The sequence below is a fragment of the Engystomops pustulosus genome, chromosome 9 (assembly GCF_040894005.1).
Source record: "Engystomops pustulosus chromosome 9, aEngPut4.maternal, whole genome shotgun sequence".
Taxonomy (NCBI): domain Eukaryota; kingdom Metazoa; phylum Chordata; class Amphibia; order Anura; family Leptodactylidae; genus Engystomops; species Engystomops pustulosus.
In genome coordinates, this window is record NC_092419.1 from 104,083,170 (window position 1) to 104,196,034 (window position 112,865).

Genomic DNA, 112,865 nt, shown 5'->3' on the forward strand with positions numbered 1-112,865 from the left:
ATGAGGTCAAGAGGCAGGTTCTGACCAGATGATGGGGACCACTAGGTTGATGTAAAAGTTCTGATGAGGAACAGCTGATCGGAACCATTACTTTTACATCCACCTAGTGGTCCCCATCATCTGATCAGAACCTGTCCCCCAACCTAATAGTCCCCATGATCTGGTAAGAACCTGGCCCTAAATCTAATGGTCCCAATCATTTCATTCCAACCTGACCCCACCAGAGATACAATTAGGGAAGAAACTATATATATAATTAACCAATATTCCTTTTATTTCAATCACAATTTGTACACATTGATCCAAAAAAAAAAACCCAGACATCAAAATTAACACCGACCCCCAACTCCCCGCGTCATAAACCGCACCCCCTGAAATTCTTCAACAAATTCCATAAAATATAAATAAATATATAATACAAATGTTGTGGAAACAAGAGTCTATGTGCTCCAGACCTTTGGCAGTGGTCATAGTGTCAGGGATCCAGTAAAAGTCCAGTCATTGGGGCTAATGCCTGCTTGGGTTTTCCTGAGAAGACGGAGAGTCTGCTGCTGCCCGGATTAAAAGCCACCTGGAGCCCAGAGCTTTGGTGAAGTGGTCTTCTACCGAACTGTAGGAGGAATGAGATGGAGGAGAACGGACGCTCGATGTGGTGGTGCAGGATTTGAGACTTCTTTGGAAATGTTCTTCTACTTCAGGAGAACAGGTTCTGGGTGATCCTACAGAGAGAGAGATCAACATCAAGTTTAGGACTTGATCCGACCAAATTGTGCTAGTCAAGCAATGATCCACTAGAACTAGAAACTTACGTTGTGTCTGAGAGTCCCGGTGAGGACTTGTTGACTTGTGTTGTGTCGTTGGAGGTAGACTTGCCTTAGGTCGGGATATACAAGTGATTACAGAAGGTCTCATCTAAAAGTGGAGAAGCAAAATTATATTAGGCATGACAAAATTAGGTCAAGTCACCATATTCGTGGACTTTTAAGGAGACACCAAAGCTTCCGTAGACCATTCATGGTCCGCTATGAAAACCTAACTGACCTGTTGCAGCATGGCTGAGGACACCGTAGGTGGTTCACTTGGTTTCTCCAACCTTTTGACCAAAGCTAGAGGTTGTTCTTCAGCTTCTTGGGTCTCCTTCCTCTCCAAGAGCCTCTGTTCTGGCATCAACCTTTTCAGAACATTTTTTAGGTCCACGTGAGAAGGAAAAACTTTCCGACTGGTGGGTTCTGCTGGCAGAGGTTGTCTTGCCGCACACTTCATATTCACAGGTGAAGACTTGTTCCTGTTACAAAAAAAAAACTAAAGTCTTAATATGGAAACTCCCAGGTCCACACATTTTTAGAATTTTTGGAGGACAGAGATTTTCTGGACATTGATCCCAAGGAAACTATTATGAAAGCTAATGCAAAGTTTTTGGAAAAATGCGATGTTCTGCAGATCTCCTTACGGGAGAGCATTGAGGATCTGCACATTTTTCGTTACATTCCATGGATACAGTAGAACAATGCTTACCTGTTCTGTTGGCTGGAAGAACACAGTCTCTTCTGAGGTTGAGGACGATCTGGGCTGAGTTTGCGTTTGATGGGATAGATCGGTATTCCGTGGTTGGTCAGTGGCCGGTAGCGGTCCACGTTGCGTGCACTGTGCTGTCCTGCAATGATATATATTGACCATTAATGATAAACCCTCATCTCCAGAAGGTTCATGGGTGGTCATCTAGATTGGAGAGCTACCTCCAAATGGGTCACTACTAAGTGTTCATTCAAGTTTTTGGAACAAACCATGATTAATATGGGGAGACCAAAAAAAAATATGAGGCTAAATATTTGCATGATAGGGGTAGAGGTCACCTACCTTCTAGGATGTAGACCTTGAAGCCACTGGAGATCCCCATGGTGTACTGCAGGCTGGAGACGGCCATTGTCACTGTGCTGTAGGATTACAGACAACGCTACCTGCAGCTGCACCGCTCTGGTTTTATATTTACCTGGATAAAAGGGCAGCCAATCAGAGGAGGAGCTGCACCTTGCCCCTCCCACCTCCTCACCTGGATGATCACCTTTCAGAGCATGCGACCCCCCCTCCATCTCTTCACCTGTATTATAAGCACCTACTGTGCCCACACCTTTGTAAATGGAGTGGGGAGGGGGTCTTCTTAAGACATGCTAATGTGATCCACAGGTCCTCACACTGCTGTGCACAGCTACTGCAGCTCAGCCAAATCTGTGGGGGCTCTCTGCTATTTGAATTCCATATGGAGATAAATAATAGTGCCATACTGTGCAAATAACACTAACTGAACCACAACACCAGTGTCAGGACAATAGAAGCATGCAGGGGTTAAAGAATACCGCCATACACTGCTTGCAGTGTCATAATAACACCATACTTCTCCTATTTAATACATATATGCAGTGCCCAAAATAATACCACAATTCAGTACTTGCATGAGATCACAAAAGGGTGCCCTAATATTCCACATTATCGCCATACAGTGCCCAAACAAGATCAGTATAAAGGAAGTGAACAATATGAGTATACTGTGCCCAAATAATACCGCTCTGCAGTGCCCCAATAATACATCAGCTACACATTGTATTATACTATGCCCAAATAATACCACAATGTAGTGCCCCAATAATACATCACCTACACATTGTATTACACTGTGCCCAAATAATACCGCCCTGCAGTGCCCCAATAATACATGACCTACACATTGTATTATACTATGCCCAAATAATACCGCCCTGCAGTGCCCCAATAATACATGACCTACACATTGTATTTTACTATGCCCAAATAATACCGCCCTGCAGTGCCCCAATAATACATCACCTACACATTGTATTATACTATGCCCAAATAATACTGCTCTGCTGTGCCCCAATAATACATCACCTACACATTGTATTACACTGTGCCCAAATAATACCACCCTGCAGTGCCCCAATAATACATGACCTACACATTGTATTACACTGTGCCCAAATAATACCGCCCTGCAGTGCCCCAATAATACATCACCTACACATTATATTACTCTGTGCCCAAATAATACTGCTCCACAGTGCCCCAATAATACATCACCTACACATTGTATTACACTGTACCCAAATAATACCGCTGTGTAGTGCCCCAATAATACACCAGCTCAACATTGTACTACACTGTGCCCAAATAATACTGCTCTGCTGTGCCCCAATAATACATGACCTAAACATTATATTACTCTGTGCCCAAATAATACCGCAATGCAGTGTCCCAATAATACATCCCCTACACATTGTATTACACTGTGCCCAAATAATACCGCTGTGTAGTGCCCCAATAATACACCAGCTCAACATTGTACTACACTGTGCCCAAATAATAACACATTGCAGTGCCCCAATTATATTGCTATAAACTGCAGAAAGGTTATTGCTATACAGTGCCAAGACTATATACAGTCAATGCATTATAGCAGTATACTGTGTACAAATAATATCGCCGTACATTGCTTGGATGGGGTGTGACCAAACAGTAGCACCATATATAATACTTACATAATAGCGTTACACAGAGTCCACACAATACGGGCCATGCGCCAGTTCTCTGTTGGACTTTGCATTATTGTAAACTGCTTGTACATGTATTTATAAAGTGTCCAAGACACATTTGTGCGGCGTCCATGGAACACCATTTCCGCACTGAAATGGGCTTTCCGGTGCACAGTCGGACCCTGCGCCACATTTATCATGCAAAGACAGACAGTTATGTATTGCACGCACCATGTTAAAGGTGCACCAAAAAAAAAAGTGGTGTACTCTGTCGGAGCAGTGCAGGGAGCACATATACCTATCTAATACCGCCATACTTCTATGCTTCTATGATAATACTAGTCATTGCCTATCTAATACCGCCATACAGTGCTTCTATGATAATACTAGTCATTGCCTATCTAATACCGCCATACAGTGCTTCTATGATAATACTAGTCATTGCCTATCTAATACCGCCATACAGTGCTTCTATGATAATACTAGTCATTGCCTATCTAATACCGCCATACAGTGCTTCTATGATAACACTAGCCATTGCCTATCTAATACCGCCATACTTCTATGATAATACTAGTCATTGCCTATCTAATACCGCCATACAGTGCTTCTATGATAATACTAGTCATTGCCTATCTAATACCGCCATACAGTGCTTCTATGATAATACTAGTCATTGCCTATCTAATACCGCCATACAGGGGTTCTATGATAATACTAGTCATTGCCTATTTAATACCGCCATACAGTGCTTCTATGATAATACTAGTCATTACCTATCTAATACCGCCATACAGTGCTTCTATGATAATACTAGTCATTGCCTATCTAATAGCGCCATACAGTGCTTCTATGATAACACTAGTCATTGCCTATCTAATACCGCCATACAGTGCTTCTATGATAACACTAGTCATTGGGGCACATTTACTTACCCGGCCCATTCGCGATCCAGCGGCGCGTTCTCTGCACAGGATTCGGGTCCGGCTGGGATTTAAGATGGTAGTTCCTCCGCCGTCCACCAGGTGGCGCTGCAGCGCCGAAAATAATCTTAACGCCCCGGAATGCACCATCCCATAGAAGGTGAAGGTGAGCGCTCCCCAAGCGACACATTTTCGGTTTTTAAATGCGGCGGTTTTTCCGAATACGTCGGGTTTTCGTTCGGCCACGCCCCCCGATTTCTGTCGCGCGCATGCCGGCCCCGATGCGCCACAATCCGATCGCGTGCGCCAAAAACCCGGGGCAATTCATGTACAAGCGGCGCAAATCGGAAATATTCGGGTAACACGTCGGGAAAACGCGAATCGGGCCCTTAGTAAATGACCCCCATTGTCTATCTAATACCACCATACAGTGCTTCTATGATAACACTAGTCATTGCCTATCTAATACCGCCATACAGTGCTTCTATGATAATACTAGTCATTGCCTATCTAATACCGCCATACAGTGAATCTATGATAACCCTATTCATTGCCTATCCAATACCGCCATACAGTGCTTCTAAGATAACCAAATAATGGGGGTCATTTATTAAGGGCCCGATTCGCGTTTTCCCGACGTGTTACCCGAATATTTCCGTTTTGCGCCGCTTGTACTTAAATTGCCCCGGGATTTTGGCGCACGCGATCGGATTGTGGCGCATCGGCGCTGGCATGCGCGCGACGGAAATCGGGGGGCGTGGCCGAACGAAAACCCGACGTATTCGGAAAAACCGCCGCATTTAAAAACCGAAAATGTGTCGCATAAGGACCGCTTACCTTCACCTGGTCCAGCTCGGTGCATTCCGGCGCGATGAGTTTACTTTCAGCGCAGCAGCGCCACCTGGTGGACGGCGGAAGAACTACCTTATTAAATCCCGGCCGGACCCGAATCCAGAGCGGAGAAGCCGCCGCTGGAACGCGAATGGACCGGGTAAGTAAATTTGCCCCAATATGTTCATTATATGGAAAAGCACCAGACTGTGCCCAAATAATACCACCAAGTAGGTGTTCCAGGATGGAGTGGAGCAGACAGAGGGCAGGGGGTGAGTGTGGCGATATGAAGGGGCACAGAGGATGGCGGGCAGACAGGAGGCGGCACAGGCCCACACACGTATCAGGCAGGTAGCAGGCGCATTCCCTCATACAATCCAGTCGGTTTACATACTTGTCATTCCTCCATGCGATCACAAGGTATGTGCAGGGACATGTTACAGCGCAGCACGCATTGTATTGTATCACCCGTACAGCACATGACACAGTCACCGCAGGGGGGGAAAGATGTACGCAGCAGCTGCTGTCATCTATAGGGTCTACCACCCCATTGTGCTGTAGGATCAGTAACCTGGAACACGGACAAAGGGTTAAATCTGTCTAAAATTTCCCCAGGCTCCAGCATTTCTTAGTAAAGTCTAATTATGCCTAAAGGCTCTTCCCATTTTTCAATACAAGACTCTGAAAAAGTATTCAACCCCTTCAAGTGGAAGTTTAAGGAATTTAGGAAAACATCTCAGTTTTGTTTTTCTAGAGACGGCGCCACCCCTGTGCATGGGCTGTGCCTGGTATTACAGCTCAACTTTACTAAAATCGATGGAGGTGAACTGCAATACCAACACCCAGCCTATGGGCAGGGGTGGCGCTGTTTCTTCTGGACGGACAAATGGTGTTGCTCATGTAATGTCCATTCTGAGCTTCAACATTAGATCTTTGGAAGTATCCTTCATGGTTGGTGGGATCTCCTGCCCATCTAATGTCCATATTTGAGCTCTAACAATAGTCTTCCTTCAACCTTGGTGGAAGCTCCTGCTGGTGTACTGTCCATACCGAGCTCCAACACTAGATGTTTGGAAGACTCCTTTAACTTATTTTGGGATATGTTGCCCATCTATTGTCCATAACGAGCTTCAATACTAGAGTTTTAGAAGATCCATTTAACATTGTTGTGATCTTCTGCCCAGTCTAACGAACACATTGAGCTCTAATAATAGGTTTATGGAAGACACTTTCAACTGTTTGGAACATCCTACCCATCCAATGTCCATGCTGAGCTCCAACACTAGATTTACAGAAGACCCCTGTCAGCATTACCAAACTCCAACAATCGTTCAACCTCAGTCAGATTTCTGAAAGACTCTTTCAACATTGGTGAGATCCACCGAACTTCTAATGTCCATACTCCAACGCTAGATCTTTGGAAGATCCTATCAACCATAAGGAGATCTCCTGCCCATCTAATATCCATACTCAACTCCAGCACTAGATCTTTAGAAGGCCACTTCAGCCCTGGTGGTATCTCCTCCGCATCTAATGTCAATACCAACCTCAAAAACTCAATCTTTGAGAGACCCTTGCAACCTTGCCGAGTTCCCCTTCCCATCTAATGTCCTAGCTGAATTCCAACACTAGATCTTTGGAAGACCCCTTCAGCATTGGTGGCATCTCCTGTCCATCTAATGTCTATACCAAACTCCAACTCTAGATCTTTGGAAAATCCCCTCAACCATGGAGAGATCTCCTGCCCATCTAATAATCATATTCAACTCCAGCACTAGATCTTTAGAAGGCCACTTCACCCTTGGTGGCATCTTCTCCCCATCTAATGTCAATACCAACCTCAAAAACTAGATTTTTGAAAGACCCCTGCAACCCTTCCCACCGAGTGTCCATGCTGAATTCCAACACTAGATCTTTGGAAGAACCATTCAACCTTGGTGAGATCTCCTGCCCATCAAAGTCTATGCTGAACTCCAACACTAGATTTTTGTAAGACTCCATTAACACTGGTTGGAACCACCACCAAATATTTCATGTCTATGGTGACCTTCAGGCTATGGAATATCTTCATCTGATAACTTCTCACCCCCACAAATGTTCCTCAGAAGTTGCAGGAAGGTGGAATGTCGTTCTCCCAGCTTTGGTGCAGAGCATCATGGTCCTCTATTGTTGTACCTGGAAAAAAAAACACCCTTAGGGGCAACTTTTGGCTTTACAAAAAAAATGACCCTTCAGGTTCTGCTTTTGGATGAAGTCCATCTGCATTGCAAAGGCTGACCTTTGCAATATTCATTGGCAAATCCTAAAATTTTATCCAAAGCCTTCTTAACAATTTCGCAAATTTATATTTGAATCAATGTGAAATCTGCAGCAATTTATTCTCAAAGATCTCCTGGGTGTTTGACCGTAGAGGCAGCAGATTTTCTCCTGTACGTCCCTCATGGACATGAGGACCATGTTTTTGATGTTCTCGGCTCACAAAGAAGTGATCCTGGGGGCAGGGATTTTGTTTGCACATCCTGCCGCTAATCCCATTGAAGAGCACTCCAGCCCCTCCCCGGCTTAAACTAGCTGATAACAGGGAGCAATAGATTGCATCTAGTGTATGATCGACTATAGAGTGTGCTGGCCCTTTAAATGGATACATTCTGTGGATCGTTAGGAAGGTGTAATTTGTATTCCAGATTTTTCAGGAGACGCCCGGCACGCCGCTATGGAATGGGAGGCGCAGTAGTCATCCGGGTGGGAGCACGCCGGGCACGGCGCACAATGTGGTGTGTAGTCATGAGTGATCCGATGTGGGGCATCGCGCCCCGGGGCTATGGATTGAGATGTATTGTTATTAACTGATATTTCCTGATCTGCCCCCCTCCCGACAGACATAAGGCCAGGCATAACGCTGACACACCTTCCCCATCCTCACCCTGCCCCGAGGGCGCCACAGGGAAGACAAGCCAGACTCTGCACACTTCCATGGGAGCGGCACAAGCCTGATCCGTGCCTCACTCCCGATCCCTCACATACCTGTCAGCCAGGGACCAGCCTATGTTTACTTAGCCATCACTCACACTACATGGAGCGGAGCGCCAACACTTCACCCACTATCTTGTCCTCACACATCGGCCATTAATCATAGGAAAGTCTTTAAAGGGCTTCTCTACTTTGGACAGACGCCTGTAGATGGGCCCTTCATGTTGTGCCCATGTTGGCAGAGATGGGCACAACCCAGGAGAGTCCGTCGTGGTACTGGAGCTGGCAAAATTGAGACCCAATCCCTATATTAAAATGAGACCCCAGACCCCTATATTAATACCCTACCCCAAACGCGACCCTTATTTTAATATTAGACCCCAACTTGACCCCATCATGAATACCAGACACCCAGCCCCGATCTGTGTATTTATAGTAGATCCTAGAGGAGATTCCTATGTAAAATCTGACCCCTATGTTGATGTCGTACTCCAGACCAGATCCTTAACTTGCCATCATAACCAATAATGGTATCAGGCCCTAAACCAGGTCCCCCCCGACTAGACTACTTCAGTAATATTAGACCTGGGATCAGGCCCAAGACTAGATCCCTACATTCATTACATGGGATTTCTATATTTAGAACAAACCCACGTCCTTATATTAATATCATATCCCAGACCGGACTATAATAGTAGCAAGCCATATACCCCCTATATATATGTATGTATAGGACTACAATCTAATATCCCAATATTAATATTACACAATAGACCAGACCCTTAATTGAAAATAGGCCCCAGACCAAACTTCTAAATTAACATCTATCCCTAGATCACAACCTCTATATTCTAAAACCTATATTAATATTAGAACCTGGGCTACATTCCTATACTAACGTCAGACCCCAGCTTAGACCCCTATAGTGATACCAGTACACGGGTTTGGTCTGGGGTCTGATATTAATTAATTCTCTAGTCTAAGGTCTGATTTAATTATAGGGGTCTAGGATCTGATATTCATATTATAGGGGTCTGGTGTCTGATATTATTACGGGGATGAGGTCTGGGGTCTGATATTTATTACAGGGTCTGGGGTCTGATATCATAGGGGTCTGAATAAAATGTCCATGGGTTTAATACTGGACCCCAGACCAGACCCTTTTAATCATACAGAACAGCAGATGAGATCACCCATGTTGGGTGGGCATTGTCGTCCCCTGACTCCAGATATGAGGATTGTGTTGCAGGTTGTGGAGGGGGCAGCGGTGACTAGTGATATCAGGGGTATAGAGGTGTATGGTATGGACGGGGCAGGTGCACCAGGGCAGGAGCTGGCATCCCTCCTGTGGGTTCACTACCGGTCCCCACAGGTGCACAATACAGACCCTATAAGGAGGGGATGGGGAGGGGTCCTATACATGGATTGTATTGGCACCTATGAAGCGCACCTGCGGTGCCTCCACAGAGATGACCCATGCGGTGGCGGAGGGGGGGGTGAACTGTTTATTATAAGGTGGGGGATTTCCATATTCTAAAAAAGAATAATGTCCCGGAGAAGCGTGCGGCAGGACAAGTCTCCTCACATCCCGCAAAGAAGACACAGAATTAGGTCAACAGGTGAACAAGTTGTGACTGCACCTTCCTCCAGTCTGGGGGTGTTGGGACTTGTGCACATAATGATCCTTTCACGGGCTGCACACACTCCTCAATTGTCTGTGGTGGGGGGCAGATTAAAGCGGCAGCCCCCCCCTGCACTCATCCCCGCACTCGCTGAGTGAAGGCTTGTGCCAGCCATCTGCCTCTGTTTACTTTGCTGGGTGTTTGCTCAGGAATGTTGGCCCCCAGGCCCTTGTGTGGTGCGGGGAGGGGGCAGCAGGGGGGGGGCAGATCCCTCCTGGGGGGTGGACATTGGGGTCAGAGATGCTTCCTGTACGTAAGTAATGATGACATAAGGAGTAGCGAGGTGCGCAGCTCACAATGCATCAAAATTATTTTAATAAACCAGGAATTTTATGAGTAAAACAATTCACCTGTAAAATAGAAATGGAGATGGAGAGAAGCTGGTGATGTAGACGTGTAACGTATAAGGCCGCATTCACACGACCGTATGGCCACACGGAGCGATACGGTGCCACACCGCTCCGTACACGGGTAAAAGATTGGGCATGTCCTATCTTTTGCCATGTAAAGGTGCCGTGCGCAATGTATCGCTATGGAGAGGGGTCACCCCTCCTCCTCTCCATGGCGCTGGAGGTATGCCCACCCGGCTGTAGAGAGAGAGGAGGTCCCACTACAGAGAGAGCGAGAGGGGGTCCTACTCCAGAGAGAGAGCGAGAGGGGGGCTCCCACTCCAGAGAGAGAGCGAGAGGGGGGCTCCCACTCCAGAGAGAGCGAGAGGGGGGCTCCCACTCCAGAGAGAGAGAGAGGGGGGCTCCCACTCCAGAGAGAGAGAGAGGGGGGCTCCCACTCCAGAGAGAGAGAGAGGGGGGCTCCCACTCCAGAGAGAGAGAGAGAGAGGGGGGCTCCCACTCCAGAGAGAGAGAGAGAGGGGGGCTCCCACTCCAGAGAGAGAGAGAGGGGGGCTCCCACTCCAGAGAGAGAGAGAGGGGGGCTCCCACTCCAGAGAGAGAGAGAGGGGGGCTCCCACTCCAGAGAGAGAGAGAGGGGGGCTCCCACTCCAGAGAGAGAGAGGGGGGGGCTCCCACTCCAGAGAGAGAGAGAGGGGCTCCCACTCCAAAGAGAGAGAGGGGGGCTCCCACTCCAGAGAGAGAGAGGGGCTCCCACTCCAAAGAGAGAGAGAGAGTGGGGCTCCCACTCCAAAGAGAGAGAGGGGCTCCCACTCCAAAGAGAGAGAGAGAGGGGCTCCCACTCCAGAGAGAATGAGAGAGAGGGGCTCCCACTCCAGAGAGAATGAGAGAGAGGGGCTCCCACTCCAGAGAGAATGAGAGAGAGGGGCTCCCACTCCAGAGAGAATGATAGAGAGGGGCTCCATCTCCAGAGAAAGAGGGGCTCCCACTCCAGAGAGAGAGAGAGAGGGGCTGCCACTCCAGAGAAAGAGAGAGGGGCTGCCACTCCAGAGAGAGAGAGAGAGGGGCTCCCACTCTAGAAAGAGAGAGAGAGAGAGGGGCTCCCACTACAGAGAGAGAGAGAGAGGGGCTCCCACTCTAGAGAGAGAGAGAGGGGCTCCCACTACAGAGAGAGAGAGAGAGAGAGGGGCTCTCACTCCAAAGAGAGAGAGGGGGGCTCCCACTCCAAAGAGAGAGAGAGAGAGGGGGGCTCCCACTCCAAAGAGAGAGAGAGGGGGGCTCCCACTCCAAAGAGAGAGAGAGAGGGGGCGCTCCCACTCCAAAGAGAGAGAGAGAGGGGCTCCCACTACAGAGAGAGAGAGAGAGAGGGGCTCCCACTACAGAGAGAGAGAGAGAGAGGGGGGGGCTCCCACTCCAAAGAGAGAGAGAGAGGGGGGGGCTCCCACTCCAAAGAGAGAGAGAGAGGGGGGGGCTCCCACTCCAAAGAGAGAGAGAGGGGGGGGGCTCCCACTCCAAAGAGAGAGAGAGAGGGGGCGCCCCCACTCCAAAGAGAGAGAGAGAGGGGCTCCCACTCCAAAGAGAGAGAGAGAGGGGCTCCCACTACAGAGAGAGAGAGAGAGGGGCTCCCACTACAGAGAGAGAGAGAGAGGGGCTCCCACTACAGAGAGAGAGAGAGAGGGGCTCCCACTACAGAGAGAGAGAGAGGGGCTCCAATACAGAGAGAGAGAGAGAGGGGCTCCAATACAGAGAGAGAGAGAGAGGGGCTCCCACTACAGAGAGAGAGAGAGAGGGGCTCCCACTACAGAGAGAGAGAGAGAGGGGCTCCCACTACAGAGAGAGAGAGAGAGAGGGGCTCCCACTACAGAGAGAGAGAGGCTCCCACTCCAGAGAGAGAGAGGCTCCCACTACAGAGAGAGAGAGAGGGGCTCCTACTACAGAGAGAGAGAGAGAGAGAGAGAGAGGGGCTCCCACTACAGAGAGAGAGAGAGAGAGAGGGGCTCCCACTACAGAGAGAGAGAGAGGGGCTCCCACTACAGAGAGAGAGAGAGAGGGGCTCCCACTACAGAGAGAGAGAGAGAGAGGCTCCCACTCCAGAGAGAGAGAGGCTCCCACTCCAGAGAGAGAGAGAGAGAGGGGCTCCCACTACAGAGAGAGAGAGAGAGAGAGGGGCTCCCACTACAGAGAGAGAGAGAGGGGCTGCCACTACAGAGAGAGAGAGAGAGAGAGGGGCTCCCACTACAGAGAGAGAGAGAGAGGGGCTCCCACTACAGAGAGAGAGAGAGAGGGGCTCCCACTACAGAGAGAGAGAGAGGGGCCCCCACTACAGAGAGAGAGAGAGAGAGAGGCTCCCACTCCAGAGAGAGAGAGGCTCCCACTCCAGAGAGAGAGAGGCTCCCACTCCAGAGAGAGAGAGGCTCCCACTCCAGAGAGAGAGAGAGAGAGAGGCTCCCACTTAAGAGAGAGAGAGAGAGAGAGGCTCCCACTCCAGAGAGAGAGAGAGAGTGGCTCCCACTACAGAGAGAGAGAGTGGCTCCCACTACAGAGAGAGAGAGAGAGGGGCTCCCACTACAGAGAGAGAGAGAGAGAGGGGCTCCCACTACAGAGAGAGAGAGAGAGGGGGGCTCCCACTACAGAGAGAGAGAGAGAGAGAGAGGGGCTCCCACTACAGAGGGAGAGAGAGAGGGGCTCCCACTACAGAGAGAGAGAGAGAGAGAGAGGCTCCCACTACAGAGAGAGAGAGAGAGAGAGAGAGAGAGAGAGGCTCCCACTACAGAGAGAGAGAGAGGGGCTCCCACTACAGAAAGAGAGAGAGAGAGAGGGGCTCCCACTACAGAGAGAGAGAGAGAGAGGGGCTCCCACTACAGAGAGAGAGAGAGAGAGAGGGGCTCCCACTACAGAGAGAGAGAGAGGGGCTCCCACTACAGAGAGAGAGAGAGGGGCTCCCACTACAGAGAGAGAGAGGGGGGGGCTCCCACTACAGAGAGAGAGAGAGAGGGGCTCCCACTACAGAGAGAGAGAGAGAGGGGCTCCCACTACAGAGAGAGAGAGAGAGGGGCTCCCACTACAGAGAGAGAGAGAGAGAGGGGCTCCCACTACAGAGAGAGAGAGAGAGAGGGGCTCCCACTACAGAGAGAGAGAGAGAGGGGCTCCCACTACAGAGAGAGAGAGAGAGGGGCTCCCACTACAGAGAGAGAGAGAGAGGGGCTCCCACTACAGAGAGAGAGAGAGAGGGGCTCCCACTACAGAGAGAGAGAGAGAGGGGCTCCCACTACAGAGAGAGAGAGAGAGAGAGGGGCTCCCACTACAGAGAGAGAGAGAGAGAGGGGCTCCCACTACAGAGAGAGAGAGAGGGGCTCCCACTACAGAGAGAGAGAGAGAGGGGCTCCCACTACAGAGAGAGAGAGAGAGAGAGGGGCTCCCACTACAGAGAGAGAGAGAGAGGGGCTCCCACTACAGAGAGAGAGAGAGAGGGGCTCCCACTACAGAGAGAGAGAGAGAGGGGCTCCCACTACAGAGAGAGAGAGAGAGGGGCTCCCACTACAGAGAGAGAGAGAGAGGGGCTCCCACTACAGAGAGAGAGAGAGAGGGGCTCCCACTACAGAGAGAGAGAGAGAGGGGCTCCCACTACAGAGAGAGAGAGAGAGGGGCTCCCACTACAGAGAGAGAGAGAGGGGCTCCCACTACAGAGAGAGAGAGAGAGGGGCTCCCACTACAGAGAGAGAGAGAGAGGGGCTCCCACTACAGAGAGAGAGAGAGAGGGGCTCCCACTACAGAGAGAGAGAGAGAGGGGCTCCCACTACAGAGAGAGAGAGAGAGAGGGGCTCCCACTACAGAGAGAGAGAGAGAGAGGGGCTCCCACTACAGAGAGAGAGAGAGAGAGAGGGGCTCCCACTACAGAGAGAGAGAGGGGCTCCCACTACAGAGAGAGAGAGAGAGAGGGGCTCCCACTACAGAGAGAGAGAGAGAGGGGCTCCCACTACAGAGAGAGAGAGAGAGGGGCTCCCACTACAGAGAGAGAGAGAGAGAGGGGCTCCCACTACAGAGAGAGAGAGAGAGAGGGGCTCCCACTACAGAGAGAGAGAGAGAGGGGCTCCCACTACAGAGAGAGAGAGAGAGGGGCTCCCACTACAGAGAGAGAGAGAGAGGGGCTCCCACTACAGAGAGAGAGAGAGAGGGGCTCCCACTACAGAGAGAGAGAGAGAGGGGCTCCCACTACAGAGAGAGAGAGAGAGGGGCTCCCACTACAGAGAGAGAGAGAGAGGGGCTCCCACTACAGAGAGAGAGAGAGAGAATGGCTCCCACTACAGAGAGAGAGAGAGAGGGGCTCCCACTACAGAGAGAGAGAGAGAGGGGCTCCCACTACAGAGAGAGAGAGAGAGGGGCTCCCACTACAGAGAGAGAGAGAGAGGGGCTCCCACTACAGAGAGAGAGAGAGAGAGGGGCTCCCACTACAGAGAGAGAGAGAGGGGCTCCCACTACAGAGAGAGAGAGAGGGTCTCCCACTACAGAGAGAGAGAGGGGGCTCCCACTACAGAGAGAGAGAGAGAGGGGCTCCCACTACAGAGAGAGAGAGAGGGGCTCCCACTACAGAGAGAGAGAGGGGGGCTCCCACTACAGAGACAGAGAGAGAGGGGCTCCCACTACAGAGAGAGAGAGAGGGGGGCTCCCACTACAGAGAGAGAGAGAGAGAGGGGCTCCCACTACAGAGAGAGAGAGAGAGAGGGGCTCCCACTACAGAGAGAGAGAGAGAGAGAGGGGCTCCCACTACAGAGAGACAGAGAGAGAGAGGGGCTCCCACTACAGAGAGAGAGAGAGAGAGAGAGAGAGAGAGAGAGGGGCTCCCACTACAGAGAGAGAGAGAGAGAGGGGCTCCCACTACAGAGAGAGAGAGAGAGGGGCTCCCACTACAGAGAGAGAGAGAGAGAGGGGCTCCCACTACAGAGAGAGAGAGAGAGAGAGGCTCCCACTACAGAGAGAGAGAGAGAGAGAGAGAGAGAGGGGCTCCCACTACAGAGAGAGAGAGAGAGGGGCTCCCACTACAGAGAGAGAGAGAGAGAGGGGCTCCCACTACAGAGAGAGAGAGAGAGGGGCTCCCACTACAGAGAGAGAGAGAGAGAGGGGCTCCCACTACAGAGAGAGAAAGGCTCCCACTCCAGAGAGAGAGAGAGGCTCCCACTACAGAGAGAGAGAGAGTGGCTCCTACTACAGAGAGAGAGAGAGAGGGGCTCCCACTACAGAGAGAGAGAGAGAGAGAGAGAGAGAGAGAGAGGGACTCCCACTACAGAGAGAGAGAGAGAGAGAGATCAGTTTTGGGGGGGGGTTAAGAGATTAAAAGGGGCAGAGAGAGAGAGAGAGGGGCTCCCACTACAGAGAGAGAGAGAGAGGCTCCCACTACAGAGAGAGAGAGAGAGGGGCTCCCCTACAGAGAGAGAGAGAGAGGGGCTCCCACTACAGAGAGAGAGAGAGGGGGCTCCCACTACAGAGAGAGAGAGAGAGAGGGGCTCCCACTACAGAGAGAGAGAGAGGGCTCCCACTACAGAGAGAGAGAGAGGGGGCTCCCACTACAGAGAGAGAGAGAGAGAGGGCTCCCCACAGAGAGAGAGAGAGGGGCTCCCACTACAGAGAGAGAGAGAGAGGGCTCCCACTACAGAGAGAGAGAGAGAGGGGCTCCCACTACAGAGAGAGAGAGAGAGAGGCTCCCTACAGAGAGAGAGAGAGAGGGGCTCCCACTACAGAGAGAGAGAGAGAGGGCTCCCACTACAGAGAGAGAGAGAGAGATGGGCTCCACTACAGAGAGAGAGAGAGAGAGGGGCTCCCACTACAGAGAGAGAGAGAGGGGCTCCCACTACAGAAGAGAGAGAGAGGGCCCACTACAGAGAGAGAGAGAGAGGGCTCCCACTACAGAGAGAGAGAGGGGCTCCCACTACAGAGAGAGAGAGAGAGGGCTCCCACTACAGAGAGAGAGAGAGAGGGGCTCCCACTACAGAGAGAGAGAGAGAGGGCTCCCACTACAGAGAGAGAGAGAGAGGGCTCCCACTACAGAGAGAGAGAGAGAGGGGCTCCCACTACAGAGAGAGAGAGAGAGGGGCTCCCACTACAGAGAGAGAGAGGGCTCCCACTACAGAGAGAGAGAGAGAGAGGGCTCCCACTACAGAGAGAGAGAGAGAGGGGCTCCCACTACAGAGAGAGAGAGAGAGGGGCTCCCACTACAGAGAGAGAGAGAGGGCTCCCACTACAGAGAGAGAGAGAGGGGCTCCCACTACAGAGAGAGAGAAGAGAGGGGCTCCCACTACAGAGAGAGAGAGAGAGGGGCTCCCACTACAGAGAGAGAGAGAGAGAGGGGCTCCCACTACAGAGAGAGAGAGAGAGAGGGCTCCCACTACAGAGAGAGAGAGGCTCCCACTCCAGAGAGAGAGAGGCTCCCACTACAGAGAGAGAGAGAGTGCTCCTACTACAGAGAGAGAGAGAGAGGGGCTCCCATACAGAGAGAGAGAGAGAGGGGCTCCCACTACAGAGAGAGAGAGAGAGGGGCTCCCACTACAGAGAGAGAGAGAGAGGCTCCCACTCCAGAGAGAGAGAGGCTCCCACTCCAGAGAGAGAGAGAGAGAGAGGCTCCCACTACAGAGAGAGAGAGAGGGCTCCCACTACAGAGAGAGAGAGGGGCTCCCACTACAGAGAGAGAGAGAGAGGGGCCCCACTACAGAGAGAGAGAGAGAGAGGGGCTCCCACTACAGAGAGAGAGAGAGAGAGGGGCTCCCACTACAGAGAGAGAGAGAGAAGGGCTCCCACTACAGAGAGAGAGAGGGGCTCCCACTACAGAGAGAGAGAGAGGGCCCCCACTACAGAGAGAGAGAGAGAGAGAGAGAGGCTCCCACTCCAGAGAGAGAGAGGCTCCCACTCCAGAGAGAGAGAGAGAGAGAGAGAGGCTCCCACTCCAGAGAGAGAGAGAGAGGGCTCCCACTCCAGAGAGAGAGAGAGAGGCTCCCACTACAGAGAGAGAGAGAGAGGCTCCACTACAGAGAGAGAGAGAGAGGCTCCCACTACAGAGAGAGAGAGAGAGAGGGGCTCCCACTACAGAGAGAGAGAGAGAGAGGGGCTCCCACTACAGAGAGAGAGAGAGAGGGCTCCCACTACAGAGAGAGAGAGAGAGAGAGAGAGAGAGAGGCTCCCACTACTGAAAGAGAGAGAGATGAGGGGCTCCCACTACAGAGAGAGAGAGAGGGGCTCCCACTACAGAGAGAGAGAGAGAGAGGGGCTCCCACTACAGAGAGAGAGAGAGAGGCTCCCACTCCAGAGAGAGAGAGAGGGGCTCCCACTACAGAGAGAGAGAGAGAGAGGGGGCTCCCACTACAGAGAGAGAGAGGGGCTCCCACTACAGAGAGAGAGAGAGAGGGGCTCCCACTACAGAGAGAGAGAGAGAGGGGCTCCCACTACAGAGAGAGAGAGAGAGAGGGGCTCCCACTACAGAGAGAGAGAGAGAGGGGCTCCCACTACAGAGAGAGAGAGAGAGGGGCTCCCACTACAGAGAGAGAAGAGAGAGGGCTCCCACTACAGAGAGAGAGAGAGGGGCTCCCACTACAGAGAGAGAGAGAGAGGGGCTCCCACTACAGAGAGAGAGAGAGAGAGAGGGCTCCCACTACAGAGAGAGAGAGAGAGGGGCTCCCACTACAGAGAGAGAGAGAGAGAGGGCTCCCACTACAGAGAGAGAGAGAGAGAGGGCTCCCACTCCAGAGAGAGAGAGGCTCCCACTCCAGAGAGAGAGAGAGAGGAGGCTCCCACTACAGAGAGAGAGAGAGAGGCTCCTACTACAGAGAGAGAGAGAGAGAGGGGCTCCCACTACAGAGAGAGAGAGAGAGAGAGGGGCTCCCACTACAGAGAGAGAGAGAGGGGCTCCCACTACACGAGAGAGAGAGAGGGGCTCCCACTACAGAGAGAGAGAGAGAGAGAGGCTCCCACTACAGAGAGAGAGAGGCTCCCACTACAGAGAGAGAGAGAGAGAGGGGGCTCCCACTACAGAGAGAGAGAGAGAGGGGCCCCACTACAGAGAGAGAGAGAGAGAGGGGCTCCCACTACGAGAGAAGAGAGAGAGAGGCTCCCACTCCAGGAGAGAGAGAGGCTCCCACTCAGAGAGAGGAGGACAGAGGGCTCCCACTACAGAGAGAGAGAGGCTCCACTCCAGAGAGGAGAGGCTCCCACTCCAGAGAGAGAGAGAGGCTCCCACTCCAGAGAGAGAGAGAGAGAGGGCTCCCCACTCAGAGAGAGAGAGAGAGTGGGCTCCCACTACAGAGAGAGAGAGGTGGCTCCCACTACAGAGAGAGAGAGAGAGAGAGGCTCCCACTACAGAGAGAGAGAGAGAGAGAGGGCTCCCACTACAGAGAGAGAGAGAGAGAGGGCTCCACTACAGAGAGAGAGAGAGAGGGGCTCCCACTACAGAGAGAGAGAGAGAGGGGCTCCCACTACAGAGAGAGAGAGAGAGAGGGGCTCCCACTACAGAGGGAGAGAGAGAGGGGCTCCCACTACAGAGAGAGAGAGAGAGGGGCTCCCACTACAGAGAGAGAGAGAAAGAGAGGCTCCCACTACAGAGAGAGAGAGAGAGAGGGGCTCCCACTACAGAGAGAGAGAGGGGGGCTCCCACTACAGAGAGAGAGAGAGGGGGCTCCCACTACAGAGAGAGAGAGAGAGGGGCTCCCACTACAGAGAGAGAGAGAGAGGGGCTCCCACTACAGAGAGAGAGAGAGAGGGGCTCCCACTACAGAGAGAGAGAGAGAGGGGCTCCCACTACAGAGAGAGAGAGAGAGGGGCTCCCACTACAGAGAGAGAGAGAGAGAGAGGGGCTCCCACTACAGAGAGAGAGAGAGGGGCTCCCACTACAGAGAGAGAGAGAGAGAGGGGCTCCCACTACAGAGAGAGAGAGAGGGGGGCTCCCACTACAGAGAGAGAGAGAGAGGGGCTCCCACTACAGAGAGAGAGAGAGAGGGGCTCCCACTACAGAGAGAGAGAGAGAGGGGCTCCCACTACAGAGAGAGAGAGAGAGGGGCTCCCACTACAGAGAGAGAGAGAGAGGGGCTCCCACTACAGAGAGAGAGAGAGAGGGGCTCCCACTACAGAGAGAGAGAGAGAGGGGCTCCCACTACAGAGAGAGAGAGAGGGGCTCCCACTACAGAGAGAGAGAGAGAGGGGCTCCCACTACAGAGAGAGAGAGAGAGAGGGGCTCCCACTACAGAGAGAGAGAGAGAGGGGCTCCCACTACAGAGAGAGAGAGAGAGGGGCTCCCACTACAGAGAGAGAGAGAGAGGCTCCCACTACAGAGAGAGAGATAGTGGCCCCTACTACAGAGAGAGAGAGAGAGAGAGAGAGAGGGGGGCTCCCACTACAGAGAGAGAGAGAGAGGGGCTCCCACTACAGAGAGAGAGAGAGAGAGGGGCTCCCACTACAGAGAGAGAGAGAGAGAGGCTCCCACTCCAGAGAGAGAGAGGCTCCCACTCCAGAGAGAGAGAGAGAGAGAGGGGCTCCCACTACAGAGAGAGAGAGAGAGAGAGGGGCTCCCACTACAGAGAGAGAGAGAGGGGCTCCCACTACAGAGAGAGAGAGAGAGAGGGGCTCCCACTACAGAGAGAGAGAGAGAGAGGGGCTTCCACTACAGAGAGAGAGAGGGGCTTCCACTACAGAGAGAGAGAGAGAGAGAGGGGCTCCCACTACAGAGAGAGAGAGAGAGAGAGGGGCTCCCACTACAGAGAGAGAGAGAGAGGGGCTCCCACTACAGAGAGAGAGAGAGAGGGGCCCCCACTACAGAGAGAGAGAGAGAGGCTCCCACTCCAGAGAGAGAGAGGCTCCCACTCCAGAGAGAGAGAGAGAGAGAGAGGCTCCCACTCCAGAGAGAGAGAGAGAGAGGCTCCCACTCCAGAGAGAGAGAGAGAGAGGCTCCCACTCCAGAGAGAGAGAGAGAGTGGCTCCCACTACAGAGAGAGAGAGAGTGGCTCCCACTACAGAGAGAGAGAGAGTGGCTCCCACTACAGAGAGAGAGAGAGAGAGGGCTCCCACTACAGAGAGAGAGAGAGAGAGGGGCTCCCACTACAGAGGGAGAGAGAGAGGGGCTCCCACTACAGAGAGAGAGAGAGAGAGAGAGGCTCCCACTACAGAGAGAGAGAGAGAGAGAGAGAGGGGCTCCCACTACAGAAAGAGAGAGAGAGAGAGAGGGGCTCCCACTACAGAGAGAGAGAGGGGCTCCCACTACAGAGAGAGAGAGAGAGAGAGAGAGAGAGGGGCTCCCACTACAGAGAGAGAGAGAGGGGGGCTCCCACTACAGAGAGAGAGAGGGGCTCCCACTACAGAGAGAGAGAGAGGCTCCCACTCCAGAGAGAGAGAGGCTCCCACTACAGAGAGAGAGAGAGAGAGGGGGGCTCCCACTACAGAGAGAGAGGGGCTCCCACTACAGAGAGAGAGAGAGAGAGGGGCTCCCACTACAGAGAGAGAGAGAGAGGGGCTCCCACTACAGAGAGAGAGAGAGAGAGGGGCTCCCACTACAGAGAGAGAGAGAGGGGCTCCCACTACAGAGAGAGAGAGAGAGGCTCCCACTACAGAGAGAGAGAGAGAGGGGCTCCCACTACAGAGAGAGAGAGAGAGGGGCTCCCACTACAGAGAGAGAGAGAGAGAGGGGCTCCCACTACAGAGAGAGAGAGAGAGAGGGGCTCCCACTACAGAGAGAGAGAGAGAGAGGGGCTCCCACTACAGAGAGAGAGAGAGAGAGGGGCTCCCACTACAGAGAGAGAGAGAGAGAGGGGCTCCCACTACAGAGAGAGAGAGAGAGAGGGGCTCCCACTACAGAGAGAGAGAGAGAGAGGGGCTCCCACTACAGAGAGAGAGAGAGAGAGGGGCTCCCACTACAGAGAGAGAGAGAGAGAGGGGCTCCCACTACAGAGAGAGAGAGAGAGAGGGGCTCCCACTACAGAGAGAGAGAGAGAGAGAGGGCTCCCACTACAGAGAGAGAGAGAGAGGGGCTCCCACTACAGAGAGAGAGAGAGAGGGGCTCCCACTACAGAGAGAGAGAGAGAGGGGCTCCCACTACAGAGAGAGAGAGAGAGGGGCTCCCACTACAGAGAGAGAGAGAGAGGGGCTCCCACTACAGAGAGAGAGAGAGAGAGAGAGAGAGGGGCTCCCACTACAGAGAGAGAGAGGGGCTCCCACTACAGAGAGAGAGAGAGAGAGAGAGAGAGGGGCTCCCACTACAGAGAGAGAGAGAGAGGGGCTCCCACTACAGAGAGAGAGAGAGAGAGGGGCTCCCACTACAGAGAGAGAGAGGCTCCCACTCCAGAGAGAGAGAGGCTCCCACTCCAGAGAGAGAGAGGCTCCCACTACAGAGAGAGAGAGGGGCTTCCACTACAGAGAGAGAGAGAGAGGGGCTCCCACTACAGAGAGAGAGAGAGAGGGGCTCCCACTACAGAGAGAGAGAGAGAGGGGCTCCCACTACAGAGAGAGAGAGAGAGGGGCTCCCACTACAGAGAGAGAGAGAGAGGGGCTCCCACTACAGAGAGAGAGAGAGAGGGGCTCCCACTACAGAGAGAGAGAGAGAGGGGCTCCCACTACAGAGAGAGAGAGAGAGAGGGTCTCCCACTACAGAGAGAGAGAGAGAGGGTCTCCCACTACAGAGAGAGAGAGAGGGGGGCTCCCACTACAGAGAGAGAGAGGGGGGCTCCCACTACAGAGAGAGAGAGGGGGGCTCCCACTACAGAGAGAGAGAGAGGGGCTCCCACTACACAGAGAGAGAGAGGGGCTCCCACTACAGAGAGAGAGAGAGGCTCCCACTACAGAGAGAGAGAGAGAGAGGCTCCCACTACAGAGAGAGAGAGAGAGAGGGGCTCCCACTACAGAGAGAGAGAGAGAGAGGGGCTCCCACTACAGAGAGAGAGAGAGAGAGAGGGGCTCCCACTACAGAGAGAGAGAGGCTCCCACTACAGAGAGAGAGAGGCTCCCACTACAGAGAGAGAGAGAGAGAGAGGGGGCTCCCACTACAGAGAGAGAGAGAGAGGGGCTCCCACTACAGAGAGAGAGAGAGAGGGGCTCCCACTACAGAGAGAGAGAGAGAGAGAGAGAGAGAGAGAGGGGGCTCCCACTACAGAGAGAGAGGGGCTCCCACTACAGAGAGAGAGAGAGGGGGGCTCCCACTACAGAGAGAGAGAGAGAGGGGCTCCCACTACAGAGAGAGAGAGAGAGAGGGGCTCCCACTACAGAGAAAGAGAGAGAGGGGCTCCCACTACAGAGAGAGAGAGAGAGGGGCTCCCACTACAGAGAGAGAGAGAGAGAGGGGCTCCCACTCCAGAGAGAGAGAGAGAGGGGCTCCCACTCCAGAGAGAGAGAGGCTCCCACTCCAGAGAGAGAGAGAGAGAGTGGCTCCCACTCCAGAGAGAGAGAGAGAGAGAGAGAGTGGCTCCCACTCCAGAGAGAGACATGGGCTCCCACTCCAGAGAGACATGGGCTCCCACTCCAGAGAGACATGGGCTCCCACTCCAGAGAGACATGGGCTCCCACTCCAGAGAGACAGGGGCTCCCACTCCAGAGAGACAGAGAGAGAGGGGCTCCCACTCCAGAGAGACAGGGGCTCCCACTCCAGAGAGACAGAGAGAGAGGGGCTCCCACTCCAGAGAGACAGGGGCTCCCACTCCAGAGAGACAGGGGCTCCCACTCCAGAGAGACAGAGAGAGAGGGGCTCCCACTCCAGAGAGACATGGGCTCCCACTCCAGAGAGACAGGGGCTCCCACTCCAGAGAGACAGAGAGAGAGGGGCTCCCACTCCAGAGAGACAGGGGCTCCCACTCCAGAGAGACAGAGAGAGAGGGGCTCCCACTCCAGAGAGACAGGGGCTCCCACTCCAGAGAGACAGAGAGAGAGAGGCTCCCACTCCAGAGAGAGAGAGAGTGGCTCCCACTCCAGAGAGAGAGAGAGGGGGGCTCCCACTCCAGAGAGAGAGAGGGGCTCCCATTACTGTGCCGCTTATACACTGTGAGCCTGGTGGCTGTGGGCAGAGGATGTGCTGCCATCTGGTGGTGACTGTGAGAAGTTCAGGCCTCTGTTCCCGCTGCGCAGCACAATCTGATGAGTGGCGACCTACTGGCCGTCTCTGCTTCATGCAATCATTTATTCATAACAAGCATGGCTGCCGGGGAGAGAACATAATACAGTCTGGATGAGGAGCCGCCGCTCCGGTCATGTGTGGGCGCTTCTATAGGATTGTGTAATAATATACCGCGCATTGGTTAAGTGTTGTGGATTATGCGGGCGCGTGGGGGTCATTATTAGGGATTATACACTATGGCGCTTGTACCCGCCTGCATCAGCGCTGTCACGCCGTCCACCATGTAATACAAGCAGTCACTGGGCTAATGGCAGCCTTAGAGCTGACACTAGAGCTGCACTGCAATGTGTGAATACAACTCTAGGGTTTATTCACACATCGCAGATAAGATAAGACCCCCGGGCAGCAGGTTCACACAGCGCACCCCTGAGAATCCGAAGAAACCATGGAGATAACACCTGCTACATATGTACAATGTACATATAGGTGTTGGAACTGCAACAACCCTGCTGATGCACAGTGTAGGTAGTTGTTGCGAATAGCGCCCTCTCCATGTTAGGAGCTGCCTAAGGAGATTGATTACCTTGCTAGGAGGTCTCCAAAAGTGCAGAACTTTGTAATTGCAACTGGAACCACTGCCTGGGAGAGAAAGAGTTGACCTGCATAATGTTATTAACCAATGATATCCTTTTTACCATTGTCAAGCAAGCAGGAAGCTGGTTGGAGGGTGCTGCCACCTGACCAGGGGAGTATAAAAACCCCTGTTTGGGCGGAAGCACATGGTCCTTGGTTCTGCAAAGTCAGTCTAAGTAGAAGCAGAGGAGAGTTCAGCACCTGCCTGTACTGCACCAACCAGTGTCATAATACAAGGAAGCAGAGGTGTCTCTGGCCACTGCCTGACACCTTGGGGCAGTCAGGAAACTAAGCCCCAGAGCAGAGGTCCACTGTCCGGCTCCATCTTACCAGGCTGTGAGCAAACCTTCCTGCGGACCAGCTATCTCCTACCAGCTTTCCAGCCTGCTGAACCTGCTGCTGCTGATGTTGGGTTGTTGCCTGCCACTTGACGTTGAATAAAGAACTGTGGGGGTCATTTACTGAATCGCTATTTTTCGTCAGGTTTCCCGAAAATTACTGATTTGCCGATTTTGCCCCGGGTTTTTGGCGCACGCGATGGGATTGTGGCTCATCTGCGCCGGCATGCACGCGACGGAAATCGGGGGTTCGGTTTTCCGACGGGGGCCCTCTGTTAAAGGTGCACCACAAACAAGATGGTGAACTCCGGCGGACCTGAGCGGGGAAGCGACATATGCAGGATATCGGGTACACGATCTCAGTGAATCGCTGCATGAGGCCGGTGGCACACGTGGAATTTTGAACCCGTTTTTGAGCTGTTTTAAGCAGTCCATTAAAAAATGCATGAAAAACCCATGAGTATTTTGAAAATGCACCCGTTTTTGACAGGTTTTACCAATTATCTTAATTAAAACTGGTCAAAAACGGATGTTTTTTCCAAAAAACTCATGCATATTTCATGCATGCTTAAAAACGGCCCAAAAACGGGTTCAAAACGCCACGTGTGCCACAGGCCTTATAGTCGGCAATGCACTTTCTGTGAACTCCGGTGACTCTGTAAGTAAATGTGCCCCAACAAGTTCTTGGACAGTTCTTGGTGCGTTTTTGCATATTTGCCATGCATTTGGCTGGTTTAAATCAGCTACATAACTTCTTACACTTCTAGAAATGAAGAGAAACGGATTTAAACCAGCCAAACGCACGGTAAACATGCAAAAACCGATGCGTTTCATGAGACCATGAGACAGAGAAGAACACACTGATCTGATTTAGGGTCTTTAATTAGGAGATCCATATTAAGATGGCTTTGGCTTAATGTTTTATTAAGGGATCCGGTCCGGGGTGTGTATTGTAGGACCTTGGGTGTCTGGTCTGGGGTGCCTATAATGGGGCTCTGGTCTGGGGTGTCTGTATTTAGTTGGGGTCCATATTTAATGGGAACTATCTGTTGTGTGTATTATGGGGGCTCAGATTTGGGGATTTTTTTAAGGTGGTTTATATTCAGACGTGGTCTGCAGGCATTTTCTTGGGGTGTGTGCAAAATGGCGCTGGTTTGGTGTCTGTGCTAAGGGGATCTGATCTTCAGTATGAATAAGGGGGCTCTGGTTGGGGGTGTACATATTAGAGAAATCTAATCTGCAGTGGTCTCTGGTTTGGGGTCCGTATTAAGGTGATTATGGGTATCACAGGTCCTGTTATACATACTGTCATACATATTAAGCGGTTGTGGTCTGTGGTGTGTAAGAAGTCCATATTAAGTGACGTCTCCTAGGTAAGAGGGTAGTGAAAAATCAAAATGTATCGTGGCACACATAATTCGCTGATCTGCACATTTTTGGACCACTTTTCAGAATTTCCAAGTAGTTCTTTCTCAAGGATTTTCACGTATGACCCGAGGGCACCTTCCATCTATAGTGAATGTCATGGAGAGTCTTCCTCCTGCAGCTCAGAAGGTCTCGTGCTCCCTGAGGAAGATTATATATAGCAGTCTCCTACGACTCTCTGGATGTTGTTGGTTCGCTCTCTCATGTTCTTTGTGTCTCATCCGAGTTGAGAATGAGAAACCATACAGCTGGGCTGTGATCTGACAACATCATTATACATCTGCTCTACAGTCAGCCTTCTCAGTGCAGTCTCTTCTCTCTGGATACCTTCCATCTTTGCTCTTTGTGCTTTCTCTGCCCTGTGCAAGATCCTCCTCCTCTGCTCTGTCCTGACCACCCTCCTGCATCCTCTATCCTATGCTCAGCTATCCTCCCCTGCCTCCTGTACCAGGCAATCCTCCCCTGCCTCCTGTGCTCAACTATCCTCCCCTGCCTCCTGTGCTCAGAAATCCTCCCCTGCCTCCAGTGCTCAGCAATCCTTCCCTGCTTCCTGTGCTTAGCTATCCTCCCCTGCCTCCTGTACCAGGCAATCCTCCCCTGCCTCCTGTGCTCAGCAATCCTTCCCTGCCTCCTGTGCTTGGCAATCCTCCCCTGCCTCCTGTGCTCAGCTATCCTCCCCTGCCTCCTGTGCTCAGCTATCCTCCCCTGCCTCCTGTACCAGGCAATCCTCCCCTGCCTCCTGTGCTCAGCAATCCTTCCCTGCCTCCTGTGCTTGGCAATCCTCCCCTGCCTCCTGTGCTCAGCTATCCTCCCCTGCCTCCTGTGCTCAGCAATCCTCCCCTGCCTCCTGTGCTCAGCTATCCTCCCCTGCCTCCTGTGCTCAGCTATCCTCCCCTGCCTCCTGTACCAGGCAATCCTCCCCTGCCTCCTGTGCTCAGCTATCCTCCCCTGCCTCCTGTGCTCAGCTATCCTCCCCTGCCTCCTGTACCAGGCAATCCTCCCCTGCCTCCTGTGCTCAGCAATCCTCCCCTGCCTCCTGTGCTCAGCTATCCTCCCCTGCCTCCTGTGCTCAGCTATCCTCCCCTGCCTCCTGTGCTCAGCAATCCTCCCCTGCCTCCTGTGCTCAGCTATCCTCCCCTGCCTCCTGTGCTCAGCTATCCTCCCCTGCCTCCTGTGCTCAGCAATCCTTCCTTGCCTGGTGTGCTTGGCAATCCTCCCCTGCCTCCTGTGCTCAGCAATCCTCCCCTGCCTCCTGTGCTCAGCAATCCTCCCCTGCCTCCTGTACCAGGCAATCCTCCCCTGCCTCCTGTGCTCAGCAATCCTCCCCTGCCTCCTGAGCTCGGCAATCCTCCCCTGCCTCCTGAGCTCGGCAATCCTCCCCTGCCTCCTGTGCTCAGCAATCCTTCCCTGCCTCCTGTGCTCAGCAATCCTCCCCTGCCTCCTGTGCTCAGCTATCCTCCCCTGCCTCCTGTGCTCAGCAATCCTCCCCTGCCTCCTGTGCTCAGCAATCCTCCCTTGCCTCCTGTGCTCAGCAATCCTCCCCTGCCTCCTGTGCTCAGCAATCCTCCCCTGCCTCCTGTGCTCAGCAATCCTCCCCTGCCTCCTGGGCTCAGCAATCCTCCCCTGCCTCCTGGGCTCAGCAATCCTCCCCTGCCTCCTGGGCTCAGCAATCCTCCCCTGTGTCCTGGGCTCAGCAATCCTCCCCTGCCTCCTCTACTCAGCAATTCTCCCCTGCCTCTTGTGCTCAGCAATCATCCCCTGTCTCCTGTGCTCAGCAATCCTCCCCTGCCTCCTGTGCTCAGCAATCCTTCCTTGCCTGGTGTGCTCAGCAATCCTCCCCTGCCTCCTGTGCTCAGCAATCCTCCCCTGCCTCCTGGGCTCAGCAATCCTCCCCTGCCTCCTGGGCTCAGCAATCCTCCCCTGCCTCCTGGGCTCAGCAAGCCTCCCCTGCCTCCTGGGCTCAGCAAGCCTCCCCTGCCTCCTGGGCTCAGCAAGCCTCCCCTGCCTCCTGGGCTCAGCAAGCCTCCCCTGCCTCCTGGGCTCAGCAAGCCTCCCCTGCCTCCTGTGCTCAGCAAGCCTCCCCTGCCTCCTGGGCTCAGCAAGCCTCCCCTGCCTCCTGTGCTCAGCAAGCCTCCCCTGCCTCCTGGGCTCAGCAAGCCTCCCCTGCCTCCTGGGCTCAGCAATCCTCCCCTGCCTCCTCTGCTCAGCAATTCTCCCCTGCCTCCTGTGCTCAGCAATTATCCCCTGCCTCCTCTGCTCAGCAATTCTCCCCTGCCTCCTGGGCTCAGCAATCCTCCCCTGCCTCCTGGGCTCAGCAATCCTCCCCTGCCTCCTATGCTCAGCAATCCTCCCCTGCCTCCTATGCTCAGCAATCCTCCCCTGCCTCCTATGTCCAGGTCCCCACTCTGCCTGTCAGGTCCCTGTGCTCTGCCTGATTCTCCTCCTGTGTCCTGGTGCCTGTGCTGTGCCCGGTTCTCCTCTTGTGTCCTTGTCCCCCTCTGTCTGTGCTTTGCCCGGTTGTCCTCCTGTGCGTCCTGGCCCCCCCTCTGCCCTTGCTGTGCACGGTTCTCCTCCTGCGTGTCCTGGTCTGCCCTGTGCCTGTGCTGTGCCCGGTTCAGCTCCTGTGCGTCCTGGTCCCCCTCTGCTCATGTGTCCTGTTCTCCCCCTCCCAGCCTGTGCTGTGCCCGGATCTGCTCCTGTGTCCTGGTCCCTGTACTGTGCCCGGGTCTGCTCCTGTGTCCTTGTTCCCCCGGCCTGTGCTATGCCTGGTTATCCTCCTCTGTCCTGGTTCCTCCTCTGCCTGTGCTGTGCCTGGTTCTCCTCCTGTGTCCTGGTCCCCCCTCTGCCTGTGCTGTGCCCGGTTCTCCTCCTGTGTCCTGGTCCCTGTGCTGTGTCCTGGCTCTGCTCCTGTGTCCTGGTCCCTGTGCTGTTCCCGGTTCTGCTCCTGTGTCCTGGTCCCTGTGCTGTGCCCGGTTCTGCTCCTGTGTCCTGGTCCCTTTGCTGTGCCCGGTTCTCCTCCTGTGTCCTGGTCCCTCCTCTGTCTGTGCTCTACCCGGTTCTCCTCCTGTGTCCTGGTCCCTCCTCTTTCTGTGCTGTACCCGGTTCTCCTCCTGTGTCCTGGTCCCTTTGCTGTACCCGGTTCTCCTCCTGTGTCCTGGTCCCTCCTCTGTCTGTGCTCTACCCGGTTCTCCTCCTGTGTCCTGGTCCCTGTGCTGTGCCCGGTTCTGCTCCTGTGTCCTGGTCCCTGTGCTGTGCCCGGTTCTGCTCCTGTGTCCTGGTCCCTGTGCTGTGCCCGGTTCTGCTCCTGTGTCCTGGTCCCTGTGCTGTGCCCGGTTCTGCTCCTGTGTCCTGGTCCCTGTGCTTTGCCCGGTTCTCCTCCTGTGTCCTGGTCCCTGTTCTGTGCCCGGTTCTCCTCCTGTGTCCTGGTCCCCCCTCTGCCTGTGCTGTGCATGTTTCTTCTCCTTTTTCCTGTGCTGTGCCCGGTTCTGCACCTGTGTCCTGGTCCCTGTACTGTGCTCGGTCTTGGTCCCCCCCGGTCTGTGCTGTGCCCGGTTCTCCTCCTGTGTCCTGGCCCCCCCGGCCTGTGCTCTGCCCGGTTCTGCTCATGTGTCCTGTTCTCCCCCTCCCAGCCTGTGCTGTGCCCGGATCTGCTCCTGTGTCCTGGTCCCTGTACTGTGCCCAGCTCTGCTCCTGTGTCCTGGCCCCCCCTCTGCCTGTGCTGTGCCCGGTTCTCCTCCCGTGTCCTGGTCCCTGTGCTGTGCCCGGTTCTGCTCCTGTGTCCTGGTCCCCCCTCTGCCTGTGCTGTGCCCGGTTCTCCTCCTGTGTCCTGGTCCCTCCTCTGCCTGTGCTGTACCCGGTTCTCCTCCTGTGTCCTGGTCCCTGTGCTGTGCCCGGTTCTCCTCCTGTGTCCTGGTCCCTGTGCTGTGCCCGGTTCTGCTCCTGTGTCCTGGTCCCTGTGCTGTGCCCGGTTCTGCTCCTGTGTTCTTGTTCCATGTGCTGTGCCCGGTTCTCCTCCAGTGTCCTGGTTCTTGTTCTGTGCCCAGTTCTCCTCCTGTGTCCTGGTCCCTGTGCTATTCCCGGTTCTGCTCCTGTGTCCTGGTCCCTGTGCTGTGCCCGGTTCTCCTCCTGTGTCCTGGTCCCCCCTCTGCCTGTGCTGTCCCCAGTTCTGCTCCCGTTTCCTGGTCCCTGTACTGTGCCCAGCTCTGCTCCTGTGTCCTGGCCCCCCCTCTGCCTGGGCTGTGCCCGGTTCTCCTCCTGTGTCCTGGTCCCTGTGCTGTGCCCAGCTCTGCTCCTGTGTCCTGGCCCCCCCTCTGCCTGGGCTGTGCCCGGTTCTCCTGCTGTGTCCTGGCTCTGCTCCTGTGTCCTGGTCCCTGTGCTGTGCCCGGTTCTGCTCCTGTGTCCTGGTCCCTTTGCTGTGCCCGGTTCTCCTCCTGTGTCCTGGTTCTTGTTCTGTGCCCAGTTCTCCTCCTGTGTCCTGGTCCCTGTGCTGTTCCCAGTTCTCCTCCTGTGTCCTGGTTCTCCTTTTTCCTGTGCTGTGCCCGGTTCTGCACCTGTGTCCTGGTCCCTGTACTGTGCTCGGTCTTGGTCCCCCCCGGTCTGTGCTGTGCCCGGTTCTCCTCCTGTGTCCTGGCCCCCCCGGCCTGTGCTCTGCCTGGTTCTGCTCATGTGTCCTGTTCTCCCCCTCCCAGCCTGTGCTGTGCCCGGATCTGCTCCTGTGTCCTGGTCCCTGTACTGTGCCCAGCTCTGCTCCTGTGTCCTGGCCCCCCCTCTGCCTGTGCTGTGCCCGGTTCTCCTCCTGTGTCCTGGTCCCTGTGCTGTGCCCGGTTCTGCTCCTGTGTCCTGGTCCCCCCTCTGCCTGTGCTGTGCCCGGTTCTCCTCCTGTGTCCTGGTCCCTGTGCTGTGTCCTGGCTCTGCTCCTGTGTCCTGGTCCCTGTGCTGTGCCCGGTTCTGCTCCTGTGTCCTGGTCCCTTTGCTGTGCCCGGTTCTCCTCCTGTGTCCTGGTTCTCCTCCTGTGTCCTGGTTCTCCTCCTGTGTCCTGGTTCTGCTCCTGTGCCCTGGTTCTGCTCCTGTGCCCTGGTTTTGCTCCTGTGTCCCCCCTCTGCCTGCGCTGTGACCTGCTCCTGTGTCCCGGTCCCTGTGTCCTGGTTCTCCTCCTGTGTCCTGGTTCTGCTCCTGTGCCCGGTTCTCCTCCTGTGTCCTGGTTCTCCTCCTGTGTCCTGGTTCTCCTCCTGTGTCCTGGTTCTGCTCCTGTGCCCTGGTTCTGCTCCTGTGTCCCCCCTCTGCCTGCGCTGTGACCTGCTCCTGTGTCCCGGTCCCTGTGTCCTGGTTCTCCTCCTGTGTCCTGGTTCTGCTCCTGTGTCCTGGTTCTCCTCCTGTGTCCTGGTTCTCCTCCTGTGTCCTGGTTCTCCTCCTGTGTCCTGGTTCTCCTCCTGTGCCCGGTTCCCCTCCTGTGTCCCCCCTCTGCCTGCGCTGTGACCTGCTCCTGTGTCCCAGTCCCTCTGTCTTAGTTCTCCTCCTGTGTCCTGGTTCTCCTCCTGTGCCCGGTTCCCCTCCTGTGTCCCCCCTCTGCCTGCGCTGTGACCTGCTTCTGTGTCCCGGTCCCTGTGTCCTGGTTCTCCTCCTGTGTCCTGGTTCTGCTCCTGTGCCCGGTTCCCCTCCTGTGTCCCCCCTCTGCCTGCGCTGTGACCTGCTCCTGTGTCCCGGTCCCTGTGTCCTGGTTCTCCTCCTGTGTCCTGGTTCTGCTCCTGTGCCCGGTTCCCCTCCTGTGTCCCCCCTCTGCCTGCGCTGTGACCTGCTCCTGTGTCCCGGTCCCTGTGTCCTGGTTCTCCTCCTGTGTCCTGGTTCTGCTCCTGTGCCCGGTTCCCCTCCTGTGTCCCCCCTCTGCCTGCGCTGTGACCTGCTCCTGTGTCCTGGTTCTCCTCCTGTGTCCTGGTTCTGCTCCTGTGCCCGGTTCCCCTCCTGTGTCCCCCCTCTGCCTGCGCTGTGACCTGCTCCGGTCCCTCCATCACTCTCGTTCTGCTTCTTCCTCTGGGTACCGGACTGCACCATTTCCCCACATCATAGGGGGAGGGATGCAGGTGATTCACCGTCCCCGCCCCGCCGCCCCTTTTCCTCTCTTGGTTCATCCTCACTCCTTGCGGAGCATCACAGGAGAGGACGATTCCACGGTGACACAGAGGGGAGCCTGATGGACAGACCAAGTGACGGGGGGCAGGGAAGAAGATGCTCATCACGCTCGGTCGCGGAGGAGACACATTGAAGAGCAGTAGCGGCAGCGGAGCGGCGGGAGCGGCTGGCAGGTCCCCGGTCACACGGTGCGGTTCTCAGTAGCGGATCCGTCAGAGAGCATCAGCCTCCCCAGGCGTGACCCCGGTCACCGGACACAGCGCTCAGCCCAAGCCCGGAGCCCGGAGCACATGATGAATTACCTGCGGCGCCGCCTGTCGGACAGTAACTTCATGGCCAACCTGCCCAACGGCTACATGAGCGACCTGCAGCGGCCCGAGCCGCCCGCCCCGCCGCCCGCAGCCTCCCCGGTGCCGCCCGCCGTGTCCCCGGAGCCCAGCGCGGCCAGCGGCGGCGGCTTCTTCTCGTCTCTCTCCAATGCGGTGAAACAGACCACGGCCGCGCTCAGCGAGCAGGTGTCCACCGCCGCCGGGGGGGTGTCCGGGGCCGCGGCCAGGGCCAACAAGATCCTGCTGGTGGTGGACGAGCCCCACACCGACTGGTAAGAGAGAAGGGGGGACCCAGGGGGGGGCACCGACTGGTGAGGGGGGACACAGGGGGGAAACAAGGGGGACACCGACTGGTAAGAGAGAAGGGTGGACCCAGGGGGGGGCACCGACTGGTGAGGGGGGACACAGGGGGGAAACAAGGGGGACACCGACTGGTGAGGGGGGACACAGGGGGGAAACAAGGGGGACACCGACTGGTGAGGGGGGGACACAGTGGGGGGGGGCACGGGGGGTAATGACTGGTGAGGGGGACACAGGGGGGACACCAACTGGTAAGAGAGAGGAGGGGGGACAGGAGGGGTAACGACTGGTGAGAGAGGGGGACACCGACTGGTAAGAGAGAGGGGGACGCAGGCGGGGGATAATGACTGGTAAGAGGGGGGCACCAAATGGTATGAGGGGGGGACACCGACAGGTAAGAGAGGTGGGCACGGGGGAAACAGGGGGGACACCGACTGGTGAGAGGGGGACACCATGGGGCGACAACTGGTGAAAAAGGGGGGCACCGACTGGTGAGAGGGGCGACATCCGGCAAGGAGGGGGACATTGATTGGTGAGAGGAGGACAACGGGGGTGGAGAAGGCACACCAAGGAGAGGAGGGTTATACCGATGGGTGAGAGGGGGGATACCGGGGAAAGATGGGACACTGACTTGTGAGTGAGGGGGCACGGGGCACAGAGTGGGAGACCTGGGACACCGTGAAAGACAGAAGAATGGGATTAGCAAGGACAGGGGGTACAGGTGGAGATAGGCAGGTGAGTACAGATACAAAAGGTAATAAGTAGGTGGGTACAGGTGCAGATACCTTGGGGGTAGGTGGATACAGCTGGAGATAGGTAGGTGGCTACAGGTGGAGAAGGGTGAGAAGTAGGTGGGTACATGTGGGTTAGGTGGAGAAAAGTTAGTAGTTAGATACAGATAGAGATAGGATTATAAAAGGGGAAATTATATGTATAATTATATGTATATAGGATAAGGGCAGGGTATAGAGGAGACTAGGAGAAGGGCAGGGTATAGAGGAGACTAGGAGAAGGGCAGGGTATAGAGGAGACTAGGAGAAGGGCAGGGTATAGGGGAGACTAGGAGAAGGGCAGGGTATAGGGGAGACTAGGAGAAGGGCAGGGTATAGAGGAGACTAGGAGAAGGGCAGGGTATAGGGGAGACTAGGAGAAGGGCAGGGTATAGAGGAGACTAGGAGAAGGGCAGGGTATAGAGGAGACTAGGAGAAGGGCAGGGTATAGGGGAGACTAGGAGAAGGGCAGGGTATAGAGGAGACTAGGAGAAGGGCAGGGTATAGGGGAGACTAGGAGAAGGGCAGGGTATAGGGGAGACTAGGAGAAGGGCAGGGTATAGAGGAGACTAGGAGAAGGGAAGGGTATAGGGGAGACTAGGAGAAGGGCAGGGTATAGGGGAGACTAGGAGAAGGGCAGGGTATAGGGGAGACTAGGAGAAGGGCAGGGTATAGGGGAGACTAGGAGAAGGGCAGGGTATAGGGGAGACTAGGAGAAGGGCAGGGTATAGGGGAGACTAGGAGAAGGGCAGGGTATAGGGGAGACTAGGAGAAGGGCAGGGTATAGATGAGACTAGGAGAAGGGCAGGGAATAGAGGAGACTAGGAGAAGGGCAGGGTATAGAGGAGACTAGGAGAAGGGCAGGGTATAGGGGAGACTAGGAGAAGGGCAGGGTATAGGGGAGACTAGGAGAAGGGCAGGGTATAGAGGAGACTAGGAGAAGGGCAGGGTATAGAGGAGACTAGGAGAAGGGCAGGGAATAGAGGAGACTAGGAGAAGGGCAGGGAATAGAGGAGACTAGGAGAAGGGCAGGGTATAGAGGAGACTAGGAGAAGGGCAGGGAATAGAGGAGACTAGGAGAAGGGCAGGGTATAGAGGAGACTAGGAGAAGGGCAGGGTATAGGGGAGACTAGGAGAAGGGCAGGGTATAGCGGAGACTAGGAGAAGGGCAGGGTATAGGGGAGACTAGGAGAAGGGCAGGGTATAGAGGAGACTAGGGGAAGGGCAGGGTATAGGGGAGACTAGGGGAAGGGCAGGGTATAGGGGAGACTAGGAGAAGGGCAGGGTATAGAGGAGACTAGGGGAAGGGCAGGGTATAGAGGAGACTAGGAGAAGGGCAGGGTATAGAGGAGACTAGGAGAAGGGCAGGGTATAGAGGAGACTAGGAGAAGGGCAGGGTATAGAGGAGACTAGGAGAAGGGCAGGGTATAGAGGAGACTAGGAGAAGGGCAGGGTATAGGGGAGACTAGGAGAAGGGCAGGGTATAGAGGAGACTAGGGGAAGGGCAGGGTATAGAGGAGACTAGGAGAAGGGCAGGGTATAGAGGAGACTAGGAGAAGGGCAGGGTATAGAGGAGACTAGGAGAAGGGCAGGGTATAGCGGAGACTAGGAGAAGGGCAGGGTATAGGGGAGACTAGGAGAAGGGCAGGGTATAGAGGAGACTAGGGGAAGGGCAGGGTATAGAGGAGACTAGGAGAAGGGCAGGGTATAGGGGAGACTAGGAGAAGGGCAGGGTATAGAGGAGACTAGGGGAAGGGCAGGGTATAGAGGAGACTAGGAGAAGGGCAGGGTATAGAGGAGACTAGGAGAAGGGCAGGGTATAGAGGAGACTAGGAGAAGGGCAGGGTATAGAGGAGACTAGGAGAAGGGCAGGGTATAGAGGAGACTAGGAGAAGGGCAGGGTATAGAGGAGACTAGGGGAAGGGCAGGGTATAGAGGAGACTAGGAGAAGGGCAGGGTATAGGGGAGACTAGGAGAAGGGCAGGGTATAGGGGAGACTAGGAGAAGGGCAGGGTATAGATGAGACTAGGAGAAGGGCAGGGAATAGAGGAGACTAGGAGAAGGGCAGGGTATAGAGGAGACTAGGAGAAGGGCAGGGTATAGGGGAGACTAGGAGAAGGGCAGGGTATAGGGGAGACTAGGAGAAGGGCAGGGTATAGAGGAGACTAGGAGAAGGGCAGGGTATAGAGGAGACTAGGAGAAGGGCAGGGTATAGAGGAGACTAGGAGAAGGGCAGGGTATAGAGGAGACTAGGAGAAGGGCAGGGTATAGAGGAGACTAGGAGAAGGGCAGGGTATAGAGGAGACTAGGAGAAGGGCAGGGTATAGAGGAGACTAGGAGAAGGGCAGGGTATAGGGGAGACTAGGAGAAGGGCAGGGTATAGAGGAGACTAGGGGAAGGGCAGGGTATAGAGGAGACTAGGAGAAGGGCAGGGTATAGAGGAGACTAGGAGAAGGGCAGGGTATAGAGGAGACTAGGAGAAGGGCAGGGTATAGCGGAGACTAGGAGAAGGGCAGGGTATAGGGGAGACTAGGAGAAGGGCAGGGTATAGAGGAGACTAGGGGAAGGGCAGGGTATAGGGGAGACTAGGAGAAGGGCAGGGTATAGGGGAGACTAGGAGAAGGGCAGGGTATAGAGGAGACTAGGGGAAGGGCAGGGTATAGAGGACACTAGGGGAAGGGCAGGGTATAGCGGAGACTAGGAGAAGGGCAGGGTATAGGGGAGACTAGGAGAAGGGCAGGGTATAGAGGAGACTAGGGGAAGGGCAGGGTATAGAGGAGACTAGGAGAAGGGCAGGGTATAGGGGAGACTAGGAGAAGGGCAGGGTATAGGGGAGACTAGGAGAAGGGCAGGGTATAGAGGAGACTAGGGGAAGGGCAGGGTATAGAGGACATTAGGGGAAGGGCAGGGTATAGCGGAGACTAGGAGAAGGGCAGGGTATAGGGGAGACTAGGAGAAGGGCAGGGTATAGAGGAGACTAGGGGAAGGGCAGGGTATAGAGGAGACTAGGAGAAGGGCAGGGTATAGGGGAGACTAGGAGAAGGGCAGGGTATAGAGGAGACTAGGGGAAGGGCAGGGTATAGAGGACACTAGGGGAACGGCCAACGCTACATAACGGTGACGGGTTAGCATATGTTGTGGTGAATGTAAGGGGTAAGTGTGATTGGTGCTAAGATGAGGACTATGGGCGTGGAGATGACTGATCTCAGGCTCATGTGGTTGTGTTTGAGGGTGTTGATGGGTACGGGCACCCCTCAGATAGTGGGCGTCCTGTGATCACTGTCCCCTATCTAGTATTATGATGTTAGTAAGGCTTATAATGATGATGTACCTGGACGGTGCCCGCCTGGCATCTGGTAATTCTGCATGACATGTGACTCTCGTCCTCCCGACGTGGCCGGTGCGGGCTGTGGATACTGCTACGGTAGGGGATGTGGTCTGGTGGCCACCATGTTGTACCCATTTACTGAAGCCGTACAGTAGTCCTGATTTCGGAGCACAGACTATCACCCCCATCCTCCCCGGCATGTGTTGAGGCGCCGGCATGAAGTGGAGTTCGGATCCGTTTAGCTAATTCCCGCTGAGGGGAAGCAGATGGCCCCTGCTAATTCACTCAGTGATGTGCAGGCACTAATTGTGGCAAGCAGGTTCTCAGTGCGGGGGTCTAGTGGTCTCCACAGCCTGTGTGCCCGGTGCGGGTGGGCGCAGATATGGGGGGGATGTTCTAATGATGGAGGTGTGGGATGATGCATGGCCTCAGGCCTCCTCCTACACCCATAGATGTTCCCCAGATTGTCATCGCTTTAGTCTATAATAAGGGGGGCAGCTGGCATCAAGACCCCATTCCCCAGGGATCACTAGTGGCAGATTGTGGCAAACTAGTTTCGTCTGTGTTTACATTGAGATGAAGGGGTGACTATGTTATACTTAACTAGAGGAATGGTCCTGGGTGTACATGGCTGCTCCATTCAGTGGTGTGCATGGGTGAAGCGCTGTACAGGGGTGTATTATTGGGGATGTCACATGTACCCCTGACACTTGGGGATGGAGATGGCTAAAGGGTCAGATACAGAGGTTCTCCATTACATAATACAGACATGTGATAGGATGAAGGAGGGACAGAAAGTGCAGAGCAATGATTAAAGATGAAGGATGGTCCCCAGGGTCAGGGGCACAGAGGAGGAACAATGGGGTAGTAATTATTACAGACTAACTGGAGGGTCCAGGAAATATCCACTGTGCAACCAAAACTACCATAAAACTGCCCCCTATATACAAGAATATAACTATTATAATACTGCCCCCTATGTACAAGAATATAACTACTATAATACTGCCCCCTATGTACAGGAATATAACTAGTATAATACTGCCTCCTATGTACAGGAATATAACTACTATAATACTGCCCCCTATGTACAGGAATATAACTACTATAATACTGCCCCCTATGTACAAGAATATAACTACTATAATACCGCCCCCTATGTACAAGAATATAACTACTATAATACTGCCCCCTATGTACAAGAATATAACTACTATAATACTGCCCCTTTGTACAAGAATATAATTACTATAATACTGCCCCTTTGTACAAGAATATAACTACTATAATACTGCCTCCTATGTACAAGAATATAACTACTATAATACTGCCCCCTATGTACAGGAATATAACTACTATAATACTGCCCCCTATGTACAAGAATATAACTACTATAATACTGCCCCCTATGTACAAGAATATAACTACTATAATACTGCCCCCTATGTACAGGAATATAACTACTATAATACTGCCCCCTATGTACAAGAATATAACTACTATAATACTGCCCCCTATGTACAAGAATATAACTTCTATAATAATGCCCCCATGTACAAGAATATAACTACTATAATACTGCCCTCTATGTACAAGAATATAACTACTATAATACTACCCCCTATGTACAGGAATATAACTAGTATGATACTACCCCCTATGTACAAGAATATAACTACTATAATACTGCCCTATGTACAAGAATATAACTACTATAATACTGCCCCCTATGTACAAGAATATAACTACTATAATACTGCCCCCTATGTACAAGACTATAACTACTATAATACTGCCCCTATGTACAAGAATATAACTACTATAATACTGCCCCCTATGTACAAGAATATAACTACTATAATACTGCGCCCTATGTACAAGAATATAACTACTATAATACTGCCCCCTATGTACAGGAATATAACTACTATAATACTGTCCCCTATGTACAAGAATATAACTACTATAATACTACCCCCTATGTACAAGACTATAACTACTATAATACTGCCCCCTATGTACAAGAATATAACTACTATAATACTGCCCCCTATGTACAAGAATATAACTACTATAATACTGCCCCCTATGTACAAGACTATAACTACTATAATACTGCCTCCTATGTACAATAATATAACTACTATAATACTGCCCCCTATGTACAAGACTATAACTACTATAATACTGCCTCCTATGTACAAGAATATAACTACTATAATACTGCCCCCTATGTACAAGAATATAACTACTATAATACTGCCCCCTATGTACAGGAATATAACTACTATAATACTGCCCCCTATGTACAAGAATATAACTACTATAATACCGCCCCCTATGTACAGGAATATAACTACTATAATACCGCCCCCTATGTACAAGAATATAACTACTATAATACTGCCCCCTATGTACAGGAATATAACTACTATAATACTGCCCCCTATGTACAAGAATATAACTACTATAATACTGCCCCCTATGTACAAGAATATAACTACTATAATACTGTCCCCTATGTACAAGAATATAACTACTATAATACTGCCTCCTATGTACAGGAATATAACTACTATAATACTGCCCCCTATGTACAGGAATATAACTACTATATTACTGTCCCCTATGTACAAGAATATAACTACTAAAACACTGCCCCCTATGTACAAGAATATAACTACTAAAATTCTGCCCCCTATGTACAAGAATATAACTACTATAACACTGCCCCCTATGTACAGGAATATAACTACTATAATACTGCCCTCTATGTACAAGAATATAACTACTATAATACTGTCCCCTATGTACAAGAATATAACTACTATAATACTGCCCCCTATGTACAACAATATAACTACTATAACACTGCCCCCTGTGTACAAGAATATAACTACTAAAATTCTGTCCCCTATGTACAGGAATATAACTACTATAATACTGCCCCCTATGTACAGGAATATAACTACTATAATACTGCCCTCTATGTACAAGAATATAACTACTATAATACTGTCCCCTATGTACAAGAATATAACTACTATAATACTGCCCCCTATGTACAAGAATATAACTACTATAATACTGCCCTCTATGTACAGGAATATAACTACTATAATACTGCCCCCTATGTACAAGAATATAACTACTATAATACTGCCCCCTATGTACAAGAGTATAACTACTATAATACTGCCCCCTATGTACAAGAATATAACTACTATAATACTGCCCCTTATGTACAAGAATATACCTACTATAATACTGTCCCCTATGTACAAGAATATAACTACTATAATGCTGCCCCCTATGTACAAGAATATAACTACTATAATACTGCCCCCTATGTACAGGAATACAACTACTATAATACTGCCCCCTATGTACAGGAATACAACTACTATAATACTGCCCCCTATGTACAAGAATATAACTACTATAATACTGCCCCCTATGTACAAGAATATAACTACTATAATACTGCCCCCTATGTACAGGGATATAACTACTATAATACTGCCCCCTATGTACAGGAATATAACTACTATAATACTGCCCCCTATGTATAGGAATATAACCACTATAATACTGCCCCCTATGTACAGGAAAATAACTACTATAATACTGCCCCCTATGTACAGGAATATAACTACTATAATACTGCCCCCTATGTACAGGAATATAACTACTATAATACTGCCCCCTATGTACAAGAATATAACTACTATAATACTGCCCCCTATGTACAGGAATATAACTACTATAATACTGCCCCCTATGTATAGGAATATAACCACTATAATACTGCCCCCTATGTACAGGAATATAACTACTATAATACTGCCCCCTATGTATAGGAATATAACCACTATAATACTGCCCCCTATGTGTAAGAATAGAGATCACCACTTGAGAATGGGATGATACAGCAGTCAGTGTGATATATGGAATATACGGTTGGGGGTCTGAGGATGATGAGGGAGGGGACGTTCTCTGATATCAGAGTGATGCTACGAGGTGGATGCTGGCTGTGTGTAGGGTCTGGTATATTCCTCAGGGTCTCTGGCTCCTTCTATATTACAGTATAGATTACACTGACTCTGTAGAGCGGTTACTTATGATAATTGGCCTTGTAGCTGTGGGGGCGGCCGCTAGATCAATATTCCTATTGTAACCTCCGCTCCACATCCAACCTTATGTTCTGATGTACAGGCGTCTGCAGGAGAGAGAAAAGATAGAAAGATATGAGATAGATGGATAGATATGAGATAGATAGATAGATAGATAGATATGAGATAGATAGATAGATAGATAGATAGATAGCTATGAGATAGATAGATAGGATAGATAGATATGAGATGGAGAGATAGATATGAGATAGATAGATAGATATGAGATAGATAGATAGATAGATATGAGATAGATAGATAGATAGATAGATAGATATGAGATAGATAGATAGATAGATATGAGATAGATAGATAGATAGATAGGAGATAGATAGATAGATATTTGTAGGAAAGAGGCAGCACTCCAAAGTACATGGAAAAGGGTGAAGCTTTTATTCCATGTGCAACGTTTCGGCGTTGTGGCACGCCTTTTTCAAGCATGAAAAAGGCGTGCCACAACGCCGAAACGTTGCACATGGAATAAAAGCTTCACCCTTTTCCACGTACTTTGGAGTGCTGCCTCTTTCCTACAAATATCTTGACGGACCCCAGCCAAGGGTCCTACGGCTGTTGCACCCTCGCCTGCCTGTGCTGCTTCAGACTCTCCTTCTTTTTTTTAGATAGATAGATAGATAGAAGATAGATAGATAGATAGATAGATAGATAGATAGATGGATATGAGATAGATATGAGATAGATAGGAGATAGATAGATAGATAGATAGATAGATAGATGGGAGATAGATAGACAGATAGATAGATAGATAGATAGATAGATGGGAGATAGATAGGAGATGGATAGATAGATAGATAGATAGATAGATAGATGGGAGATAGATAGACAGACAGATAGATAGATAGATAGATAGATAGATGGATAGGAGATAGATAGGAGATAGATATGAGATGGATACGAGAGATAGATAGATAGATAGATAGATAGGAGATAGATAGATGGATAGGAGATAGATATGAGATAGATAGATAGATAGATATGAGATAGATGGATAGGAGATAGATGCCACTAGCCCTGGCTCCCATCATTCCTGTTGTGTCCTATGCAGCAATGTACAGTAAGTGTCTGTGTCTGTAGGTGAAGGACAGGGATGTCTTCCCTCTTTCCTCGTTATATAAGGATGTAATTTATTTATACGGCAGTTTTTCCGCTCGGCCGCCCTCCGGTCCTCCCCCTGCAGCCGCTCTGCAGATTATAACCTCCATAAGCATTATAATAGCCGGGGCCATAAAGCTGCGGCCGGGGCCCCTGTGGCCATCACTCATGGTAGCGGGCGGACACGTCGCTTATACCTGGTCATGGCGCTCCCCGGAGCAGAGCTGGGATAATACCGCCCTATTGGTTTCATCCTCTGGTAAATTGCACCCTATTAGCGCTCAGGGGGAGGAGGGGGATGCTGCTGCTGCTGCTGATGCTGCTGCCGTGGCGATCGCATCTGCAGGACGAGGATTCTTCAAGATTAGCCGCACATCTCAGCTCTGAATGTAATCTGCCTGATACTAGGACATGTGATGTCATCGCTCCCGAGCAGTGATGTCACTCACATCCTCAATGTTATGGCATCAATCCACCAGGATCACAGTATCCTATATCCATAGGGGACCCTATAAGGTGGGGGATATAGAGTGTATGATATCTGGCGCCCCCCTTGGGCACAGGTAGGGGCGGTCAGGTGATGCTGGATAGGCAGAGGTATCGGAGGTGTCGGTATCACGCTGCCCCCCACTCCCCCCATCACCAGCCGCTCTGATTTCTGTCTCCCGCTGCATCCAAGGAAAAAAAAAAGTGCTAAGTAATTTCACAGCCTCGCCCCCTCACTCCCGAAATATGTGCGGCACAGATAAAAGACCGGGCAGTGATTCACATTGTGCGAGGAGCCGAAGGAAGATAAGGCGCACGGATAAATAGGCTTAAAGGCTGCAGATCCCCAGAGCGGAGGGGATGGAGGAGCCTCGGGGAAGGAGCTCGGCAGCCAATCAGAGCAAGGCTGCAGTCATGCGGGGGGCTACAGGCTCCGAATATACATCTGCCACCGCTAGATCCTTGACATGTGTCCGCACACTACAAAAAGCATCCGTAAGGGGTTGTAGTGATGGATATCATGTTATGGCCCGGACACCCCCCACAACACGGAGTGTTACAGGAACAGACCAAAATATATCCGCATAAAAACCTTTATTTTGCAAAAAAAAAATGTGATAACGATTAGAAAACAGCAAAGACTGGAGCACAGAGAAAGATTATACAGGCAGTCCCCGGGTTACGTACAAGATAGGGTCTGTAGGATTGTTCTTAAGTTGAATTTGTATGTAAGTCGGAACTGTATATTTTATTATTGTAATCCCAGACAGAACTTTTTTGGTCTCTGTGACAATTGGATTTTAAAAATGTTGGGTTGTCATAAGAACCGGAATTTACAATAAAGTTCAATTACAGACGCCTGTGATAACTGTTACAGCTGATCATTGTAGCCTAGGACTAAAGTACAATAAATTACCAATATCCAGAGGTCCGTTTGTAACTAGGGGTCGTATGTAAGTCGAGTGTTCTTAAGTAGGGGACCGCCTGTAATGGCATTTTCTTTAGGTCCCAGCAGTCACCAATGAGTAGGGAGAGCACAGGACCTCAGGGACTCACTAGCCTCTCTGCTGGGATCTGCTCCACTCTTCTTCCAGTCTTGGCCAGAACTTTGTCTCCAAGGATTTTCCAGGGTTTTTTGGGGGTTTACATCAGGACTGTGTTGTTGAAGAAGGTTCTGATACACACTTTCATTCACTCGGCCATATAGCTGTGTGATATGTCCAACTCCTGCTGCAGAAAACATTCCCCAAACCAGGACACTTCCTCCACCTCCTTTCACTGACTTCTTTACACACTTTAGGTTCAGTCTTTCCCCAATTTGCCAATAAACATAATGTTGAAATCCAAATAATCCCATCAATATTATCCTCATTAAAATGAACTGTGGACACTTCTCCTTTGTCCACACAACCTGCTCCTCAGCAGAGGTGAGTGTAGCCTTTTGAGATACTTACCCTGTTCAGCAGTTCTAGATGCTGTAATGAAATGATTCCCCATGGAGATTCTCTGCATTATCCTGTCCTCTCTTGCATTTGCTTTTTGGGGGCGAGCAGCCTTCTTGGGGGACTTGAATAAATCTGTGTTGTTGTAAAGATGCGATATTCTAGAAATCACAGACTTGGAACGACCAAAGCCTCTTGCTATGTCTGATAGGGCCCCCCCTTCATCCGGACAACCTGCTGCCGGAGGCAATGTCAGTGAAAACTAGAGAGTTACTGCCAGTTACATCGGGTTCGTGAGATTATTAAAGAAATTATCAGCAGGTGGCAGATTATCGCCAATAACTTGCTGGTATCTTGGCGCAGACACTTTATAAACACACCACCTGCAGAAGTTTGTTCCGTCTTAGTGCAAAGTCAGACAGAAAACTGGTGCAAACACCTTAATAAATGTGAGAAGTCTGCAGCAGATAGTTATGTAGGACCTCCAGCTGGATGCTCCTCAATAGCAGCAGATCACCCAGCTTTCCCACCTCCAACCGGCAGATATTGAATGTCGCCCTGCAGCAGAGCAGGGGCGCGTTTAGTGCACCCGCAGTGATTCACTCCTGTTCTCTGCTTCTATCCAACATCTGCCTTTTCCCTGAGTACATGGAATTTATGAAAGAAAATGGGGCTCATTTACTTACCCGTTCCTGTCGCGATCCCGCGGTGCGTTGTCCGACACTGATTCGGGGCTGCCAGAAGTCACTAAGATCGTGCGTCCGATTTTCTGCATGTGTCGCTTCCCCTGCTGAGGTCCGCCGGAGTTCACCTTCTTCTTCCCGGTGCATGTGAGTGTGCGATTCGGACCCTTAGTAAATGAGCCCCAATCTGTCTGGATGTGGAGGAGGAAGGATGTCGGGGTGACCCCGTGTAGGATGGAGCGGGGTGCGGCCAGATGCTCCATACGATCTGGACCTGGTGCTGTGGCGGATGAGACTCGGTGTCTTTGCTGGTCCCAGTGGACCTGTTCAGGACCTTTCGGCCGCTGGGTCTTAAGCGTCTGCTGATCCCGCAGTCTGATCATCTCCTTCATCGCTTCATAATTCGGTGAACGTCTCCCCCCAGTGACATCACATTTATCTTTATCTGAGAGATGATTACTGGCTTCTCCATCCCTCTGTCTCCTCTATAGATGTGCAGGACGCAGTGTAACGTATGGGGCTGGAGGGAGAGGGGTCCTCTATAGGTGGAGAGGGGTCCTCTGGTCTGAGGTCAGCCGGGTCATCCCTCCAGACCTGGGGCGCTGCTGAGTGATGTTCACACGTCCCGTGGACAGTTTTGGGTGCTGCTCTTGCAGTGACTAGAGCGCGGGAGAGGCTTTTCTGATCTTCGTGCTATTTCTCATTGAATATTTCCTTTATATTTCAGGGTGAAAATATTTAAAGGGAAGAAAATCAGCGGAGAGTTTGACATCAAAGTGGAACAAGTAAGTGACGAGATCCGTATAAACCCCCTCTATCCCATCCAGAACCCACACCCCAAGAAGGGGACCACATGCCTAGGGGGATATCCTGAGGTGTGGATGTGTCCTTCCCACAGTATACAGACCCCAGACCAGAGCCTCCGGTATACAGACCCCAGACCAGAACCTCCTGTATACAGACCCCAGACCAGAACCTCCTGTATACAGACCCCAGACCAGAACCTCCTGTATACAGACCCCAGACCAGAACCTCCTGTATACAGACCCCAGACCAGAGCCTCCTGTATACAGACCCCAGACCAGAGCCTCCGGTATACAGACCCCAGACCAGAACCTCCTGTATACAGACCCCAGAGCAGAACCTCCTGTATACAGACCCCAGACCAGAGCCTCCGGTATACAGACCCCAGACCAGAACCTCCTGTATACAGACCCCAGACCAGAACCTCCTGTATACAGACCCCAGACCAGAACCTCCTGTATACAGACCCCAGACCAGAACCTCCTGTATACAGACCCCAGACCAGAGCCTCCTGTATACAGACCCCAGACCAGAGCCTCTTGTATACAGACCCCAGAGCAGAGCCTCCTGTATACAGACCCCAGACCAGAACCTCCTGTATACAGACCCCAGACCAGAGCCTCCTGTATACAGACCCCAGACCAGAACCTCCGGTATACAGACCCCAGACCAGAACCTCCGGTATACAGACCCCAGACCAGAACCTCCGGTATACAGACCCCAGACCAGAGCCTCCTGTATACAGACCCCAGACCAGAACCTTCTGTATACAGACCCCAGACCAGAACCTCCTGTATACAGACCCCAGACCAGAGCCTCCTGTATACAGACCCCAGACCAGAACCTCCGGTATACAGACCCCAGACCAGAACCTCCTGTATACAGACCCCAGACCAGAGCCTCCTGTATACAGACCCCCAGACCAGAACCTTCTGTATACAGACCCCAGACCAGAACCTCCTGTATACAGACCCCAGACCAGAGCCTCCTGTATACAGACCCCAGACCAGAACCTCCGGTATACAGACCCCAGACCAGAACCTCCTGTATACAGACCCCAGACCAGAGCCTCCTGTATACAGACCCCAGACCAGAACCTCCGGTATACAGACCCCAGACCAGAGCCTCTGGTATACAGACCCCAGACCAGAACCTCCGGTATACAGACCCCAGACCAGAGCCTCCTGTATACAGACCCCAGACCAGAACCTCCGGTATACAGACCCCAGACCAGAGCCTCCGGTATACAGACCCCAGACCAGAACCTCCTGTATACAGACCCCAGACCAGAGCCTCCTGTATACAGACCCCAGACCAGAGCCTCCTGTATACAGACCCCAGACCAGAACCTCCTGTATACAGACCCCAGACCAGAACCTCCTGTATACAGACCCCAGACCAGAACCTCCTGTATACAGACCCCAGACCAGAGCCTCCTGTATACAGACCCCAGACCAGAGCCTCCTGTATACAGACCCCAGACCAGAGCCTCCGGTATACAGACCCCAGACCAGAACCTCCTGTATACAGACCCCAGAGCAGAACCTCCTGTATACAGACCCCAGACCAGAGCCTCCGGTATACAGACCCCAGACCAGAACCTCCTGTATACAGACCCCAGACCAGAACCTCCTGTATACAGACCCCAGACCAGAACCTCCTGTATACAGACCCCAGACCAGAACCTCCTGTATACAGACCCCAGACCAGAGCCTCCTGTATACAGACCCCAGACCAGAGCCTCTTGTATACAGACCCCAGAGCAGAGCCTCCTGTATACAGACCCCAGACCAGAACCTCCTGTATACAGACCCCAGACCAGAGCCTCCTGTATACAGACCCCAGACCAGAACCTCCGGTATACAGACCCCAGACCAGAACCTCCGGTATACAGACCCCAGACCAGAACCTCCGGTATACAGACCCCAGACCAGAACCTCCGGTATACAGACCCCAGACCAGAGCCTCCTGTATACAGACCCCAGACCAGAACCTTCTGTATAAAGACCCCAGACCAGAACCTCCTGTATACAGACCCCAAACCAGAGCCTCCTGTATACAGACCCCAGACCAGAACCTCCGGTATACAGACCCCAGACCAGAACCTCCTGTATACAGACCCCAGACCAGAGCCTCCTGTATACAGACCCCCAGACCAGAACCTTCTGTATACAGACCCCAGACCAGAACCTCCTGTATACAGACCCCAGACCAGAGCCTCCTGTATACAGACCCCAGACCAGAACCTCCGGTATACAGACCCCAGACCAGAACCTCCTGTATACAGACCCCAGACCAGAGCCTCCTGTATACAGACCCCAGACCAGAACCTCCGGTATACAGACCCCAGACCAGAGCCTCCGGTATACAGACCCCAGACCAGAACCTCCTGTATACAGACCCCAGACCAGAGCCTCCTGTATACAGACCCCAGACCAGAGCCTCCTGTATACAGACCCCAGACCAGAGCCTCCTGTATACAGACCCCAGACCAGAACCTCCTGTATACAGACCCCAGACCAGAACCTCCTGTATACAGACCCCAGACCAGAACCTCCTGTATACAGACCCCAGACCAGAGCCTCCTGTATACAGACCCCCAGACCAGAACCTTCTGTATACAGACCCCCAAACCAGAACCTTCTGTATACAGACCCCCAGACCAGAACCTTCTGTATACAGACCCCCGGGCCAGAACCTCACGTATACAGACCCCTGGACCAGAACCTCACGTATACAGACCCCTGGACCAGAACCTCACGTATACAGGCCCCTGGACCAGAACCTCCTGTATACAGACCCCCGGACCAGAACCTTCTGTATACAGACCCCAGAGCAGAACCTCCTGTATACAGACCCCAGACCAGAACCTCCTGTATACAGACCCCAGACCAGAACCTCCTGTATACAGACCCCCAGACCAGAACCTCCTGTATACAGACCCCCAGACCAGAACCTTCTGTATACAGACCCCCAGACTAGAGCCTCCTGTATACAGACCCCAGACCAGAGCCTCCTGTATACAGACCCCAGAACAGAACTTCCCGTATACAGACCAGAGCCTCCCGTATACAGACCCCAGAGCAGAACCTCCTGTATACAGACCCCAGACCAGAACCTCCTGTATACAGACCCCAGACCAGAACCTCCTGTATACAGACCCCAGACCAGAACCTCCTGTATACAGACCCCAGGCCAGAACCTCCTGTATACAGACCCCAGGCCAGAACCTCCTGTATACAGACCCCAGGCCAGAACCTCCTGTATACAGACCCCAGACCAGAACCTCCTGTATACAGACCCCAGACCAGAACCTCCCGTATACAGACCCCAGACCAGAACCTCCTGTATACAGACCCCCAGACCAGAACCTCCTGTATACAGACCCCCAGACCAGAACCTTCTGTATACAGACCCCCAGACTAGAGCCTCCTGTATACAGACCCCAGACCAGAGCCTCCTGTATACAGACCCCAGAACAGAACTTCCCGTATACAGACCAGAGCCTCCCGTATACAGACCCCAGAGCAGAACCTCCTGTATACAGACCCCAGAGCAGAACCTCCTGTATACAGACCCCAGACCAGAACCTCCTGTATACAGACCCCAGAGCAGAACCTCCTGTATACAGACCCCAGAGCAGAACCTCCTGTATACAGACCCCAGAGCAGAACCTCCTGTATACAGACCCCAGAGCAGAACCTCCTGTATACAGACCCCAGAGCAGAACCTCCTGTATACAGACCCCAGAGCAGAACCTCCTGTATACAGACCCCAGAGCAGAACCTCCTGTATACAGACCCCAGAGCAGAACCTCCTGTATACAGACCCCAGAGCAGAACCTCCTGTATACAGACCCCAGAGCAGAACCTCCTGTATACAGACCCCAGAGCAGAACCTCCTGTATACAGACCCCAGAGCAGAACCTCCTGTATACAGACCCCAGAGCAGAACCTCCTGTATACAGACCCCAGAGCAGAACCTCCTGTATACAGACCCCAGGCCAGAACCTCCTGTATACAGACCCCAGACCAGAACCTCCCGTATACAGACCCCAGAGCAGAGCCTCCTGTATACAGACCCCAGAGCAGAACCTCCTGTATACAGACCCCAGAGCAGAACCTCCTGTATACAGACCCCAGAGCAGAACCTCCTGTATACAGACCCCAGAGCAGAACCTCCTGTATACAGACCCCAGACCAGAACCTCCTGTATACAGACCCCAGACCAGAACCTCCTGTATACAGACCCCAGACCAGAACCTCCTGTATACAGACCCCAGACCAGAACCTCCTGTATACAGACCCCAGACCAGAACCTCCTGTATACAGACCCCAGACCAGAACCTCATGTATACAGACCCCAGGCCAGAACCTCCTGTATACAGACCCCAGACCAGAACCTCCTGTATACAGACCCCAGACCAGAACCTCCCGTATACAAGCCCCAGAACAGAACTTCCCGTATACAGACCAGAGCCTCCCCTATACAGACCCCAGAGCAGAACCTCCTGTATACAGACCCCAGAGCAGAACCTCCTGTATACAGACCCCAGAGCAGAACCTCCTGTATACAGACCCCAGAGCAGAACCTCCTGTATACAGACCCCAGACCAGAACCTCCTGTATACAGACCCCAGACCAGAGCCTCCGGTATACAACCCCCAGACCATATATATGGAGCTCAGACCATAAGTCCAGCTACTCCCCCCTCATTGTTGCTGCACTTGTCTCGTTGTCACCCATTCCCGGCTCCCTGTATTGGACTGGGAATAGAGGAAAACTTAGACACATGGATAAGGGGATCCCTCTATTCCTGAGAGTCTCCTGGACATTTGGGGGGTGGGTAGGTATTGTGCTACGTGCTCCCTCCATCACTAGCGCTGGCATGGCTCCCGTCCTTGCTATTATTCATGCCCGCCAGCAGCCATTACCAGCTCTTGTGGGACCGCGCTGCAGCGTTTTACGGGCTGAAATATCTGTTTCTATAAAGGATCCATAAAACACGGTTTAAAGCCGGAGATGAAACATCGCTCGTTCCTGCCACGTCGGATCCTCAGCGGGACGCAAAAAATAATATATTTTTTTACACTCAGTATTTAGTAGTCGTCCATACTGATGCACATAACTGTAATGCAAGGTCTTTCCAGTAATACAACCCTCATCATCCATGTACATTGTCCTATTATATTCACAGGCAGAGTTCTCTGATCTGAACCTGGTGGCCCACTCTAACGGGACCTTCTCTGTGGACCTGGAGGTGATGAGGAATGGAGTGAAGGTGGTCAGGTGCGTCTCCCTCTCTTGTACTGCTCGCCCTATATACATATGGGGCATCGCTTTATGGGCAGTGGCGGGTCCTGTGATAGGGGTAAATCTGGGCTGCGGGAATGGCCAATAGCAGATCCTGGCAGTAAATAGGATTAGAAAATGTCTTTAAAGGGAACCATGTGCTCCTTTACCCCATGAAATCTTATACTCAGTGTGCCCCTATACCCCATGTAATGCTGTACCCCTTGTGCCCCTATACCCCATGTAATGCTGTACCCCTTGTGCCCTTATACTCCATGTGTGCCTATACCCCATGTAATGCTGTACCCCTTGTGCCCCTATACCCCATGTAATGCTGTACCCCTTGTGCCCTTATACTCCATGTGCGCCTATATCCCATGAAATCCTATACCCCCTGTGCTCCTGTACCCCATATAATGCTGTATCCCTTGTGCCCTTATACCCCATGTGCCCCTGTACCCCATGAAATCCTATACTACCTGTGCTCCTGTACCCCATGTGCCCCTGTACCCCATGAAATCCTATACTACCTGTGCTCCTGTACCCCATGTGCCCCTGTACCCCATGAAATCCTATACTACCTGTGCTCCTGTACCCCATGTGCCCCTGTACCCCATGAAATCCTATACTACCTGTGCTCTTGTAGCCCTTATACCCCATATCATAAAAGACATATTCCAACCTTCTACATAGCTAGAATCTGCCATCACTTTTATATTGATGGAGGTCCCACCTGTGAGACCTCCTCTGATTGTGACAGGGGCCCTGTGGCTGACAATCACCCCTCCTCCTGCTCTGGTGGGTATATAATGGGTATCCTGGTACCTGCGGGCTCTCTCACATCTCACCCCTCCTGCTCTGGTGGGTATATAATGGGTATCTGGGTACCTGCGGGCTCTCACATCTCACCCCTCCTGCTCTGGTGGGTATATAATGGGTATCTGGGTACCTGCGGGCTCTCACATCTCACCCCTCCTGCTCTGGTGGGTATATAATGGGTATCTGGGTACCTGCGGGCTCTCACATCTCACCCCTCCTGCTCTGGTGGGTATATAATGGGTATCCTGGTACCTGCTTTCTCACATCTCACCCCTCCTGCTCTGGTGGGTATATAATGGGTATCCTGGTACCTGCAGGCTCTCACATCTCACCCCTCCTGCTCTGGTGGGTATATAATGGGTATCTGGGTACCTGCGGGCTCTCACATCTCACCCCTCCTGCTCTGGTGGGTATATAATGGGTATCTGGGTACCTGCGGGCTCTCACATCTCACCCCTCCTGCTCTGGTGGGTATATAATGGGTATCTGGGTACCTGCGGGCTCTCACATCTCACCCCCCCTGCTCTGGTGGGTATATAATGGGTATCCTGGTACCTGCTTTCTCACATCTCACCCCTCCTGCTCTGGTGGGTATATAATGGGTATCCTGGTACCTGCAGGCTCTCACATCTCACCCCTCCTGCTCTGGTGGGTATATAATGGGTATCCTGGTACCTGCAGGTTCTCTCACATCTCACCTCCTCCTGCTCTGGTGGGTATATAATGGGTATCCTGGTACCTGCAGGCTCTCACATCTCACCCCTCCTGCTCTGGTGGGTATATAATGGGTATCCTGGTACCTGCGGGCTCTCACATCTCACCTCCTCCTGCTCTGGTGGGTATATAATGGGTATCCTGGTACCTGCAGGCTCTCACATCTCACCCCTCCTGCTCTGGTGGGTATATAATGGGTATCCTGGGACCTGCAGGTTCTCTCACATCTCACCTCCTCCTGCTCTGGTGGGTATATAATGGGTATCCTGGTACCTGCAGGCTCTCACATCTCACACCTCCTGCTCTGGTTGGTATATAATGGGTATCCTGGTACCTGCGGGCTCTCACATCTCACCTCCTCCTGCTCTGGTGGGTATATAATGGGTATCCTGGTACCTGCGGGCTCTCACATCTCACCTCCTCCTGCTCTGGTGGGTATATAATGGGTATCCTGGTACCTGCGGGCTCTCACATCTCATCTCCTCCTGCTCTGGTGGGTATATAATGGGTATCCTGGTACCTGCGGGCTCTCACATCTCATCTCCTCCTGCTCTGGTGGGTATATAATGGGTATCTGGGTACCTGCGGGATCTCTCACATCTCCCCTTCTCCGGCTCTGGTGAGTATATAATGGGTATCTGGGTACCTGCGGGCTCTCACATCTCACCTCCTCCTGCTCTGGTGGGTATATAATTGGGGTCTCAGTACTGGAGCTGAGAGCGGTGACCACTTTTGGGGGCCCCAGCAGTGCATAGAACATGCTATATAGGTCAGTATGGAAAGCCCCCCCATACTGGCTGGGACTTAGGTACAGGGTGTCATTCACACACAGGAGCAGCGCTCACATCCCTCATCACTCATTACATGGGAGAGTCTAATTACAGCTCCAGCTGCTGCTACTGTGCACAGTGCCCCCATGTGGAGAGCATGGAGTACTGCAACAAGTGATAGTGGATGAGGCTGGTATCATGGGCATAGTGATAGTGGGTGAGGCTGGTATAGTGGGTATAGTGATAGTGGGTGAGGCTGGTATCGTGGGTATAGTGATAGTGGGTGAGGCTGGTATCATGGGTATAGTGATAGTGGGTGAGGCTGGTATCATGGGTATAGTGATAGTGGGTGAGGCTGGTATCATGGGTATAGTGATAGTGGGTGAGGCTGGTATCATGGGTATAGTGATAGTGGATGAGGCTGGTATCATGGGTATAGTGATAGTGGATGAGGCTGGTATCATGGGTATAGTGATAGTGGATGAGGCTGGTATCATGGGTATAGTGATAGTGGATGAGGCTGGTATCATGGGTATAGTGATAGTGGATGAGGCTGGTATCATGGGTATAGTGATAGTGGGTGAGGCTGGTATAGTGGGTATAGTGATAGTGGATGAGGCTGGTATCATGGGTATAGTGATAGTGGATGAGGCTGGTATAGTGGGTATAGTGATAGTGGATGAGGCTGGTATCATGGGTATAGTGATAGTGGGTGAGGCTGGTATAGTGATAGTGGGTGAGGCTGGTATAGTGGGTATAGTGATAGTGGGTGAGGCTGGTATAGTGATAGTGGGTGAGGCTGGTATAGTGGGTATAGTGAAAGTGGGTGAGGCTGGTATAGTGGGTATAGTGATAGTGGGTGAGGCTGGTATCATGGGTATAGTGATAGTGGATGAGGCTGGTATCATGGGTATAGTGATAGTGGATGAGGCTGGTATCATGGGTATCGTGATAGTGGATGAGGCTGGTATAGTGGGTATAGTGATAGTGGGTGAGGCTGGTATCATGGGTATAGTGATAGTGGGTGAGGCCGGTATAGTGATAGTGGGTGAGGCTGGTATCATGGGTATAGTGATAGTGGATGAGGCTGGTATCATGGGTATAGTGATAGTGGATGAGGCTGGTATCATGGGTATAGTGATAGTGGATGAGGCTGGTATCATGGGTATAGTGATAGTGGATGAGGCTGGTATCATGGGTATAGTGATAGTGGTTGAGGCTGGTATCATGGGTATAGTGATAGTGGATGAGGCTGGTATCATGGGTATAGTGATAGTGGGTGAGGCTGGTATAGTGGGTATAGTGATAGTGGGGGAGGCTGGTATCATGGGTATAGTGATAGTGGGGGAGGCTGGTATCATGGGTATAGTGATAGTGGGTGAGGCTGGTATCATGGGTATAGTGATAGTGGGTGAGGCTGGTATCATGGGTATAGTGATAGTGGATGAGGCTGGTATAGTGGGTATAGTGATAGTGGATGAGGCTGGTATCATGGGTATAGTGATAGTGGGTGAGGCTGGTATAGTGGGTATAGTGATAGTGGGTGAGGCTGGTATAGTGGGTATAGTGATAGTGGATGAGGCTGGTATCATGGGTATAGTGATAGTGGGTGAGGCTGGTATAGTGGGTATAGTGATAGTGGATGAGGCTGGTATCATGGGTATAGTGATAGTGGATGAGGCTGGTATAGTGGTTATAGTGATAGTGGGTGAGGCTGGTATAGTGGGTATAGTGATAGTGGGTGAGGCTGGTATAGTGGGTATAGTGATAGTGGGTGAGGCTGGTATAGTGGGTATAGTGATAGTGGGTGAGGCTGGTATAGTGGGTATAGTGATAGTGGATGAGGCTGGTATCATGGGTATAGTGATAGTGGGTGAGGCTGGTATAGTGGGTATAGTGATAGTGGATGAGGCTGGTATAGTGGGTATAGTGATAGTGGGTGAGGCTGGTATAGTGGGTATAGTGATAGTGGATGAGGCTGGTATCATGGGTATAGTGATAGTGGGTGAGGCTGGTATAGTGGGTATAGTGATAGTGGATGAGGCTGGTATCATGGGTATAGTGATAGTGGATGAGGCTGGTATAGTGGTTATAGTGATAGTGGGTGAGGCTGGTATAGTGGGTATAGTGATAGTGGGTGAGGCTGGTATAGTGGGTATAGTGATAGTGGGTGAGGCTGGTATAGTGGGTATAGTGATAGTGGGTGAGGCTGGTATAGTGGGTATAGTGATAGTGGGTGAGGCTGGTATCATGGGTATAGTGATAGTGGATGAGGCTGGTATAGTGGGTATAGTGATAGTGGATGAGGCTGGTATAGTGGGTATAGTGATAGTGGGTGAGGCTGGTATAGTGGGTATAGTGATAGTGGGTGAGGCTGGTATCATGGGTATAGTGATAGTGGATGAGGCTGGTATCATGGGTATAGTGATAGTGGGTGAGGCTGGTATCATGGGTATAGTGATAGTGGATGAGGCTGGTATCATGGGTATAGTGATAGTGGATCAGGCTGGTATCATGGGTATAGTGATAGTGGATGAGGCTGGTATCATGGGTATAGTGATAGTGGATGAGGCTGGTATCATGGGTATAGTGATAGTGGGTGAGGCTGGTATAGTGGGTATAGTGATATTGGGTGAGGCTGGTATAGTGATAGTGGGTGAGGCTGGTATAGTGGGTATAGTGATAGTGGGTGAGGCTGGTATAGTGGGTATAGTGATAGTGGATGAGGCTGGTATAGTGGGTATAGTGATAGTGGGTGAGGCTGGTATAGTGGGTATAGTGATAGTGGGTGAGGCTGGTATCATGGGTATAGTGATAGTGGATGAGGCTGGTATCATGGGTATAGTGATAGTGGATGAGGCTGGTATCATGGGTATAGTGATAGTGGATGAGGCTGGTATAGTGGGTATAGTGATAGTGGGTGAGGCTGGTATCATGGGTATAGTGATAGTGGTTGAGGCTGGTATAGTGGGTATAGTGATAGTGGGTGAGGCTGGTATCATGGGTATAGTGATAGTGGGTGAGGCCGGTATAGTGGGTATAGTGATAGTGGGTGAGGCTGGTATAGTGGGTATAGTGATAGTGGATGAGGCTGGTATAGTGGGTATAGTGAGAGTGGATGAGGCTGGTATCATGGGTATAGTGATAGTGGGTGAGGCTGGTATAGTGGGTATAGTGATAATGGATGAGGCTGGTATAGTGGGTATAGTGATAGTGGATGAGGCTGGTATAGTGGGTATAGTGATAGTGGGTGAGGCTGGTATAGTGGGTATAGTGATAGTGGATGAGGCTGGTGTCATGGGTATAGTGATAGTGGGTGAGGCTGGTATCATGGGTATAGTGATAGTGGATGAGGCTGGTATCATGGGTATAGTGATAGTGGATGAGGCTGGTATAGTGGTTATAGTGATAGTGGGTGAGGCTGGTATAGTGGGTATAGTGATAGTGGGTGAGGCTGGTATAGTGGGTATAGTGATAGTGGATGAGGCTGGTATAGTGGGTATAGTGATAGTGGATGAGGCTGGTATAGTGGGTATAGTGATAGTGGGTGAGGCTGGTATAGTGGGTATAGTGATAGTGGGTGAGGCTGGTATAGTGGGTATAGTGATAGTGGGTGAGGCTGGTATAGTGGGTATAGTGATAGTGGATGAGGCTGGTATAGTGGGTATAGTGATATTGGGTGAGGCTGGTATAGTGATAGTGGGTGAGGCTGGTATAGTGGGTATAGTGATAGTGGGTGAGGCTGGTATAGTGGGTATAGTGATAGTGGGTGAGGCTGGTATCATGGGTATAGTGATAGTGGGTGAGGCTGGTATAGTGGGTATAGTGATAGTGGGTGAGGCTGGTATAGTGGGTATAGTGATAGTTGGGAAGGCTGGTATAGTGGGTATAGTGATAGTTGGGAAGGCTGGTATAGTGATAGTGGGTGAGGCTGGTATAGTGATAGTGGATGAGGCTGGTTTCATGGGTATAGTGATAGTGGATGAGGCTGGTATCATGGGTATAGTGTTAGTGGGTGAGGCTGGTATAGTGGGTATAGTGATAGTGGGTGAGACTGGTATAGTGGGTATAGTGATAGTGGATGAGGCTGGTATAGTGATAGTGGATGAGGCTGGTATCATGGGTATAGTGATAGTGGATGAGGCTGGTATCATGGGTATAGTGTTAGTGGGTGAGGCTGGTATAGTGGGTATAGTGATAGTGGGGGAGGCTGGTATCATGGGTATAGTGATAGTGGGTGAGGCTGGTATCATGGGTATAGTGATAGTGGGTGAGGCTGGTATCATGGGTATAGTGATAGTGGATGAGGCTGGTATAGTGGGTATAGTGATAGTGGATGAGGCTGGTATCATGGGTATAGTGATAGTGGGTGAGGCTGGTATAGTGGGTATAGTGATAGTGGGTGAGGCTGGTATAGTGGGTATAGTGATAGTGGGTGAGGCTGGTATAGTGGGTATAGTGATAGTGGGTGAGGCTGGTATCATGGGTATAGTGATAGTGGGTGAGGCTGGTATCATGGGTATAGTGATAGTGGGTGAGGCTGGTATCATGGGTATAGTGATAGTGGTTGAGGCTGGTATAGTGGGTATAGTGATAGTGGGTGAGGCTGGTATCATGGGTATAGTGATAGTGGGTGAGGCCGGTATAGTGGGTATAGTGATAGTGGGTGAGGCTGGTATAGTGGGTATAGTGATAGTGGATGAGGCTGGTTTAGTGGGTATAGTGATAGTGGATGAGGCTGGTATCATGGGTATAGTGTTAGTGGGTGAGGCTGGTATAGTGGGTATAGTGATAGTGGGTGAGGCTGGTATAGTGGGTATAGTGATAGTGGATGAGGCTGGTATAGTGGGTATAGTGATAGTGGATGAGGCTGGTATCATGGGTATAGTGATAGTGGATGAGGCTGGTATCATGTGTATAGTGTTAGTGGGTGAGGCTGGTATAGTGGGTATAGTGATAGTGGGGGAGGCTGGTATCATGGGTATAGTGATAGTGGGTGAGGCTGGTATCATGGGTATAGTGATAGTGGGTGAGGCTGGTATAGTGGGTATAGTGATAGTGGGTGAGGCTGGTATAGTGGGTATAGTGATAGTGGGTGAGGCTGGTATAGTGGGTATAGTGATAGTGGGTGAGGCTGGTATAGTGATAGTGGGTGAGGCTGGTATAGTGGGTATAGTGATAGTGGGTGAGGCTGGTATAGTGGGTATAGTGATAGTGGATGAGGCTGGTATAGTGGGTATAGTGATAGTGGGGGAGGCTGGTATCATGGGTATAGTGATAGTGGGTGAGGCTGGTATAGTGGGTATAGTGATAGTGGATGAGGCTGGTATCATGGGTATAGTGATAGTGGATGAGGCTGGTTTCATGGGTATAGTGATAGTGGATGAGGCTGGTATAGTGGGTATAGTGATAGTGGGTGAGGCTGGTATAGTGGGTATAGTGATAGTGGGTGAGGCTGGTATAGTGGGTATAGTGATAGTGGGTGAGGCTGGTATCATGGGTATAGTGATAGTGGATGAGGCTGGTTTCATGGGTATAGTGATAGTGGATGAGGCTGGTATCATGGGTATAGTGATAGTGGGTGAGACTGGTATAGTGGGTATAGTGATAGTGGATGAGGCGGTATAGTGATAGTGGATGAGGCTGGTATCATGGGTATAGTGATAGTGGGTGAGGCTGGTATAGTGGGTATAGTGATAGTGGGTGAGGCTGGTATCATGGGTATAGTGATAGTGGATGAGGCTGGTATAGTGGGTATAGTGATAGTGGATGAGGCTGGTATAGTGGGTATAGTGATAGTGGGTGAGGCTGGTATAGTGGGTATAGTGATAGTGGGTGAGGCTGGTATCATGGGTATAGTGATAGTGGATGAGGCTGGTATCATGGGTATAGTGATAGTGGATGAGGCTGGTATAGTGGGTATAGTGATAGTGGGTGAGGCTGGTATCATGGGTATAGTGATAGTGGATGAGGCTGGTATCATGGGTATAGTGATAGTGGATGAGGCTGGTATAGTGGGTATAGTGATAGTGGGTGAGGCTGGTATCATGGGTATAGTGATAGTGGATGAGGCTGGTATAGTGGGTATAGTGATAGTGGATGAGGCTGGTATCATGAGTATAGTGATAGTGGGTGAGGCTGGTATAGTGGGTATAGTGATAGTGGGTGAGGCTGGTATAGTGGGTATAGTGATAGTGGGTGAGGCTGGTATCATGGGTATAGTGATAGTGGATGAGGCTGGTGTCATGGGTATAGTGATAGTGGGTGAGGCTGGTATCATGGGTATAGTGATAGTGGATGAGGCTGGTATAGTGGGTGTAGTGATAGTGGGTGAGGCTGGTATAGTGGGTATAGTGATAGTGGGTGAGGCTGGTATAGTGGGTATAGTGATAGTGGGTGAGGCTGGTATCATGGGTATAGTGATAGTGGATGAGGCTGGTATAGTGGGTATAGTGATAGTGGATGAGGCTGGTATAGTGGGTATAGTGATAGTGGGTGAGGCTGGTATAGTGGGTATAGTGATAGTGGGTGAGGCTGGTATAGTGGGTACAGTGATAGTGGATGAGGCTGGTATCATGGGTATAGTGATAGTGGGTGAGGCTGGTATCATGGGCATAGTGATAGTGGGTGAGGCTGGTATAGTGGGTATAGTGATAGTGGATGAGGCTGGTATAGTGGGTATAGTGATAGTGGGTGAGGCTGGTATAGTGGGTATAGTGATAGTGGGTGAGGCTGGTATAGTGGGTACAGTGATAGTGGATGAGGCTGGTATAGTGGGTATAGTGATAGTGGATGAGGCTGGTATAGTGGGTATAGTGATAGTGGGTGAGGCTGGTATAGTGGGTATAGTGATAGTGGGTGAGGCTGGTATAGTGGGTATAGTGATAGTGGATGAGGCTGGTATCATGGGTATAGTGATAGTGGGTGAGGCTGCCTACGGGGCCTTACCTCTCTGGTTTATCCATTGCTAGACAGGATTGCCAATCAGGGCCTTAGGAAAGATGGGTGATAGCTCCTTCGGAGTGGGAAATGGCAGCCAGAGAGACTCATACTTAAGATATTATTCTGACTTGTGGGTTTTTGTCCCTTATTGGTCTCGTAGGTCCCTGAAGCCAGACTTTGTCCTCATCCGCCAGCACGCCTTCAGCATGGCGAGGAACGGAGACTTCCGTAGTTTGGTGATCGGCCTGCAGTACGCCGGCGTCCCCAGCCTAAACTCTCTGCACTCGGTGTATAACTTCTGTGACAAGCCCTGGGTGGTGAGTACCGGTACATTAACCCTAACACCTCCAGAGCCCATGGTGCTCTGCCTTTACAGCAGGCAGTAAAACAGGTTGCCACCAGTGTAGTCTCCTCTGCCGACATCTAGTGGCCAGTAAGAAAACTGCAGCACTTTGTAACGCTATTGTGATGCTGCCGCAAGGAGACGTATTTCTCTATTCATTGTAACCATTTACCTGACCCGTCGTTCCATAACATTGATTGTATCTTCATCTTACAGTTTTCTCAGCTGGTCCGTCTACAGAGGAAGCTTGGGCCCGAGGAATTCCCTCTGATTGAGCAAACGTACTACCCCAACCACAAGGAGATGGTGAGTCACAGAGCTAATATCTGTCTGCAGCCAACCACAGCTCCGCAGCTCATGAATAACACCTTGTAAGAGGTCTGGTGTCCTGTACTGACCCCCAGACCCAAGCAACAGTGCGCATTCTGTACCCTCCATGTTATGTCCTGCACACACACAGAGGTTACAGGTCAAAGATTAAGCTTGGAAATCTGATCTCAGAAACCACTGATGTAAAACAGATGTTTATCTGTAGATCTCTGTATATCACTGCACGTTTCCCCAGATAATATCAACCACATTCACTCTGACTGTCATATCCAGAAGGATTAGATTACATACTGCCCTCTAAGGACAAGAGTATAACTACTATAATACTGCCCCCTATGTACAAGAATATAACTACTATAATACTGCCCCTATGTACAAGAATATAACTACTATAATACTGCCCCCTATGTACAGGAATATAACTACTATAATACTGCTCCCTATGTACAGGAATATAACTACTATAATACTGCCCCCTATGTACAAGAATATAACTACTATAATACTGCCCCCTATGTACAAGAATATAACTACTATAATACTGCCCCCTATGTACAAGAATATAACTACTATAATACTGCCCCCTATGTACAAGAATATAACTACTATAATACTGCCCCCTATGTACAAGAATATAACTACTATAATACTGCCCCCTATGTACAAGAATATAACTACTATAATACTGCCCCCTATGTACAAGAATATAACTACTATAATACTGCCCCCTATGTACAAGAATATAACTACTATAATACTGCCCCCTATGTACAGGAATACAACTACTATAATACTGCCCCCTATGTACAAGAATATAACTACTATAATACTGCCCCCTATGTACAAGAATATAACTACTATAATAGTACCCCCTATGTACAAGAATATAACTACTATAATACTGCCCCCTATGTACAGGAATATAACTACTATAATACCGCCCCCTATGTACAAGAATATAACTACTATAATACTGCCCCCTATGTACAAGAATATAACTACTATAATACTGCCCCCTATGTACAGGAATATAACTACTATAATACTGCCCCCTATGTACAAGAATATAACTACTATAATACTGCCCCCTATGTACAGGAATATAACTACTATAATACCGCCCCCTATGTACAAGAATATAACTACTATAATACTGCCCCCTATGTACAGGAATATAACTACAATAATACTGCCCCCTATGTACAGGAATATAACTACTATAATACTGCCCCCTATGTACAAGAATATAACTACTATAATACTGCCCCCTATGTACAGGAATATAACTACTATAATACTGCCCCCTATGTACAGGAATATAACTACTATAATACTGCCCCCTATGTACAAGAATATAACTACTATAATACTGCCCCCTATGTACAAGAATATAACTACTATAATACTGCCCCCTATGTACAGGAATATAACTACTATAATACTGCCCCCTATGTACAAGAATATAACTACTATAATACTGCCCCCTATGTACAGGAATATAACTACTATAATACTGCCCCCTATGTACAGGAATATAACTACTATAATACTGCCCCCTATGTACAGGAATATAACTACTATAATACTGCCCCCTATGTACAAGAATATAACTACTATTATACTGCCCCTATGTACAAGAATATTACTACTATAATACTGCCCCCTATGTACAAGAATATAACTACTATAATACTTTCCCCTATGTACAAGAATATAACTACTATAATACTGCCCCCTATGTACAAGAATATAACTACTATAATACTTTCCCCTATGTACAAGAATATAACTACTATAATACTGCCCCCTATGTACAGGAATATAACTACTATAATACTGCCCCCTATGTACAAGAATATAACTACTATAATACTGCTCCCTATGTACAGGAATATAACTACTATAATACTGCTCCCTATGTACAGGAATATAACTACTATAATACTGCTCCCTATGTACAGGAATATAACTACTATAATACTGCCCCTATGTACAGGAATATAACTACTATAATACTGCTCCCTATGTACAAGACTATAACTACTATAATACTTCCCCCTATGTACAAGAATATAACTACTATAATACTGCACCCTATGTACAAGAATATAACTACTATAATACTGCTCCCTATGTACAGGAATATAACTACTATAATACTGCACCCTATGTACAAGAATATAACTACTATAATACTGCTCCCTATGTACAGGAATATAACTACTATAATACTGCCCCCTATGTACAAGAATATAACTACTATAATACTGCCCCCTATGTACAAGAATATAACTACTATAATACTGCTCCCTATGTACAAGACTATAACTACTATAATACTTCCCCCTATGTACAGGAATATAACTACTATAATACTTCCCCCTATGTACAAGAATATAACTACTATAATACTGCACCCTATGTACAAGAATATAACTACTATAATACTGCTCCCTATGTACAGGAATATAACTACTATAATACTGCACCCTATGTACAAGAATATAACTACTATAATACTGCTCCCTATGTACAGGAATATAACTACTATAATACTGCCCCCTATGTACAAGAATATAACTACTATAATACTGCCCCCTATGTACAAGAATATAACTACTATAATACTGCTCCCTATGTACAGGAATATAACTACTATAATACTGCCCACCTATGTACAAGAATATAACTACTATAATACTGCTCCCTATGTACAAGACTATAACTACTATAATACTTCCCCCTATGTACAAGAATATAACTACTATAATACTGCCCCCTATGTACAAGAATATAACTACTATAATACTGCTCCCTATGTACAGGAATATAACTACTATAATACTGCTCCCTATGTACAGGAATATAACTACTATAATACTGCTCCCTATGTACAGGAATATAACTACTATAATACTGCTCCCTATGTACAGGAATATAACTACTATAATACTGCTCCCTATGTACAAGAATATAACTACTATAATACTGCTCCCTATGTACAAGAATATAACTACTATAATACTGCTCCCTATGTACAAGAATATAACTACTATAATACTGCTCCCTATGTACAGGAATATAACTACTATAATACTGCTCCCTATGTACAGGAATATAACTACTATAATACTGCTCCCTATGTACAGGAATATAACTACTATAATACTGCTCCCTATGTACAAGAATATAACTACTATAATACTGCTCCCTATGTACAAGAATATAACTACTATAATACTGCTCCCTATGTACAAGAATATAACTACTATAATACTGCTCCCTATGTACAAGAATATAACTACTATAATACTGCTCCCTATGTACAAGAATATAACTACTATAATACTGCTCCCTATGTACAGGAATATAACTACTACAATAAATCAAAGAAAAAAAGTTTACGGTAACGGCTCACCCGCAGTTGGTTTCAATTTTGCAAGTGGAGTAATCCGGCCGGGTGCAGAGGGAATCCCTGTGACGCTGGTCCGGAAATCCAGGGTCAGGTATATAGAAACAAACAATGGCAAAAAGCAAAGGAAGGGAATCCAGCATTCAACATCCGGTAGATCCAAAGGAAAAAGACTCGCTGTTAAAACATGTCCAAAAATTTATTCTTCATATCCTTAAAAAACAGAGGAAAAATTCCAATAGTAGAACAACATGGGAGTAACATGAATGGTAATCGCACAGGACCGACCAAAAATACAGCGGTTACGCGTTTCGGACTATAATATGTTAGTCCTTAGTCATACCTAAGTTGCTGTGTCTCGCTCCAGACTTAAATGAGAGTGGATGCAGTATGCACAAGCGGACTTCCGGCGTGGGAGTGCCACACCCTGTAGGAGGTGTGCCCTTAGCTCGTTAGTGTGGATGGTAACAGGTGATGTTTACAAAAAATGTTAACAGGTAATGTAAACGATTACATGCAAGTATTTGTGCATTAGATATGATTATGTCAATATATGTATAACAAATCCTGTTTATGATTCAATCAGTGTGAATGATAAAGGGTAATGTTTACAAAAATGTTAACCGGTAATGTTAACGTTTACATACAAGTATTTGTGCATTAAAATGATTATGTCAATATATATATATATATATAACAAATACTGTTTAATTCAATCAGTGTGAATGGTAACAGGTAATGTTTACAAAAATGTTAACAGGTAATGTTAACGATTGCATGCAAGTATTTGTGCATTAGAAATGATTATGTCAATATATGTATAACAAATCCTGTTTATGATTTAATCCCTTGGGAAAGCGAGTGTCCAGATTTAGAATCCAGAAAGCTTCTCGCATTAATAATAATTTTTTCCAGTTGCCACCTCTATTTGGGCGTGTGACATGCTCAATGGCCGTCACTATCATTCCACTCATGACCCCGGCGTGTTTATCCTTATAATGTCTTGAAATACCAGATAGATTGCGTGAGCTGGAGATAGTGGTAGGATTTGCTCGCTGATCCGGTCTTTTAATTTTCTGACCGTACAGCCCACATACTGGAGGGAACATTTGGTGCAGTGTATGAGATAGACTACATGCGACGTCTCACAATTCATATAAGTTTTAATCTGGTAAGAAATATTAGTAGTTACAGAAACGAAAGAAGTTTTTTTAGGAATGAATTTGCAGATGTTGCATCTAGACCCGCCGCAACAGTAACTACCTTTTGTTTGTAGCCACGTTTTAGTTACGGTATTAGTGGAAAAAGTATTTGGGGACAAAATATTGCCCAATGTTCTGGCTCTGGACGAAACAAAGGCAACCCCTTCGGATAGCACTTCCCTGAGTATAGTGTCATGTTCTAATATAGGTAGATGTCTCTTAAGGACTTTGATAATATCATAGAACTGCGTGCTATACTCCGTAGTGAAAGTGATTTTGGATCTTTTTTGCGGTGTGGACCCTTTAGGTTGCAGAAAAGATGAGCGGGGTCTGCTCCTCACTATATTAAATGCCCTGTTACAAAGCTTTTTGGTGTATCCTCTGGCTTGTAAAAGTGTGGTGATGGTGTGAGCTTCTTGTAAAAAGGTTTTTTCTGTGGTACAAGATCTCCTAGCCCGCACATATTCACCTATGGGGAGATTTTTGATGGTGTGTGGAGCATGGCAACTGGAAGAATGTAGTATAGTGTTGCCAGATGTTTTTTTGCGGTAGAGTGTAGTTTGGACCTTGCCACTTGTAATGTCCCCGATTAAGTTAATGTCAAGAAAAGAAATTTGGTTAGGTTGATATTCATAGGTAAATTTGAGATTATAGGAATTTTTGTTGATGTAATCGACAAACAGCCCGACCGTCTCCTGGTCCGAATTCCAGACCAGGAGACAGTCGTCTATATATCTGCCATACCAAACAATGCAGGGTAGAAAAGGGTTAAGTGAAGTGAAAAGATAATGCTCTTCCCACACAGCCATATACAAATTCGCCAATGACGGCGAAAAACTGGCACCCATCGGGCATCCTAATTTCTGTATATAGAAGCTAGAATTGAATGTGAAAAAGTTATTAGATAGTAGGAATAGCAAAACCATAAGCATAAAGTCTTGTAGCATGACGTCATAGTTACTAAATTTTCTTAGATGGTATTCCAGGGCTTCCGTCGCTCTTGAATGTGGAATTGAAGTGTAGAGTGCGGTGACATCGCACGTAAGCCATCCAGAAGTTTCCGTCCAGTCAAAGTCCTCCATGGCTGTAAGTACGGATTTGGAATCTTGTAGAAAACCAGGTAGGCGAGATACTAACGGTTGAAGAAGTTTGTCAAGCCATATGCCCAATCTTTCATTTAGAGATCCTGTACTGGACACTATGGGCCTGAAAGGCGGTGGAAACATAGCTTTATGTGATTTGGGCAGGGCATAAAAGGAGGGAGTGACTGGATCTGGAGGTAAAAGGTACTCGGCTGTCTTCTTGTCAAATAGACCTAATTTTAAGCCTTCATCCAATAATACTTGTAAGTTATTTGAGATAGTGGAAGTGGGATCCCCCGTGAGTTTGCAATATACTGTGTCATCATTCAGCATCTTTTCCACTTCTTGTTGGTATAAGTCCTTATCCAGGACAATCACCGAGCCTCCCTTGTCGGATGGGCGCACATAAATGTAAGGGTTGTTCTTTAATTGAGAGATAGCTTTGTATTCTTGCTTTGTTAAATTGCTGGTATTAGATGTAGAATGCGTGTTGTTACAAAGAACTTTTAGGTCTTCCTCCACGTTTTTTTGGAAAAGATCCATCTCTATAGACCTGGTGTTAATAGGGTAAAACGAAGGATTGGTGGTGGTTATCACATGTGACGTATTTAGGATGGTAGTAGATTCGGGTTCTTCCGTGTCCATTTCCAATAGGTTGGTGAGAGTGACCTGTTCTTGAAATGTGTTTTTGAGACTGAATCTTTCTCGTCCTCGTGAATTAACGGCCATAACAGTGTTACAAGGGGTTGTGGATGTAACCGAGGCTTCTGATTGATGAAAGTGTTTTTTTACCGTAAGTAACCGTATGAACCTATTTACATCTTTAATGGTTTGGTAAAGATTCATGTTGTTCGTGGGAGAAAAACTCAGACCCTTGTTAAGTACTCTTAGCTGGTCTCGGGTGAGAGTACAGGCCGATAAATTGATCACACTAGATGTAGTGGAAAGTTGGCTTTGTGAAGACATGTCATCATGGAAGGAATAAAGTGAATTAGAAGCAGAGCGGTGGTTGTCGTACAGTGGAGAGTGACTTATTTCTTGTTCTGGCGAGTTGTATATGTTTTTGCTGGTATTTCTTTTGGAATGTTTCCTGCCCGCTCTTCTACATTTTTTAGAGGCTTCTTTGCCCTGACTTTGTCGTTTTTTGACGTTTCTGTTGCATTGGAATTGCGGTTGGTTTCTATGTCAGATATGTCAGTGTTTGGGTCTGATTCACATTCCGAGGAGGAGAAGGTAACCTTTGCCTTTGACTTCCTGCGTTTGGGTTTGCGGCGTAGAATGGACTTATATCTGGACTGAGATGACTTTAGGTAAACTTGATTCGTGGCATAATCTTCAAGATCTCTGTTGAACTTGTCTTTTTTGGTTTTAGTGATTTGAGTTTCAAGAGTGTCCAACTTAACTTTTAGTTTCGATTGTAGCAAGGTATATTGGTCTGATCCCACAAAAGGTTGAAGTTGGTCATGGAGTTGGTTAATTTCAAGTTGTAGAGACTGTAGCTGTTCTTGTTCATTTTGTATTATCAACTCCATTAATTTTAGAGAACAGGATGAAAGAATTTTGTTCCATTCAAGTTCAAAATCTTCCTTTTGGGTGTTACCATCCACACTAACGAGCTAAGGGCACACCTCCTACAGGGTGTGGCACTCCCACGCCGGAAGTCCGCTTGTGCATACTGCATCCACTCTCATTTAAGTCTGGAGCGAGACACAGCAACTTAGGTATGACTAAGGACTAACATATTATAGTCCGAAACGCGTAACCGCTGTATTTTTGGTCGGTCCTGTGCGATTACCATTCATGTTACTCCCATGTTGTTCTACTATTGGAATTTTTCCTCTGTTTTTTAAGGATATGAAGAATACATTTTTGGACATGTTTTAACAGCGAGTCTTTTTCCTTTGGATCTACCGGATGTTGAATGCTGGATTCCCTTCCTTTGCTTTTTGCCATTGTTTGTTTCTATAACTACTATAATACTGCCCCCTATGTACAAGAATATAACTACTATAATACTGCCCCCTATGTACAAGAATATAACTACTATAATACTGCCCCCTATGTACAAGAATATAACTACTATAATACTTCCCCCTATGTACAAGAATATAACTACTATAATACTGCTCCCTATGTACAAGAATATAACTACTATAATACTGCTCCCTATGTACAGGAATATAACTACTATAATACTGCCCCCTATGTACAAGAATATAACTACTATAATACTGCTCCCTATGTACAGGAATATAACTACTATAATACTGCCCCCTATGTACAGGAATATAACTACTATAATACTGCCCCCTATGTACAGGAATATAACTACTATAATACTGCCCCCTATGTACAAGAATATAACTACTATAATACTGCCCCCTATGTACAGGAATATAACTACTATAATACTGTCCCCTATGTACAAGAATATAACTACTATAATACTGCCCCCTATGTACACGAATATAACTACTATAATACTGCTCCCTATGTACAAGAATATAACTACTATAATACTGCCCCCTATGTACAAGAATATAACTACTATAATACTGCCCCCTATATACAAGAATATAACTACTATAATACTGCCCCCTATGTACAAGAATATAACTACTATAATACTGCCCCCTATGTACAAGAATATAACTACTATAATACTGCCCCCTATGTACAAAAATATAACTACTATAATACTGCCCCCTATGTACAAGAATATAACTACTATAATACTGCCCCCTATGTACAGGAATACAACTACTATAATACTGCCCCCTATGTACAGGAATATAACTACTATAATACTGCCCCCTATGTACAGGAATATAACTACTATAATACTGCTCCCTATGTACAGGAATATAACTACTATAATACTGCCCCCTATGTACAAGAATATTACTACTATAATACTGCCCCCTATGTACAGGAATATAACTACTATAATACTGCCCCCTATGTACAAGAATATTACTACTATAATACTGCCCCCTATGTACAGGAATACAACTACTATAATACTGCCCCCTATGTACAAGAATATTACTACTATAATACTGCCCCCTATGTACAAGAATATAACTACTATAATACTGCCCCCTATGTACAGGAATATAACTACTATAATACTGCCCCCTATGTACAGGAATATAACTACTATAATACTGCCCCCTATGTACAAGAATATAACTACTATAATACTGCCCCCTATGTACAGGAATATAACTACTATAATACTGCCCCCTATGTACAAGAATATAACTACTATAATACTGCCCCCTATGTACAAGAATATAACTACTATAATACCGCCCCCTATGTACAAGAATATAACTACTATAATACTGCCCCCATATGTACAAGAATATAACTACTATAATACTGCCCCCTATGTACAGGAATATAACTACTATAATACTGCCCCCTATGTACAAGAATATAACTACTATAATACTGCCCCCTATGTACAAGAATATAACTACTATAATACCGCCCCCTATGTACAAGAATATAACTACTATAATACTGCCCCCTATGTACAAGAATATAACTACTATAATACTGCCTCCTATGTACAGGAATATAACTACTATAATACTGCCCCCTATGTACAAGAATATTACTACTATAATACTGCCCCCTATGTACAGGAATACAACTACTATAATACTGCCCCCTATGTACAGGAATATAACTACTATAATACTGCCCCCTATGTACAAGAATATAACTACTATAATACTGCCCCCTATGTACAAGAATATAACTACTATAATACTGCCCCCTATGTACAGGAGTATAACTACTATAATACTGCCCCTATGTACAGGAATATAACTACTATAATACTGCCCCCTATGTACAGGAATATAACTACTATAATACTGCTCCCTATGTACAGGAATATAACTACTATAATACTGCCCCCTATGTACAGGAATATAACTACTATAATACTGCCCCCTATGTACAAGAATATACCTACTATAATACTGCCCCCTATGTACAGGAATATAACTACTATAATACTGCTCCCTATGTACAGGAATATAACTACTATAATACTGCCCCTATATACAAGAATATAACTACTATAATACTGCCCCCTATGTACAGGAATTTAACTACTATAATACTGCCCCTATGTACAAGAATATAACTACTATAATACTGCCCCCTATGTACAGGAATATAACTACTATAATACTGCCCCCTATGTACAAGAATATAACTACTATAATACTGCCCCTATATACAAGAATATAACTACTATAATACTGCCCCCTATGTACAGGAATTTAACTACTATAATACTGCCCCTATGTACAAGAATATAACTACTATAATACTGCCCCTATGTACAAGAATAAAACTACTATAATACTGCCCCCTATGTACAAGAATATAACTACTATAATACTGCCCTCTATGTACAGGAATATAACTACTATAATACTGCCCCCTATGTACAGGGATATAACTGCTATAATACTGCCCCCTATGTACAGGAATATAACTACTATAATACTGCCCCCTATGTACAAGAATATAACTACTATAATACTGCCCCCTATGTACAGGAATATAACTACTATAATACTGCCCCCTATGTACAAGAATATAACTACTATAATACTGCCCCCTATGTACAAGAATATAACTACTATAATACCGCCCCCTATGTACAAGAATATAACTACTATAATACTGCCCCCATATGTACAAGAATATAACTACTATAATACTGCCCCCTATGTACAGGAATATAACTACTATAATACTGCCCCCTATGTACAAGAATATAACTACTATAATACTGCCCCCTATGTACAAGAATATAACTACTATAATACCGCCCCCTATGTACAAGAATATAACTACTATAATACTGCCCCTATATGTACAAGAATATAACTACTATAATACTGCCCCCTATGTACAGGAATATAACTACTATAATACTGCCCCCTATGTACAAGAATATAACTACTATAATACTGCCCCCTATGTACAAGAATATAACTACTATAATACTGCCCCCTATGTACAGGAATATAACTACTATAATACTGCCCCCTATGTACAAGAATATAACTACTATAATACTGCCCCCTATGTACAGGAATATAACTACTATAATACTGTCCCCTATGTACAAGAATATAACTACTATAATACTGCCCCCTATGTACAGGAATATAACTACTATAATACTGCCCCCTATGTACACGAATATAACTACTATAATACTGCCCCCTATGTACAAGAATATAACTACTATAATACTGCCCCCTATGTACACGAATATAACTACTATAATACTGCTCCCTATGTACAAGAATATAACTACTATAATACTGCCCCCTATGTACAAGAATATAACTACTATAATACTGCCCCCTATATACAAGAATATAACTACTATAATACTGCCCCCTATGTACAAGAATATAACTACTATAATACTGCCCCCTATGTACAAGAATATAACTACTATAATACTGCCCCCTATGTACAAAAATATAACTACTATAATACTGCCCCCTATGTACAAGAATATAACTACTATAATACTGCCCCCTATGTACAAGAATATAACTACTATAATACTGCCCCCTATGTACAAGAATATAACTACTATAATACCGCCCCCTATGTACAAGAATATAACTACTATAATACTGCCCCCATATGTACAAGAATATAACTACTATAATACTGCCCCCTATGTACAGGAATATAACTACTATAATACTGCCCCCTATGTACAAGAATATAACTACTATAATACTGCCCCCTATGTACAAGAATATAACTACTATAATACTGCCCCCATATGTACAAGAATATAACTACTATAATACTGCCCCCTATGTACAGGAATATAACTACTATAATACTGCCCCCTATGTACAAGAATATAACTACTATAATACTGCCCCCTATGTACAAGAATATAACTACTATAATACTGCCCCCTATGTACAAGAATATAACTACTTTAATACTGCCCCCTATGTACAAGAATATAACTACTATAATACTGCCCCCTATGTACAGGAATATAACTACTATAATACTGCCCCCTATGTACAAGAATATAACTACTATAATACTGCCCCCTATGTACAGGAATATAACTACTATAATACTGCCCCCTATGTACAGGAATATAACTACTATAATACTGCCCCCTATGTACAAGAATATAACTACTATAATACTGCCCCCTATGTACAAGAATATAACTACTATAATACTGCCCCCTATGTACAAGAATATAACTACTTTAATACTGCCCCCTATGTACAAGAATATAACTACTATAATACTGCCCCCTATGTACAAGAATATAACTACTATAATACTGCCCCCTATGTACAAGAATATAACTACTATAATACTGCCTATGTACAAGACTATAACTACTATAATACTGCCCCCTATGTACAGGAATATAACTACTATAATACTGCCCCCTATGTACAAGAATATAACTACTATAATACTGCCCCTTATGTACAAGAATATAACTACTATAATACTGCCCCCTATGTACAGGAATATAACTACTATAATACTGCCCCCTATGTACAGGAATATAACTACTATAATACTGCCCCTATGTACAGGAATATAACTACTATAATACTGCCCCTATGTACAGGAATATAACTACTATAATACTGCCCCCTATGTACAGGAATATAACTACTATAATACTGCCCCTATGTACCAGAATATAACTACTATAATACTGCCCCCTATGTACAAGAATATAACTACTATAATACCGCCCCCTATGTACAAGAATATAACTACTATAATACTGCCCCCTATGTACAGGAATATAACTACTATAATACTGCCTCCTATGTACAAGAATATAACTACTATAATACTGCCCCCTATGTACAGGAATATAACTACTATAATACTGCCCCCTATGTACCAGAATATAACTACTATAATACTGCCCCCTATGTACAAGAATATAACTACTATAATATCGCCCCCTATGTACAAGAATATAACTACTATAATACTGCCCCCTATGTACAAGAATATAACTACTATAATACCGCCCCCTATGTACAAGAATATAACTACTATAATACTGCCCCCTATGTACAGGAATATAACTACTATAATACTGCACCCTATGTACAAGAATATAACTACTATAATACTGCCCCCTATGTACAGGAATATAACTACTATAATACTGCCCCCTATGTACAGGTAGATGGATGCCCCGTGTAGTGATGGACTGGGGTACTTGATGGAATAATACCAGATAGTTGTACAAAAAAAATCCTAAAAACATTTATTACAAATCAGATAAGTCCATTACATGTAGAAGCAGTAGATGTTGGTCGCACTGAGTATACGGCAGGTGGAGGCTCACTACTAGCAGAGTGTTGGCCCCCCCAGGCTGTAGTATAGGGTCCTGCCACCAGGGGGGTCTGGTGAGCTGCAGATGGCATGTGACAGTGCTGTGTGGGGTCAGTAGGGGGCGTCGGTGGTCCATCTCCTCATTTGGTCTTGGTGCTGTTGCTGGCGTAGGTGCGGGACTTCAGGCTGCTCCAGATACACAGGTCGTCGCTCTTGAGGACGCAGGCCCAGGTCGCAGCCTGATGACTGGAGTACAGCGACCTCTTCCGCATCAGGGGGTCGGTCCAGAGACACTCCAGGCCGCTGTCCACCTTACAGGGCATGCTGAAGCACTGCTTGACCTGCAGCGGGGTGAGGCAAAAGTCAGGCAGTGCATGGTAATATAGAGGTGCAGTATGAAACATGGGGACACTATGCTGAGGACTAGGAGCACATGTATAACTCTACCACAGTCCTGCAGCTACTAACATACAGAGAGCAGTGATGGGAATGCATCTACCACAGTCCTGCAGCTACTAACATACAGAGAGCAGTGATGGGAATGCATCTACCACAGTCTTGCAGTTACTAACATACAGAGAACAGTGATGGGAAAGCATCTACCACAGTCCTGCAGTTACTAACATACAGAGAGTAGTGATGGGAAAGCATCTACCACAGTCCTGCAGCTACTAACATACAGAGAGCAGTGATGGGAATGCATCTACCACAGTCCTGCAGCTACTAACATACAGAGAGAAGTGATGGGAATGCATCTACCACAGTCCTGCAGCTACTAACATACAGAGAGCAGTGATGGGAAAGCATCTACCGCAGTCCTGCAGCTACTAACATACAGAGAGCAGTGATGGGAATGCATCTACCACAGTCCTGTAGCTACTAACATACAGAGAGTAGTGATGGGAATGCATCTACCACAGTCCTGCAGTTACTAACATACAGAGAGTAGTGATGGGAAAGCATCTACCACAGTCCTGCAGCTACTAACATACAGAGAGTAGTGATGGAAATGCATCTACCACAGACCTGCATCTACTAACATACAGATAGTAGTGATGGGAATGCATCTACCACAGTCCAGCAGCTACTAACATACAGAGAGCAGTGATGGGAAAGCATCTACCACAGTCCTGCAGCTACTAACATACAGAGAGTAGTGATGGGAATGCATCTACCACAGTCCTGCAGTTACTATTATACAGAGAGCAGTGATGGGAATGCATCTACCACAGTCCTGCAGTTACTAACATACAGAGAGCAGGGATGGGAAAGCATCTACCACAGTCCTTCAGCTACTAACATACAGAGAGTAGTGATGGGAATGCATCTACCACAGTCCTGCAGCTGCTAACATACAGAGAGCAGTGATGGGAAAGTATCTACCACAGTCCTGCAGTTACTAACATACAGAGAGCAGCGATGGGAATGCGTCTACCACAGTCCTGCAGCTACTAACATACAGAGAGCAGTGATGGGAATGCATCCACCACAATCCTGCAGCTACTAACATAAAGAGAGCAGTGATGGGAAGGCATCTACCACTGTCCTGCAGCTACTAACATACAGAAAGCAGTTATGGGAAAGCATCTACCACAGTCCTGCAGCTACTAACATACAGAGAGCAGTGATGGGAATGCATCTACCACAGTCCTGTAGCTACTAACATACAGAGAGTAGTTATGGGAATGCATCTACCACAGTCCTGCAGTTACTAACATACAGAGAGCAGTGATGGGAATGCATCTACCACAGTCCTGCAGCTACTAACATACAGAGAGTAGTGATGGACAGTCCAGCTCCAGCTGATTAGGCTCCGCTCGCTAAGAAGAACCGGCTCTTACATGTATAATAGGGAGCCGCAGTCCAGGCAGCCACCTCAATCCACACCACGTTTAACCTGATTGTATCGCTTAAAGGGGGCGTGGTGAGCCGGTTAGGGGCGGGGTTAAGTGAGCCATTGGCTCACGGAGGGGAGCCGGCTCCTGTCGTTCACAGAGATCACTGAGCACAGCAGTGTGTGGAAATTTCAGTGCACTTGGGCGAGCTACAAATGCATTTATCACAGTTCTGCAGCTACTAATATACAGAGAGATACGATTACACATCTCTCCAGGAAGAGTCCCTGACGGTGGCTGCAGAGAGCACAGAGCACAGCAGTGTGAGGTCACACCTCCAGTGCAATTAGAGAAGCTGCAATCCTAGAATATAAATCTATATATCACAGTCCTGCTGCTACTAACAACATGCACAGCGATCAGGGCGGAGGTGACAGCACAGTTGCCCTGTCGGTCTCACCTTGCAGTGACAGTGCTTGGCATACACCTGCAGGAAGCCCCTCTTCTGGCCCAGGGTCAGGTCGGTCCATGGCACCACAAAGCTGCAGGAGTTGATGTAGACCTTGCCGTCCACCATGGTGCCTGCGGGGGGGAGAGACCACAGAGGTGAGAGGAGGATCCAGGGGGGTGGACACTAGGGGGCAGCGCACTGAGGGTACTGACCTGCCACCATGAACTCTTCGCTCTTGTTATTGGACCGGTGCTGGTAGCCGCACAGACTCTCTAACTTGGGGCTGTATATGACCTGGATGTCATCCATGTCTTTAGGAGCCTTGAAGATCTGATGAGAAAGGACATAGAGGTTAACTGCGGTCTGCGGGCAGCATGCAACGTTCTCATCCCACGCCCCCAAATATGTGGTCAGTCCACAGCCAGGGAGAGGGACACATATACAGGGCAGCGCCCGGGGGGCATCCGTGGCACAGGCCACGCCGGCTCCTACCTTGGTGGCTTTGACCTGGAACTCATTCCACTGCTCCCGCTCTGCACAGTCTTTCTGTGCCATGAATTTTGCCCGGAAAACTGCGGAGAGATAATCCCCCGGATCAGGAAATGATGGATAATACAAAGATCTCTAACAGATATGGAACTACAACTCCCAGCATTGTCCCACAGGGCGTACTGGGAGTTACTGTTTATCATCTAGTACCTGCCCTGGGTCTGTCCTCTCCCCAATTACAGGTATCACCTAATAATCACATAATACACCCATTCATCATAACACCGGCACGTGCAGCCGAGTATAGGGAGGGGGTGTGACACCAAGCCTGCAACACGGAGGAATCCTGGTGCACACACTACAGACTGACAGAACTGCCTGTATTATACTCCAGAGCTGCACTCACTATTCTGCTGCTGGTGCAGTCACTGTGTACATACATGACATTACTTATCCTGTACTGATCCTGAGTTACATCCTGTATTGTACCCCAGAGCTGCACTCACTATTCTGCTGCTGGTGCAGTCACTGTGTACATACATGACATTACTTATCCTGTACTGATCCTGAGTTACATCCTGTATTATACCCCAGAGCTGCACTCACTATTCTGCTGCTGGTGCAGTCACTGTGTACATACATGACATTACTTATCCTGTACTGATCCTGAGTTACATCCTGTATTATACCCCAGAGCTGCACTCACTATTCTGCTGCTGGTGCAGTCACTGTGTACATACATGACATTACTTATCCTGTACTGATCCTAAGTTACATCCTGTATTATACTCCAGAGCTGCAATCACTATTCTGCTGCTGGTGCAGTCACTGTGTACATACATGACATTACTTATCCTGTACTGATCCTGAGTTACATCCTGTATTATACCCCAGAGCTGCACTCACTATTCTGCTGCTGGTGCAGTCACTGTGTACATACATGACATTACTTATCCTGTACTGATCCTGAGTTACATCCTGTATTATACCCCAGAGCTGCACTCACTATTCTGCTGCTGGTGCAGTCACTGTGTACATACATGACATTACTTATCCTGTACTGATCCTGAGTTACATCCTGTATTATACCCCAGAGCTGCACTCACTATTCTGCTGCTGGTGCAGTCACTGTGTACATACATGACATTACTTATCCTGTACTGATCCTGAGTTACTACCTGTATTATATACCCCAGAGCTGCACTCACTATTCTGCTGCTGGTGCAGTCACTGTGTACATACATGACATTACTTATCCTGTACTGATCCTGAGTTACATCCTGGATTATACCCCAGAGCTGCACTCACTATTCTGCTGCTGGTGCAGTCACTGTGTACATACATGACATTACTTATCCTGTACTGATCCTGAGTTACTACCTGTATTATATACCCCAGAGCTGCACTCACTATTCTGCTGCTGGTGCAGTCACTGTGTACATACATGACATTACTTATCCTGTACTGATCCTGAGTTACATCCTGGATTATACCCCAGAGCTGCACTCACTATTCTGCTGCTGGTGCAGTCACTGTGTACATACATGACATTACTTATCCTGTACTGATCCTGAGTTACATGCTGTATTATACCCCAGAGCTGCACTCACTATTCTGCTGCTGGTGCAGTCACTGTGTACATACATGACATTACTTATCCTGTACTGATCCTGAGTTACATCCTGTATTATACCCCAGAGCTGCACTCACTATTCTGCTGCTGGTGCAGTCACTGTGTACATACATGACATTACTTATCCTGTACTGATCCTGAGTTACATCCTGTATTATACCCCAGAGCTGCACTCACTATTCTGCTGCTGGTGCAGTCACTGTGTACATACATGACATTACTTATCCTGTACTGATCCTGAGTTACATCCTGTATTATACCCCAGAGCTGCACTCACTATTCTGCTGCTGGTGCAGTCACTGTGTACATACATGACATTACTTATCCTGTACTGATCCTGAGTTACATCCTGTATTATACACCAGAGCTGCACTCACTATTCTGCTGCTGGTGTAGTCACTGTGTACATACATGACATTACTTATCCTGTACTGATCCTGAGTTACATCCTGTATTATACTCCAGAGCAGCACTCACTATTCTGCTGCTGGTGCAGTCACTGTGTACATACATGACATTACTTATCCTGTACTGATCCTGAGTTACATCCTGTGTTATACTCCAGAGCTGCACTCACTATTCTGCTGCTGGTGCAGTCACTGTGTACATACATGACATTACTTATCCTGTACTGATCCTGAGTTACATCCTGTATTATACCCCAGAGCTGCACTCACTATTCTGCTGCTGGTGCAGTCACTGTGTACATACATGACATTACTTATCCTGTACTGATCCTGAGTTACATCCTGTATTATACCCCAGAGCTGCACTCACTATTCTGCTGCTGGTGCAGTCACTGTGTACATACATGACATTACTTATCCTGTACTGATCCTGAGTTACATCCTGTATTATACACCAGAGCTGCACTCACTATTCTGCTGCTGGTGCAGTCACTGTGTACATACATGACATTACTTATCCTGTACTGATCCTGAGTTACATCCTGTATTATACTCCAGAGCAGCACTCACTATTCTGCTGCTGGTGCAGTCACTGTGTACATACATGACATTACTTATCCTGTACTGATCCTGAGTTACATCCTGTGTTATACTCCAGAGCTGCACTCACTATTCTGCTGCTGGTGCAGTCACTGTGTACATACATGACATTACTTATCCTGTACTGATCCTGAGTTACATCCTGTATTATACCCCAGAGCTGCACTCACTATTCTGCTGCTGGTGCAGTCACTGTGTACATACATGACATTACTTATCCTGTACTGATCCTGAGTTACATCCAGTATTATACCCCAGAGCTGCACTCACTATTCTGCTGCTGGTGCAGTCACTGTGTACATACATGACATTACTTATCCTGTACTGATCCTGAGTTACATCCTGTATTATACCCCAGAGCTGCACTCACTATTCTGCTGCTGGTGCAGTCACTGTGTACATACATGACATTACTTATCCTGTACTGATCCTGAGTTACATCCTGTATTATACTCCAGAGCAGCACTCACTATTCTGCTGCTGGTGCAGTCACTGTGTACATACATGACATTACTTATCCTGTACTGATCCTGAGTTACATCCTGTGTTATACTCCAGAGCTGCACTCACTATTCTGCTGCTGGTGCAGTCACTGTGTACATACATGACATTACTTATCCTGTACTGATCCTGAGTTACATCCTGTATTATACCCCAGAGCTGCACTCACTATTCTGCTGCTGGTGCAGTCACTGTGTACATACATGACATTACTTATCCTGTACTGATCCTGAGTTACATCCAGTATTATACCCCAGAGCTGCACTCACTATTCTGCTGCTGGTGCAGTCACTGTGTACATACATGACATTACTTATCCTGTACTGATCCTGAGTTACATCCTGTATTATACCCTAGAGCTGCACTCACTATTCTGCTGCTGGTGCAGTCACTGTGTACATACATGACATTACTTATCCTGTACTGATCCTGAGTTACATCCTGTATTATACTCCAGAGCTGCACTCACTATTCTGCTGCTGGTGCAGTCACTGTGCACATACATGACATTACTTATCCTGTACTGATCCTGAGTTACATCCTGTATTATACCCCAGAGCTGCACTCACTATTCTGCTGCTGGTGCAGTCACTGTGTACATACATGACATTACTTATCCTGTACTGATCCTGAGTTACATCCTGGATTATACCCCAGAGCTGCACTCACTATCCTGCAGTGAGTGGTCAGTGTGGCACACCCACTATTTGGGTATGGTATTAGTGTACCCCTGTGATCTGCTATCACTATCTCACTGACTTCTCCAGTAGATGTGAATGAGTTTCTGTCCTCCCTATGAGAGACTCTTTGTGCACATACTGTTGTGATCTTACCGACAGGGGATTCACAGTAGACGGTCTGGGGGTGTCGGGGGCCACATGAACAGGACCAGGATACTTGGCTCAAGCTCCCCAAAATCATCAGCACCGCCAGGGAGAACATTGTGTACGCTGGGGTCGCTCCGGTCTGGGGAAAGAAAGACACTGTGAGGGTTTCTAGGAATCGCTCCATGTATGATACAACACATAGGTGCCCCTGGCATGGGGCGGGCAGGGGGCGGCACGGGCTCAGTATATATCCAGGATCCTGAAGAAGTTGGATGAAATTCCGTGCGGTTTCTTCAGGAAATGGATTGGCGTCCTGACATGCTGGAGCTCTAGATTTGGTTATTTTGGCAGCTGGAAGCAAAGGGTCTAAATATCAGCCAGCACAGAAGGAAGGCACATCATGGGTTAAATCGCTGCCAGGGGCTCCATTGGATTATGGGTGTAGTAGTACTGCAGGGATCTGGGAAAGGAGGGGTTAAGTGCATGAGTACTATCTGGGGGAAATGAGGGGTTAAGTTAATGCTGAAAATTAGGGCTCAAAACTATTGCCATAACTCTGTGACGATGGAGGTTCTGGTGATGCTCTGCAGTGGCAGAAGTGTGGAGTGATGCTCTGCGGTGGCAGAAGTGGGGAGTGATGCTCTGCAGTGATAGAGGTGCAGGTGATCCTCAGAGGTGACAGAAGTGGAAAGCGATGTTCTGCAGTGAGAGAAGTGGGGACTGATGCTCTGCAGTGACAGAAGTGTGGAGTGATGCTCCGCAGTGGCAGAAGTGTGGAGTGATGCTCTGCAGTGGCAGAATAGTGGAGTGATGCTCCGCAGTGGCAGAAGTGTGGAGTGATGCTCTGCAGTGGCAGAAGTGTGGAGTGATGCTCTGCAGTGGCAGAAGTGTGGAGTGATGCTCTGCAGTGGCAGAAGTGTGGAGTGATACTCTGCAGTGGCAGAAGTGTGGAGTGATGCTCTGCAGTGGCAGAAGTGTGGAGTGATGCTCTGCAGTGAAAGAAGTGGGGAGTGATGCTCTGCAGTGATAGAGGTGCGGGTGATGCTCTGCGGTGAGGAGTGCCAGCTGGTGTTGAGAGCGGCCACTTACCTGGATCTCTGGAGTTGTCCGTGGGTCTGAAGCTCAGCTCTGCATCTCTCTCCATTCCACGTCTGGAATTTAAAGCGTCCCCGTGGCCCCCCTCCTCCTTCCCGTGATATGATTGGCCAACAGCCCAGCACCAGACGCCTTCCCCATTAGTCAGAGATTTCAAAACAGGAAGAGATCATACGGAGAGAGCTGGGAAATTATTCTGGTCATCCACTGTGACCCCAGCAGGGCACCCCAGGGGTAGGGTGTCCAGGTCAGTGGCTGTGACCTGTACTAGTGGCGTGCCCACTGGGGAATTCATGTGTGTGCACACTGTGAGTCACTGTAACACATGTACTATGATCACACGAACCTGGGGCCAAGAGCCAATGACAAAGCTCCAGGGGTCTGGCAGAAGAGTGGTCAGGTACAGGCTGAGGTCAGGACAGGAGGGTAAACAAGGGGCACCAAGAAGCAGGACAGATACTAGTGCTCACGAGTCACGTTATTGCCTATGATGGGCGTAGCTGTTTGCACATGTAAACCACAAGCAGTCATCAGCATTATGTATGGCACAAGGGTAGGTCAAGACTCTTGTTACACTGCACATGTTTGAACAAATGAAATATTAACTGTATGTCGCAGTAGGGACATGTACTCACTGCAGCATAGGCGGCTATAGTCAACCATGATGCTGGGAGTCAGTTTTACGCTGGACTATAGATCCGCAGATAAGCAGGTGACTATTCTGCTGGGAGTCCCTTTATCTCAGTATTATAAATGACTGGAGGTGACTATGCTGCTGGGAGTCCCTTTCTCTCAGTATGATACATGGCTGGAGGTGACTATGCTGCTGTGAGTCCCTTTCTCTCAGTATTATAGATGGCTGGAGGTGATTATGCTGCTGTGAGTCCCTTTCTCTCAGTATTATAGATGGCTGGAGGTGACTATGCTGCTGGGAGTCCCTTTCTCTCAGTATTATAGATGGCTGGAGGTGACTATGCTGCTGGGAGTCCCTTTCTCTCAGTATTATAGATGGCTGGAGGTGACTATGCTGCTGGGAGTCCCTTTCTCTCAGTATTATAGATGGCTGGAGGTGACTATGCTGCTGTGAGTCCCTTTCTCTCAGTATTATAGATGGCTGGAGGTGACTATGCTGCTGGGAGTCCCTTTCTCTCAGTATTATAGATGGCTGGAGGTGACTATGCTGCTGTGAGTCCCTTTCTCTCAGTATTATAGATGGCTGGAGGTGACTATGCTGCTGGGAGTCCCTTTCTCTCAGTATGATACATGACTGGAGGTGACTATGCTGCTGTGAGTCCCTTTCTCCATGTATGATAGATGACTGGAGGTGACTATGCTGCTGGGAGTCCCTTTCTCCATGTATTATAGATGGCTGGTGGTGACTATGCTGCTGTGAGTCCCTTTCTCCATGTATGATACATTACTGGAGGTGACTATGCTGCTGGGAGTCCCTTTCTCTCAGTATTATAGATGACTGCAGGTGACTATGCTGCTGGGAGTCCCTTTCTCTCAGTATTATAGATGACTGGAGGTGACTATGCTGCTGGGAGTCCCTTTCTCTCAGTATTATAGATGACTGGAGGTGACTATGCTGCTGGGAGTCCCTTTCTCTCAGTATTATAGATGACTGGAGGTGACTATGCTGCTGGGAGTCCCTTTCTCCATGTATGATAGATGACTGGAGGTGACTATGCTGCTGGGAGTCCCTTTCTCCATGTATTATAGATGGCTGGTGGTGACTATGCTGCTGTGAGTCCCTTTCTCCATGTATGATACATGACTGGAGGTGACTATGCTGCTGTTAGTCCCTTTCTCTCAGTATTATAGATGGCTGGAGGTGACTATGCTGCTGGGAGTCCCTTTCTCTCAGTATTATACATGGCTGGAGGTGACTATGCTGCTGTGAGTCCCTTTCTCTCAGTATTATAGATGGCTGGAGGTGATTATGCTGCTGTGAGTCCCTTTCTCTCAGTATGATACATGACTGGAGGTGACTATGCTGCTGTGAGTCCCTTTATCTCAGTATTATAGATGGCTGGAGGTGACTATGCTGCTGGGAGTCCCTTTCTCTCAGTATTATAGATGACTGGAGGTGACTATGCTGCTGTGAGTCCCTTTATCTCAGTATTATAGATGACTGGAGGTGACTATGCTGCTGGGAGTCCCTTTCTCTCAGTATTATAGATGGCTGGAGGTGACTATGCTGCTGTGAGTCCCTTTCTCTCAGTATTATAGATGACTGGAGGTGACTATGCTGCTGTGAGTCCCTTTCTCTCAGTATTATAGATGGCTGGAGGTGACTATGCTGCTGTGAGTCCAGGTCAACACCTAGTGCTCCGTTGAAATACATTAACAAGCCTTCTACATTACATTGACTGAATGACCTCCTTATGAATCCGCGTTACATTTGTCCCTCCGCCCTCACAGACATGATACATAACACACTGCATAGTAACGTGATGGTCTGGTTTTAGCTCGTGTCTATAATCTGACTTTGCGCGTTCTCCTCTGGGGGTCTATTTTTAGCCTCTGAGCTGAAGCTGCTACGAGTTAATATATGATTTGTAAATCCCCTATTGTGTGGAAGCCGTATGGTGGTAATGTATGACATCTGTCACTGCGAAGCCCCCGGGCTTTACTCCAACTGGTGAAACAAGTGCTCTCCAGCCTCACCAGAAACTACGGAAACATGGCTCAGCGGAGACACCAGAACCATCAAATCTTGGCCTGGGTGACACGGCTAGTGATGTTCAAGTGCCTTCATTGTCCGGGTCAGAACACGCTGGGGCTCATTTACTAAGGGTCCGAACGCCGCACTTTGGTCAGGTTTCCCGAATATTTCCGATTTCTGGCGAATTGCCCCGGGATTTTGGTGCACGCGATCGGTTTGTGTCGCATCGGCGCCGGCTTTCACGCGACAGAAATCGGGGCACATGGCTGTCGGACAACCCGACGGATTCGGAAAAACCGCGGAATTTAAAAAAGAATTTGTGTCGCAAGATCAGCACTCACATGGACTGGGTGAGTAAATGTGCCCCAATGTTCCTACAGTAATGGAGCAAATACTCTGATGCCTGGATTGGGGGTCTGTATACAAAGGAGGCCAGTCCAGCGACCTCGGGGCAAGGCCTGGAACCCGGCCAATACAAGCAGAGAGTCCAGCCATGTTCACGTGGACTGGTGCCGTGGAGTAGATTCAAGGGTATCACATTGGGCCTACGAACAGTTCATAGAATCAGGATCCTGAGTCATTGGAAATGTGGCTCAATGTACTTGGCCATGGAAGTGAATACTCTACCACTCCATGTAGTTGGACCACTCTGGGCTTCATATTCTTGGAAATACTGGACGTGTTTGTGGTCTGTTCTCTAGACCTTTAACCTCCGTGACAACCCAAAGCGCCACAACCCATGTCTGAGATTGTGTTTCAGGACCAGCCTTGGTTCATCACCCGGTCATCGTTGGCTTTAGATCATCACAACCAGGGAAAAGAACCAGGACTATGCACCAGCACCTGGGCATCAGCTTCCAGTCTACAAAGGATGGTACCAAGCAGTGGCATCATCATAGGATAGAAACCCATGACAGTCATGGGAACTAGGGAGTAGTGTTATCACTCTGGTGTGGTCCTTCTGTTTGTGAACCCGGTTTCTCCGGATGAACGTGTCACACCAGTTATGGTGTTCAGGAAAAACATTAGTTGGACTTGTCATCGGAGCCACCCGAGGTCACACGTAGACATTCTTCGACTGACCACTTGGTTCTTCCCGTACCATTTGCTTTGTAACGACTGTGGCCGATTATGTCCTACTAGTAGATCTTCCGAGGGGTATTCTGGTTAGGGTGGGTTTTACCATCCTGTGGTCCTGTGGATAGACAATAACGTGCCGGAACAGATTAAGAGACTCCACCTAAGGTCACAAGGACCATGTTGTCCCGGAATTACGCTACATATAAAACCAGTGAGAACCAGTTTACAGTAATGCGTCTGAGGTCATAGGTGGAAGGAGAAAGTGAAATGTACAGTAGATGTCCTCTCCGCTGACGTCGGCCACATTCTTACCAGTAATGAAGAGCCCTCCGTCATTTCCTGGGGTTTCCCCCTCACTATCTGCCTGCGATGTACTGGGAGGATCCGAAGCCTGTGCCGACACCGCCGCACACTGCTGATAAACGCCTCTGTGCTGGAACACACCCAGCACTCTCACAGACGTTCACTGTCTGGACTTCAAGGAGGTCACGTGCTTTCCTGAGAAGACCACATCACGTCCAGGCGCTAGGGACAGAGCATAATAAACAAGTCCTGCTATTCAGCCGTATCTGCCTCTCGGAAAGCTGGGTGACAACCAATATGGCTACAGTAGAGCCACTGTCATCAACCTCCTGGAGACCTAGACCTAGTTGTGGAGGCTACATGGTCACCCAGCGTTTTCAGAAGAGGGTTTGATAGGAGAACACGTAATAGGACGACGGGGGGCGGCCATAACCATAACCCCACAACAGAGCAAAATTTTCCATAGAAATCTTCCCAGGCCCTTCTCTTTCCAGGCGTTTGTTTTTGCAGCAGTCTCTGTACACCGCAGGACTCTGATCCCTGATCTCTCCCCCCGAGACCACGTCTGCTAAAAATAAAAACCCCAGGTAATGGAATAATTATAATGGCCGGGGGCAGGAAACGGCTACGTGTGGGATATAACTCCAGAAAAACCTCCTCATTATCTATCGTGCCGCTCCTGACCGCAAGCCCCTCCGGCTTCTGTAACCAGATATGAACAAAAGAGAGGTGACGACAGGCTCCGAGGCGATGGAAAGTGTTTACATAAGGTGAACCTGGAGGCTTTCCGGCTGCAGCCTGACATTGAGCGCACGCCATTGTTGACTTTGCATCAGTGAAGAGCTGGGGGGGGGGGGAGCTCCATTATCCCAAGGATTATGTCAAGTTTAAGGAATTCAAGTGAAAGTCGGGGGATAAGTGGAGATGAAGAACTGGAGGGGTTTACGTCAACCAGTGAAATCTATAGGTGTTGGTTCAGGAAGATGAGTGGAGCCCCTTTGTAATGTATACCCTGTGACTCAGTGGCCGGAGGTAGCCAGTCATCCCGGGAATGGGAAGATCTTGGCATGCCATGACCTCATACTCCCTCCACTTGTGCCGTTACGGAAGGGTCACATGTGGTCACGTCATTTGACGAGGCGATAATCTGATTTATGGACCCGTACAGCTTAGCTATTCCTACCGATCCCACCAGTTCAGCCGAGCATGCATGTGTTCTGCCATTACACTAAGACCAGAAGATCAGGCGTGTTGGAATCCATCAGCCCAATCCTTCTTTTCTTTCCGAAATCTGCTGTCAGTAAATTGTTATGATGGAGGGTTGAGGAACCTTTATAGATTTTTAATGGGGGCCTGTCCTCTCACTGCTGTGCTCTGAGCCTTCTGCACTGAACTACTTCACAGAACCTCCCCTCCAAGTACCTGGTTAAATAGTACACCAGTCATTCAGCTGCGGGAAGATGTTCATCAGTTTATTGCAGAGATAAGAGCAGAGCAGTGTGAGGACACCCCCCCCATGCACACTGGACCTCTCCAATACATGTGTTCTTAGGTAGGTAGATGGGAAGAAGCGGCTGGTGGCTAACCAGTCCAGTTGACGTTGATCTTGAGATGCATTGGCCAGGTTGAGCGTGCATGTGTATAGGGGCATCGGGAGGACTAACCGTATGGCCACTGCTCATATCACTTTTCTGGAGGATTCTGCTTTCTTATCAGTCATCCCATTATAGCTGAGTGCAGTGGGTGCTAACAGGGAACAATAGATGAAACACACATAGGTTTGTAGAGATGTGTGATTTCACCGTTACATCTGTGTTGGGGTTAGACATCCTGGGTGTGAGGCACATGGAGTTACTGCCCTTCCCCTGACCACAAGAGAAGAGAGAGCAAAACCGCAGGAGCCGGAGAGACGGCCGGGGGGGAGGGGAGGGGGCAGCGCCAGGACCACGCGCCCCCCTGGCCTCCTCTGCCTTCCTGTATTGCCTCACTGTGCTATGTGTGATGCCAGCTTACACTAAACTCCCTCACCCCTCCGGCCGGCTGCAGATTAAGAGAAGTGACAGGGGGGGAGACGAGGGACCAGCGTCACATTGTGCATCGTTCTGGGTGGAAACGAAAACAGAAAGTCTGGGTGACCGCGTCCCTTTGTCCTCTGGTGTAACCACAGGCTAAAAATTCTAAAATTAGATCCTGATCCCCCTTAACCAGCATCCGGGACAGATGTAGGGACCCACAGGCAGCATGGCCACATCCATAGAGGGTCCTACAGGGAGGATGGCCACATCCAGAGGTTTATAGAGGGTCCTACAGGCATCATGGCCACATCCATAGAGGGTCCTACAGGCAGGATGGCCACATCCAGAGGTTTATAGAGGGTCCTACAGGCAGGATGGCCACAACCAGAGGTTTATAGAGGGTCCTACAGGGAGGATGGCCACATCCAGAGGTTTATAGAGGGTCCTACAGGCAGGATGGCCACAACCAGAGATGGATAGAGGGTCCTACAGGCAGGATGGCCACATCCATAGAGGGTCCTACAGGGAGGATAGCCACATCCAGAGGTTTATAGAGGGTCCTACAGGCAGGATGACCACATCCAGAGATGGATAGAGGGTCCTACAGGCAGGATGGCCACAACCAGAGATGGATAGAGGGTCCTACAGGCAGGATGGCCACAACCAGAGATGGATAGAGGGTCCTACAGGCAGGATGACCACATCCAGAGGTTTATAGAGGGTCCTACAGGCAGGATGGCCACAACCAGAGATGGATAGAGGGTCCTACAGGGAGGATGGGAACAACCAGAGATGGATAGAGGGTCCTACAGGGAGGATGGCCACATCCAGAGGTTTATAGAGGGTCCTACAGGCAGGATGACCACATCCATACAGGGTCCTACAGGTAGGATGACCACATCCAGAGGTTTATAGAGGGTCCTACAGGCAGGATGGCCACAACCAGAGATGGATAGAGGGTCCTACAGGGAGGATGGGAACAACCAGAGATGGATAGAGGGTCCTACAGGCAGGATGACCACATCCAGAGGTTTATAGAGGGTCCTACAGGCAGGATGGCCACAACCAGAGATGGATAGAGGGTCCTACAGGGAGGATGGGAACAACCAGAGATGGATAGAGGGTCCTACAGGGAGGATGGCCACATCCAGAGGTTTATAGAGGGTCCTACAGGCAGGATGACCACATCCATACAGGGTCCTACAGGTAGGATGACCACATCCAGAGGTTTATAGAGGGTCCTACAGGCAGGATGACCACATCCAGACATGGATAGAGGGTCCTACAGGTAGGATGGCCACAACCAGAGATGGATAGAGGGTCCTACAGGGAGGATGGCCACATCCAGAGGTTTATAGAGGGTCCTACAGGGAGGATGGCCACAACCAGAGATGGATAGAGGATCCTACAGGCAGGATGACCACATCCAGAGGTTTATAGAGGGTCCTACAGGCAGGATGACCACAAGGAGAGATGGATAGAGGGTCCTACAGGCAGGATGACCACATCCAGAGATGGATAGAGGGTCATACAGGCAGGATGGCCACATCCATAGAGGGTCCTACAGGGAGGATAGCCACATCCAGAGGTTTATAGAGGGTCCTACAGGCAGGATGGCCACAAGGAGAGATGGATAGAGGGTCCTACAGGCAGGATGACCACATCCAGAGATGGATAGAGGGTCATACAGGCAGGATGGCCACACAAAGAGATGAATAGAGGGTCCTGCAAGCAGAATCACCACAAGGAGAGATGGATAGAGGGCCCCACAGACAGGTTGACCACATAACCACATGTAGAGGGTCCTACAGGCAGGATAGCGACATGAAGCAATAGATAGAGGATCCTTTAGGCAGGATGACTACATGGAGAGTTGGATAGAGGGTCCTACAGACAGGTTGACCCCTTGACTATGAGGTGTGCCTGTGCCAGGTCTGGTATAGATCCTTTTATTACAGAGCTGTAGGTCTAATCCAGGGGTTGCTGTTGTCTTGGGGGGGGGGGGGGGTGTAGGGACTGCTGCTCTCTCTCCTTCCCTTTGAGATGATGCTTATGTGTTAGCAGAATGACCTCATGTCTTCTCTTGTGTCTTTCAGCTGACGGCCTCCAAGTTTCCGGTGGTGATCAAGATGGGCCACGCTCATTCCGGTATGGGGAAGGTACGTAGAGGTCAGATCCGGGGCAGGACTGGGGGATAGACGGGTCAGCGGGCGGCCGTACATTACCCAACGTGTCTCCACGAGGGTGGTCCCTGGAGGTGTCGTCGTCAGGTCTCCTCTTCCTACATCTGACCCTTCCTGACCTCTCCTCTATTTCCTATGGATTGCTAAAGACGGGTGTCGGGCGATGTCATCAGTGTTATTGTGTCTTTAATTGTGTAATTATTGTGTCATATGGATGGGTGCAGTGAATGGTAATACAGTCCTGGGGTCCTCTCCATTGACGGTTCCCCACCAGTTGGTAACATTCATACTGGTACTAGTCCTGGTGGTCCGGTGGTCACAGCACTGAGGTCTGATCATCCATTGAAGGCTTCACTGATCACTCTGTGATCTGTTCTCTCATTCCAGGTGAAGGTGGACAACCAGTATGACTTCCAGGACATCGCCAGCGTGGTCGCCCTGACAAAAACCTACGCCACGTCCGAACCATTTATCGACGCCAAGTACGATGTCCGTATCCAGAAAATCGGAAACAACTACAAAGCCTACATGTAAGTGCAGACGTCATACATGAGGATCATACACAGATCCTGTCTTCTCATTTAAAGGACATCTACCAACAGGATGAAGGAAATGTAAAGCCTGCACACTGACATACTGGTGTGCGCCCCCTCTTGTACTGACATACTGGTGTGCGCCCCCTCTGGTACTGACATACTGGTGTGCGCCCCCTCTTGTACTGACATACTGGTGTGTGCTCCCCCCTCTTGTACTGACATACTGGTGTGCGCCCCCTCTGGTACTGACATACTGGTGTGCGCCCCCTCTTGTACTGACATACTGGTGTGCGCCCCCTCTGGTACTCACATACTGGTGTGCGCCCCCTCTGGTACTGACATACTGGTGTGCGCCCCCTCTTGTACTGACATACTGGTGTGCGCCCCCTCTGGTACTGACATACTGGTGTGTGCTCCCCCCTCTGGTACTGACATACTGGTGTGCGCCCCCTCTGGTACTCACATACTGGTGTGCGCCCCCTCTGGTACTGACATACTGGTGTGCGCCCCCTCTTGTACTGACATACTGGTGTGCGCCCCCTCTGGTACTGACATACTGGTGTGCGCCCCCTCTGGTACTGACATACTGGTGTGCGCTCCCCCCTCTGGTACTGACATACTGGGGTGCGCTCCCCCCTCTGGTACTGACATACTGGTGTGCGCCCCCTCTGGTACTGACATACTGGTGTGCGCCCCCTCTGGTACTGACATACTGGTGTGTGCTCCCCCCTCTGGTACTGACATACTGGTGTGCGCCCCCTCTGGTACTGACATACTGGTGTGCGCTCCCTCTGGTACTGACATACTGGTGTGCGCCCCCTCTGGTACTCACATACTGGTGTGCGCCCCCTCTGGTACTGACATACTGGTGTGCGCCCCCTCTGGTACTGACATACTGGTGTGCGCTCCCCCCTCTGGTACTGACATACTGGGGTGCGCTCCCCCCTCTGGTACTGACATACTGGTGTGCGCCCCCTCTGGTACTGACATACTGGTGTGCGCCCCCTCTGGTACTGACATACTGGTGTGCGCTCCCCCCTCTGGTACTGACATACTGGGGTGCGCTCCCCCCTCTTGTACTGACATACTGGTGTGCGCCCCCTCTGGTACTGACATACTGGTGTGCGCCCCCTCTTGTACTGACATACTGGTGTGCGCCCCCTCTGGTACTCACATACTGGTGTGCGCCCCCTCTGGTACTGACATACTGGTGTGCGCCCCCTCTGGTACTGACATACTGGTGTGCGCCCCCTCTGGTACTGACATACTGGTGTGCGCCCCCTCTTGTACTGACATACTGGTGTGCGCCCCCTCTGGTACTCACATACTGGTGTGCGCCCCCTCTGGTACTGACATACTGGTGTGCGCCCCCTCTGGTACTGACATACTGGTGTGCGCCCCCTCTGGTACTGACATACTGGTGTGCGCCCCCTCTGGTACTGACATACTGGTGTGCGCTCCCCCCTCTGGTACTGACATACTGGTGTGTGCTCCCCCCTCTGGTACTGACATACTGGTGTGCGCCCCCTCTGGTACTGACATACTGGTGTGCGCCCCCTCTGGTACTGACATACTGGTGTGCGCTCCCCCCTCTGGTACTGACATACTGGTGTGTGCTCCCCCCTCTGGTACTGACATACTGGTGTGCGCCCCCTCTGGTACTGACATACTGGTGTGCGCCCCCTCTGGTACTGACATACTGGTGTGCGCCCCCTCTGGTACTGACATACTGGTGTGCGCCCCCTCTGGTACTGACATACTGGTGTGCGCCCCCTCTTGTACTGACATACTGGTGTGCGCCCCCTCTGGTACTCACATACTGGTGTGCGCCCCCTCTGGTACTGACATACTGGTGTGCGCCCCCTCTGGTACTCACATACTGGTGTGCGCCCCCTCTGGTACTGACATACTGGTGTGCGCCCCCTCTGGTACTGACATACTGGTGTGCGCCCCCTCTGGTACTGACATACTGGTGTGCTCCCCCCTCTGGTACTGACATACTGGTGCGCTCCCCCCTCTGGTACTGACATACTGGTGTGCGCTCCCCCCTCTGGTACTGACATACTGGTGTGCGCTCCCCCCTCTGGTACTGACATACTGGTGTGTGCTCCCCCCTCTGGTACTGACATACTGGTGTGCGCCCCCTCTGGTACTGACATACTGGTGTGCGCCCCCTCTGGTACTGACATACTGGTGTGCGCCCCCTCTGGTACTGACATACTGGTGTGCGCCCCCTCTGGTACTGACATACTGGTGTGCGCCCCCTCTGGTACTGACATACTGGTGTGCGCTCCCCCCTCTGGTACTGACATACTGGTGTGCGCCCCCTCTGGTACTGACATACTGGTGTGCGCCCCCTCTGGTACTGACATACTGGTGTGCGCTCCCCCCTCTGGTACTGACATACTGGTGTGTGCTCCCCCCTCTGGTACTGACATACTGGTGTGCGCCCCCTCTGGTACTGACATACTGGTGTGCGCCCCCTCTGGTACTGACATACTGGTGTGTGCTCCCCCCTCTGGTACTGACATACTGGTGTGCGCCCCCTCTGGTACTGACATACTGGTGTGCGCCCCCTCTGGTACTGACATACTGGTGTGCGCCCCCTCTGGTACTGACATACTGGTGTGCGCCCCCTCTTGTACTGACATACTGGTGTGCGCCCCCTCTGGTACTCACATACTGGTGTGCGCCCCCTCTGGTACTGACATACTGGTGTGCGCCCCCTCTGGTACTGACATACTGGTGTGCGCCCCCTCTTGTACTGACATACTGGTGTGCGCCCCCTCTGGTACTCACATACTGGTGTGCGCCCCCTCTGGTACTGACATACTGGTGTGCGCCCCCTCTGGTACTGACATACTGGTGTGCGCCCCCTCTGGTACTGACATACTGGTGTGCTCCCCCCTCTGGTACTGACATACTGGTGTGCGCCCCCTCTGGTACTGACATACTGGTGTGCACCCCCTCTGGTACTGACATACTGGTGTGCGCCCCCTCTGGTACTGACATACTGGTGTGTGCCCCCTCTGGTACTGACATACTGGTGTGCTCCCCCCTCTGGTACTGACATACTGGTGTGCTCCCCCCTCTGGTACTGACATACTGGTGTGCGCCCCCTCTGGTACTGACATACTGGTGTGCGCCCCCTCTGGTACTCACATACTGGTGTGCGCCCCCTCTGGTACTGACATACTGGTGTGCGCCCCCTCTGGTACTGACATACTGGTGTGCGCCCCCTCTGGTACTGACATACTGGTGTGTGCTCCCCCCTCTGGTACTGACATACTGGTGTGCGCCCCCTCTGGTACTGACATACTGGTGTGCGCCCCCTCTGGTACTGACATACTGGTGTGCGCCCCCTCTGGTACTGACATACTGGTGTGCGCCCCCTCTGGTACTGACATACTGGTGTGCGCCCCCTCTGGTACTGACATACTGGTGTGCGCCCCCTCTGGTACTGACATACTGGTGTGTGCTCCCCCCTCTGGTACTGACATACTGGTGTGCGCCCCCTCTGGTACTGACATACTGGTGTGCCCCCCCTCTGGTACTGACATACTGGTGTGCGCCCCCTCTGGTACTGACATACTGGTGTGCGCCCCCTCTGGTACTGACATACTGGTGTGCGCCCCCTCTTGTACTGACATACTGGTGTGCGCCCCCTCTGGTACTGACATACTGGTGTGCGCCCCCTCTGGTACTGACATACTGGTGTGCGCCCCCTCTGGTACTGACATACTGGTGTGCGCCCCCTCTGGTACTCACATACTGGTGTGCGCCCCCTCTGGTACTGACATACTGGTGTGCGCCCCCTCTGGTACTGACATACTGGTGTGCGCCCCCTCTTGTACTGACATACTGGTGTGCGCCCCCTCTGGTACTCACATACTGGTGTGCGCCCCCTCTGGTACTGACATACTGGTGTGCGCCCCCTCTGGTACTCACATACTGGTGTGCGCCCCCTCTGGTACTCACATACTGGTGTGCGCCCCCTCTGGTACTGACATACTGGTGTGCGCCCCCTCTGGTACTGACATACTGGTGTGCGCCCCCTCTGGTACTGACATACTGGTGTGCTCCCCCCTCTGGTACTGACATACTGGTGTGCGCCCCCTCTGGTACTGACATACTGGTGTGCACCCCCTCTGGTACTGACATACTGGTGTGTGCCCCCTCTGGTACTGACATACTGGTGTGTGCCCCCTCTGGTACTGACATACTGGTGTGCTCCCCCCTCTGGTACTGACATACTGGTGTGTGCTCCCCCCTCTGGTACTGACATACTGGTGTGCGCCCCCTCTGGTACTGACATACTGGTGTGCGCCCCCTCTGGTACTGACATACTGGTGTGTGCTCCCCCCTCTGGTACTGACATACTGGTGTGCGCCCCCTCTGTTACTGACATACTGGTGTGTGCTCCCCCCTCTGGTACTGACATACTGGTGTGTGCTCCCCCCTCTGGTACTGACATACTGGTGTGCGCCCCCTCTGGTACTGACATACTGGTGTGCGCCCCCTCTGGTACTGACATACTGGTGTGCGCCCCCTCTGGTACTGACATACTGGTGTGTGCTCCCCCCTCTGGTACTGACATACTGGTGTGCGCCCCCTCTGGTACTGACATACTGGTGTGCGCCCCCTCTGGTACTGACATACTGGTGTGCGCTCCCCTCTGGTACTGACATACTGGTGTGCGCCCCCTCTGGTACTGACATACTGGTGTGCGCCCCCTCTGGTACTGACATACTGGTGTGCGCCCCCCTCTGGTACTGACATACTGGTGTGCGCCCCCTCTGGTACTGACATACTGGTGTGTGCTCCCCCCTCTGGTACTGACATACTGGTGTGCGCCCCCCTCTGGTACTGACATACTGGTGTGCGCCCCCTCTGGTACTGACATACTGGTGTGTGCTCCCCCCTCTGGTACTGACATACTGGTGTGCGCCCCCTCTGGTACTGACATACTGGTGTGCGCCCCCTCTGGTACTGACATACTGGTGTGCGCCCCCTCTGGTACTGACATACTGGTGTGTGCTCCCCCCTCTGGTACTGACATACTGGTGTGCGCCCCCTCTGGTACTGACATACTGGTGTGCGCCCCCTCTGGTACTGACATACTGGTGTGCGCTCCCCTCTGGTACTGACATACTGGTGTGCGCCCCCTCTGGTACTGACATACTGGTGTGCGCCCCCTCTGGTACTGACATACTGGTGTGCGCCCCCCTCTGGTACTGACATACTGGTGTGCGCCCCCTCTGGTACTGACATACTGGTGTGTGCTCCCCCCTCTGGTACTGACATACTGGTGTGCGCCCCCCTCTGGTACTGACATACTGGTGTGCGCCCCCTCTGGTACTGACATACTGGTGTGCGCTCCCCTCTGGTACTGACATACTGGTGTGCGCCCCCTCTGGTACTGACATACTGGTGTGCGCTCCCCCCTCTGGTACTGACATACTGGTGTGCGCCCCCCTCTGGTACTGACATACTGGTGTGCTCCCCCCTCTGGTACTGACATACTGGTGTGCGCCCCCTCTGGTACTGACATACTGGTGTGCTCCCCCCTCTGGTACTGACATACTGGTGTGCGCCCCCTCTGGTACTGACATACTGGTGTGCGCCCCCTCTGGTACTGACATACTGGTGTGTGCTCCCCCCTCTGGTACTGACATACTGGTGTGCGCCCCCTCTGGTACTGACATACTGGTGTGCGCCCCCTCTGGTACTGACATACTGGTGTGCGCCCCCTCTGGTACTGACATACTGGTGTGCGCCCCCTCTGGTACTGACATACTGGTGTGCGCCCCCTCTGGTACTGACATACTGGTGTGTGCCCCCTCTGGCAGGATACACTCTTTTTTTATCTTCTTATGCCCAAGTTTTTACCCCCAAAAAAGGGATTTTAAAATAATGTAAATGAGCCTCAGGGGCTCCGGGCTCTATGGGTGTTAATGGAGGCTGGAGCCCCTCAGGCTCATTAATATAATTTTTAAAGCCTTTTTTTTCTTAAAAACAAGGGCATAGGAAGCCTAAACAAGAGCAGACTCTGCAGAGGGGGCGCACACCTGTATGTCAGTGCTTGGTTTACAATCCTTCATCCTGGTGGTACATGACCTTAAATAGCAGATGAAGCTCAATATGGGACCTGATCGCTAATAGTCATAAAGGAGTTTTTCCTTCTCACAACAAAGATTTGTTAATACACAGGGGGACAGGACAGGGACACGCTGACACTTGGGGGGACAGGACAGGGACACGCTGACACTTGGGGGGACAGGACAGGGACACGCTGACACTTGGCGGGACAGGACAGGGACACACTGACACTTGGGGGGACAGGACAGGGACACGCTGACACTTGGCGGGACAGGACAGGGACACACTGACACTGGGGGGGACAGGACAGGGACACGCTGACACTTGGGGGGACAGGACAGGGACACGCTGACACTTGGGGGGACAGGACAGGGACACGCTGACACTTGGGGGGACAGGACAGGGACACGCTGACACTTGGGGGAACAGGACAGGGACACTCTGACACTTGGGGGGACAGGACATGGACACGCTGACACTTGGGGGAACAGGACAGGGACACGCTGACACTTGGGGGGACAGGACATGGACACGCTGACACTGGGGGGGACAGGACAGAGAAACGCTGACACTTGGGGGGACAGGACAGGGACACGCTGACACTTGGGGGACAGGACAGGGACACGCTGACACTTGGGGGACAGGGACACGCTGACACTTGGGGGACAGGACAGGGACACGCTGACACTTGGGGGGACAGGACAGGGACACGCTGACACTGGGGGGGACAGGACAGGGACACGTTGACACTTGGGGGAACAGGACAGGGACACGCTGACACTTGGGGGAACAGGACAGGGACACGCTGACACTTGGGGGGACCGGACAGGGACACGCTGACACTGGGGGGGACAGGACAGGGACACGTTGACACTTGGGGGACAGGACAGGGACACGCTGACACTTGGGGGACAGGACAGGGACACGCTGACACTTGGGGGGACAGGACAGGGACACGTTGACACTTGGGGGGACAGGACAGGGACATGCTGACACTTGGGGGACAGGACAAGGACACGCTGACACTTGGGGGACAGGACAGGGACACGCTGACACTTGGAGGGGGACAGGACAGGGACACGCTGACACTTGGGGGGACAGGACAGGGACACGCTGACACTTGGAGGGGGACAGGACAGGGACACGCTGACACTTGGGGGGCAGGACAGGGACACGCTGACACTTGGGGGACAGGACAGGGACACGCTGACACTTGGAGGGGGACAGGACAGGGACACGCTGACACTTGGGGGGACAGGACAGGGACACGCTGACACTTGGAGGGGGACAGGACAGGGACACGCTGACACTTGGGGGGACAGGACAGGGACACGCTGACACTTGGGGGGACAGGACAGGGACACGCTGACACTGGGGGGGACAGGACAGGGACACGCTGACACTTGGGGGACAGGACAGGGACACGCTGACACTTGGCGGGACAGGACAGGGACACACTGACACTTGGGGGGACAGGACAGGGACACGCTGACACTTGGCGGGACAGGACAGGGACACACTGACACTGGGGGGGACAGGACAGGGACACGCTGACACTTGGGGGGACAGGACAGGGACACGCTGACACTTGGGGGGACAGGACAGGGACACGCTGACACTTGGGGGGACAGGACAGGGACATGCTGACACTTGGGGGAACAGGACAGGGACACTCTGACACTTGGGGGGACAGGACATGGACACGCTGACACTTGGGGGAACAGGACAGGGACACGCTGACACTTGGGGGGACAGGACATGGACACGCTGACACTGGGGGGGACAGGACAGAGAAACGCTGACACTTGGGGGGACAGGACAGGGACACGCTGACACTTGGGGGACAGGACAGGGACACGCTGACACTTGGGGGACAGGGACACGCTGACACTTGGGGGACAGGACAGGGACACGCTGACACTTGGGGGGACAGGACAGGGACACGCTGACACTGGGGGGGACAGGACAGGGACACGTTGACACTTGGGGGAACAGGACAGGGACACGCTGACACTTGGGGGAACAGGACAGGGACACGCTGACACTTGGGGGGACCGGACAGGGACACGCTGACACTGGGGGGGACAGGACAGGGACACGTTGACACTTGGGGGACAGGACAGGGACACGCTGACACTTGGGGGACAGGACAGGGACACGCTGACACTTGGGGGGACAGGACAGGGACACGTTGACACTTGGGGGGACAGGACAGGGACATGCTGACACTTGGGGGACAGGACAAGGACACGCTGACACTTGGGGGACAGGACAGGGACACGCTGACACTTGGAGGGGGACAGGACAGGGACACGCTGACACTTGGGGGGACAGGACAGGGACACGCTGACACTTGGAGGGGGACAGGACAGGGACACGCTGACACTTGGGGGGCAGGACAGGGACACGCTGACACTTGGGGGACAGGACAGGGACACGCTGACACTTGGAGGGGGACAGGACAGGGACACGCTGACACTTGGGGGGACAGGACAGGGACACGCTGACACTTGGAGGGGGACAGGACAGGGACACGCTGACACTTGGGGGGACAGGACAGGGACACGCTGACACTTGGGGGGACAGGACAGGGACACGCTGACACTGGGGGGGACAGGACAGGGACACGTTGACACTTGGGGGAACAGGACAGGGACACGCTGACACTTGGGGGAACAGGACAGGGACACGCTGACACTTGGGGGGACAGGACAGGGACACGCTGACACTGGGGGGGACAGGACAGGGACACGTTGACACTTGGGGGAACAGGACAGGGACACGCTGACACTGGGGGGGACAGGACAGGGACACGCTGACACTGGGGGGGACAGGACAGGGACACGCTGACACTTGGGGGAACAGGACAGGGACACGCTGACACTTGGGGGAACAGGACAGGGACACGCTGACACTGGGGGGGACAGGACAGGGACACGCTGACACTTGGGGGAACAGGACAGGGACACGCTGACACTTGGGGGAACAGGACAGGGACACGCTGACACTTGGGGGACAGGACAGGGACACGCTGACACTTGGGGGGACAGGATAGGCACACGCTGACACTTGGGGGACAGGACAGGGACACGCTGACACTTGGGGGGACAGGACAGGGACACGCTGACACTTGGGGGGGGACAGGACAGGGACACGCTGACACTTGGGGGGACAGGACAGGGACACGCTGACACTTGGGGGGACAGGACAGGGACACGCTGACACTGGGGGGGACAGGACAGGGACACGCTGACACTTGGGGGGACAGGATAGGCACACGCTGACACTTGGGGCACAGGACAGGGACACGCTGACACATGGGGGACAGGACAGGGACACGCTGACACTTGGGGGAACAGGACAGGGACACGCTGACACTTGGGGGAACAGGACAGGGACACGCTGACACTTGGGGGACAGGACAGGGACACGCTGACACTTGGGGGACAGGACAGGCACACGCTGACACTTGGGGGGACAGGACAGGGACACGCTGACAGTTGGGGGACAGGACAGGGACACGCTGACACTTGGGGGGACAGGACAGGGACACGCTGACACTTGGGGGACAGGACAGGGACACGCTGACACTTGGGGGACAGGACAGGGACACGCTGACACTTGGGGGGGACAGGACAGGGACACGCTGACACTTGGGGGGACAGGACAGGGACACGCTGACACTTGGGGGACAGGACAGGGACACGCTGACACTTGGGGGGACAGGACAGGGACACGCTGACACTTGGGGGACAGGACAGGGACACGCTGACACTTGGGGGGACAGGACAGGGACACGCTGACACTTGGGGGACAGGACAGGGACACACTGACACTTGGGGGACAGGACAGGGACACGCTGACACTTGGGGGACAGGACAGGGACACGCTGACACTTGGGGGACAGGACAGGGACACGCTGACACTTGGGGGGGACAGGACAGGGACACGCTGACACTTGGGGGGACAGGACAGGGACACGCTGACACTTGGGGGGACAGGACAGGGACACGCTGACACTTGGGGGACAGGACAGGGACACGCTGACACTTGGGGGGACAGGACAGGGACACGCTGACACTTGGGGGACAGGACAGGGACACGCTGACACTTGGGGGTGACAGAAATAAGTGAGCTGACCTTGCACATGATGCCCCCTTATCCCATGAGCAGGTCCTGGCAGTGGTCCTGGTCACAGACGCCTGCTATGGCGCCCCCTTCAGGACATCTGGTCACTGTGTTCTTGTGTAGGGTTTTTGTCCTTAGGATTTGCTGCTGTTTTTATGACTCTTTCCTCCCATGAAACCATAAATAGATTCCACACTTTACCTCAAGCTAAAAATATCCGTGTTCCGGATCTGTGAATATATTCGGGTCTCTCTCCCTCCCTGTCTGCTGTGCGGGTTTTTCTGGTTGTGTATAATATCGGCCTCTCCCTTCCCTCTCTCCTTCTGACATGACCCGGCACGAGTCTCTGTAACACCTTGTTTCCAATCTGCCCTGGTGCACAGAGATCTGTGGGAAAGTAGCGCGCCTTTAATCTTATACCATCCGGATTGTTAGTGGTCACGTCGGCCCATACTGCTCTCCATACAAGGAAGCCGCCGTTCTGCAGGAAGGGTTTTATCACCGTCAGATGTCTGGGAAAATAAAGGAAAAATTCCCAGAAAGCCAAAGCTCCCCGCACATTCCTAAAGCAAAAATCCCACATTCACAAGAATGCTAAATCATCTGCTTGTGATTAACTCTCCGTACCTGGCGGGGGCGGGGGAGAGGAAACTTCTGAGGGACAAGTTCTAGGTTCCTCATCAAACTTGAAAGATATGATCCTGCGTGTCCTAGAATAACTAGACAGTGATAACAACTCGAAACCAGTCGCAGGACTAGTCAGACTCGTGAACTCGTGTCCTAGGGTGTAGACAAGGACTGGTGAAGCCTACAGAAGTCAAGCATTGGGGCTTCAAACCTACAAGACATGTGTAGGATATGGGGTTCTGTGGTAGGATCAGACATGGACAGGGTCTTGTGTAGAAAGGAACTAGCTCCTCGAAGATGTCTGAAGCTGCAATGAAAAGGTGATGTATGATCTAGAACAGGTGTACAGTAGGACCACTCATGCCCACAGCCTACAGAAGAACAAGTCAAGCATTGGGGCTTCAAACCTACAAGACGTGTGTAGGATCTGTGGTTCTGTGGTAGGATCAGACATGGACAGGGTCTTGTGTAGAAATGAATTAGCTCCTAGAAGATGTATGGAGTAGAAATGTAAAGGTGATGTATGATCTAGAACATTGGTCTAAGATGTTACAGAGCAGATGTTATGACTTGAGGTCTAGATGCATGCGATTGAAGCCAAGAAGAGATAGATAATAAGGCAGCACATGATCTAGAACATTGTATGATCAGCCAATCATGGACTTGAACATGCAGGGGTGTAGAGATGATACCCATGGTATGGTCTACCCAAGAGCCAATATACACGAGGTCTGTCCTGGAAAAGGACTAGGACTAGCTCCTGGAGGAAGTATGGAGCAGAAGTGAGAAGATAATGTACAGTCGAGAACTTGTATGCAGTAAAATTAGTCTCAGACATGAATGTGTGTTCTAGAGCAGCTGTTAGGCAGAAGTAAGATGATGTTGTAACACTCGTACAGTAAGACAACTTATGAACTTCAGTACGAAACAAAGTACATAGCTGAAGTAACAGGATGCCTTGAGGTGTAGAGGCAGTACAACTCCCATCATCTTCATGCCTGCTTCAGTTCTAGAGCAGAACTGACAAGACAATGGGGCTTATCTACGAAGGGTCCCGCGGCTGCATTTTCCAGGGTTTCCCGACTTTTCGGGGATTGTGTCGCACGCGATCGGATTTTGGCTCATCGGCGCCGGCTTTCATGCAACAGAAATGGGGGGGGCGTCAGACGATCCGCGGGATTTAACATTTAAATGCCAAGCACTTGCATGCATCAGGAAGAAGAAGGTGAACTCCAGCGGACAGATGCAGGATATCGGGCGCATGCTCTTAGTGAATCGCGGCAGTTGTGCATTCTTGTCGGGGAACGCACCTCGGGGATCGCCCCGGGACTCGTAAGTAAATCTGCCCCAATGTATGGTCTAGCACACGCAGGACTACTCATGGAGTTCAGTGGATTTGGCCAAACCAGTTGGAAGTCAACTTGAAACCTAGAACACACATGATATCCTGCTGTATGGTCTAGAACATGCAGACAACAGGACCTCACATTGACCCTGAGTCATAAGACATAAGGTATAGAAGTAGGACCACTGGCCACCAGGAGCTTAAAGGGAACCTGTCATCAGCAATTGGCCTAATAAACCACTACCAGAATATTGTCAGGCAGTGTAACACCTTCTAGTTATTATTTCTTTCATGGTCCAGTGTGTTGGCATCATCTACAAAATCAACTTTGAAGTGAGATGTAAATTGGTTGTAGAAAGTCAGAAGAGGAGAGTTTAACTCTGAAGTCAGGATGGGGAGCTCTGAGCCTCCTCTGTACTTGACATTGTGCATCGGACTTCAGGAGATCTGGTTAGTGATGTCTCTGGGTGCAGGACCATCAATTACAATGAAATAGCTTTCTGAGGAAGAGAGAGCTTGACTTCAGTGTTAAAATCTCCACCTCCTTGACCAACTTACATCTCACTTCAAAGTAGATTTTCTTTATGATGCCACCGCACTGGGTCATGAAAGAAACATGACCTGGAAGGTGTTCAGCTGCCTGACAACATACTGGAAGTGCTTCATTAGGTCAATTTCTGATGACAGGTTCCCTTTAACTTTTAGCACTTTTTTGGATGAACTGACTATCGATGTTTGGAACCGGCAACCGTTAGGACCAGTCATGTGCTTGGGTTTGGGTCCTGTAAGAGCTGCATTGTGTGACTGATCAGACACTGGGACCATTGGTGAACGCGGTGTTGTCACAGCTTCCCATATGATGAGAAGTCCTGAGCCGCCCCCCACCGTTCCCCATTGTCTCCGGCACAGTGTGCGCGGTGTAGGAGGCTGCCGTCTGCTCGGCTTGTGCGAAGGCCAGGAGTAATGATCTGTTCGAGCAGCGGGAATATGGAAAGTGGGTGGAATTGTTCTTTACTTCTTAAAGGGACCTTACACCTGCAATCTGTTTGGATATCCATGCACTGTCTAGTTTAATGCGGCTGTTTCCAGTTATCAGCCTTGAGAGAGGACACATTTTTTGACCTGAATTACTTCTCTGATATCATTGGGTTTTTACCCAAAACCCATGTTGCCTACACAGCCTCTCTACAAGGGGGCCAATGGTATTGCCTCTATACCCAATATACCTGGTGGACTGGGGGGACAGGAGATCATATTGGTTAAAGGGGATGTCCATATTCCCCTTGCAGTTCTGGCTGCAGCTCTATAGTCTATTCAGTCTATCAGACAAGTGATGAGGTTGCGTTACATTGTGCACATGACCACTGAGCCAATCCCTGGACACGGGAATGAGACCATTGCCTTCAATGGCCCAGTGGAGAAGAATCGGCTTGTTATCATACTCCTCGCTCTCGCCCATCGTACACTCCCCTGGTGAGGGATGACGCACATCTTCTCCCATGTGGAGGAGCCGGATGACATCACTGATGAGGTCATACAATGAGGACATAACTGATAATGGGTCAGGAAAGAAACTAAAGTTCTTGCAAATAAGTTTCCCAAGGTGGGAAAAGAAGATCTTGGGGCTCATTTACTAAGGGTCCGTTGGACGCATTTTCGTCGGGTTTCCCGGTGATTACCGTTTTGCGCCGAATTGCCCCAGGATTTTGGCACATGTGATTGGATTATACTGCATAGGCGCCGGCATGCATGCGACAGAAATCGAGTGGCGTGGCTGTCGGACAACCCGACGGATTCGGACAAACCACGGAATTTAAAAAAGGATTTGTGTCGCAAGATCAGCACTTACATGCACCGGGAAGAAGAAGGTGAACTCCGGCGGACCTCGGCGCAGCAGCGACACCTGCTGGATATCGGGCGCACGAACTTAGTGAATCCCGGCAGATCCGAATCCTCGTCCGACAACGCACCGCAGGATCGCGACAGGACCGGGTAAGTAAATGAGCCCCATTTGTGTTCTCTTAAATAAGGCAGCACATCACCAGCTTTCTAATGAAATATGTTTTTAACGTTGCTATTGACACATTGGGGCAGATTTTCTTACCCGGTCCAGTCGCGATCCTGCGGTGCATTCTCTGACGCTGAATCACTAATGCCGGAGTTCACCTAATCCGTCTTGGTGTATGTGAGTGCTATTCTTGCGACACAAATTGTTTTCCGACGGCCACGGGAAAGTCGGCACCGATGCGTCACAATCCGATCGCGTGCGCCAAAATCCCGGGGAAATTCGTCGCCAAATGGAAAAATTTGGGAAACCGATGAAAATGCGCGATTCGGACCCTTAGTAAATGAGCCCCACTGTCGGTAAGAGCCGATCCAATCCACACGGGCAAAGATATCAAACCAAAGATGTCCTCAAATTTGTGTAATAATGAGAAATGACAAACGGAAAATTGAACACATGAAGAAAGAAAGCTGCAAAAAGCCACGGAAAGTCATGACACCTGCTGAGATGTATCAGTAATTAGGAAGCAATCCAGGTACTTAGTGAAAAATATACAGGACCCCCTAGTATCTCCATATGGGACCCTTGTATTTCCATATGGGACAGTAATATCTCTATTCGGGGGAATTGGGGCCCGATACAGGAGGCGTCTTGAAGTTCCATCACCAACAAAGCCTTTATACATAGTATATAATACATTTTTTTTCACATGTTTTTCACTAAGTGTCAGGATTTGCTCTCTAATCGCTGCTAGATTTTGGCTGGTGTCATGACTTTCTGTGTGTCTTTGTTCTTCTCTCTATTTCCCGGTGTCATTTCTCATTATTACACATAATTTATTTGGGATTTCTTTGCCAGTCTGGACTGTTACCAACATCAGGTGAGAATTTCGGGGCAAAATCACCTTTAAAAATAGATTTATAGATTTACTTAGAACATCTGGGGTGAGTTTAATGCTTTACACCTGACTTTCTGGAAGCCTATTGGGATTGGGCTGATCTGGACTCCCTGCACTTGCACCACCGGGCGTCAGGTTTGTCAGTCACCGTCTTTACTACTCAGCCCCGAGTCATCCATTACAGCATAACCTGGCAGACGGCCATGGGGGGGAGGGGGAGGCATCAGCAATGACCTGACATATGACAGCGCCGGTGAATAATGAGGTTATTCGGTTTAAGGATAATTATTTATGGAGAAAAGTTGGGTCAGAATCCTGTCATGTCACGAGCCGCCACTAGATGGTGATGCAATGGATGAGATTTCTCAATGACGGCCTCCAGTGCAGCAGCAGGGAGGGGGCGCTGTTTGCAGCATCGGCGGTGGTGGAAGTTGGTATTGCATCCGTCCTGCTGCCACCTATGATCTATGTATGGGGACCGGGGGCACTGAGGATGTTACTGACCGTTCCTTGTGTTATATTTCAGGAGAACTTCCATTTCTGGGAACTGGAAAACCAACACGGGGTCGGCCATGCTGGAGCAGATCGCAGTCTCGGACAGGTACCGCATAGACACTCATAGATCAGAGTGGATGTTTATGTTGTTAGTAGCAGCAGGATTGTGAATATGTCCTCACACTGCTGTGCTCCCTGCTCTTCCTGGGGCTGTGGAACAGTACAGTGCAGAGAGCTAAGAGCACAGCAGTGTGAGGACATGCCTCCTGTGCACAATCCTGGCATTGTGAATACGAATCTGCAGTCTGCATGGTCACAGCTGCTGACAGGTTCCCTTTATTATACACTATCCCTGCTGTCAGATTATTGGGGGTCCGGCCCCTCAACAGCCAGAACCTTGTAGCATCTTTATAGCCAAGGGGTGAGATTTTGGGGTGGCTGACGTTTGGGGTGTTCCTTGCAGGTACCGGCTCTGGGTGGACGCCTGCTCGGAGGTCTTTGGGGGTCTGGACATCTGCGCTGTGGAGGCTCTGCACGGGAAAGACGGCAAGGACCACATCATAGAGGTAAGTGCCCCACGGGGACGTAATGCAGCGCCACCCTGAGGCCACAGTACGTCATGGCTACCATGTCTTCCTCAGGTCGTTGGCTCCTCTATGCCTCTAATTGGGGACCAGCAGGAGGAGGACCGGCACCTGATCGCCGACCTGGTGGTCAGTAAGATGGCGCAGTCTCTGCAGTGCAGCTCCTCCCCGAGCCGCGCCATGCACGCACAGCAGCCGCAGGTAAGTAGGGAGCGTCCTCACACTGCTGTGCTCTTAGCTCTCTGCAGCCCACTGCTCTAATTGGTGCTTTGCTTTCCCTCTTGCTGCAGGTTCAGCCGGTCCACTCCCGCTCTGGCACACCTGTCCAGCAGCAGAGGCCTTCTCCACAAGGTAGAGCGCCCCCATGTGATGTGTAGCAGGAAGCAGGTGCATCATGGGAATGCTTGTATATGACCTGCGTCTCTTCTGTTACAGGGGGTCCTCCGGCCGCGCAGGGTCCTCAGCGCCAGGGACCTCCCTCCCAGCAGAGGCCTCCACCCCAAGGGCAGCAGCTGCAAGGTTTAGGTCCTCAGCCATCACCACATCCACCAAATCTCCCCAGCCCTGGGGCGCAGCAGCGGCAGATGATCCCCCCGCAGCAGCAGCCTCCGCCGCAGCAGTCTTCACCGCAGCAGATGCGCTCCCAGCAACAGCCATCACCTCGCCAATCGCAATCCCCCCAAAGGCAGCCAAGCCCGCAATCCCCCCAACGTCAGCAGCAGCAGGCTCCCCCTATGCCAGCCGGGCCCAAGCCCATGGGCGTCCAGCCCCCTCCACCTCGCCAACCCGGACCACCAAGGCAGCCGGTACCTGCAGGACCCCAGCAGAAGCCCCCTCCTCCCGTCCATCTACAGCAGCAGCACGGCATCCGCCAGCCGGGACAGCAGCCTCCACCGCAGCAGCGGCAGTCAGCTCCGGGCGGGCAACAGCCGCCACCTCAACCACAGCCGCCACAACAGCAACGACCCATGACCCAGCAACCCAGGCCTAACCCTCCCGGACCCGGGCAGGGGTCACGTCCCGGCGGGCCCCAAAAGCCTCAGCTGGCTCAGAAGCCGGGCCAAGAGCTGCCCCCACCCCAGCCGCAGCTGAAGTAAGAGCCCCGGAGGTTCTGGGTGGGCCACACAGGTTCAGCTTCCTATACTTCCTTCTGCATCCCTTGTTGCATGCCGCTTGGGTGAGGTGGGCACAGCGTGGGCACAAAGCGGGTTGTTATAAGCGGGTTGTGCCGCCACCAGCGCCCTCCGCAGGCAGTAGAAGGTGGCGGCTAGCTTAGAGGGGGTGACTAGTACTGCATGACGTTAACTGATCATTATTTCTCTTTCCTCCTTCTTGTATAACACATCCCCTCCCCCCCACCTGACCGTGTCCCCCCCACCCACCCACCGCCATCTTCTCCCATCATCGCCCATCGTCCTCCAGTAAGTCCCAGTCCCTCACCAACTCCTTCACCCTTGCAGACTCGCCGGCTCCACGTTCCAGCCTTAGCCACGACGAGGTGAAAGCCGAGACCATCCGCAACCTGAGGAAATCCTTCGCCAGTCTCTTCTCCGACTGAAGGGTCCCCCCCCCCCCACTACCTCCGCGTCTTGTCCCGCTCCCTCCACCTGTGTGCACGGCTTCAAAAATCCCCCCCGAAAAATAAGTGGCGCCGAAGAAGAGGTAGAGGAGAGGCGGCGGGAGGAAGAGAGAGGACACTACATCCGGCCAGAGCCGAGGGCGCGCGTCCTCCGTGTACATACGTGTATACTACTACTACGTGTCGTGCGTCTCCTTCCTGGCGCTCTCCTCGCTATCTATCCCTGGCCCCGGTACGTGGTGCGTTGCGGTGTTCCTGCCTGTGACCCCTGACCCCTCCCCGGTTTCTTTTCTCCCGTGTGACGGTGACGTGTCGTAACGTGTGTGTGTGTGCGCTGCGCAGCTTTGCCGTGCGGTTACTATCGTGATCGTCCTAAGTATCCAGAGTTTATCTATTATATCATGACCTCTATCCCCCGGGCCCCCGCGCCGGGCGGACGCCATGACATGTCGTGCGTGTAAAACGTGTCTCAGCGTTTGTGTGAAAATGTGGAAACAAAATAATAAAAAATCCTCCCCCCCAAAAAAATACGGGAGGAAAGAAAATGATGTGATTTGTCCAAAATAAATTATTAAATTATTCTCTGAAAGCAAAAAACTTGTGTCGTGTATTGTGTCCTGAAATCCTCTGCGCCGCCATGGTGTATGTGACATCTCCTGAAATCCTCTGCGCTGCTGTGGTGTATGTGACATTCTCCTGAAATCCTCTGCGCCGCCGTGGTGTATGTGACATCTCCTGAAATCCTCTGCGCTGCTGTGGTGTATGTGACATTCTCCTGAAATCCTCTGCGCTGCTGTGGTGTATGTGACATCTCCTGAAATCCTCTGCGCTGCTGTGGTGTATGTGACATTCTCCTGAAATCCTCTGCGCTGCTGTGGTGTATGTGACATCTCCTGAAATCCTCTGCGCTGCTGTGGTGTATGTGACATTCTCCTGAAATCCTCTGCGCCGCCGTGGTGTATGTGACATCTCCTGAAATCCTCTGCGCTGCTGTGGTGTATGTGACATTCTCCTGAAATCCTCTGCGCTGCTGTGGTGTATGTGACATCTCCTGAAATCCTCTGCGCCGCCGTGGTGTATGTGACATCTCCTGAAATCCTCTGCGCCGCCGTGGTGTATGTGACATCTCCTGAAATCCTCTGCGCTGCTGTGGTGTATGTGACATCTCCTGAAATCCTCTGCGCTGCTGTGGTGTATGTGACATCTCCTGAAATCCTCTGCGCTGCCGTGGTGTATGTGACATCTCCTGAAATCCTCTGCGCTGCTGGGGTGTATATACTTCTCCTGACATCCTCTGTGCTGCTGGGGTGTATATACTTCTCCTGACATCCTCTGCGCTGCTGTGGTGTGTGTGTGACATCTCCTGAAATCCTCTGCGCTGCTGTGGTGTATGTGACATTCTCCTGACATCCTCTGCGCTGCTGTGGTGTATATACTTGTCCTGACATCCTCTGCGCTGCTGTGGTGTATATACTTGTCCTGACATCCTCTGCGCTGCTGTGGTGTATATACTTGTCCTGACATCCTCTGCGCTGCTGTGGTGTATATACTTGTCCTGACATCCTCTGCACTGCTGTGGTGTATATACCGTATATACTCGAGTATAAGCCGACCCGAGTATAAGCCGAGGCCCCTAATTTTACCACAAAATACTGGGAAAGCCTATTGACTCGAGTATAAGCCGAGGGTGGGAAATGCATTGGTGACAGCCTCCCCAGTATATAGCCAGCAAGCTCCCAGTAGTATATAGCCAGCCCCTGCTCCAGTGTATATAGCCTGCCAGCCTCTGCCCCAGTGTATATAGCCTGCCAGCCCCTGCCCCAGTGTATATAGCTTGCCAGACCCTGCCCCAGTGTATAAAGCCTGCCAGACCCTGCCCCAGTGTATATAGCCTGCCAGACCCTGCCCCAGTGTATATAGCCTGCCAGACCCTGCCCCAGTGTATAAAGCCTGCCAGACCCTGCCCCAGTGTATATAGCCTGCCAGACTCTGCCCCAGTGTATATAGCATGCCAGACCCTGCCCCAGTGTATATAGCCTGCCAGGCCCTGTCCCAGTGTATATAGCCTGCCAGACCCTGCCCCAGTGTATATAGCCTGCCGCACCCTGCCCCAGTGTATAAAGCCTGCCAGACCCTGCCCCAGTGTATATAGCCTGCCAGACCCTGCCCCAGTGTATATAGCCTGCCAGCCCCTGCACCAGTGTATATAGCCTGCCAGCCCCTGCCCCAGTGTATATAGCCTGCCAGACCCTGCCCCAGTGTATATAGCCTGCCAGACCCTGCCCCAGTGTATATAGCCTGCCAGGCCCTGCCCCAGTGTATATAGCCTGCCAGGCCCTGCCCCAGTGTATATAGCCTGCCAGGCCCTGCCCCAGTGTATAAAGCCTGCCAGGCCCTGCCCCAGTGTATATAGCCTGCCAGACCCTGCCCCAGTGTATATAGACTGCCAGACCCTGCCCCAGTGTATATAGCCTGCCAGACCCTGCCCCAGTGTATATAGCCTGCCAGACCCTGCCCCAGTGTATATAGACTGCCAGTCCCTGCCCCAGTGTATATAGCCTGCCAGACCCTGCCCCAGTGTATATAGCCTGCCAGACCCTGCCCCAGTGAATATAGCCTGCCAGCCCCTGCCCCAGTGTATATAGCCTGCCAGCCCCTGCCCCAGTGTATATAGCCTGCCAGCCCCTGCCCCAGTGTATATAGCCTGCCAGCCCCTGCCCCAGTGTATATAGCCTGCCAGCCCCTGCCCCAGTGTATATAGCCTGCCAGCCCCTGCCCCAGTGTATATAGCCTGCCAGCCTCTGCCCCAGTGTATATAGCCTGCCGCACCCTGCCCCAGTGTATAAAGCCTGCCAGACCCTGCCCCAGTGTATATAGCCTGCCAGACCCTGCCCCAGTGTATATAGCATGCCAGACCCTGCCCCAGTGTATATAGACTGCCAGACCCTGTCCCAGTGTATATAGCCTGCCAGACCCTGCCCCAGTGTATATAGCCTGCCAGACCCTGCCCCAGTGTATATAGCCTGCCAGGCCCTGCCCCAGTGTATATAGCCTGCCAGACCCTGCCCCAGTGTATATAGCCAGCCAGCCCCTGCCCCAGTGTATATAGCCTGCCAGACTCTGCCCCAGTGTATATAGCCTGCCGGGCCCTGCCCCAGTGTATATAGCCTGCCAGGCCCTGCCCCAGTGTATATAGCCTGCCAGACCCTGCCCCTGTGTATATAGCCTGCCAGCCCCTTCCCCAGTGTATATAGCCTGCCAGCCCATGCCCCAGTGTATATAGCCAGCCAGCCCCTGCCCCAGTGTATAAAGCCTGCCAGCCCATGCCCCAGTGTATATAGCCTGCCAGCCCCTGCCCCAGTGTATAAAGCCTGCCAGCCCCTGCCCCAGTGTATAAAGCCTGCCAGACCCCGCCCCAGTGTATATAGCCTGCCAGACCCCGCCCCAGTGTATATAGCCTGCCTTCCCCTGCCCCAGTGTATATAGCCTGCCAGACCCTGCCCCAGTGTATATAGCCTGCCGCACCCTGCCCCAGTGTATATAGCCTGCCAGACCCTGCCCCAGTGTATATAGCCTGCCGCACCCTGCCCCAGTGTATATAGCCTGCCGCACCCTGCCCCAGTGTATATAGCCTGCCGCACCCTGCCCCAGTGTATATAGCCTGCCGCACCCTGCCCCAGTGTATATAGCCTGCCAGACCCTGCCCCAGTGTATATAGCCTGCCAGACCCTGCCCCAGTGTATATAGCCTGCCAGCCCCTGCCCCAGTGTATATAGCCTGCCAGCCCCTGCCCCAGTGTATATAGCCTGCCAGCCCCTGCCCCTGTGTATATAGCCTGCCAGCCCCTGCCCCAGTGTATATAGCCTGACAGCCCCTGCCCCAGTGTATATAGCCTGACAGCCCCTGCCCCAGTGTATATAGCCTGACAGCCCCTGCCCCAGTGTATATAGCCTGCCAGACCCTGCCCCAGTGTATATAGCCTGCCAGACCCTGCCCCAGTGTATATAGCCTGCCAGACCCTGCCCCAGTGTATATAGCCTGCCAGACCCTGCCCCAGTGTATATAGCCTGCCAGACCCTGCCCCAGTGTATATAGCCTGCCAGACCCTGCCCCAGTGTATATAGCCTGCCAGACCCTGCCCCAGTGTATATAGCCTGCCAGACCCTGCCCCAGTGTATATAGCCAGCCAGCCCATGCCCCAGTGTATATAGCCTGCCAGCCCCTGCCCCAGTGTATATAGCCTGCCAGACCCTGCCCCAGTGTATATAGCCTGCCAGACCCTGCCCCAGTGTATATAGCCTGCCAGACCCTGCCCCAGTGTATATAGCCTGCCAGACCCTGCCCCAGTGTATATAGCCTGCCAGACCCTGCCCCAGTGTATATAGCCTGCCAGACCCTGCCCCAGTGTGTATAGCCTGCCAGACCCTGCCCCAGTGTGTATAGCCTGCCAGACCCTGCCCCAGTGTATATAGCCTGCCAGACCCTGCCCCAGTGTATATAGCCTGCCAGACCCTGCCCCAGTGTATATAGCCTGCCAGCCCTTGCCCCAGTGTATATAGCCTGCCAGCCCCTGCCCCAGTGTATATAGCATGCCAGACCCTGCCCCAGTGTATATAGCCTGCCAGACCCTGCCCCAGTGTATATAGCCTGCCAGACCCTGCCCCAGTGTATATAGCATGCCAGACCCTGCCCCAGTGTATATAGCCTGCCGCCGCTGCCAGACAGATCGCACAGAAGATATACGGGGGTCACCGGAAAGGTGAGTTTAGATATATTTATTTTTTTGACTCGAGTATAAGCCGAATCTGGGTTTTTCAGCACATTTTTTGTGCTGAAAAACTAGGCTTATACTCGAGTATATACGGT

The 112,865-nt window shown here is 50.6% G+C and overlaps 3 protein-coding genes across 6 annotated transcripts; 1 reads left to right on the plus strand and 2 right to left on the minus strand.

Annotated features, from left to right (window-relative positions):
• Positions 1-251: 251 nt before the first annotated feature.
• On the minus strand, positions 252-23,967 carry LOC140077720 (transcription cofactor vestigial-like protein 4). The gene is made up of 7 exons (XM_072125125.1): positions 23,951-23,967; positions 7,386-7,474; positions 1,858-1,990; positions 1,516-1,654; positions 1,042-1,285; positions 810-912; positions 252-719 (listed from the first exon to the last, which is right to left on the minus strand). The coding sequence occupies exons 3-7, from the start codon at positions 1,922-1,924 to the stop codon at positions 508-510; spliced, it is 765 nt and encodes a 254-aa protein (XP_071981226.1). The 5' UTR covers positions 1,925-1,990; positions 7,386-7,474; positions 23,951-23,967; the 3' UTR covers positions 252-507.
• A 7,911-nt stretch (positions 23,968-31,878) lies between these two features.
• Positions 31,879-108,596, plus strand: SYN1 (synapsin I). 4 transcript variants are annotated; one of them, XM_072125123.1, is made up of 13 exons: positions 31,879-32,490; positions 45,237-45,294; positions 50,510-50,601; positions 60,010-60,166; positions 60,409-60,498; positions 89,617-89,679; positions 90,091-90,233; positions 105,868-105,942; positions 106,300-106,402; positions 106,478-106,621; positions 106,711-106,771; positions 106,856-107,548; positions 107,881-108,596. In XM_072125123.1, the coding sequence occupies exons 1-12, from the start codon at positions 32,180-32,182 to the stop codon at positions 107,515-107,517; spliced, it is 1,959 nt and encodes a 652-aa protein (XP_071981224.1). In that variant the 5' UTR covers positions 31,879-32,179; the 3' UTR covers positions 107,518-107,548; positions 107,881-108,596. The 4 variants fall into 4 exon arrangements, with proteins under 4 accessions (XP_071981224.1, XP_071981221.1, XP_071981222.1 ...); XM_072125120.1 differs by having other exon boundaries at positions 106,856-107,513; positions 107,843-108,596; XM_072125121.1 differs by having other exon boundaries at positions 106,856-107,513.
• Positions 73,523-81,584, minus strand: TIMP1 (TIMP metallopeptidase inhibitor 1). The gene is made up of 6 exons (XM_072125119.1): positions 81,449-81,584; positions 80,366-80,498; positions 76,395-76,474; positions 76,115-76,232; positions 75,912-76,033; positions 73,523-73,957 (listed from the first exon to the last, which is right to left on the minus strand). The coding sequence occupies exons 2-6, from the start codon at positions 80,472-80,474 to the stop codon at positions 73,757-73,759; spliced, it is 630 nt and encodes a 209-aa protein (XP_071981220.1). The 5' UTR covers positions 80,475-80,498; positions 81,449-81,584; the 3' UTR covers positions 73,523-73,756.
• Positions 108,597-112,865: the final 4,269 nt, after the last annotated feature.

Excerpts from the sequence above, each read along its gene's own strand:
- LOC140077720 (XM_072125125.1), bottom strand. The coding sequence starts at position 1,924 with ATGGCCGTCTCCAGCCTGCAGTACACCATGGGGATCTCCAGTGGCTTC. Across the intron at positions 913-1,041 it reads CCTCAGCCATGCTGCAACAG|ATGAGACCTTCTGTAATCAC; the intron begins GTCAGTTAGGTT and ends CTCCACTTTTAG. Across the intron at positions 720-809 it reads CCGGGACTCTCAGACACAAC|GATCACCCAGAACCTGTTCT; the intron begins GTAAGTTTCTAG and ends CTCTCTCTGTAG.
- SYN1 (XM_072125120.1), top strand. The coding sequence starts at position 32,180 with ATGATGAATTACCTGCGGCGCCGCCTGTCGGACAGTAACTTCATGGCC. Across the intron at positions 106,403-106,477 it reads GCAAGGACCACATCATAGAG|GTCGTTGGCTCCTCTATGCC; the intron begins GTAAGTGCCCCA and ends TGTCTTCCTCAG. Across the intron at positions 106,772-106,855 it reads GCAGAGGCCTTCTCCACAAG|GGGGTCCTCCGGCCGCGCAG; the intron begins GTAGAGCGCCCC and ends CTTCTGTTACAG.
- TIMP1 (XM_072125119.1), bottom strand. The coding sequence starts at position 80,474 with ATGTTCTCCCTGGCGGTGCTGATGATTTTGGGGAGCTTGAGCCAAGTA. Across the intron at positions 76,475-80,365 it reads CTACTGTGAATCCCCTGTCG|TTTTCCGGGCAAAATTCATG; the intron begins GTAAGATCACAA and ends ATCTCTCCGCAG. Across the intron at positions 76,034-76,114 it reads CGAAGAGTTCATGGTGGCAG|GCACCATGGTGGACGGCAAG; the intron begins GTCAGTACCCTC and ends TCCCCCCCGCAG.